The 118,931-nt window shown below is 39.7% G+C and overlaps 1 protein-coding gene and 2 pseudogenes across 2 annotated transcripts; 2 read left to right on the top strand and 1 right to left on the bottom strand.

The window, feature by feature from the left end:
- Positions 1-11,198: 11,198 nt before the first annotated feature.
- Positions 11,199-62,976, top strand: LOC100351945 (cytochrome P450 2C5-like). Its single transcript, XM_089313620.1, has 7 exons — positions 11,199-11,416; positions 14,034-14,196; positions 14,377-14,526; positions 15,758-15,918; positions 55,545-55,670; positions 61,222-61,371; positions 62,866-62,976. Exons 1-7 carry the CDS (start codon positions 11,249-11,251, stop codon positions 62,974-62,976), a joined length of 1,029 nt encoding a protein of 342 aa, XP_089169746.1. The 5' UTR covers positions 11,199-11,248.
- A 13,625-nt stretch (positions 62,977-76,601) lies between these two features.
- Positions 76,602-77,337, bottom strand: LOC100352194 (general transcription factor IIF subunit 2 pseudogene; annotated as a pseudogene).
- A 3,757-nt stretch (positions 77,338-81,094) lies between these two features.
- LOC100351092 (cytochrome P450 2C5-like) lies at positions 81,095-104,884 on the top strand (annotated as a pseudogene). The gene is made up of 9 exons (XR_016222088.1): positions 81,095-81,374; positions 83,598-83,760; positions 83,971-84,120; positions 85,198-85,358; positions 86,285-86,457; positions 94,421-94,553; positions 96,334-96,521; positions 99,943-100,084; positions 104,207-104,884. The product of XR_016222088.1 is annotated as a cytochrome P450 2C5-like (transcript).
- Positions 104,885-118,931: the final 14,047 nt, after the last annotated feature.

Here is a 118,931-nt window from a genome sequence, read left to right as displayed (position 1 = left end):
TCACAATTTTTTTTTGACAGGCAGAGTGGACAGTGAGAGAGAGAGACAGAGAGAAAGGTCTTCCTTTGCTGTTGGTTCACCCTCCAATGGCTGCCGTGGCTGGCGCACTGCGGCCGGCACACCGCGCTGATCCAATGGCAGGAGCAAGGTACTTATCCTGGTCTCCCATGGGGTGCAGGGCCCAAGTATTTGGCCCATCCTCCACTGCACTCCCTAGCCATAGCAGAGAGCTGGCCTGGAAGAGGGGCAACCGGGACAGAATCTGGCGCCCCGACCGGGACTAGAACCTGGTGTGCCAGTGCTGCAAGGTGGAGGATTAGCCTAGTGAGCCGTGGCACCAGCATAAATCACAATTATTTAATATTGCGTTCTACCTTGGTTTTCAGTGTCCTCTTTTCTATAACCATCCCATTTTTTTTTCACTTGCAGAAAATCTTTTTTTAATTCATGAGCTATGTCTCTTGGACACATTTTTGGTTAAGCATAAACCCCTATCAGCATGTCTGGAGAGTTTTCACCAACTTTTCCCCCAATCATATTTTCCCATATTACTATCATGGAATGATTGAATTCATTTGGTGTGGTTAATTCATCTACACATTCACTTTCCTTCTGACACAATCTCTGCCAATCAGCAATCTCTTTACTTACTCCATAAACCTTTCCCCAAGTTTCATAGCACTGACATTTTTAAGTATGTAGATTTGAAGTCTGACTTCTTTTTCTTAGAAAGATGCATGTAATGTATGTTTATGTCTTTTCATGGTGTGAATGTCCTGATATCCTTAGGAGTAATGCCTTCCATTGCTCCTTTCATAAGAAATTGTGTGTCAATTTCCCATAAATAAAAGGGTGTGAATTTCCCCAACACGAGACAACTGGTGTTAATGGAAACAAAGCAAATTTCTGTAGCACTCTGCTAGGGTTACAGCAAAGGCTTGTGTGCATTCTCCACCCCTTGATGTCTCCAGCAGCTTTGCAGATATTTCATTTCCACCTGGCCCTTCTGGATGCAGAGGGTGGTAAAGTAGAACATGACACTATGTCAGCAAAGCCCTTTCTGGAATGTGTTTGCTAGGTCCTGTGGATACTGGTCAGGCCAATTTCAGGCCCTGGGTATACTCAAGGTCTGTTGCACAGCATGGCTTCTCACTGAGCTAAAAAACAGGAATTACTCAATGATCAAGGTGGACTGTCAGAAGGACATAGAATCCATTCATTAGGAGATAACTGATGCATCAAAATTAGTAATTCTTATCAATTTAAAACTATTGAATGTGTTTGAACATTCTGTTTTAGGTTTATTTTTTCATTTGAAAGTCAGAGTTAGAGAGAGAGAGAGAGAGAGAGAGAGAGAGAGACTTCCATCCACTGGTTCTCTCTCCAGATGACCACAACAGCAGAGTAGAAACTAATGACCACCCCACACCTATTTCAAGGAACACAATGCTCGGAGATGCCAATAAACTCATATTATCTAAAGGATCTGTATTGCAACTGGCAGTACAATTTCACAATTCATGCATTCTGGGCCATTAAGATACCCACAGACATGGGTGCTGACACTGTGGATCAAGAGGTTATATATATATGTGACGCAAACAAACATTCAAAATGATTGTCATTCAAGCCTTGGCGGCACTTCTCCTGATCCAGTTCCCTGCTAATGCATCTGGGAAAGCAACAGACGATGGCCCAAGTGCTTGGGCCCCTGACACCCACATGGGAGACCTGGATGAAGTTCCTGGATGCTAGCTTTGGCCCAGCCCAGTCCTGGCCATTGTGACCATTGAGAAGTGAAACATTGGATGGAGGATCTCTCTCTTTCTCTCTCTCTCTCTCTAAGTGTGCCTCCAAATACATAAAAATATCTTTTTAGAAACCAAAACCCTCAGTTATTGCCCATAATGATTATAACTAGTACAGGCGTTGGGGCACGGCATGTCAAACAGCCTCTTGAAGCACAGACATCCCACATTGAAGTGCCAGTTCAGGTCTTAGATGCAATACTTCTGATCCAATATTTGGTTGATGCACCTAGGAAGCTAGCAAAAGATGGCCGAATTACTTGCATCATTAGTACCCATGTGGGAGACCCAGATGGAGTTCTGGGTTCTTGGATTCCTTCTCACCTTTCACTGTTTGAAGGATCTGTGCAGATCACAGTATTGAAATCAAGAAAAACTACACAATCCTGCTTGCAAGGACTCAATTTGAGATAGGCAATGTGGAGCTAGAGGGCAAGTGGGATCCCTTAATTTAATTTCAAGGATGCAGTGAGGAAACTAATCCTTCTGCTCATGGTGGGGTGACTGCATTAGTCTCACTAAAGAGTGCAGTGAGATGCTACCTGAACACAAGTTTTCTCGTGAAATCTCTAATCCTAGGAATGTATTCCTGGGACACTGTGCCTTCCAGAGATTGATTCTAAGAAGGATAGGGAGCAAGATTCAAGTTTTTGGGAAATAAGGACCCTCTTTTTTTTAATTAAGACTAGCCCCTATGGACCTTGGGTGCACATAGATTTGGAAATGATTTTGGAGAACACCATGGAAGACACTGTTAAATTCTGAAATGAGGAGTGAGGTGCCCTCCAACCTCAGGAGAAGCAGCATACTGTGCCCAGAGAGTAGGTAACAAATGCTCCCTAATACATGTTCCATTGGAAGAAACTGTGTGAGCATTCATATCTGGAAACTGGAATTAAATCACAGTTGTGCAATTCTTGGATTCATATCTGCACCTCCTCTCTGTAGATGATGAGGTTTCATTTTGCCTCCTAATCCCACATCCATTGTTCCTGAGCTTTCTAGATACATGGCCAGAATCAATGCTGAGAAGAAAAGGCTCTTTCCCATGTTGGTTCTATATCTAAGATTCATTTTCTTACAGCTCACAATTCATGTACTTGAAATTGTTCCTGGCATGCTATACTGGTTCAACATTAGAAAATAAACTGGGAGAGACTCCAATAGGGTGGAATAGCAACAGCGTTATCTGTTCTAGGCTAGGCCAAAACAGTAAAAAAAAAAAAAGTACAGAAAGTGCATTCTCAGGGGAACGTTAGAGGGAAAGCTGCAGTGGAGATTCTGAGGAAGCAGGAGGGATGCCGAGAATAAGTATGGAAGGTGTTACATGCAGAAAGCTTGAATACAACAAATGAGCCCAGCACCCTGAGCTGGTGAAAGTGCCGACTTTGAAAAGCAAGGTGAGATCAGACTGCAGTTTTAATTACTGTAGTTTTCTTTTTTTTAACTTTTATTTAGTAATATAATTTTCGAAAGTACAATTGATGGATTACAATGGCTTTTCCCCCCCATAACCTCCCTCTCACCCGCACCCCTCGCATCTCCCACTCCCTCTCCCATTCCATTCACATCAAGATTCATTTTCAATTCTCTTTATATACAGAAGATAGATTTAGCATATATTAAGTAAAGATTTCATCAGTTTGCACCCACACAGAACATAAAGTGTAAAATGCTGTTTGAGTACTAGTTATAGCATTAATTCACCTTGGACAACACATTAAGGACAGATTCCACATGAGAACTAAGTGCACAGTGACTCCTCTTGTTGACTTAACAAATTGACACTCTTGTTTTTGGCATCAGTAATCACCCTAGGCTCTTGTCATGAATTTCCAAGGCTATGGAAGACTTTTGAGTTCGCCAATTCTGGTCTTATTTAGACAAGGTCATAGTCAAAGTGGAAGTTCTTGCCTCCCCTTCAGAGAAAGGTACCTCCTTCTTTGATGGCCCATTCTTTCCACTGGGATCTCACTTGCAGAGATCTTTTCGTTAGGGTTTTTTTTGTTTTGTTTTGTTTGCCACAGTGTCTTGACTTTCCATGCCTAAAATACTCTCATGGGCAATTCAGCAAGATCTGAATGCCTTAAGGGCTGATTCTGAGGCCAGAGTGCTGTTTAGGACATCTGCCATTCTATGAGTCTGCTGTGTATCCTGCTTCCCATGTTTGATCATTCTCCCTTTTTAATTATATCAGTTAGTATTAGCAGACACTAGTCTTGTTTATGTGATCCCTTTGACTCTTAGACCTATCATTATGATCAGTTTTGAACTGAAATTGATTACTTGGACTAGTGATGGTATTGATATATGCCACCTTGATGGGATTGAATTGGAATTCCCAGGCACATTTCTAACTCTACCATTTGGGGAAAGTCAGCTTGAGCTTGTCCTAAATTGTCCATCTTCTCCTTCTCTTATTCCCACTCTTATATTTAACAGAGATCACTATTCAGTTAAATTTAAACATGTAAGAATAATTGTGTGTTAATTATAGAGTTCAACCAATAGTATTAAGTAGTACAAAAAATACTAAAAGGGATAAAGTATTAAGTTGTACATCAACAGTCAGGACAAGGGCTGATTAAAAACAGACATGGTGAGGAAGATAAGAATATATGAGCTAGAAGACAAACCTATGAAATTTTTCAGTCAGACCCCAAAATGAAGAAGAAATTAGAAAAGTTAAGAACAGTGTTGGAGATTTATGGGATATTATCAAATGAGCCAAAATGTGGGTCTTAGGAGTTCCTGAAGGCATGGATAGAAAAAATGGATTAGAAGGCCTATTCAGTGAAATAATTATACAAAAATCCCCCCAACTTGGAAAGGGAGGTTAAGTATAGAAAGCACATAGAACTTCCAATAGACAAGACCAGAAAATGTCTTCACCATGACAAATTGTAGTCAAACTTTCAACAGTAAAACATGAAGAAAAGAATCTAAAATGTGCAAGAGATAAATGCTAGGTTAATTTTAGAGGATCTACAATTAGACTCACAGAAACTCTACAGGTTAGGAGAGAATGGAGAGACATAGTCCAAGTCATAAGAAAAAGAAACTGTAAACCAAGAACATTGTACCCTGTCAAGTTTTCACTTATTGGTGAAGGTGAAATAAAGACCTTCCATAGCAAAAAGAAATTGAAAGAATCTGTCACCCCTCATCCAGGCTCACAAAAGATGCTTAAGAATATGCTACACACAGAAACACAACAAAATAGTCATATTTATAAAGGAAGGTAAAGGCAGAAAATGTCCCAGTAAAAGTACAAAAGAAATACAAAGTAAAAAATAGGAATATTAACAGAAAAATGGCAAGGCCAAGTCATTACTTATCAGTAGTAATCTTAAATGTAAATAGCCTCAACACTCCAGTTAAAAGATACAGACTGGCTGAATGGATTAAAAAACAAGACTCATCTATTTGCTGCCTACAAGAAACACACCTCAACAACAAAGACACATGAGAATCTAAGTGAAAGGATGGACAAAGATATACTAACAGAAACCAAAAAAAGAGTTGTTGTAGCCATCTTAATAACAGAAAAACAGACTTTAACACAATAACTGTTAAAAGAGAGAATGAAAGGCACTATTTAATTATTAAAGGAACAATTGAAAAGGAAGATGTGTCTATAATAAATGTATATGCACCCAATCACAGAGCACCTGGCTATTTAAAAGAAATGTTAACAGATCTAAAGGGAGACATAGACTTTCATACAATATTAATGAGGGACTTTAATACCACCCTTTCATCAATGGACAGAGCAATCAGACAGAAAATCAATAAACAACAGATAATAAACACATGGAACAGAAGAACCTCATTGATGTTTACAAAACTCTTCATCCCACAGTTGCAGAAAACACCTTCTCATCAGTGCATGGAATGTTCTGTAGGATGGACTACATGCTAGGCCATAAAACAACACTTAGCAAATTCAAAGTAATTGAAATCATGCCATGCATCATCACTGACTGACCAGAATGGAATGAAGCTGGGAATCAACAACTCAAGAATCTCTAGATCATTTACAGACACCTGGATACTGAACAACATACCCTGAAGGCACAGTGAGCACTAGAAGAAATCAAAAGAGAAATCAAAATATTTCTGGAAATGAATGAGTGAGACAATGAAACATCAAAAATTATGGGATATAGCAAAAGAACTGTTATAAGGGAAGTTTATAGCAATCTGGTGCTTACATCAAGAAATTGGGAAAATTCCAAATCACTGAGCTGTCAATGCATCTCAAACACCTAGAAAAACAACAAAACAAACTCAAAATTGGTAGGATGAATAAAATTTCAGAAAAATAAACAAAATTTAGACCAAAAACAATACAAAGATCAGTGAAAGGAAAAGATGTTTTTTGAAGAAATAAACAAAATTTACACAACATTAGCTCAACCTAAAAAATGAGATAGAATTCCCAAATCAAAAATCAGTGATAAAAAGGAAATGTAATAACAGATACCACAGAAATAAAAAGAATCATCAAGAATAACTACAAAGAGCTGTTTTCTAATGAATCAGGAACCTAGAAAAAAATGGATATATTCCTGGACACATGAAATTTGCCAAAATTAAGTCATGAAGATATAGAACAATTAAACAGACCAATAACACAGAAAAATCTTTCATGTTCATGGACTGGCAGAATCAGTATCATCATGTCCATACTACTGGAAGCAACTTACAAATTCAATGTGATTCCAACCAAAACACCAAGAACATTCTTGTCAGAATTAGAAAAAAATTTTTTGGGGGGTATACTGTGTTCATGTTGCGGATTCTACTACATTGTGACATTTTAAAGACTCATTGTGTTTCTTACTTAATATGACTGGTTTAATTCTGTAATTATCACACAGTTATTCTTAAGTGTTGAAACTTAACTGAAATGTGATCCCTGTTAAACATAAGAGTGGGAATAAGAGAGGGAAGAGATGTATAATTTGGGACCTGCTCAGGCTGACTTGCCCCAAATGGTAGAGTTAGAAACATACCAGGGGACTCCAATTCAATCCCATCAAGGTGGCATGTACCAATGCCATCTCACTATTCCAAGTGATCAATTTCAGTTCACAATTGATCATAATGAAAGGACTAAGAGTCAAAGGGAGCACATAAACAAGTCTAGTACCTGCTAACACTAACCGATAGAATAAGTAAAGGGGAGAGTGATCCAACATGGGAAGTGAGATACTCAGCAGACTCATAGAATGGCAGATGTCCTAAACAGCACTCTGGCCTCAGAATCAGCCCTAAAGGCATTCGGATCTGGCTGAAAAGCCCATGAGAGTATTTCAGGCATGGAAAGCCAAGACACTCTGGCAAAAGATCTCTGTGAGTGAGATCCCAGTGGAAAGAACAGGTCTTCAAAGAAGGAGGTACCTTTCTCTGAAGGGAGGAGAGAACCTCCACTTTGACTATGACCTTGTCTAAACAAGATAAGAATCGGAGAACTCAGAGGGCTTCTGTAGCCTTGGAAACTCATGACTGGAGCATAAGGAGATCACTGATGCCATAGACAGGAGTGTCAATTGGTAAAGTCAACAACAGGAGTCACTGTGCACTTACTCCTCATGTAGGATCTCTGTCCTTAATGTGCTGTGCATTGAGATTTAATGCTATAATGAGTACTCAAACAATATATTTCACTTTGTGTTTCTATGGGGGTGCAAACTGTTGAAATCTTTACTTAATGCATACTAAACTGATCCTCTGTAAAAAAAAAAAAAAATCAACTCCCAACTTGACTCTCACAGGGATTAAACATGACAATAGGTCTGATCTGATTTCATCATCATTTAAAAAAATCATCTATTATTTTTCACTTTATGTTTCTGTGTGGGAGCAAACTGTTGAAATCCTTACTTAATGTATACTAAGCTGATCTTCTGTATATTAAGATAATCAAAAATGAATCTTGATGTGAATGGAAGGGGAGAGGGAGTGGGAAAGGGGAGGGTTGTGGGTGGGAGGGACGGTATGTGGGGGAAGCCATTGTAATCCATAAATTGTACTTTGGAAATTTATATTCATTAAATAAAAGTTAAAAAAAAAGATTTAGAAAAATCTATTTTTTAACCATATGAAATCACAAGAGACCCTGAATATCTAAAGTAATCTGACATGAGGAATACAAAGCCAGAGGCATAACAATACCAGATCTCAAGACATAAAAAAACACCATGGAACAGAATAGTAACTCCAGAAATCATTCCACATTTCTACAGCTTACTTATCATTGACAAAGGAGCTAAAACCAATCCCTGGACAAGGACAGTCTCTTCAAAAATGGTGCTGGGATCTTCACATGCAGGAAGAATGAAACATGACCCCTACATTACATCTTGTACAAAAATCCACCCAAAAATGGGTCAAGAGCCTAAATCACAACCAATACCATCAAATTACCACAATTGTGCACATATCTCATTAAAATGGGTCAAATTGATAGAATGAACAATGCAAGAGTGAATGTTATATAAAATATGAACTCATGCTGATGTTCTTTCAATGCATGTAAGAAACCTTACAAATGCGAGTTATTAACTGTAGGAAAGTCTGAGTGTGAGTGTGGGAAGTGTATATGTGGTCACTGTCTATATTTTCTACTTAGTTTTACTGTGAAACTTACCCTGAGTTTTAGAAATAAATTCTAGCAATGAAATGCTTGTTCTACCCAACAGTTTTAGCAAAGCTGAATTTGAATTATTCTACTATTGTAGCATATTCTACTATTGTAGGTTTAACAGTATTAATCACTTGAATATTTGAATTGAGATCAGAAATCATTGTAACGGGATGTGACAAGTCACTGAACTAAAGGTTGGAAACTGCGATTCTAAGACAAGGTCTTTTACTGATGCATTGGTGACACTATCTTTCACTGAGGTATCAAATGCTCATTTCTAAACATACAAACACATTTGGGCTAGCTGATCTCAGAGATCACTTTTATCATTGGATTATATATGATCATGGGACTAGTGTTTGGTGTAGCACTTAATGTGCCATTTGGGACTCCTGCATTCCCTCGCAGGGCCTGAGTTTCGGTCTCAGTGCTGCTCTCCATTCCAACGTCCTGAGAATGCACACCCTGAGAGGCAGCAGGCTTGACTCACGTTCCTGGAGCCATGCTACCTACGTGGTTGACTTGCATTGAGTTTCCTGCTCTCAGTTTTAGTCTGGCCAAGCACCAGTCAGTGTGGGAATCAGAGGAGTGAACCAGCATATGGGAGGTCTCTCTGTCTCATCTTTCTTTCCCAGTCCATCTCTCTACTTTTCAAAAAAATTGCACTGGATATTTTTAAACACTATGTGTGTATAAAAGGTAAAGCCAGGACCTCAGTTCAAAGGAAAGGAGGAGAAGCACAGCAGGGCCACTAATCTTCAAGGAGTAATGTGATTGCTGTACATAGAGTGACAGAGCTCATTATACCTAAAACAAATTGATGTGGTTCTGTTAAGAGTTTAGAACTCTGCGAATTAAACAAAAAAATTTCTTCTCTTTGCCCTGGATGTAGAATTCACCTAGAAGTGGAATTGTCCATGTTCTAAGTTTTTTGGCCCTAATTTCAATCAATTGTTGTGGTAATCATTAAATAAATCATGTTTATTTTGCAAGATACTGATTAGAGTGAGTCACGCAATAGTCAATAAAAGCACACTCTGAAAATATTCCTGAAAACAAGTGAAAGTAAAATATTTCATTGAGGAAGAGAAAAGACACAAGAAAAATAGGTAGTTCAGAAGTGTAACATCAGCAGTTTGTGTGTCTTTGGCCTTGGGACTGAATCTCAAAGCCCAGTTTCTTCATCTCTCAAATGAAAATGATTTTACCTAAGGCAACAGTACCAGAATTCAATGAATTTTATGGGGGTGAAACTCTGTTAGTTTTCAGATCTCTATTCATGGCAAATAAAATATTCTCTAAGTTGTTCTCAACAAGACTTAATTTTACAAAAATGGCTTTGAACACTCTGGCCTCAGAATCAGCCCTTAAGGCATTCAGATCTGGCTGAAAAGCCCATGAGAGTATTTCAGGCATGGAAAGCCAAGACACTGTGGCAAAAAAAAAAAAATGACCTAAATGAAAGATCTCTGCGAGTGAGTTCCCAGTGGAAAGAACAGGTCATCAAAGAAGAAGGTACCTTTCTCTGAAGGGAGGAGAGAACTTCCACTTTGACTATGACCTTGTCTAAATATGATCAGAGTTGGTGAACTTAAAAGGCTTCCTTAGCCTTGGCGACTCATAACAAGAGCCTAGGGTGATTACTGATGCCATAAACAAAAGTGTCAATTTGTTAAGTCAACAAGAGGAGTCACTGTGCACTTACTCCTCATGTAGGATTTCTGTCATTGTGCTGTACATTGTGATTTAATGCTATAACTAGTACTCAAACAGTATTTTTCACTTTGTGTTTCTATGTGGGTGCAAACTGTTGAAATCTTTACTAAATATATGCTAAACTGATCTTCTTTATATAAAGAGAATTGAAAATGAATCTTGATGTGAATGGAATGGGAGGGAGAGGGAAAGAGGATGGTTTCGGGTGGGAGGGAAGTTATTGGGGGGGGAGCCATTGTAATCCATAAGCTGTACTTTGGAAATTTATATTCATTAAATAAAAGTTAAAAAAATTTATTTAAAAAACTCTCCAAAACCAAAATTTAACACAACACCCACATTCCTTTCTGTAACTTGTGAGCCCTGTAACCCTGGCCAAGTTTTCTGTTTCTAGGAATCGCTACTTATTTTTTTGAAAAGTAAGAATTAATATTCTCTGAATTCTAGTGGTTTTCTTTTAAAATTTAATGTTGAAAACCATGGCAATTTGTTCAGTTAGTGATTTGGTTATTTCTGGTCTTTCAATATTGATGGTTCAGGTTACTTCTAATGTGTAGTTATCTATAAAACTATTAGAGTATATTAAATATTTTAATAGCTGACATTTAAGTACATAGTATCTGAATTTTTAACATAGCTTCAAGACACAATGACATATATTTTATATGCATATACAAAACATGGATATACACGTCATAGCATATTGTGATTTCTTTCACTCATAACTTCAGAAGTGGTCATTTTTCCCAGAAAAGAATTTAGCATAATTTCTTTGTGTCATCATTAACTCTCTATCAGGGTTCCATATTGAAACAACCTGCTTTGCTTTTTTTTTTTCAACTACCAATAAATGAGCACAACCCAGTACAATGAAATTGCAATTTCCCAAGTGGGCACAGGAAAGAGTATGATGTGTCTAAAGAGTATCTTGTTTTCATCTATGTCATGGAGGCAAAGTCCACTCAGGAGAGAGGATAAAGTGCATCATTGCTTGACCCTTCAGAGAAGCATATTAGCAAGAGTGGTATAAAGCCTGTGCTTCCCAGCTCACAGGGATACCAGGAAGAAGAGAATGGATCCAGTTGTGGTCCTGGTGTTGGGGCTCTGCTGTTTACTTCTCCTTTCTCTCTGGAAGCAGAATTCTGGGAGAGGGAAGCTCCCTCCTGGCCCCACTCCTTTCCCCATCATTGGAAATATTCTCCAGATAGATGCTAAGGACATCAGCAAATCCCTAACTAAGGTAAGTATTCATTATGCTCCTCCTGTGGCATACAAAGGGAAAATAGATTGACTCTTTTTAAAATAAAATCTATTCCTGGATGCACACTCTTATAACAGATGATTATAAACCAAAATGCTCCCTATAAGCTTTGGTGCTGCTTCTACCAATTTCAGGAGTTGAGTAGAGATATATTTAGGTCCCTGTAGATAGAATAAAAATAACTAAGTGACCAAAATCAGGAGTACGGCTGACCTTTGTTTCTTTTAGCCATTTGCCTGAACATCAGTGATAAGTGAAGAGCTTCTGATAGAAATTTCATTCAAGAAATCATCTATTGTATTATACATGGGGTTTGTTTTTTCAGAATAGCCATGGAAATTGAACTTCTCTGCAGAATCAATAAAAACTGGCATCACTATCGGTTCTGGATTAGTCTAGGTGAATGAAAGAAAGAAGTAAACATTCAGTGGCCAACTGGTGGCATCAGAATTCTTTTAGATTCTGTGAAACCCTGCTGTGTGGCCCAGAATGCTACAGGATGGAAGAAGCTGCTCCTCCCTGGGATGCTGCTTGCAATGTCATGACCCTGCCTCTGGTGCTGCTGCTGCTTCTTATTCTTCCTCTTCTTCTACTCCTTCTCCTTCTCTTCCTTGTCCTCATCCTCCTCCTACTGCTCCTCCTCCGTCTCACCCCCTCTTCTCCCTTGTCCCTCTTCCCTCCTTACCCTCCTCCTTTTCTTTTTTATCCTTTTCTTCTCCTCCTCCTCCATCATCTTCTTCTTGTTCTTCTACTCCTCCTTCTTATTCTTCTTCAAGACTTATTTGATTTCATCAAAAGACAGAGTGACAGAAACATAGTACAGACAAAGCACGAGATCTCCTGGCCAGCACTGCAGCAAAGCAGCTTGAGCTTCTTTTTGTGATGCCGCCATCTCATACCGGAACCTGTTCAGGACCAGGCTGCTCTACATCTGATCCAGGTACCTGCTAATGCACTTGGGAAAGCATCAGAGCACTGTGAAATTTCTTGCACCCCTGCACCCACATGGGAGACTGGAAGAAGCTCCTGGCTTCTGGAATCAGCAATTTGGGTAGTGAAAGAAAAGTTTGAAGGTCTCTCTCTTTCTCTCTCTCTCTCTCTCTCTTTCTCTCTCCCCTCCACTTTCTGTATCACTGCCTTTTAGTTAAACAAACATAAAAAAGAGATCCCAGGCTGGGGCTGTGGCATAGCAGGTAAAGCCGTAGCCTCCAGTCCTCCAGTGCTGGCATCCCAAACGGACTTCAGTTCGAGTCTGGCTACTCCACTTCCGATTCAGCTATCTGCTATGGCTTATGAAAGCAGTAGAAGATGGCCAAAGTGCTGGGGTTCCTTCAATGGAGTAGGAGACCCAGAAGAAGCTCCTGGCTTCAGATTGGCCCAGATCCAGCCAATGTGGCCATTTGATAAGTGAATCATTAAATGGAAGACCTCTCTCACTCCCTCTCTCTCCTTCTGCTTCTTTAAATATTTCAAATAAATAAATAATCTTTAAGAGAGAGATCCCATCTGCTATTTGACTGCACAAAGTGCTGGAGTGATCAGGGCTGAGACAGGTCAGAGCCAGGAGCAAAGAACTCTTCCTGGTCTCCCACATGGGTGGCAGATTTTTTATAAGATTTATTTTAATTATTTGAAAGGTAAAGTGACAGAAAGATATACACAGAAGAAGATATCTTGTTTGTTCTCTTTCTGTCTAAATTTGCCAGTAGTCGGCCGGCGCCGCGGCTCACTAGGCTAATCCTCCGCCTAGCGGCGCCGGCACACCGGGTTCTAGTCCCGGTTGGGGAGCCGGATTCTGTCCCGGCTGCCCCTCTTCCAGGCCAGCTCTCTGCTGTGGCCAGGGAGTGCAGTGGAGGATGGCCCAGGTGCTTGGGCCCTGCACCCCATGGGAGACCAGGAAAAGCACCTGGCTCCTGGCTCCTGCCATTGGATCAGCGCGGTGCGCCGGCCGCAGCACGCCGGCCACGGTGGCCATTGGAGGGTGAACCAACGGCAAAGGAAGACCTTTCTCTCTGTCTCTCTCGCTATCCACTCTGCCTGTCAAAAAAAAAAAATTCTTAAAAAAAAAGTAAAAAAAATAAATTTGCCAGTAGATTTCAAATTTTGCTGGGCATTAGACTTACTTGGGGTGACGTTTAAGGACATACAACACTAATGACATTGGAACCCAACTGAGGCAGGATCCTCATGAGAAGGGCTTGCCATGTGATCCTGAAGTCATCTGGGTATTGATATCAAGTCACAGTGTTTGAAAAAGCAGCAAAAACCTCTGATTAATGGCTACAGGAAACTGGAGATTAATTTAGAATTCCAGTCCAGGTTTCTTTATTTATAAAATAGTACAATTAAATTGTTGAATGTATTAGTTGAGAATTAAATGTAAACTGCATACCAACTACCTATGCCATTGTATGGTGAATCATAGTTCATTTATGAGTGGCAGCCATAATAATCACTATCATATTTAGTTATAAATAAAACTATTTGAATCCACGTCAGAATAAAGAGATAACATAGACAATGCTAATTTCTGTCTGAATCAGACACACTATGTGGCTGACATGTGCTTTCTTGGTGATATTTGTTTATTTCCCAGTTCTCAGAACACTATGGCCCCGTGTTCACCGTGTTTCTGGGCATGAAGCCCACTGTGGTGCTGCATGGATACGAGGCAGTGAAGGAGGCCCTGGTTGATCTTGGAGAGGAGTTTGCTGGAAGAGGCAGCTTCCCTATGGCTGAAAAAGTTAGTAAGGGACTTGGTAAGTGTGTGTGTGTGTATGTGTGTGTTAAACAGTCGTAATAGGGTGGAAAGGATGGAAAACAGAGACTTGAAAAGCTCCTCAGACAGAACTTGGCCATTTGTGTGGCTGCCTCATGTCAGCTTCTTCCTACTTGCTGGGATCTCCCTCCCTCCTAGTTTCTGTTTCTCATTCTGGCAGGAATTGTTTTCAGCAATGCAAACACATGGAAGGAGATGCGCCGCTTCTCGCTCATGACCCTGCGGAATTTCGGGATGGGGAAGAGGAGCACTGAGGACCAAGTTCAAGAGGAGGCCCACTGCCTGGTGGAGGAGCTGAGAAAAACCAATGGTGGGTGACCCTTACCCCACATCGCTGACCTCACACTGCTCTCCTGAATATGCTGCCCTGGGAAACCTGGCAGGATGGGCGGAGCCTTCATTCTGAGGCCTGGCTGCCTCTCCCATGGTGGGAGGTTCGGTTTGGAGCAGAGAAGTGGGGAGTTTTTGCAGATCTGTGCTGTGTGTGCAGCATGGTTCTGCATCTGGTACGGGTGTGAATGTTCAGTTAGTACTCTCCTGTCCCAAATCAGTTTCCTTTATTTTCCAATCAGAAATCATGAAAGTAAGTTTTGAATGTAATTTCTGAAAGAATTGAAGAGCAATGTTTTCCCCATAGCCTGAATGCTGCTACTTATTGCAGAACATTTCAAGGTGGAAACTTGGCAAAGGCATATGGTGGCAATGACCCATCAGCCACTTAAGGGACAAGAACCAACTCCCGCGGGCATTCATATCTGCATGCTCAGCTTCACTGACATGTCTGAGGTTTCCCCAGGCCCGTGCCTAGTGCTGGACACCAGTGGTGCTATGTGCAGTTTAACTCCCTAGGCATATACTAACAAATTCCTGTCACTTACTATTCTCTATTATCAATATTTTTAAAAATCGCTGTACTTTTTGTATATACTCCCTTTATTAATTTATATTTTGAGTAAGTATATCCTGTAGCATAATACACAAATACTCTCCCATAAAATGATTTATTTAAAAAGATTTCCGGAGTTTATAACAGCTCTTAACTTCATTTTCAGAAGTAGAGAGTGTCTCTTTTCTACTTTGCTTTTCTCATTCTAGTCTTTGGAATCTGAGTCAGAAATTGTGATTATTATTTCTCCACATCCAAAAAGTCTACTACTCCGTGGTGCATTGTTCACAATGTTTCTGATTATCAGTCACATAAAAATTGCCTTGTCTAATAATGCTCTCCTCTAAGCAAAGAGAAATACTGAAAGTCAGGTATTTTGTAAATAATACATAGGTGCACACACAAATACCCAGGTCAAGGTTTTCCAGATTATCCTCTACCTCACTGGGGTAAAATGAAATTTCATCTAACAACTTAAATTTCTGTAATTGTTAAAAATATTTAAAATGTGTGACATAGAAACAACTAACTCAAGTCTCCTAATGTCCTGTACTGCATCATGTATTGCTTACAATTTCTAAATTACCATGGACAAAAGTAACAAGCTTCATATCTATATTTTAATGGTATTTTAAAATTGTTTTCAATTCTTCAGCCTCACCCTGTGATCCCACCTTTATCCTGGGCTGTGCTCCCTGCAATGTGATCTGCTCCATTATTTTCCATAATCGCTTTGATTATAAAGATGAGGAGTTTCTTAAACTGATGGAAATATTCAATGAAAATTTTAGGCTTCTGAGCTCTCCATGGTTGCAGGTGAGAGTAAGATCTTTTGCTCCTGAGAAACCATTTATGCTGCTTTATCTGATAGGCGCAAAGTTCTACATGACCAAGATGTGAAGAGAATGTTCAGACAGCACAGCCCCAGCAGAGTTTATGTCAATGAATATTGTAAAAGTGATGGAAACTTTTATTTACACACAGGAAAATGAGTGTCAGATACTGGACTAGTGCTTCTGTCCATTATCTTCTTGTCCTGTGATTTTTTAAAATTTATTGAACAGGTAAAGATTTAGACAGTGAGAGAGAGAGACAGAGAGAAAGGTTTTCCTTCCATTGGTTCACTCCCCAAATGGCTGCAACGGCCGGCGCGCTGCGCTGATCAGAAGCCAGGAGCCAGGTGCTTCTTCCTCGTCTCCCATGAGGGTGCAGGGCCCAAGCACTTGGGGCATCCTATACTGACTTCCTGGGCCACAGCAGAAAGCTGCACTGGAAGAGGAGCAACAGGCACTAGAACCCAGCACCCATATGGGATACCGGCAATGCAGGTGGAGGATTAGCTAATTGAGCCACAGCACTGGCCCCTTGTCCTATGATTTTTCCATTGAATTTCAAGTCTTGTTTTTACAAAGCCCACTTTGATGACTAGACAAAGAATGTCTTTGTCAATCAATGAATATCCATGTCCTTTTATTCTTAATATATTTATTTATTTGAAAGGCAGGATCAGAGAGAGAGAGAGAGAGAGAGATCGATCTTCCATCTGCTGGTTCATGTTCTGAATGCCCCAAAACCAGGGTTAGGCCAGGCAGCTGCGAGGAAGCAGGAACATACGTTCTTGAGCCATCACAGATTTCCTATTATATTTCAATTTTGTACCAAAGGATTTATGTAAAAATATGAGATTTTTCCCTTCCCTTTCTTATTGATTACAGTATTCAACCAAAAGTATTAAGTAGAACAAACAAAAAAAATACTAAAAGGGATAACATATTAAGTTGCTCATCAGCAGTCAGGGTGAGGGCTGATCAAGTCACCGTTTCTCATAGTGTTCATTTCATTTTAGCAGGTTTCTTTTTGGTGCTCAGTTAGTTGTCACCTATCAGGGAGAACAAGTGGTATTTGTCCCTTTGGGACTGGCTTATTTCACTCAGCATAATGTTTTCCAAATTCCTAACAGGGATCACTTTTCAGTTAAAATTTAAACACCTAAGAATAATTGTGTGTTAATTACAGAGTTCAACCAATGGTACTAGAACAAAAAAAAAATACTAAAATGGATAAAGTATTACATTGTACATCAATCGTCAGGACAAGAGCTAATCAAGTCACTGTTTCTCATAGTGTCCATTTCACTTCAACAAGTTTCCCCTTTGGTGCTCAGTTAGTTGTCGCCAATCAGGCAGAACATATATTTGTCCCTTTGGGACTGGCTTGATTCACTCAGCATGATGTTTTCCAAATTCCTCCATCTTGTTACAAATGACCGGGTTTCGTTGTTTTTGACTGCTGTAGAGTATTCGATAGAGTACACCACTGCTATCCAGTATAGTTCTGGAAGTTCTAGCCAGAGCTATTAGGCAAGAAAAAGAAATTAAAGGGATACAAATTGTGAAGGAAGAACTCAAACTATCCCTCTTTGCAGATGATATGATTCTTTATTTAGGGGGCCCAAAGAACTCTACTAACAGACTATTGGAACTCATAGAAGATTTTGGCAAAGTAGCAGGGTATAAAATCAACACACAAAAATCAACAGCCTTTGCCGTAGCTGAGAAAGAACTTCTAAGATCAATCCCATTCACAATAGCTACAAAAACAATCAAATACCTTGGAATAAATTGAACCAATGACATTAAGGATCTCTATGATGAAAATTACAAAACCTTAAAGAAAGAAATAAAAGAGGATATCAAGAAATGGAAAAATCTTCCATGCCCATGGATTGGAAGAATCATTATTATCAAAATGTCCATTCTCCCAAAAGCAATTTATACATTCAATGCAATACCAATCAAGATGCCGAAGACCTTCTTCTCAGATCTGGAAAAAATGATGCTAAAATTCATGTGGAGACAATGGAGACCTCGAATAGCTAAAGCAATCTTGTACAACAAAAACAGACCTGGAAGCATCACAATACCAGATTTCAGGACATACTACAGGGCAGTTGTAATCAAAACAGCATGGTACTGGTACAGAAACAGATGGATGGACCAATGGCACAGAATAGAAACACCAGAAATCAATCCAAACATCTACAGCCAACTCATATTTGATCAAGGATCCAAAACCAATCCTTGGAGTAAGGACAGTCGATTCATAAATGGTGCTGGGAAAATTGGATTTCCATGTGCAGAAGCATGAAGCAAGACCCCTACCTTACACCTTACACAAAAATGCACTCAACACGGATTAAAGACTTAAATCTATGGCCTGGCACCATCAAATTATTAGAGAGCATTTGAAAAACCCTGCAAGATATAGGTACCGGCAATGACTTCTTGGAAACACCCCAGAAGCACAGGCAGTCAAAGCCAAAATTAACATTTGGGATTGCATCAAATTGAGAAGTTTCTGTACTACAAAAGAAACAGTCAGGAAAGTGAAGAGGCAACCAACAGAATGGGAAAAAATATTTGCAAACTATGCAACTGATAAAGGGTTGATAACCAGAATCTACAAAGAAATCAAGAAACTCCACAACATCAAAACAAACAACCCACTTAAGAGATGGGCCAAGGACCTCAATAGACATCTTTCAAAAGAAGAAATCCAAATGGCCAACAGACACATGAAAAAATGTTCAAGATCACTAGCAATCAGGGAAATGCAAATCAAAACCACAATGAGGTTTCACCTCACCCCAGTTAGAATGGATCACATTCAGAAATCTACCAACAACAGATGCTGGAGAGGATGTGGGGAAAAAGGGACACTAACCCACTATTGGTGGGAATGCAAACTGGTCAAGCCACTATGGAAGTCAGTCTGGAGATTCCTCAGAAAGCTGAAGATAACCCTACCATTCAACCCAGCAATCCCACTCCTTGGAATTTACCCAAAGGAAATGAAATTGGCAAACAAACAGTCTGCACATTAATGTTTATTGCAGCTCAATTCACAATAGCTAAGACCTGGAACCAACCCAAATGCCCATCAACAGTAGACTGGATAAAGAAATTATGGGGCATGCACCTTCATTTTATTGAGAGATTTGCCGAGCACAGTACTCTGGACTGACAGTTTCTTTTCTCTTTGGACTTAAACTATGTCTCTCCATTCTCTCTTACCCTGTAGGGTTTCTGAAGAGACAGCAACTGGCAGTTTAATTGGAGATCCTCTCCTCTGAAGGAAATCTGGCATTTCCCTCATGGAGATTTTAGACATTTAACAATATTTCCTGTATTCATTACTTTTGAAAGCTTAAGCAAAATGTGTCATAGAGAAGATCTTTTCTTTTTCTCCAAATTAGTAAAGTTTTCTGCTATTATTTCACTGAATATGCTGTCTAATCCATTGTCTCTTTCCACACCTCTAGGAACTCCTAAGACACATGAGTTAGGTAATTTGAGAGTATCTCATAAATCTCAAACACTAATTTTAGTTTTTGTCATTGTTGTTTCTTTTTCTCCTCTTTCTTGTCCTCCACTTCCTCCTCTTTTTCTTTTTGGTCTGACTAGATATTTCCAAAAATTTGTCTTCTAGTCTCAGAAATTCTTCCTTCTACCTCACCAAATCTTTTTCTAAAGTTTTCCAGTGTGTTTTTTTATTTGACATGTTGAATTCCTGATTTCTGATGTTTCAGCTTGATTTTTCCTCAATCACTTTATTCCCAGGAAAATTTTTCATCCATGCCTTGTATGGATTTCTTTATCTCATGAATTTGCTTCTCATTGTTTTTGAGTAATCTTATGATCCATTCTGCTTTTGAATTTCTTTTCAGGAATTTAATCAATTTCTTAATCTTCACATTCGGATATTGAAGTGTTGTGTTTCTTTGGGGGAGTTATTTTTTCTTCCTTGTTCATGTTTCTCGTATTTCTGCATTTAATTGTAGGCAATTGTTGAAACACTTGTTGTTTTTGGTAGCATGAAAGAGACATAGAGATAGGTAGAGAGAAAGGTAGAGATTTCCCTTTAAGAGTTCCCCTCACCAATGGTCACAAAAGCCAGGAAAGCCTGGGTCAGGCAAAAACCATGGGACAGATACTGCATCTGAGGCTCCCGTGTGTGGCAGAAGACCAAACACTTGAATCATTTTGTGCTGCTTTTATAGGTATATTATTGGGAACTGGATTGGTTGTGGAGCAGCCAAGACTATACGAAATTTCATATGTGATGCGAGCATCTCAGGTGGTGGGTTAACATGCAGTGCCACAATGCCTTCCCCAAGAACTTGATAGCTATTTGGTATCAGCTGGAACTACATAGATCCTCCACCACTGTAAATTTTCTTTGTACAGTTAAAAATACTGTATTTGTTACATTCACAGTTACACACTGGAAGTGATTACCCTCTCTTTTTGTTATTTTCAGGAAAACGGATATGTGTGGGAGAGGGCCTGGCCCGCATGGAGCTGTTTTTGTTCCTGACCTCCATTTTGCAGAACTTTAAACTGCAATGTCTGGTTGAGCCAAAGGACCTGGACATCACTGCAGTTGTCAATGGATTTGTTTCTGTGCCACCTTCGTTCCAGCTCTGCTTCATTCCTGTTTGAAAAGGAGCAGACTGGCTTCTACTGTGCCATCATTTCAAAGGCATTGTCCATCACCTTACTGCATTTGAGACATCTTCTTTAACTTTTCTCACATCTTACTATTCCCTTAAGATCTAGTGAAAACCTAACTTCTGTGGGTGATCCCCTGAGACTGCCTGCCCTGACCATGCAGGAGGTAGAGAGGACATGGTCGTGCCATGCCTCCTGGGAGGGACCCCACAGCCTGGCTGCTGGCAGGTGGCGGGAGCCCCAAGCACATTTCCCTCCATTCCTGCCACTCAGGTAAACTGCTCCCAGCTGTGTCCCAAGCCCATCAAGAAAGCTACTGTAGCCTATGTGACTTTCAAGATGATTGGAGGAGCATATCGGTACCAATATTGCCTCTATCTTATAGAATTAGTGCTGCCCTGAATTGGTTACACCCCTTCTGCCTTCCCTTGAGAAAGTGTGCATGCTCATTAAGAAAGTAGATGCATTCACTGAAATTTGTCTCCAGTGCTGCTTGCCAAAGAGCGCCGTTGCCCTATCCATGCTGACAGTGTGCAGGCCTTGCAAGAGGAACCCTTAAATCTCCATTAAGGTAGTTTCATTGCTGTGCATTGAGATTTAATGCTATAACGAGTACTCAAATAATATATTGCACTTTGTGTTTCTATGGGGGTGCAAACTGTTGAAATCTTTACTTAATGCATACTAAACTGATCCTCTGTAAAAAAAAAAAAAAAAAAAAAAAAAAAAAAAAAAGAAACTATCAACTCCCAACTTGACTCTCACTGGGATTAAACATGACAATAGGTCTGATCTGATTTCATCATCATTAAAAAAAATCATCTATTATTTTTCACTTTATGTTTCTGTGTGGGAGCAAACTGTTGAAATCCTTACTTAATGTATACTAAGCTGATCTTCTGTATATTAAGATAATCGAAAATGAATCTTGATGTGAATGGAAGGGGAGTGGGAGTGGGAAAGGGGAGGGTTGTGGGTGGGAGGGACGGTATGGGGGGGAAGCCATAGTAATCCATTATTCGTACTTTGGAAACGTATATTCATTAAATAAAAGTTAAAAAAAAAATAAAAAAAATAAATAAAAAAATAAAAAAAAAAAGGTAGTTTCATAGGGTCATTTTGTAAGAATATCTGCTATCCCTATATTTTGCAACATTTAGACTGATTCCCACATGAACTAACAGTATCAATGGCAATTTACCATATGTTAATCTAAAACAGAAAACATAGTAAGAATAGAAGCATTCTTCCTGTGCAGGCCTGGCACACCAGTCAAACAGAACCTGAAGGAGGGAGTGGGAATGAAAAGAGGGACAAGGGCACAGAGAATAGAGCCAAGACAACAAGGCTGATCAAGACTTGTTTATTCCAGCATCTCCAAGATACTTATACATAACTAGGTGTAGCTCAAGGCAACTCAGAAGTTAACAACACATGCAGGCATCTTATCGGGCTTTCCACAACACTGACACAACATAGTAAATTTTAGCAGAGTGTTCTTGTTTGATTATTCTCCTTCAACATGGGAGTATGTGACTTTTTTCTTCCCAGGAATTCCACAAGCCAAGATTGACCTTGACTTGTCTATGACTTGTTCATGGGCTGCCTAATCTCTCCTTTTTTATTTAATTGACAATGGCCTCTGTCTTAGGTTGCCCTCAGTCATCTCTGTCCTTACCCATCATCGGTAACTCTAGCAGCTTGGCCTAGATCCCTGTCTTAGGTTGGTACAGGTTGCTGAGCGTCTTACCCATCATTGCATACCATTCCAGCTTGATATTAGGTGAAAGGTGAAATATACAGCCAAATATCAATTATTTTGATTAGAAAGGAGGCTTGGTACAAAGTTTTACATGATGAATCTCAGTCCAAATAGACTGTAGTGAAGTTAACACAAGTTGCAGAGCACACAGAAAACATCCCAGACAAAGTAGGAAAAGCAGTAGCAGTCCAGCCAACATTAATAACCAATGAATCCATTGGAACCCTCCAAATGATAGGGGGTTGTTAATGAACATGTGTTGCATTTCATTTTTAAGCTTATCAATAACAGACTCTATATACGGCACATTGTTAGTAATATTAAAACAACATCCCCCAGGTACAGATTCACAGCTTTTATGATCTTTTAACAGCAAGTAATCAATAGCTGCACAGTTTAAAAGTACTTCTGAGTGAACTTGATCCAATTCTTCAGCTATGTTGGATAGCGCAGAAGCAGTAAGATTAATTGTCATGGTCACCAAACATGCAAGCCTTCGTAGTCCATGATTATTTCCATATGCCAATCCAGGAACTCCTACTAGCGATATATCCATGGTAAAGGCAATGTCATCTCCAATTAAGATGACATTATCATAACAGTTCTCAGGTAATGAGCGTCACTGTCGTGTCTTTGGAAATACAGATGTCAGCATCGGGGCCACAGGGCCCAGCGAGCAGTTGCGGAAATCATCAGGGGCTAACGATGTAAAAGTATATTAGCTGCATAAAAAAAAACCATCCTTTAAGAGCCCACGTCCCATACCAGTACTGGATCAGGTCCTTTCCATTGATTGGTGACAGGATCCCCATTTCACCATTGCTCTTTTCCCAGGTGTTTGTGGATGCAAGTGTCAATCAGCTGCAGAACGACCATCTTTCCAATGTGAGAAAATTTTAAATGAATAAAGCATGTGAGAGCCATTTGTTAGGAGAATGGGCAGAAACCCCAAACTCCCCCTTTTTATTTTATTTAAATATTGCTTTAAAGTATTATGAAACAATGCCTTGACCCTGAGAATCATAGGGAATGCCAGTAACATGAAATATAAAAAAGGTTGCGCAAAAAGTTTTAAAAGAGGCAGACATACAAGCAGGTCCATTAACCATCTTAATCTGCTTTGGAGTTCCTAGGGAAGCAAAAGCTTGCAAGCAATGGGCAATAACATGTATTGTAGTTTCACCTGTATGTAAGGAAGCAAAATTAAATTTAGAACAGGTATCAATAGACAAATGTATATATTTTTGTTTACCTTTGTCATAGTTGATTGGGGACAATCTTCTGGATGTAAAGGTATTGTATAAATACAATCTTTTAAATCTATTATTACAATATAAGAGTCCTTTGGAATTGTAGTAGGCAACGGTAAACCTGGTTGCAAGGCCCCCATAATTTCCATAGTAACATTAACCACCCTAAGGTCCTGAAGCAACCGCCATCTCCCAGATTTCTTTTTGATAACAAAAATAGGACCATTCCAAGAATTAGAAGGAACTATATGTCCTGCTGTTAATTGTTCCTCCACCAATATCTGCAGCATTTGTCTTTTCCTGCAGTAAAGGCCATTGATCCACCCACATGGGATCATCTGATTTCCATTTTATTTTTTCCTCATGGGGCACAGGTTGATCAGTGGTCATCATGGGAATCCTAAAACATTTCAATCAGGATTAACAGTTAAAGTAACAGGAGATGTAATGCCTTGTTGTTGTCTACCTAAACACTTACCTGGCAAGTGACCCTGTTGAAGCATATTAGTGGTAACAACTTCATTTGGACTACACATTAAAGCCCCCATTTGTGTTAAAACATCTTGCCCCCAGAGATTCATGGGCAGTCCTTCTAAAATATATGGTTGGAATGTGCCTGTATTGCCTGCTTCATCTTCCTATTGCAACAATTTGGAACTTTGTTCTAATCTCTGACTCTGACTCTGACCAATACCTCATAACTGAGTCATAGTTAATTCTTTTTTCCATCCTTTAGGCCAATTTTTTGCAGAAATGACAGAAAAATCATCTCCCGTATGTAGTAACCCCACAAACAATTTTTCATTCAATTTTAATTGAAATTTTGGCTTGTCCTTTGTTATAGGATGGACCCAATAAGCATCTGAAGACCCAAAACCTCCTTCCCCACAGGAATACCCCAATGTGGCTCCAAATAAGGCAAGAGGAAGAAGGACCAGCTGAGCAATGTGCTGTCCAGGAGAAAGTGTGACAATAGTACCATTAGCTTGGGCCATCATTTTAATTTCTCCCATGAAATTTTCATCTATAACCCCAGGGAAAACTTGCAATCCAGTCATAGTAGTGCTACTTCTTTCTAACAAAAGCCAAAAAATCCCTTAGGTAGCAATCCACTGATCCCTGTAGGGAGGGCCTGAGGCTGGCCCCGCTGACAGTTTCCCAAACTCTGTTTTTAATGAATTATCTTCTTTATCAGTTTTGGAGTGGCATTCGTTGGCCCAATGCCTTCCCCTTTAGCACCAGGGGCAAATCCCAGGAGGAGCCTTCTTTTGATTTTTGTCTTTTGGACAATTTTTGTACATGCCCCTGCTGCCCACATTTAGAGCACCTTCATTTTGGGGGCATAACCCTCCTTGTTGATTTTTGTAATGACATACCATGTAGAGTGGCAGGTCCTGAATGTCCTGTTTTTAAGTGAATCCATTTTGTTAATCCTTCATCAAAGGGACTGTCATAGAACATGTCAGTCACAGAAGCCAATTGATCCATGCCTGCATTGTACTTATGTTTTGCAGAATTTACAGTACTGTGGGCATCACTAGGCAATCTTCACACAGCACTGGAAAAAGCTCCATACTGAGAATCAAACATTATTAGTAATCATCACGGGCATGTTTAATGTTCAGCTTGACTGAGTTCCCCAGGATGAAACAGCAGTAGCAGAGGGTTACTTCAGTTCCCTCTTAAAGGCCTCAAATACAAGGGTGGCTCATTGCCAAGATTTTAGGCAAGCACTGTGTCCCTGTCCCATCCCAGATCTTGGCCAGAGAGCAGAGACACGAAGAATGCTCACCTGTTTATAAGAAACATTCCTTTATCCCCGCCCCAGGAACTCGCCAGGCTCCCATGGAGCAGAAGGTCATCCAGCAGACAAGTTACTTGTTTATCAGAGCTGAACCTAGATACAAGCCTCTCCATCCCAAAAATCTGTCCTTACATTTGGCCCTATGGTTGCATTGAAGTGTAGGTGTAATTAACACACCATAAGAATACAATACAAATTTTTCATACAAGCATACATCCAGCAATCAAACACAATCATATTCAATGTGTTTTAAGGATAAATTGAAACATATCTGAGGGGGAATTAGCCTCTTATTACCTGTAATTGTTACATTTTTGCAGGTTTGTGGAATCTTAACTATTCGCGGCATATTTTGATTTACATTTTTTTGTAAAGCAAACCAAGCATAATCTGTCCAAGCATTCCTAGCAATAATAGAGGCAGAGTTAGTACATAATACAAAAACAGAATGGGTAATACTGAATTCAGTGATGGAAGAATTACATTGTTTTACTGCAGTTTGGACACTTTGTCACCACAGTTTCTCATTTCACATAGTAAGATTTACTTTACAGCAGATAACATTTCCTTCAAGTGAAATATTAAAATGCAGGGAGGGGGTATCCAGTGTACACTGATCTATATTTTTTAAGTCCCAGTGTTTCTTATCCGCAACACCCTCTTCAGCAAACCAAGGACTAATTTTCTCAACAGCACTGATAAATTGCTCTACAGTTTGTTTCTTTAACCCTATTCTCTACATCTGCAATAACGTTGTTACAGCCTTTACTGCTTGCTTACCTTGTTTTTATAGCCTTTATCACAGCTTGCTTTGTTTCTGTAAATGCACATTTAAATCTTTTCCAAGCAAATCCCAATGTTGCTCATCCATGACTCCTTCTTCTGCAAACCAAGGACTGACTATTCCTATAGCATCAGTGAACGGTTCTATGGCTTGCTTTTTTTAACCCTATTCCCTCTGTCTGTAATGGAGTCTGTATAGCCTTTCTCATGACCTGCTTAGCTTGTTCTTGTCCCACAATTGCCCCTTTCACACCTATCCACAGGCAAACCATCTTCCTCTCATTATTCTGTTGTCCCTGCAGCCTTTATGGCAGGGTTCCTCACTTCTGTCCCTCATATTCAGGTCCCTGTTTGGGCGCTACTTGTGCAGGCCTGGCACACCAGTCAAACAGAACCTGAAGGAGGGAGCGGGAATGGAAAGAGGGACAAGGGCACAGAGAATAGAGCCAAGACAACAAGGCTGATCAAGGCTTGTTTATTCCAGCATCTCCAAGACACTTATGCATAACTAGGTGTAGCTCATGGCAACTCAGAAGTTAACAACACATGCAAGCAACTTATCAGACTTTCTACCACACTGACACACATAGTTAATTTTAGCAGAGTGTTCTTGTTTGATCACTCTCCTTCAACATGGGAGTATGTGACTTTCTTCATCCCAGGAATTCCACAAGCCAAGACTGACCTTGATTTGTCTATGACTTGTTTATGGGATGCCAACATCTCCCCTCTGCATCTTCTAAATAAAAACATTACTACTTGCAGGGACATATTTCTGGGTTCTCTTCTTTTATTCAGGAAGGGAGAAAGAAATGAAAGATGATAGAATCCCAAGAGGCCACACAGCTCTTCATTACAAGTAGAGAGAGGGATGAAAGGGAAGAAAGCAGAAAGGTATCTTGTCTGGGTGTCACCTAGAGTTATTGGAGGCATTGCTTGAAAGAAAAACTATTCTAGGAATTGTTGAAACCTGTAGGGAAATACTGAAAGGATCAGCTAAAGTGAAGATGAACATTAAGTTTTACATCTTATGTTACTTTTTTCGTGTTAATATCCTCTTCCTATTGATAAAAAATCAAATAGAAAAAGCAAAAATAATTTTTTTCAACTAAAGTAAAATAAAATTTGGAGGGCCGGCACTGTGGTGTAGCAGGTAAAGCTGCCGCCTGCAGTGCTGGTATCCCATGTGGATGCTGGTTCAAGAACTTTCTGCTTTACTTATGATCTAGCTCTCTGCTACAGCCTGGGAAAGCAGTGGAAGATGGCCCAAGTCCTAGTTCCCCTGGATCTTTGTGGGAGACCCAGAAGAATCTCCTGGCTCCTGGCTTCAGATTGGCACAGCTGCAGCCATGGTGGCCAATTTGGGAGTGAACCCACCATGTTAAATATAAGAGTGGGAATAAGAGAGGGAAGAGATGTGCAATTTGGGACATGCTCAAGCTGACTTACCTCAAACAGTAGAGTTAGAAACATACCAGGGGATTCGAATTCAATCCCATCGAGGTGGCATGTACCAATGCCATCTCACTAGTCCCAGTGATCAATTTCTGTTCACAATTGATCATAATGTTAGGACTAAGAACCAAAGGGATCACATAAACAAGAATAGTGTCTGCAAATACTAGCTGATAGAATCAAAAAGGGAGAGAATGATCCAACATGGGAAGTGAGATACACAGCGGACCCATAGAATGGCAAATGTTCTAACAGCACTCTGGCCTCAGAATCAGCCCTTAAGGCGTGTGGTTCCAGCTGAAATGCCCATGAGAGTATTTCAGGCATGGAAAGCCAAGACACTCTGGGGGAAAAAAAAACCTAAATGAAAGATCTCCGCGAGTGAGATCCCAGTGGAAAGAATGGGTCATCAAAGAAGGAGGTACCTTTCTCTGAAGGGAGGAGAGAACTTCCACTTTGACCATGGACTTGTCTAAATATGATCAGAGTCAGTGAACTCAGGGGGCTTCCATAGCCTTGGCAACTTATGACAAGAGCCTAGGGTGATTACTGAGGCCATAAACAAGAGTGTCGATTTGTTAAGTCAACAACAGGAGTCACTGTGCACTTACTCCTCATGTAGGATCTTTGTCCTTAGTGTGCTGTACATTGAGATTTAATGCTATAACTAGTACTCAAACATTATTTTTCACTTTATGTTTCTGTGTGGGAGCAAACTGTTGAAATCTTTACTTAATGTATGCTAAACTGATCTTCTGTATATAAAGAGAATCGAAAATGAATCTTGATGTGAATGGAAGGGGAGAGGGAGTGGATAAGGTTAGGGTTGCGGGTTGGAGGGACATTATGGGGGGGAGCCATTGTAATCCATATTCTGTACTTTGGAAATTTATATTCATTAAATAAAAGTTAAAAAAAAAAGAAGGTCTCTCTCTCTCTCTCTCTCTCTATCTCTCTCTCTCTCCCTCTATGTGTGTATAACTCTTTCAAATAAATAAATAATGAATCTTTAAAAAATAAAATCACCTATGCATCTACAGAGTCGGGATCTAATGGACCATATTTCTTTAAAGTCTCTCTCAAACATTCTAAGAAGGCAGGGAAATTTTTCTGTGGCTTGTGATCTCTCAGGGAGAGTTTTGCACAAAGCAAGCTTGGGCGAAAAGACCTCAACTCACTTAAGCTAAATTTTTCCATTCTCTAGCTTGGTGGTGCACATTTTTTAAGTTCTGGGGATCAAAGGAATCTGAACGTTATAGGAGGCATAAAATGCCTACTGTAGATGGTTTGTTTCCCAGTTGAAATGAGAGGTTAAAGAAAGAAGTATCACTCCATCAAGAGGAAATATTGACAATTTGATGCAAGAGGATACAGATAGCCAATTCAATGGAATTAAGCATATAACATGTGGCATGATTGAGAAATTCAGCAAGGAGATATAGAATGTAAAATATTCAATTATTGGATTTGAATAATTCAATGAATGAAATAAAAATAGAGTTGAGGGCTTCAACAACTGACTATACAAAGCAAAATAAATATTTGTAAGCCTTAGGGTAGGTATTTGGAAATAGACTCACCAGAGATTCAGTGACCCAGAAACAGATTTAACACAAAGTTCTAGTTGGGTGATGTAAGAGTCAAAGTATGAAAAGTCAGAGAAAAGGTGAGAATTTTTAATACACCAGGAAAAAATTGTGAAGTCTCATATAAAGGAATCCACTTTAAACTAAGAGATTATCTAAAGAGGAATCTGGTGGAAATTGAGATTGTAGTTTAGTAAGATGCTCTGGAAACCACCTTACCACAGAGACATCAGTTTGAACAATTATTCACATACCAAATTACCAAAATGCCTCTTCTGGGTGTAATAAGAAAAGTATTGAAATGCAAGAAGGAAAGAGTTACTTGTCATCCCTCTTCTAGCTCCAAGGATCATGGCTTGGAGAGAGGCTTCTCTTGTTTGGGAAAAGAGCAAATTGAATACAAATTCCAGGCCCACTGTGAAAACAATGCAGCTGGACTGAGACTATGAGCCCTATGTAAGGCCCACACATCTGAGTATTTGGATCTTCTACAGTAAGAAGCCTTCTGCCTCTCCCCCCTGAACCACTGGGCCAAAAGTGAAACTGTAGCTGTATGGAGAACTCAGGAGAGGGAGGTTTGGATCAGGCCTTGTAACTCACAAGGTATGATCACTGGTATGCCTTCCTGAGATCCATCACCTGATAAAAACAAAGGCCTCTACCCATGGGCCAGTGCTCAGATTGAGACTACATGTGTTCAGCATTAGGCTGATACCTGCACTCTGGTATGTTCAACTCATTTTGGTGTGTGTGACTCCTGGTCTCAGTTGGGGATGGCAGACATCATCGGGTCTTAATGGGAACTGGTGACTAAGAGTGGAACTATTTGAGGCCAGTCTGAGTGGCCAAGGCCTGTTTCATGACTCTCCTTTAGCCTATAAAAAATAGCAAAAACCATAGATCATGGTCATGGGGCTCAGTGCTGGGATGTAAAAGCCCAAAGCTGGACAGATCTTAAGAATTTTGTTCCTAGTCGGTGCCGCAGCTCACTAGGCTAATCCTCCGCTTTGCGGCACCGTCACACCGTGTTCTAGTCCCAGTTGGGGCACCAGATTCTGTCCTGGTTGCCCCTCTTCCAGGCCAGCTCTCTGCTCTGGCCCGGGAGTGCAGTGGAGGATAGCCCAAGTACTTGGGCCCTGCACCCCATGGGAGACCAGGAGAAGCACCTGGCTGCTACCATCGGATCAGCGTGGTGCGCCACCCACAGCGCGCCGGCAGTAGCGGCCATTGGAGGGTGAACCAACGGCAAAAGGAAGACCTTTCTCTCTCTCTCTCTCTCTCTCTCTCACTGTCCACTCTGCCTGTCAATAAAAAAAAAAAAATTGTTCCTAGGCAAGTTCTTGTGGACAAAGTCTCCACTTGCTCTGGGATCAAATTGAAACTTGTAACCTGAAAAAAAAATCTCTTTGCTATGCAACATGACCAGCCTCTCAAGGCCCTGGTTTATATCCCCAAGATTGTACAAGACTTGCTTACTGTGGGGTTTAGCTATGACCCACCCAGTGTCTGCAGCTGTGTAGGCTGCCGCTATGACCTCTTCCAAAGCCTTTGGATTACAACAAGGAGCTACAGGAATCTCTGAGGTAATACCCAGGTTTGTAATACCCAACATTGAGCATACTTTAAAGGCCCCTGAAACCAGGAGAGGGCTGCAGACAGAGCCTCTGTATCTACATGTATCACAGAGTTATGTGGTCCTGGTTGGGTAGCTTTATACCTCAGTCAGTACCACAAGTGGCTGAAAGGTGTGGGTGGCATTGGGTAGTGACCCACATGGGCACCAGTTCATGTCTCAGGTGCTCCACTGTTGATCCAGCTTCCTGCTAATGGTCTGGGGAAAACAGCAGAAGATGATCCAAGAGCTGGGGCCCCTACTACCCATATGCGAGACCTGGAAGAAACTCCCTGCTCCTTGCTTCAACCTGGCTCAGCCCTGACATCTGTGGTTATCTAGGGCAGTGAACCAGCATGTGGAAGTTCTTTCTCTGTAACTCTGATTTTCAAATAAATAAATCTTAAAAAAATCATTTCTGGAGCCAGCGCTGTGGCCCAGTGGGTTAAAGCCTCAGCCTGTAAACATATCTCATATGGGTGCTGGTTTGAGTCTCAGCAGCTCCTCTTCTGATCCAGCTCTCTGCAAATGGCCTGGGAAAGCAGTGGAGGACTCCCAAGTCCTTGAGCCCCTGCACCCATGTGGGAGACCCAGAAGAAGCAGCTGGCTCCTGGCTTCAGATCGGCCCAGTGACAATCATTGCAGCCATTTGGAGAGTGAACCAGCAGATGGATCTATCTCTCTGCCTTTGCCTCTCTCTGAACCTTGGTCATTCAAATATATAAAATAAATCTTTAAAAAATCATTTCTTCAGAGTCAGCAATTGAACTTGTCTTGTCCAACATAAGCTTGTGCTATTCTTTCTTCATCTAGAGCTAGGTGATCAGGGGTCAAATTGTTCCTCTTTGTTTGAGAGAAAGAGTTTACCAAGATATGGGCTCATTAAAATTCCAAAGGTTACAGAATCAAACTTCTCTGACCCTCTGATGCTGTAATTATTAATTCAGTGTCCACTTTGAGAATGTTTGATGGGGTAAATATCAAAATACTGAATCACAGTACACATTCAGTAAATGTTGCTTCAAGGGAAGCAAATGTTTTCATTGGAAGGAAATGTGCCAGGGTCAGGAAGTTTGGGTTGCAGAATCAGTTCTGTGACCTTGCAATTTGTGTGTCTATACTTGGAGCAATTTTATCTTGGGAAAGGTAATTGAGAGAATTAAAAGATGTATGGAGGATGTGCTAAGATACTGTAAGATACTGTAAGTTATCAACCTCTCTGTAAATATGAGTGATAATCATTTTGTAACTGACATCTTGAAAACAATCCCCTTAATAAAATACATGAAATAGTTGGACTAATGTATTTGTAATAAATATGATGATATGTATACAGAAAATTCCTTTGTAGAGGCATTATCATGAGTCATATATTAATGTATGTAATTCCTGTCATCTTAGATCCTCATGATCACTAAGTCTTCTCTGGCATTGCAGATTTGTGTTCTGTGTTGTGGGTCACTTTGATTAAGTCCCTGCTTTGGGCTAGCACTGTGCCTTAGTAGCTTAGACTCTGCCTGTGGCACCAGCATTCCATTTGGGTGCCAGTTCAAGTCCCGGCTGCTCCTCTTCTGATACAGCTCTCTGATATGACCTAGGAAAGCAGTAGAAGATGGCCCAAGTGGTTGGGCCTCTGTACTCACATAGGAGACCTGGAGGAAGCTGTTGGCTCCTGGCTTCAGATCGACTCAGCTCCAGCCATTGTGACCATTTGGGGAGTGACTCAGCAGATAGAAGACCTTTCTCTCTGTCTGTAACTTTACCTCTCAAATAAATAAATACATAAAATCTTTTAAAAAATAAGTCCCTGCCTCCCATTCAGTACTGAAGCACACCCTTGTTATGTTTATAATCTCCTTTTCTTGCTAATCATTACTTAATTTCTTTATTTCTTATGATGGCCACAGAGACTGCCATGTCTTGCAGGCATGTGGGAGGTAGAAAAGCCATGGTTTCTCAAATGCTACCCAAGAATTCTCTGAGATTGGCTATTCCTTCAGTTATATTGAGCAAGTTTCATTCTGCACTGATGTCTCTTGAGGATCTATGGCCTTTTTGTCCTGGAGTGAAAAAGGGCTCCTTCTCAATGTGACACCTTGCTTTGCTTTGCTTTGCTTTTTGTAAAGAGGGTCAGTGGGGTACACATTCAGAGTAACTAATGTTTTGAGTGTTTTGTTTGTTTATGTGTTCTACTGAAGTTGTTCTTAGATAGCTGGGATTAGGTGATAATGCACCACAGAAAACATCAAAAGATACCAATTTGAATCTCATTTTTGGTACCTATGGTATTTATGACCCTGGAAAGTTGTATCCTGTCAGAGTCTACTTTTCTCCATGTTAAAAATAATAAATACAGTTATGATTTGCTATTTTAAATTAACTAAACTATTTAAATCCATAGCAAAATATAGAGATAACATAGACAATGCTAATTTTCATCTGAATCATACACATTATGTGGCTGACATGTGCTTTCTTTGGTGATATTTCTTTCTCTCCTCAGTTCTCAGAACACTATGGCCCCGTGTTCACTGTGTATCTGGGCATGAGGCCCACTGTGGTGCTGCATGGATATGAGGCAGTGAAGGAGGCCCTGGTTGAACATAGAGAAGAGTTTGCTGGAAGAGGCAGCTTCCCTATGGCTGAAAAAGTTAATAAGGGACTCGGTAAGTGTGTGTGTGTGTGTGTGAGTGTGTGTGTCTGTGTTAAACAGTGGTAATGAGATGGAGTAGTTAGAAAGCAGAGACTTGAAAAGCTCCCCAGACAGAACTTGGCCATTTGTGTGGCTGCCTCATGTCAGCTTCTTCCTACTTGCTGGAATCTCCCTCCTAGTTTCTGTTTCTCAGTCTGGCAGGAATCACTTTCAGCAATGCAAACACATGGAAGGAGATGGGACGCTTCTCTCTCATCACCCTGCATAATTTCGGGATGGGGAAGAGGAGCATTGAGGACCAATTTCAAGAGGAGGCCTGCTGCCTGGTGGAGGAGCTGAGAAAAACCAACGGTGGGTGACTCTTACCCCACATCGCTGACCTCACACTGCAGCCCTGGGAAACCTGGCAGGGTGGGTGGAGCCTTTATCCTGAGGCCTGGTTGCCGGCTCCCATGTGGGGAGGTTTGGAGCACAAAAGTGGGAGGTTGTGCAGATCTGTGCTCTGTGTACAGCATGGTTCTGCATCTAAAAATCACTGACTATCATGGTGTAATGTGAAGTGACATCATCACTGAACAAGTGTAAGGGAGAGGGCACATAGCTTAGCCTGGGAGGGATTTGCCCATATCCTGCACATTGAAGGAGGTCTTTAGAAATTTGCAGTGCAGGTCAAGAGAGAGATTTCAGATGGAGTAAGTGGTGTGAGTGGAGGTGTTCAGTGTGCAGTGGGAAAGAGTAGGTGGAAGGAAGACAAAGACTTAGCTCACTGTAACACAGTAAGTGGTACAGACGTGGAGAGAGAGGTTGTTGTCTAGGATGCAACCTGCAGGTGTGGATCATGTTGTCACTGCATTGTTTGTGTACAAGGCTATATGTTCCTTATTGCATTACCTTGGCACCCTGGCCAAAGGTCAGTTGAACCTAAATCTAAGTTTGTTTGTGGGCTAACAGTTCTACTACATTGACCTATGGTTCTGTCATTATGCCAGCAGTACTTGAAGTTTTAATTACTGTAGTTTTCTTTTTTTAACTTTTATTTAGTAATATAATTTTCGAAAGTACAATTTATGGATAACAATGGCTTTCCCCCCCCCATAACCTCCCTCTCACCCGCACCCCTCTCATCTCCCGCTCCCTCTCCCATTCCATTCACATCAAGATTCATTTTCAATTCTCTTTATATACAGAAGATCTATTTAGTATATATTAAGTAAAGATTTCATCAGTTTGAACCACACAGAATGTAAAGTGTAAAATACTGTTTGAGTACTAGTTATAGCATTAATTCACATTGGACAACACCTTAAGGACAGAGATCCCACATAAGGTGAAAGTACACAGTGACTCCTCTTGTTGACTTAACAGTTTGACACAGTTGGTTATGGGTCCAGAAATCTCCCTAGTCTCTAGTCATGAGTTTCCAAGGCTATGGAAGCCTCTTGAGTTCACCGACTTTTATCCTATTTAGACAAGGTCACAGCCAAAGTGGAAGTTCTCTCCTCCATTCAGAGAAAGTTACCTCCATCATGATGGCCCCTTCTTTCTATTGGGATCTCACTTACAGAGACCTTTCATTTAGGTGGGTTTTTTTTTTTTGTTCTTTTGTTTGTTTGTTTGTTTGTTTTTGTCAGAGTGTCTTGGCTTTCCATGCCTAAAATACTATCATGGGCTCTTCAGCCAGATCTAAATGCATTAAAGGCTGATTCTGAGGCCAGAGTGCTATCTAGGACATCTGCCATTCTATGAGTCTGCTGTGTATCCCCTTCCCATGTTGGATCGTTCTCTCCCTTTTTTGTTCTATCAGTTAGTATTCACTGACACTAGTCTTGTATGTGTGATCCCTTTGACTCTTAGACCTATCAGTGTGATCAATTGTGAATTGAAATTGATCACTTGGACTAGTGAGATGTCGTTGGTACATGCAATCTTGATGGGATTGTATTGGAATTTGCTGGCACATTTCTAACTCCACCACTTGGGGCAAGTCCGATTGAGCATGTCCCAAACTGTACATCTCCTCCCTCTCTTATTCCCATTCTCATATTTAACAGGTATCACTTTTCAGTTAAAATTTAAACACCTAAGAATAAATATGTGTTGATTACAGAGTTCAATCAATAGCATTAACTAGAACAAAAAAAATACTAAATTACATTGTACATCAACAGTCAGGACAAGGGCTGATCAAGTCACTGTTTCTTATAGTGTCCCTTTCACTTCAACAGGTTTCCTTTTTGGTGTTTGGTTAGTTGTCACCGATCAGGGAGAACATATGATATTTGTCCCTTTGGGACTGGCTTAATTCACTCAGCATCATGTTTTCCAGATTCCTCCATTTTGTTCCTCCAGGTTTTCCAGATTCCTCCATTTTGTTGCAAATGACCGGGTTTCATTGTTTTTGACTGCTGTATTGTATTCTATAGAGTACATGTCCCATAATTTAATTACTGTAGTTTTCAAGTAGAGGAGTGTGAGACCTTTAAAGTGGTTGTTCCTCAAAACCAATGTGGCTATCTTAATCCCTTGAATGCTGATATCAATTTTAGGATAAGCTTGTACATCTCCACAAAGATGCCAGTGAATATTTGGAGCAGTTGCATTAAATCCATAGTCTTTTTTGTTATTTCATATAAAAATTGAAGGGAAATTCATGTAACATAAAATGAGCCTTTTGCAAGTTTCCACTAGTGTTATTTAATGTATTCCCAATTCTGTGCAAACACCAGCTCTCTCTACTTTCACAACCTTTACATCACTCTACAGTAACCTATCCTACCCTTTAAATGATCACTCCCTATTCCATACCCTGTCAGGTAGTGAGCTGTAATCCTCCCTCTGTCTCTGTGGATTTGCATATTATGAGTCCTTAATGTAAAAAGGCTCAATGTATGTGCCCTTCTGTTTCTTGCCCCTTTAATTTTGCACATTGTTTAAATGCCCATCTAAGATGTGGTTTGTATCAGTGCTTCATTCTTTTTTTGTAGCTGAGTAATATTCCATTTTGTATGTTCACATACCACAGTTTGTTGATCATTCATCTATTGATGGATGTTTGTATTATTTTATCCTTTTGGTTATTAGAAATAATGCTGCTATGAACATTTACATTTAAGTTTCTTTATGGACACACTTTCACTTTTCTTGCATACTCCTCAATGTGGAATTTCTGGGTTATATGGTAATTTATTTTCTTTCTGATTACCATGGGAATACTGTTAACATCCAAAATCTACAATAGTCTACTTTGATTTGATATCAATAAACTTCAAATTGCTTTCATTAATTCTGCCCCTATCTACTCCATCATTCCTTTCTTTGTCATTTGGGAGTTTCATGAATAAAATATATGTGTGCATATATATGTATATATGTGTGTGTGTGTGTGTGTGTGTGTGTGATCTGCAACAGGAAATAATCTTACTTTTTTATTTGAAAGCATTTATTTCTCTTTCATGTCTAATATCTCTGGCTAGAACTTCCAGAGATATGTTGAATAGCAGTACTGAAAGTACATATTCTTTGTATTTATTTTTCCATTATTTCAGAGAATAAACTTTTTGGCTTTAAGAATTTAATAAAATTTAGCGTTCTAACATTTAATATAGGCCATATCAATATAAGGAAAGTTTTCTATTCTATTTGTGTTTTCTTTTTTTCAATTTTATTTGACAGATAGAGTTAGACAGTGAGAAAGAGAGACAGAGAGAAGGGTCTTCCTTCCATTGGTTTACCCCTCAAATGGCCACAGCCGGAGCCATGCCAATCCAAAGCTAGGAGCCATGTGCTTCTTCCTGGTCTCCCACTCTGGTGCAGGCACCCGAGCACTTGGGCAATCCTCTGCTGCCTTCATGGCCACAGCAGAGAGCTGGAGTGGAAGAGGAGCAACCAGGACTAGAACCCAGTGCCCATATGTGATGCTGGCATCACGGTGAGGATTAACCAAGTGAGCCACGGTACCGCCCACTTTATTTGTATTTTCTTAGTCATTTTTTATCATGAATAATATTGCATTTTTCAAAATTTTAAGGCATTTCATATATGCAAGAATACGAACCTAGTGATTTTTCCCAACCTACCCTGCCTTCCACTTGCACTCCCAACTTCTTTTTCTCCCACTAGTATTCCCATTCTTATTTTTTCAAACATCTATTTTCAGTTAATTTTATACTCATAAGATTAACCCTGCACTAAGTAGAGTTCACCAATAGTGTGAAGGAAAAAATGTTTCTCAACAATCAAGACAAGAACTGTTGAAAACCATTGCTTCTCAATGTGTCAATTTCACATGTATGATTATGTTTAGGCATGCTATTAGTTGCCACAGATCAGAGAGAACATTTACTATTTATCTTTTTAGGACTGGCTTATTTCACTGAGAATGGTTTCTAGCTGTATCCATTTTATTAAAAATACAGGAATTCTGTTTTTTTAACTGCTCTGTAATGTTCCATAGTGTATATATACCATAATTTCTTTATCCAGTCTTCAGTTGATGGACATCTGTGTTTATTCCATTTATTTCACTATTGTGAATTGTGTTACAATAAGCATGGGAGTACATATAACTCTTTCATATGCTAATTTCTTTTTCTTTGGTATATTACCAGGAGTGGAATGACTGGGTCTTATGGAAGGTAAGTATTCAAATTTCTGAGTTACCTCCATACTGTCTTCCAAAGTGGCTGTACCAGTTTGCATTCTCATCTACAGTGGATTAGGATGCCTTTTCCCCCACACCCTCATGAGTATTTATTGTTTGTTGATTTCTTTATGAGAGCCATTCTAACTGGGGTGAAATGAAAACTCACTGTGGTTTTGATTTGCATTTCCCTGATGGCTAGTGATCCTGAGCATTTGCTCAAGGGTCTGTTGGCCATACGAATTTCCTCTCTTGAAAAATGCCTGTTCAATTCCTTTGCCCATTTCTTAGCCAGGTTGTTTGTTTTGCTGTTGTGGAATTTGTTGAGCTCTTTATAGCTACTGGGATATCAAGCCTGTCAGTTAGGTAGCTTGTAAATATTTTCTCCCGTGCTGTCAGTTGCCTTTCCATTTTACTGAGTGTTTCCTTTGCAGTTCAGAAGCTTTTCAGCTTGATGTAATTCCATTTGTCTATTTTGGATTTGATTGCCTGTGCTTCTGGGGTGTTTTACAAAAAATCTTTGCTTATGCCATTGTCCTGTAGGGCTTCCCCAATGTTCTTTAGTACTTTGATGCTATGGGGTCATAAATTTCTGTCCATGATCATTTTGAGTGGAGTTTGGTATAAAGTATAAGGTAGGGATCTTGTTTCTTACTTTTGTATATGGAGATCCAGTTTTCTCAGCACCATCTGTTGAAGAGACTGTCCTTTCTCCAGGGATTGATTTTAGCTCCTGTTGTCATAGGTTTGCTAGTTGTAGAAGCATGGACTTCTTTCTGGAGTTTGTATTCAGTTCTGTTGGTCTGCAAGTCCAGTGCCAGGCTGTTTTGAATAAAATTGTTATGTAATATGACTTGAATCTGGTATTGTGATGCCTTCTTCTTTGTTTTTGTTGTATGAGGTTGCTTTAGCTACTAGGGGTCTCTTGTATTTCCATAGGAATTTTAAAATCATCTTTTCTACATCTGAGAAGAATGTCCTGGGTATTTTGCTTGGGATCACATTGAATCTATAAATTGTTTTTGGTAGTATGGACATTTTGATGATATTGGCTCTTCCAATCCATGAACATGGAAGATTTTTCCATTGCATCATGCCTTCTTCTGTTTCTCTTTAATGTTTTGTAATTTTCATTGTAGAGATCTTTGGTATCCTTGGTTACATTTAATCCAAGCTCTTAATTTTCTTAGAGTTATTGTGAATGGGATAGATTTTGGAAGTTCTTTCACAGCCATGGCATTGTTTCTGTATAAAAAGGATACTGATTTTTGTGTTAATTTGCTACCCTGTCACTTTATCAAAATTTTTTATGAATCCCAACAATATCTTAGTGAAATCTTTTTGATCCAGTATATATAGAATCATATAATCTTTTTTTAACTTTTATTTAATGAATATAAATTTCCAAAGTACAGTATATGGAGTACAATGGATTCCCCCCGATACCATTTATCCCACCCGCAACCCTCCACTTTCCCGCTCCCTCTCCCCTTCCATTCACATCAAGATTCATTTTCAATTCTCTTTATATACAGAAGATCAATTTAGCATACATTAAGTAAAGATTTCATCAGTTTGGACCCACACAGAACATAAAGTGTAAAATACTGTTTGACTACTAGTTATAGCATTAAATCACACTGTACAACACATTAATGACAGAGATCCTACATGAGGAGGAAGTGCACAGTGACTCCTGTTGTTGACTTAACAAAATGACACTCTTGTTAATGGCATCAGTAATCACCCTAGGCTCTTGCCATGAGTTGCCAAGGCTATGGAAGCCTTTTGAGTTCACCGACTCTGATCATATTTAAACAAGGTCGTAGTCAGAATGGAAGTTCTCTCCTCCCTTCAGAGAAAGGTACCTCCTTCTTTGATGACCTGTTCTTTCCACTGGGATCTCACATGTGTAGATCTTTCATTTAGGTCATTTTTTTTTTGCCAGTGTCTGAAGGGCTGATTCTGAGGCCAGAGTGCTGTTTAGGACATCTGCCATTCTATGAGTCTGCTGTGTATCTTGCTTCCCATGTTGGATCGTTCTCCCCCTTTTTAATTATATCAGTTAATATTTGCAGACACTAGTCTTGTTTATGTGATCCCTTTGGCTCTTAGTCCTATCATTATGATCAAATGTGAACAGAAATTGATCACTGGGACTAGTGAGATGGCATTGGTACATGCCACCTTGATGGGATTGAATTGGAATCCAGAGTATGTATCTAACTCTACCGTTTGGGGTAAGTCAGCTTGAGCATGTCCCAAATTGCACATCTCTTCCCTCTCTTATTCCCATTCTTATATTTAACAGCGATCACTTTTCAGTTAAGTTCAACACTTGAGAATAACTGTGTATTGATTACAGTATTCAACCAAAAGTATTAAGTAGAACAAACATAAAAAATACTAAAAGGGATAACATATTAAGTTGTTCATCAACAGTCAGGGCAATGGCTGATCAAGTCACCATTTCTGATAGTGTTCATTTCACTTTAAGAGGTTTCCTTTTTGGTGCTCGGTTAGTTGTCACTGATCAGGGAAAACGTATGATATTTGTCCCATTGGGACTGGCTTATTTCACTCAGCATAATGTTTTCCAAATTCCTAACAGGGATCATTTTCAGTTAAAATTTAAACACCTAAGAATAATTGTGTGTTAATTACAGAGTTCAACCAATAGTACTAGAACAAAAAAATACTAACATGGATAAAGTATTACATTGTACATCAACAATCAGGACTAGAGCTGATCAAGTCACTGTTTCTCATAGTGTCCATTTCACTTCAACAGGTTTCCCCTTTGGTGCTCAGTTAGTTGTCGCTGATCAGGGAGAACATATGATATTTGTCCCTTTGGGACTGGCTTAATTCACTCAGCATGATGTTTTCCAAATTCCTCCATCTTGTTGCAAATTACTGGGTTTCATTGTTTTTCATTGCTGTATAGTATTCTATAAAGTACATGTCCCATAATTTCTTTAACCAGTCTACTGTTGATGGGCATTTGGGTTGGTTCCAGGTCTTAGCTATTGTGAATTGAGCTGCAATAAACATTAATGTGCAGACTGCTTTTTTGTTTGCCAATTTCATTACCTTTGGGTAAATTCCAAGGAGTGAGATGGCTGGGTCGAACGGTAGGGTTATATTCAGCTCTCTGAGGAATCTCCAGACTGACTTCCATAGTGGCTTAACCAGTTTGCATTCCCACCAGTGGGTTAGTGTTCCTTTTTCCCCACATCCTCTCCAGCATCTATTGTTGGTAGATTTCTGAATGTGAGCCATTCTAACTGGGGTGAGGTGAAACCTCATTGTGGTTTTGATTTGCATTTCCCTGATTGCTAGTGATCTTGAACATTTTTTCATGTGTCTGTTGGCCATTTGGATTTCTTCTTTTGAAAGATGTCTATTGAGGTCCTTGGCCCATCTCTTAAGTGGGTTGTTTGTTTTGATGTTGTGGAGTTTCTTGATCTCATTGTAGATTCTGGTTATCAACCCTTTATCTGTTGCATAGTTTGCAAATATTTTTTTCCCATTCTGTTGGTTGCCTCTTCACTCTCCTGACTGTTTCTTTTGAAGTAGAGAAACTTCTCCATTTGATACAATCCCAAATGTTAATTTTGGCTTTGACTGCCTGTGCTTCTGGGGTATTTTCCAAGAAGTCTTTGCCAGTACCTATATCTTGCAGGGTTTCTCCAATGTTCTTTAATAATTTGATTATGTCGCATCATAGATTTAAGTACAAAAATCAACAGCCTTTGTATACACAGGCAATGCCGTAGCTGAGGAAGAACTTCTAAGATCAATCCCATTCACAATAGCTACAAAAACAATCAAATACCTTGGAATAAACTTAACCAAGGATGTTAAGGATCTCTACGATGAAAATTACAAAACCTTGAAGAAAGAAATAGAAGAGGATACCAAGAAATGGAAAAATCTTCCATGCTCATGGATTGGAAGAATCAATATCATCAAAATGTCCATTCTCCCAAAAGCAATTTATACATTCAATTCAATACCAATCAAGATACCGAAGACCTTCTTCTCAGATCTGGAAAAAATGATGCTGAAATTCATATGGAGACACAGGAGACCTCGAATAGTGAAAAAATCTTGTACAACAAAAACAAAGCTGGAGGCATCACAATACCAGATTTCCGGACATACTACAGGGCAGTTGTTATCAAAACAGCATGGTACTGGTACAGAAACAGATGGATAGACCAATGACACAGAATAGAAACACCAGAAATCAATCCAAACATCTACAGCCAACTCATATTTGATCAAGGATCCAAAACCAATCTCTGGAGTAAGGACAGTCGATTCAAGAAATGGTGCTGGGAAAATTGGATTTCCACGTGCAGAATCATGAAGCAAGACCCCTACCTTTCACCTTACACAAAAATTCACTCAACATGGATTAAAGAATCATATAATCTTCAATCAGGGATAGTTTGACTTCCTCATTTCCAACTTGTACCCCTTGATTTCTGTTTCATGCCTAATGGTTCAGGCTAATACTTCCAGGACTATACTGAATAGCAACGATGAGAGTGGGCATCCTTGTCTCATTTCAGATCTTAGTGGGGATGCTTCCATTTTTTTACCATTCAATAAGAATCTGACTGTGGATTTGTCATTTGTCATAAATTGCCTTGATTTTGTTGAAGAATATTTCTTCTACAACTAATTTGCTTAATGTTTTCATCACGACATGATGCCATATTTTATCAAATGCTTTGTCTACATCTATTGAAAAAATCATACTTTTTTTTACTTAGCTGTTAATATGAGGTATCACATTGATTGATTTGTGAATGTTGAACCATCTCTGCACACCAGGGATATGTCCCACTTGGTCCAGATGAATGATCTTTCTGATGTGTTGTTGGATTCAGTTAGCTAATATGTTGTTGTGGATTTTGCATCTATGTTCATCAGGGATATTGTCAATAATTCTCTTTCTGTATTGTTTCTTTTCCTGCTTTAAAAATTAGGCTGATGCTGGCTTCATACTAGGAGTTTGGAGGATTCCCTCCCTTTCAATTGTTTTCAATAGCTTGAGAAGAATTGGAATTAGTTTCTCTTTAAATGTCTGGTAGAATTTAGCAGTGTATCCATCCAGTCCTGGGCTTTTCTTTGTTGGGAGGGTCTTTATTACTAATTTAATCTCTGTCTTGGTCACTGCTCCATTTAGGTTTTTTATACCTTCATGACTCAATTTTGGTAGATTTTATGTCTCAATGAATTTATCCTTTTCTTCTAGGTTTCCTGATATGTTGCCATACAGCTCTTTGTAGTAATAATTGACAATTCTTTTTATTTCTTTTCTCATTTCTTATTTGTTTGAATTGAGTCTCCTCTCTCTTTCTCTCTCTCTCTCTCTCTCTCTCTCTCTCATTTCTCTCTCTCTCTCTCTCTCTCTCTCTCTCTCTTTCTCTGTTTTGGTTAGTTGGGCAGATTGCCTATTGATTGTGTTTATTTAAAAAAAACAGTTATTCAATTCTCTGATACTTTTCATTTCATTTTGTATTCAATTTATTTATTTCTTCTCTAATATTAATTTGTTCTTCCCTCTGACTAATTTGGGGTTTGCTTTATTGTTGTTTTTCTAGAGATGCATTGATAGTTCATGTATTCCATGCTTTTCCAATTTCTTGATGTAGGTACCAATTGCTATAAACTTCCCTAATAACACTAATTTACTGTATCACATAGGTTTTGATATTGTATTTTGTTCATTCAGTTCCATAAATTTTTGTTTTCTCTTGATTTCTTCTATGACTCACTGCCCATTAAGGAGCACATTGTTCAGTCTCCATGTGTTTGCATATGTTCTGGAGATTCTTGAGTTCTTGATTTCCAGCTTCATTTCATTGAGATCAGAGATGATGCATGGCAGGATTTCAATTTTTTTTTTTAATTTGCTGATACTTGCTTTATGCATACCATCTGGTCTATCCTAGAGAAAGTAGCTTGCACTGATGAGAAGAATGTGCATTCTGCAACTGTGGGATGAAAAGTTCAGTAGATATGCATAAGGTCCATTTGGTCCATAGTGTCAATAGCTCTGTTGTTTCTTTTTTGATTTTCTGTTGCATGATCTGTCCAATGATGAAAGGGAGTTGTTGAAGTCACCTATTACTATTGTATTTGAGTCTATGTCTCCCTTTAGAAAAATTAACATTCACTTTAAATAGCTAGGTGGCCTATAGCTGGGTGCATAAGCATTCATTATATTATCCTGTTGACTTGATCCCTTCATCATTATATGGTGCCCCTCTCTGTCTCTTTTAACAGGTTTTGTGTTAAAGCTTATTTTTCTGATATTAGTGTGTGTAAACCTGCCCCTTTTTGCTTTCCATTAACATGGTATATATTTTCCACCCTTTTGCTTTCAATCTGCATGTTTTGTTACTGAGATGTGTTTCTTGCAGGCAGCAGATAGATGGATCTTGTTTTTTAATCCATTCAGCAAGTCTATATTTTTCAATGGGAGAATATATGCTGTTTATATTCAAGGTTACTATTGATAAGTAACAACTTGGCCCTGCAATTTTTCCACTAATATTCCTAGTGTTTACTGGGATTTTATTTGTACATTGCTGAGACATTATCAGCTTTCACATTATTTCATGGCAATGGTTATTTTTTGTGTTTCTCTGTATAGCGATCCTTAACCGTCTTTTGTAAGGCTGGTGACTGTTGATGAATTCTTTCAATTTCTGTTAGTCAAGGTCTTTATTTAACCTTCATTCATAAATGAGAGCTTTGCCAGGTACAATATTCTGGGCTGATGGCTTTTTTCTCTTAGAGATGAACTATGTCTCTCTTTCTCTTGAGAGCCTGTTGAGAATTCATCTATGAGTCTAACTGGAGGTCTGCTGAAAGTAATCCGGCATTTCTCTCATGCAAATTTTAGGGTCTTTTCATTATGGTGTACTGTTGATAGTTTGACTACAACGGGTCATGGTAAAGATCTTTTCTGGTCCTGACTAAGTATTTCTGTGTGCTTCCTGTACTTGGATGTTTCTTTTCCAAATTGGGGATGTTTTCTGTAATTATTTCACTAAAGAGAACTTCTAATCCATTCCTTCTTCCCATACCTTTAGGAACTCCTATGACTTATATGTTGTGTCATTTGATGGTATCCCATGAATCTACAACACTGTTTTTAATTTTTTTAATTTCTTCTATATTTTGGGGGACTGAATGAAAAATTAGCTATTCTAGTTACCTATAACTGGAAACACACATTTCTCCTTCTGTGACTGGGTTTTCCTACTTGGCATAATGTTTTTGCTATTAGACCCTGTATCTTCTATTTTTACCTCCAGGAACACAGACTTATAATTCTGCTATAATAATTTTTTTTTAAAATAACAGAAACAAAACACTTAAATTAAAATTATAAAAATATTAATTTTAGCATTACCTGTAGAGTTATTCTTTTTAATTTATTTAATTAAAATATTTATTTATTTATTTGAAAGGCAGAGATACAGACAGAGAAAGGGAGAGACATAGGGAGAGATCTTCCATCCACTGGTTCACTCACCATATGGCTGCAATATCCAGATATTTGCACCAATCCAAAGCAGGGAGCCTGGAGCTTCTACCAGGTCTCCCACTAGAGGGCAGGAGCCCAAGCACTTGGGCCACCTTCCACTACTCTCCCAGGCACATTAGCAGGGAGCTGGGTTGGAAGTAGAGCAGCAGGGACTTGAACTGTTACCCATATGAGATGCAAGAACTGCAGGCGGCGGCTTTACCCATTACACCATAGCACCAGCACTATATAGTTACTCTAAACAGGAATATTTATCCTTCAATATGACTTTTATTTCTGAGATTCTTTGTTTTTTGTTCTGTATTTTCTTTCTCATTGGTATACTCTAGTTTTAACCACATATTTTTGTAATTGTATTTCATTCTTACATAATATCCTTCAGCTCTTTGAACATTTTAGAAATTTAACTTAAAGATTTTATCATATGTCTGTTTTGGCTTCCTCAGGAATGACTTCCTTTAAATCATTTTTAAAATTTTTAATGGACAATATTTAATGCTTCTTTGTATACCATGTAGATTTTTGTTGAGAACTGGACATTTAATATATCATAACGTAACAATTCTGGAAATGAGACTTTCTGCCTTGCACAAATTGCCATTTATCCTTGAGAAAGCCTGCAGCTATCTATTTATTTAGATATTTTTATAAATTGTGTTAGCAAGGTTATATTTCCTGTCATGTGATCACTTGATTCTTGTTATGTTTTCTCTGCTATCAGTCAGTGATGTGACACAGATTTTGCTAAAATCTTGGGTCCGGAGAGAATAGAAAAATGCTAGGTTTACCTGTGGGCTGTGTAGAGCAGCCTGGTTACACTGGATATTGGTAGAGACTCACAGCAGCCTATAGTAGAGGGAAATCAACCTGAAAAATCACCCAGATGGAATGCCAAAAAACAAAACCAAAAACCAAAAAAAATAGAAGATAATATAAATTTGCCAATGGAGCAGGCTAAACCAACCATAACAGAGGCAGAAGAAGAAGTTGAAAACATGCCAGAAAAAGAATTCAGAAAATTAATAATCAGAATACTTAGAAATAATGAGAAACAATGTCAAGAGCTGAATGAAAAACAAGCCCAAGGATTAGAGATCTTAAAGAGAAGCCAGAATGAGATACTAGAACTGAAAAACTCAATTGACCATATAAAAAACACTGTGGAATCCCTCGGAAATCGAACAGATGAAATAGAAGACCGAATATCAGAATTCGAAGACAAACTTCCAGAAATAATACAGTCAGTTCAATCGCAGGAAGAATAAATTAAAAAATTAAAAAACACGGTCGGAGACCTACAAGATTCAATCAAACGGTGTAATGTTCGGATAATAGGAGTCCCTGAGGGGGTGGAAAGAGAGAATGGATTAGACGGTGTCTTCAACGAAATAATATCAGAAAACTTTAAACAAAGGCAGCTGGATAACAACACACAAATACAACAGATAGCCAGGACTCCGAACAGAGTAGACCAGAAGAGAAATTCACCACGACACATTGTGGCAACACTCAGTTCAGTGACACACAAAGAACAAATCCTAAAATGTGCCAGAGAAAAGCGACAAATCACATTCAGGGGTAAGTCAATCAGACTCACCCCAGACTTCTCATCGCAAACACTACAGGCAAGGAGACAATGGCATGATACATTTCAAGTTTTAAAAGACAAACAATGCCAACCTAGAATACTATATCCTGCAAAGCTATCATTTATGAATGAAGGGGAAATAAAGATCTTCCACGACAAACAGAAACTGAAAGAATTTGTATCCATGCGTCCAACCCTACAACACTTGCTCAAAGACGTGCTGCACACAGAAATACAAAAACAAGAACTTCACTGCAAAAAAAAAGCGAATGTAGAATAACCCACAAACAAAGTTCAAAATACATAAACAGCTCGTTTCAGGAAACATGAAGGGAAAAAGACAGTACTTAACAGTAATCACATTGAATGTGAATGGTCTTAATTCCACGACAAAGAGGCACAGACTAGCGGATTGGATAAAACAAGAGGATCCAACTATATGCTGCCTTCAGGAGACACACCTCATCAGCAAAGATGCACGCAGACTGAAAATGAAAGGATGGAAAAAGATACTCCAAGCTAATGGAAATCAAAAAAGAGCTGGTGTGGCCATCCTAATATCAGACAAAATAGACTTTAACATAAAAACTATTAAAAGAGACAGAGAAGGGCACTATATAATGATTAAAGGATCTATCCAACAGGAAGACATTACTATTATAAATGTATACGCACCTAATTACAGGGCGCCTGGCTACCTGAAAGAATTACTAAAGGATTTAAAGGGAGATACAGACTCAAATACAATAGTAGCAGGGGACTTCAACACCCCACTCTCACCAATGGACAGATCAACCAGACAGAAATTCAACAAGGAAACAACTGAGCTAATTGATGCCATAGACCAAATAGACCTAATAGATATCTTCAGAACCCTCCACCCCACAGACACAGAGTTCACGTATTTCTCCCCAGTACATGGAACATTCTCTAGGATTGACCATATACTAGGCCATAAAGGGAGCTTCAACAAGTTCAAAAAAATTGAAACCATACCATGCAGCTTCTCAGACCATAGTGCAGTGAAACTTGAAATCAACAACCCAAGAATCTCTACACCATATGCAAATATATGGAGAATGGACAACATGATCCTAAATGAACAGTGGGTCATCGAAGAAATTAAAAGAGAAATCAAAAGATTTCTAGAAACAAATGAAAATGATAACACAACCTATCAAAACCTGTGGGACACAGCAAAAGCAGTGCTAAGAGGAAAGTTTATAGCAATTAGTGCCTACATCAAGAAGCTGGAAAGGAACCAAACAAATGAACTCTCCATGCACCTCAAGGAACTAGAAAAACAGCAGCAAATCAAGCCCAAATCCAAAAGGAGGAAAGAAATACTAAAGATCAGAGAAGAAATAAACAGAATTGAAACCAAAAAAACAACACAAAAGATCAACAAAACCAGGAGCTGGTTCTTTGAAAAAATAAACAAAATCGACACACCATTGGCCCAACTAACCAAAAAAAGGAGAGAGAAGACCCAAATCTGTAAAATCAAAGATAGTAATGGAAATGTAACAACTGACACAATAGAAATAAAAAGAATCATCAGAAACTACTACAAAGAGATGTATGCTAACAAATTGGGGAACCTGGAAGAAATGGATAGATTCCTGGACAAATGCAACCTTCCTAAACTGAGCCGTGAAGATATAGAAAATCTAAACAGACCCATAACCATGGAAGAAATTGAATCAGTAATAAACGCACTACCGAAAAAGAAGAGCCCAGGACCGGATGGCTTCACTGCCGAATTTTACCAGGCATTTAGAGAACAACTAACCCCAGTTCTTCTCAAATTATTTCAAACAATTGAAAGAGAGGGAATCCTCCCAAATTCCTTCTACGAAGCCAATATCACCTTAATTCCTAAGCTCGGAAAAGACACAGCAGAGAAAGAAAACTACAGACCTATCTCCCTGATGAACATAGATGCAAAAATACTCAATAAAATTCTGGCAAACCGAATCCAACTACACATCAGAAAGATCATTCACCCGGACCAAGTGGGATTTATCCCTGGTATGCAGGGATGGTTCAATATTCGAAAGTCAATCAACGTAATCCAGCACATTAACAAATTGAGAAACAAAAATCATATGGTTATCTCAATAGATGCAGAGAAAGCATTTGACAAAATACAACACCCCTCCATGATGAAAACCCTAAGCAAATTGGGGTTAGAAGGAACATTCCTCAACACAATTAAGGCAATCTATGATAAACCAAAGGCCAGCATCATATTGAATGGGGAAAAGTTGGAGGCATTTCCATTGAGAACTGGCACCAGACAGGGATGCCCACTCTCACCATTGCTATTCAATATAGTCCTGAAAGTCTTAGCCAGAGCCATCAGGCAAGAAAAAGAAATTAAAGGGATACAAATGGGAAAGGAGAAAGTCAAACTATCCCTGTTTGCAGATGACATGATACTATATATAGAGGACCCAATAAACTCCTATAAGAGGCTACTGAAACTCATAGAAGAGTTTGGTAAAGTAGCAGGATACAAAGTCAACGCTCAGAAATCAACAGCTTTTGTATACACAGACAATGCCAGGGCCGAGGAAGAACTACTAAGATCAATCCCATTCACAATAGCCACAAAAACAATAAAGTACCTTGGAATAAATTTAACCAAGGAGGTCAAAGACCTCTATGATGAAAATTACAAAACACTAAAGAAAGAAATAGAAGACGACACAAAAAAATGGAAAAACCTACCATGTTCATGGATTGGAAGAATCAATATCATCAAAATGTCCATTCTCCCAAAAGCAATTTACAAGTTCAATGCAATACCAATCAAAATACCGAAGTCATTCTTCAAAGACCTAGAAAAAACAATGCTGAAATTCATATGGAGACACAGGAGACCCAGAATAGCTAAAGCAATCCTTTACAATAAAAAGAAGGCCGGAGGCATCACAATTCCAGACTTCAAAGCATACTACAGGGCAGTTATAATCAAAACAGCCTGGTACTGGTACAAAAACAGATGGATAGACCAATGGAACAGAATAGAAACACCGGAGATCAATCCAAACATCTATAACCAACTCATATTTGACAAAGGACCTAAAACCAACCCCTGGAACAAGGACAGCCTCTTCAACAAATGGTGCTGGGAAAACTGGATGTCCACATGCCGCAGTATGAAGCAAGACCCCTACCTTACACCTTATACAAAAATCCAGTCAACATGGATCAAAGAACTAGAGTTGCGCCACAACACCATGAAACTAATTGAGAGCATAGGGGAAACCCTCCAAGATATCGGAATAGGCGAAGAATTCCTGGAGAAGACCCCACAGGCACGGGTAATCAAAAATAAAATAAACAAATGGGATTACCTAAAATTGAAGAGTTTCTTAACAGCAAAGGAAACAGTCAGGAAAGCGAAGAGGCAACCAACAGAATGGGAGACGTTATTCGCAAACTACACAACAGATAAAGGATTAACAACTAGAATCTACACAATGATCAAAAAACACCACAGAATCAAAACAAACAACCCAATAAAAAAATGGGCCAAGGACCTTAACAGGCATTTTTCAAAAGAGGAAATCCAAATGGCCAACAGGCACATGAAAAAATGCTCAGGATCCCTAGCCATCAGGGAAATGCAGATCAAAACCACAATGAGATACCACCTCACTCTGGTTAGATTGGCTTACATACAGAAATCAACCAACAACAGATGCTGGCGAGGATGTGGAGAAAAGGGGATACTAATCCACTGTTGGTGGGAATGCAAGCTGGTAAAGCCACTATGGAAGACAGTCTGGAGAGTCCTCAGAAACCTGAACATAGCACTACCACAGGACCCAGCCATCCCACTCCTTGGAATATACCCAAATGGAATTAAAGGGGTGAAAAAAGCCATTTGCACGTCAATATTTGTTGCAGCTCAATTCACAATAGCTAAGACATGGAATCAACCTAAATGTACATCAACGGATGACTGGATAAAGAAACTATGGGATATGTACTCTATGGAACACTATACAGCAGTAAAAAACAACGAAATCCGGGCATTCACAACAAAATGGAGGAAGCTGGAAAACATCATGCTGAGTGAAATAAGCCAGTCCAAAAGGGATAAATATTACATGTTCTCCCTGATCGATGGCAACTAAACGAGCACCTAAAATGATACCCATTGAAGTGAAATGGACACTATGAGAGACAATGACATGAGCAGCCCTTGTCTAGACTGTTGAGGAAAAACTTACTATTTTGTTCCTTTAATATTTTTGTTGTTGTTGCTCGGTTTGCTCTACACAAGACCACAGGTTGAACTCTGCAATCAATGCACAACCATTCTTAAGCGTTTAAAAATTAATAGGAAATTGATCTTTGTGGAACATGGGAGTGGGAATAAGAGAGGGAGGAGATATATAGGTCGGCACATACTCACTCAGACCTACCTCCAATGGTGGATCTGGAAATGTGCCAGGGGATTTCAACTCAATCTTACCAAGGAGGCAGGTACCAATGCCAGCACACTTGGTAAAGAGACAAATATAAATACACAACTGATCCAAAAGACAGGGTAAGTGTCGAAGAGATTACACAAATAAGACCAGTGTAAGCAAATAATGAAAGATAGAATCAAAAGGGTTGAGAATGATCCTGCGGGGGAAGCAGGTCACACAGCAGACTCATAGAATGGCAAATGCCCAAAACAGCACTCCTGCCTCAGAATCAAACCTTGGGACATTCGGATCTGACTAAAAGGTCCATGAGAGTCTCTCAGGCATGGAAAGCCATGACATGGTGGCAAAAAACAATCTAAATGAAGGATCCTGGTGAACAACACTCCAGCAGAAGGATCAGGCCATCAAGGAGAGAGGCGCCTTTCTCTGAAGGGAGGAAGGAACCTCCACTGTGATATGGCCTTGACTAAACAAATTCAGAGTTGGTGAACTCAAGGGGCTTCCATAGCCTAGACAGCTCATAGCAAGAGTCTCGGGTGATTGCTGACGTCATAAATAAGAGTGCCAATTGTTAAATCAACAACGGGAGTCACTGGGTTCATGCTCCCCTCGCAGGATCTCTGTCCTTAATATGTTTATCTATGAAACTCAAATACAACACTACTAGTCGAACAATACCCTATACCTGGTTCGGTTGTGTGAGTGCAACCTGTTGAAATCCCTGCTTAGTATATACTAAATTGATCTTCGGTATATGAAGGTAACCGAAAATGAAACGTGATGAAGGGTGGGGAGGGGAGAGGAAGTGGGTGAGGGGAGGGCCACGGGAGGGAGGGAGGTGGGGGGGGAAGCCACAACAATGCAAAAGATGCATTTTATATTCTACTTAAAACTATTGGTTGAGCTCTGTAATTAATACACAATTACTCTTAGGTGTTTAATTAATGCTATAACTAGTACTCAAATAGTATTTTACACTTTATGTTTCTGTGTGGGAGCAAAATGTGGTAATCTTTACTTAACATAGGCTAAATTGATCTTCTGTATATAAAGATAATTGAAAATTAATTCTGATGTGAAGGGGAAGGGGAGAAGGAGTGGGAGAGGGGAAAGAATAAAATACATAAAAAAAAGAAAGAAAAATGCTAAAGTCATTCTGCTTCTTTAAATTCCTCACTTAATGCCCTGGAGAAGTTGTTGGAGCACGTGGGATTGAAACAGTGCCAGCCCATCAGCAACCATAAGGCACAACTCCTTATTTTTTTTTTTTTAATTTTTTGACAGGCAGAGTGGACAGTGAGAGAGAGAGACAGAGAGAAAGGTCTTCCTTTGCCGTTGGTTCACCCTCCAATGGCTGCCACGGCCGGCGCGCTGCGCTGATCCAATGGCAGGAGCCAGGAGCCAGGTGCTTTTCCTGGACTCCCATGGGGTCCAGGGCCCAAGCACCTGGGCCATCCTCCACTGCACTCCCTGGCCACAGCAGAGAGCTGGCCTGGAAGAGGGGCAACTGGGACAGAATCCGACGCCCCGACCGGGACTAGAACCCGGTGTGCCAGCACCGCTAGGCAGAGGATTAGCCTAGTGAGCCGCCGCGCCGGCCTCAACTCCTTATTTTTAAAGGAAATATTACCCTTGCCCAGTCTGTGATCAGAAAGCCACACAGCAGCGAAGGACATTGGCTCCAAAATTGCCTGCCACAGAGCTGAGGTACAACGTATGTTGGCCTCTATTTGTATGAGAGACACCAAAGTTCCCTGAAATACAGCAGACAAGTTCTTCATCAAGCACTAGCCGGAAGCTGCAAGAGTCTGACAAGCATCCAGTCCTGAAATACTTTCTCCAGACAGATCCTTCAAGCTCAGTGATTTTCTTTTCCTGCAGGGACTGATTCCTGAACTTCCTGATCTAGCATGATTGTGACATTGCTCCAGAATGGCCATCATAGTAGTATCACTGCTCTATGATATGGAAAGTCTACCCCTTTGCTATTGTTTCTTAGAGTCTAGCTTAATTATGACAGGTTATGTGCTAGTACCCAGTGAATCTCAAATCCACTTCAAAAATGGAAATGTTAGTGTTGGTTTGTGAGGACACTGCTTGTCTTACTGATTCAAGAGAAAGTATAACTTGATGAATTTAGAAAACTCTCTGAAAACATGATTACCAAGCGATATGAGTGTCTTTTAGTGTCAAATGTATGTATTAAGAGGATTTAGTTAATTTTCTGTGTGATGATTATATAACACTGACATTACACAGGTCATTTTGATGTTATGAAAACATTTGATTTAAGGACTGGGATTTAGTGATAAAAATGCTTATTTAGGGACTGGTTAGAAAACTATAAATATAAATTATCTGTTGTCATCAATATTTAAAAATTTCCTCTTATTGTCAGTTCTCTGTCACATAATTTTTTCAGTCCTTACCAAACTCACTTGTCTTTTCCTTTTTCTTCTTTTTTTAGATTTATGTATTTTACTTACTTGAAAGGCAGGGTTACAGAGAGGCAGAGGAAGAGAGAGAGACATCTTCCATCTGCTGGCTCACTCCCCAAATGGCTACAATGGTTGGAGTTGAGCTGATCTGAAGCCAGAAAAGAGGAGATTCTTACAGCTTTTCCATGCGGATGAGGGGTCCAAAGTCTTGGGCCATCTTCTAGTGAATTCCCATAGCCACATCAGAGAGCTTGATCAAAAGTGGAGTAGCCAGGACTCAAGCCAGTGCTCATATGGGATGCCAGCATCGCAGGCAGACTCTTAGCCCACTATGCCACAGGGCCAGGCCCAACATAACCTTTTCAATGGCTTACTCTCTCCTAACTCACATTGCATAAGGACTCCAGGTAAGTAGTCCCTTATCTCTGCATCAGCACCACTCTTGTTCTCTCCTTTGTCTGTGGACACAGTGAAGGTCTCAGATCTATCTTTATGACAGCAGTTTCTCTTCATCTTGTACCTCCATATTCATTCCTGCCCATGTCCCCAGTCCATCTTGCCGGTTGCCTCCCTTCTGGACACAGTGGTGCTGACCTCATCTTTTCTTGAGGAACCCATTATCATTCTAGGTGTTGCTGCCATACCAGCTTTGTACAATTGTAGCTTCTTAAAGAATCTGCAGGTACAATTGATTCCATATCAAGTTTTGGCAGAAAACAAAATTGTGAACTCTTTATTGGGCATGTAATATATTTCATGGTATGCTTCTAACATATTAATAGATTTATGCTTTCATTTATATTAATGTCTTTTGTTTATACATAAGAAAATGTAGTTAATACTTGCTTAAGCAAATGGTTCATTTACATCGAATACAAAGTGACTCAAGTTCAGCCAGTCTGGCAATAATAGATCACTAAGCATCTGAGTTGGGTGACCTCCATTTTCCTTGCCATATTTAGGACATAAACCCTCATTTTCATAATTAAAACCTCCCCTTCCAAGTGATGCCATTTTGCAACAATGTTTCAAGTAAGAAGAAGGAAATAGAGGCTGTGGTATCACTAGGCTTCTGCTGATATTCTTCTGTGAAAGAAATATTCATGACCCCTCGCTCAAGAGACTCATAATGGAATGTTTAGGAAGATGAGATTAATGGTATAGTATGAAGTTTGGGGATATCTTATCAATAGTGTCCACACACTTCTAAAGAGTTTTTCCTAATATTGCACTTTCAGTTTTCCCTGTTAGCTATCTTTTAAAATAATTGTGTAATTTTGGATTTAGTGTAATAATATATGATGGCAAGTAATTTGTCAAATTGCATCAAATCACTCCTAGGAAAACCATTTGGAGTTCACTCTTGAAAGCTTGGTAACCACTGTGCTTGATTTGTTTGGAGCTGGGACTGAGACAACAAGCACAACGCTGAGATACTCCCTCCTGCTCCTGATGAAACATCCCAGGGTAAAATGCAGGAGGAGATCTGAGAAAAGTGGAGACAGCATGGCAGGAGGAAGAGCAGTGATGTTTGGGGGCTGTGCTGGATCTCATGGGAGTGATGTGTAGCAGGCACAGCATGGCATTTACTTTTCTAACAAAAAGACCCCATTGAGGAGTAGGTAGAGTCTTGAAGCTAACTTTCCTTATTCTGACAATTCAGTGCTCTATTGCAGGGAAAAGGACAAGGAAGCTTTTCTTATTGAAAATCAACTGAAATTCACTGAAACTTCTTTAGCTAATTCCAGTGTGGGATGTACCCAAAAAGCTTAGATGCATAAGTCAGGTGTTCCTTTCAGTCAGAAAATGCACGCAAAGTAGTGCTATTACAACAGAAATCTATTGCCCTAAAGCTGGCCTTGAATAAAACAACATTGAGAGAGGTGAAATAATTTTATATTTCTTAGACAAATTCATTTGGGAAATTATCTGGGAGAAGTTTACTTTTGTAGGAGGTATGATAACACACTTTTTCCCTTGAGCAAGCTCCCACTTAACAGACAACTGCACAATTACAAATGAGAAATAGTACTTTAAAAGTAGAAGTGAGTGAGTACAGGAACCAGCTCATAACTCTCTCGTAAATGCCTGAAACTCCCAGAGCAGTTGCAGAGATGATCATTAGCTTGCAGAGAGGGAGAAGTTGTAACCCAAACATAGCAGAGGAAGGGTCAACAAGGAAGAGGAGCTAGTCTGTGTCCCTACATCCCCAAGGGTCAGGATTTGGAAATCCCAAGAGTCAAAGAGGGTAGAACAAGAGGCTGAGACACGTGGTTATCCCTGTCCCAGTTCCCCCCACAATTCCTCTTCTAAGCTAAGTGAATTTCCCCTCAGGAAAAGGGAGTTCAATTTCTGGGGACACCAAGCCTCAGAAGCCCTGTATTCCGGGACAGAAGTTTGAGGTGAAAGGTGCAAAGGCATGTGTGGCTCTCCTGGTGTTCCAAGACCTTGGCTCTTCTCTCCATCTTGTCTCCTGAAATTCAGCTGCTGCATGAACCCTCCAGAGAGCAAATGGCTCTAATGGAGACCTCCATATTTTGCCTTCTTCATAGAATATTATTTCCTAGTATCCAACAAAGTAAATGAAATAAAAACATCTGCACAAGACACAAGGCCATGGAGTTTCAGAACAGAAGAATAAAAGAAAATTATGATCAATTTCAGAGAGATAAGAAAGATCATATTAAAAGATTAGGACCTAGAAAAGCATCAGAATTCTCAGGCCGGCGCCGCGGCTCATTAGGCTAATCCTCCGCCTTGTGGTGTCGGCACACCGGGTTCTAGTCCCGGTCGGGGCGCCGGATTCTGTCCCGGTTGCCCCTCTTCCAGGCCAGCTCTCTGCTGTGGCCAGGGAGTGCAGTGGAGGATGGCCCAGGTGCTTGGGCCCTGCACCCCATGGGAGACCAGGAAAAGCACCTGGCTCCTGGCTCCTGCCATCGGATCAGCGCGGTGCACCGGCCGCAGCGCACCGGCCGCGGCGGCCATTGGAGGGTGAACCAACAGCAAAGGAAGACCTTTCTCTCTGTCTCTCTCTCTCTCACTGTCCACTCTGTCTGTCAAAAATAAAAAAAAAATAAAAAAATAAAAAATAAAAAATAAAAAAAGAAAAGCATCAGAATTCTCAAGAATAACTATTATATCATTAATAACAAAAGGGTATCTTTAAACCTTCATGTTTGCAAAAAACTTACTTATCCCATTTTCTCAGAAAAAATACAGTATGTGGTTCTCCATCCAAATGTCAGAAACCAAGTGAGAAGTCGTGGGCTCTAGGAACTGAAAGCTCCCACAGGAGGATAAAGTGTTGGGGGTTTCTGGTACCAGGCACTGGACATATTCACTGCAGAGTAGACCAGATGGATAGGCAGACATGAGCAGAGACATGAAGAACAATAATGATGTGACTAATAACCTAAAGTTTCACAATAACCAGAGAATTATCACCAGGTGTTTGAAACATCTATGAAAGCATTGGGAAATATTTCATTCCAGGAGATAGAAAATTGTGAATGAAAAATGATGACAAAGTTAATAATGTTGAAGGAATTAATAAAAATTAAAGATGAAGAATTGTCTCACTAGGAAACTATATTTATGTGTTCAGAATGATGAAAAAGTGAATGCTAATATGATCAAAATATGTGATCTAAATATATTGTGCTAAATGGAGTGACTACTGTGCGCCTGTCATTGTGGGCGTGTATGTATATGGGATAGAGATAGAGATGAAAATTACCATCTGTCTTGCAAGAAAATAAATAAAGGTTAAAACCGGTAATAAAGAAATAGAGATTTTTAAGAAACGTGATTATAAATTGCAGGAATGCTCAAAAAGGCTACATCTGGGGGGGTAGGAAGATGATAAGAGCACCACTGCAAATGAACACATATCCTAAACCTGCAAATATACAGACTCACATGCTCATGGATTGGAAGAATCATTATTATCAAAATGTCCATTCTCCCAAAAGCAATTTATACATTCAATGCGATACCAATTAAAATACCAAAGATATTCTTCTCAGATCTAGAAAAAATGATGCTGAAATTCATATGGAGGCACAGGAGACCTCGAATAGCGAACAAATCTTGTACAACAAAAACAAAGCCGGAGGCATTACATACCAGATTTTAGGACATACTAAAGGGCAGTTGCAACCAAAACAGCATGGTACTGGTACAGAAACAGATGGATAGACCAATGGTACAGAATAGAAACACCATAAATCAATCCAAACATCTACAGCCAACTCATATTTGATCAAGGGTCCAAAACCAATCCCTGGAGTAAGGATACTCTATTCAATAAATGGTGCTGGGAAAATAGGATTTCCACATGCAGAATCATGAAGCAAGACCCCTACCTTTCACCTTACACAAAAATGCACTCAACGGGGATTAAAGACTTAAATCTACGACCTGACACCATCAAATTACTAGAGAACATTGGAGAAACCCTGCAAGATATAGGTACGGGCAAAGACTTCTTGGCAAACACCCCAGAAGCACAGTAAGCAAAGCCAAAATTAACATTTGGGATTGCATCAAATTGAGAAGTTTCTGTACTGCAAAAGAAACAGTCAGGAGAGTGAAGAGACAACCGACAGAATGGGAAAAAACATTTGCAAACTATGCAACTTATAATGGGTTGATAACCAGAATCTACAATGAGATCAAGAAACTCCAAAACAACAAAACAAACAACCCACTTAAGAGATGGGCCAAGGACCTCAATAGACATTTTTCAAAAGAGGAAATCCAAATGGCCAACAGACACATGAAAAAATGTTCAAGATCACTAGCAATCAGGGAAATGCAAATCAAAACCACAATGAGGTTTCACCTCACCCCAGTTAGAATGGCTCACATTCAGAAATCTACCAACAATAGATGCTGGAGAAGATGTGGGGAAAAAGGGACACTAACCCACTGTTGGTGGGAATGCAAACTGGTTAAGCCACTATGGAAGTCAGTCTGGAGATCCTCAGAAAGCTGAATATAACCCTACCATTCAACCCAGCCATACCACTCCTTGGAATTTATCCAAAGGAAATTAAACTGGCAAAGAAAAAAGCTGTCTGCACATTAATGTTTATTGCAGCTCAATTCACAATAGCTAAGACCTGGAACCAACCCAAATGCCCATCAACAGTAGACTGGTTAAAGAAATTATGGGACATGTACTCTATAGAATACTATACAGCAGTCAAAAACAATGAAATCTGGTCATTTCAACAAAATGGAGGAATCTGGAAAACATGATGCTGAGTGAATTAAGCCAGTCCCAAAGGGACAAATATCATATGTTCTCCCTGATCGGTGACAACTAACCAAACACCAAAAAGGAAACCTGTTGAAGTGAAAGGGACACTATAAGAAACAGTGACTTGATCAGCCCTTGTCCTGACTGTTGATGTACAATGTAATACTTTATCCCTTTTAGTATTTTTTTGTTCTAGTTAATACTATTGGTTGAACTCTGTAATCAACACACATTTATTATTAGGTGTTTAAATTTTAACTGAAAAGTGATACCTGTTAAATATGAGAATGGGAATAAGAGAGGGAGGAGATGTACAGTTTGGGACATGCTCAATCGGACTTGCCCCAAGTGGTGGAGTTAGAAATGTGCCAGCAAATTCCAATACAATCCCATCAAGATTGCATGTACCAACGACATCTCACTAGTCCAAGTGATCAATTTCAATTCACAATTGATCACACTGATAGGTCTAAGAGTCAAAGGGATCACACATACAAGACTAGTGTCAGTGAATACTAACTGATAGAACAAAAAAGGGAGAGAACGATCCAACATGGGAAGGGGATACACAGCAGACTCATAGAATGGCAGATGTCCTAGATAGCACTCTGGCCTCAGAATCTGCCTTTAATGCATTTAGATCTTGCTGAAGAGCCCATGATAGTATTTTAGGCATGGAAAGCCAAGATACTCTGGAAAAAAAAAAAAAAAAACACCTAAATGAAAGATCTCTGCTAGTGAGATACCAGTGGAAAGAACGGGACATCAAAGAAGGAGGTACCTTTCTCTGAAGGGAGAAGAGAACTTCCACTTTGACTATGACCTGGTCTAAATAAGATCGAAGTCAGCGAACTGAAAAGGCTTCCATGGCTTTGACATCTCATGACTAGAGCTTAGGGAGATTACTGATGCCATAAACAAGAGTGTCAAATTGTTAAGTGAACAAGAGGAGTCACTGTGTACTTACTCCTCATGTGGGATCTCTGTCCTTAATGTGTTGTCCAATGTGAATTCATGCTGTAACTAGTACTGAAACAGTATTTTACACTTTATGTTCTGTGTGGGTGCAAACTGATGAAATCTTTCCTTAATATATACCAAATTGATCTTATGTATATAAAGATAATTGGAAATGAATCTTGATGTGAATGGAATGGGAGAGGGAGTGGGAGATGGGTCGGTTGTGGGTGGGAGTGAAGTTATGGGGGAGGAGCCATTGTGATCCATAAACTTACTTTGGAAATTAAATTTACTAAATGAAAGTTAAAAAAATTCTCTAACATGTTTCTAACTTTAAAATTTAATTTTTAAAAATTTTAAGTTTTAATTTTAAAATTTTAATTTTAGTTATTAACAGAGTCAGTGTGTTTTCTAGTTGTAATTCTAAGAACATAATGATATGTTCTTCTTCCCTCTGTGCCTCCATTGCATCAGGTTGGGGACCTACTGGAGGGGATTGTTGTACTAGCTGTTTTATACCCATTACTCAGGCTCACCCTGTGCCAGATGTCTTTACAGAGTGTAGTGCTCCAAGGATATGAGCCACTCATTCCCTCTGCACAGGGCACTGTGGTGTAGAAATCTTCAACACTGCATGCTTGATGCAGTTGGTGGCTAGAGATGTTACTGTTCTTCCTGGGACCTGGGCTTCCTCTTCTATTGATTAAAATATTGTCCTAAGTGATTTCCACGGTTTTTTTACTCCAGCTCAGTGACTTCTTAATAACTTGACTTATTTGTGTCTGTTTTATCCAGGGTACGGACATCATAACATCACTGACATCCGTGATACATAATGCAAACGCATTTCCTAACCCAAAGGTATTTGACTCTGGACAATTTCTGGATGAGAGTGGCAACTTTAAGAAGAGTGACTACTTGACTACTTCATGCCTTTCTCAGCAGGTAATAAAATTCATTTCCATGGAACTTCAGAGGAAAAGATAGCTCTTTTAATTGAATTTTTTCTTCATATAGGGTGAACAAATTTCATGTATTCCATATGTACAGATTTATGAGCATAATGATACTACCCACCCTATACTCCATCCCTCCCACACTCCTGCAATTCCTCCTCTTTCCTTATTTTGTCTTTTAGTTTTTGCAATGATATACTTTCAGTCTGTTTTATGTTCATAAGTATAACCTTCAAATAAATAAAGAATTCAACCAGTAGAAAACCACTCTTCCTCAAGAATATTGATAAAGGCATTAACCATAATCAAATCTTATGTGAGTTTTGTTCATGTACATTAAATTTTTTTGTACTCTCTTAACACATATCAAGGAAAACATGATATTTGTCTCTTGGGGACTGGCTTAATCACTAAGCTTAAGGTATCTAGCTGCAAAAAACAAGATTTCAATGTTTTTTGAGTATTCCACACTGTATTCCACAGTGTGTTATAATCACAGTTTCTTTATACAGTCATTAGGTGATGGACTGCTGAGTTCGGTCTTTAATTTATCTACTATGAATTGAGGTAAAATAAACACAGGGCTTTCTTTTGCTTCCACATGAATTTTAGCATTGATTTCTTCTAAATCTAAAAAGAATGTCCTTGGTATTTTGCAAATTGTTTTGGGTGCTATGGACATCTATGATATTATGCCTTACAATAGAAGAAAATGAAAGATTTTTAGTTTTTTATGTCTTTTTCTATTTTTACTTAATTTTTTAAAATTTTCATTTAGAGATATTTCACATACTTGGTTACATTTACTCCAAGAAATTTAAATTTTGTAGCTATTGTTAATGAAGCTAATCTTACAATTTCTTTCTCAACCATGGCATTGTCTTTGTATCCAAATATTACTGATGTATTTATGTATTGATTTTATATCCTGCAGATTCTCTTATGAGTTGCAATAGTCCCTTGGTGGAGTCATTTGGTTCCCTTAAATAAAGGATCATGTCATCTGCAAACAGGGATACTTTGACTTCCTGCTTTCCCATTTGTATCTCTTTGATTTCTTTTCTTGCCCAGCAGCTCTGACAAAATTTCTGGAACTGTATTGAATAGTAATGGTGAAAGTGGACATGCTTGTATTTTTCCACATCTTAATGGAAATGCTTCCAATTTTTCCCCATTCAATATGATGCTGGCTGTAGGTTTGTGAAAAATGCGTATGGCTAGGGCTAAGAGGAGAGAGAAGTGTGCCAGACATTATACATTTGTGCATACAAACACCTTTCCAAATTTCCATCCATCCATCCATCCATCCATCAATTACTGTATATTTTCTTTGTACCAGTTACTAACACAGTGTTTGTTACATTCACAGTTACACACTGCAAGTGAATGCCCTCTCTGTTTGTTATTTTCAGGAAAATGGATGTGTGTGGGTGAGGGCCTGGCCCACATCAAGCTGTTTTTGTTCCTGACCTCCATTTTGCAGAACTTCAAACTGCAATCTCCGGTTGAGCCAAAGGACCTGGACATCACTGCAGTTGTCAATGGATTTGTTTCTGTGCCACATTCTTACGAGCTCTTCTTCTTTCCTGTATGAAAAGGGGCAGACTGGCTTCTACTGTACCGTCATCTGCAATCCCCCATCTTCACAGGCACTGTCTATCCCCTCCTCTGTCAGAGACACCCTCTCTGACCTCTCTCACATCTTACTATTCCCTCAGATCCAGTAAACACACAACCTCCATTTAGGGAATTTCATAACATCATTTCATGAGAACATCTGCTATTCCCTACATTCTGCAACACCTATACTGATTTCTGCATTTGCTAATTCATATCAATGTTGCTTTACCAAGTCTTATCACTATAAAACAGAAATAAATATTTGAATATGACAATTTAGACCCATACTTCAGTCTCCATGATCTAAATAAAAGGAAAATAATAATGCTAGTGTCAGTTCTCTGTATTCTCTTCATTTGTGCATCAAGCAGGTAAGAAATAAACAAATATAGAGTCCCAATAGGTCACACCAGCTTTCATAATGAGAAGCAGAGTGAGGGATGAAAGGGAAGATGGTAAAAAGTTGTTTTGTCTGAATGTCACCTAGAGTTATTGGAGTTGTGGTTTCAGAAGAGAGAAACAAATTTTTAAACATTTATTTATTTATTTGAAAGTCAGAGTTACAGACACAAGGGAGAAGGTGAACAGGGGGAGGAGGAGCAGGATGGAGAGAGAGAGAGAGAGAGAGAGAGAGAGAGAGATCGTTCTTCCACTAACTGGTTATTTTACAAAAAGCTGCAATGGCTAGGGCTTAGCCAGATAAGTCAGGAGCATCATCCAGGTCTCATATGGGTGTCAGGAACCCAAGCAATGGGGCCATCTTCTACTGCTTTTCTTGGCTTTGTCTGCTACACAAAATGCTAGGCCCTAAAAATAACTATGCTAGGAACAGTTCTAACCTGTAGGGAAAGTTGAGAGGATCAGCTTAAAGAAAGACAATCATTGGGTTTTACAATTCATGTTCCTTCTTGGGGCTCTTGTGAACATAGAATAAAAATTTGGAATATTATTTTACACCCTATTTTCAATTTAGAGGCAGGTATATATGTGCATTGTTTTATTTCTAATCTTATGTTCTCAGTGCTTTTTTCCAGAACATGATCAAAATCCATAGAAAGCCTATGTTATCATTTTTCTACATTCCATCATGCTGTTTCACACTTAACATAATTTTGAAGGCAATTTTGGGCTATTTATTTGAATTAATCAGCCTCATTTCCACTCTAAACCAAAGGTACCTGAAAATCAAATACTCCTTGTATTTTAACCATGTTTTTCCCTCCTTCTCCTTCTGTATCTGAAATTAAAAGTGATATCACTCATTCCCCTTTCTGAGCTCATCTCCCAGACGAAGACACATTGTCATGCATCTTTAAGTTAGTAGATAAAGATTTATTTATTTATTTTAAATGTAGAATATCATAGAGAGATGGAGAGACAAAAATCTTCCATTCTCTGCTTCCCTCCACAAATGGCTGTCACAGCTAGTTCTGGGACAGGCTAAATCCAGGCGTCCTGAACTATATCCTGGTACCCATGTGGATTGCAGGGACCCATGTACCTGGTCCATTTTCTCCTGCCTTCCTGGTTGCATTAACAGGGAGATGGATGGAAGAGGAGCAGTCAGTACTTGAACTGCCATTTCAATATGGCATGTTGGTGTTGAAAGCAGGGGCTGAACCTGCTTAAGCCCAGTTAATAAACTACTATAAAGATTTACATGTTTCTGTACATATATGAATGTGTAGTCATATATTATCAGAGAATATCAGTGCATATAAACACATACATATAGCATTAAATGTTTTGTAACATTGAACTCTTACTACATGTACATTCTAAAGCTTCTTTTTTTCATTTAACAATATTCCATGAAACCCCCAACAATATTAGAAATATGGGAAATGGTTATTAAGGACATAAAAGAAGAAATGTATATTGTTACTTACCATGAAAATTTATTTAAAATAAATATTGCAAATTAAAACTATTAAGCACCTTTTAAATCTTCTTGACAGGAAAATGAAAATGTGGTAATTCATGTATTGGCATAGGTGTAGCAAGAAGGCAATCTTGTATACTGAAAAAATCAACTTCTCATTGAGGCCAAACATGAATGTTTCATTAAGTCTTGAACTGAAGACATTCAATGCAGATTCACTGGTGATAAGGGAGCATTTCTCACTGCTTACACCATGTCCATGGTTGAAGTGGAGGGTGCTGTCATGATTCAAGTATTCACCTCTCTCTGCATTAAGACAGCATTTTTAGAGTGATCATCACAGCAAGACAAAAACCTGGCATTAGCATACCAACATTAGCTGCAACATAATTGAAACCCACAATCAGTTTTGCTCAAGTTTACAAGAAAATGAGTATTCAGAAGTGTCTCCTTACATGGACAGGGCAACACCCCTGATACATTTTCTTATATGCAACGCAGCAAAAAATCCTGGGAAAATTCTCATTATTCATAAAACAACATTTTGTTTAAAATACGAAACCACTTCCAGCAAAACTCAGAAGTCAAAAGACAATAGAAACTACTAAGGGCAACTGATGAAAAACTTAGGATTTCCACAGTGAGCTGTGGGACCTGAGTGCAGAGTCAGGCCACTTCTCTACAGGACAGTGGCTCAAATTCAAAGACCTAGAAGCTCCCCTGGGTAAAGAGAATGCAGGAAACGTGGTAGAAGCAAGAGATGTAGAGGTAGGCAGCAAGATGGCGGAATAGGAAGGGAGCACACTGATAGTCCGGGGAGAGACAGTTTAATAAAAGTGGAGATACTGCAGGTTCAAGGAAGAGTAGGGGAGGAAACAGCAGAAGAAACTCTTCCGGAATGCGTGATTCACAGTGGACCTGCGTGGAGAGCGTGGGAGCCCACAGTTCGGGACACCAGCGGCAGACTCAACACACCAGCGCTGGAACACGAGGTGAGCCAAACCTCAATAGCCCGAGACACCGGCAGGCAAGCGGAGAGAGGAAACTAGAAGGAATGACCCCCAGGGGGGAAAAGTTCACCAGGCTAAATGGAAGAGAGAGAGAAAAAAAAAAGGTGACTGGTACGGACACGGGTTTCTCACTCTCCGCTCACCTTTCAAGGGCGAGCAAGACAAAGAGCAGGTGCCATCTTGGACATACGTCATAAGTAGAGCGACCTCAGGTGTGCACCGGCCCTGAGCCTAGCAGAAAAACCTGACTATGGGCGGGGTGAATTAACAGGAGATTAGGACCTAGTAAATTTGTGGTGCTACTGAACTGAGACTGTGAAAAAAGAGACGGTGGGGGAGAGAACTCATGGAATTCACGTGAGTACTCTCCAGAGACGCTACAATTCCGTAACTTTGGCAACCCAGTGGGAGACTGAAGGAGAATATGAGCCCACCCTGAGGGCAGAACAGATTCCCTGTGTGGTCCTTGGGAAAGACCTTCCGATCTCTGGCTCCTGTGGGTATATCATTTGCCTGCTAACTACCTCCAACTTCATTCAGCTGTTTGAATCAAAAAAAGAAAGAAAGAGAGAGAGAGAGATCTACCACGCCTAACCTGGGAGTGTCACCTTTGGCACACCAAACAGAGCTCCCAGGCCACACCCATCTCAAGCCTCTAAGACTCCATCAAAAACAGACAGTCCACTTAATCTAAAGTCATAGTATAACAAGAAAAAGCACCACAGTGAAGAAACCAAATAGCTCCAATATGCCAAATACCAAACGCAAAAACCGAGGCAATAAAAACAAGGAAGTCACCATGACGCCCCCAAACAAAAAAGACACCCCAATTCAAGATTATGAAGATGATGAGTTAGAAGAAATGCAAGAAGCAGATCTCAAAAAATTGATAAGCACATTAAGAAGTTCTCAAAAACAAATTCTTGAACTACAGAAATCCTTAATGGACAAGATAGAAAATCTCTCTCGTGAAAATGAAATATTAAGGAGGAATCAAAATGAAACGAAACAACTAGTACAACAGGAAACTGTGATAGTGACGAGAAATCATAATGAAATGAAGAATTCAATAGATCAAATGAAAAACACAATAGAGAGCCTTACAAACAGAATGGGTGAAGCAGAAGAGAGAATATCAGACTTACAAGACAGAGAACAGGAAAGGATACAGTCAGACCAAAAAAAGAAGAGGAAATTAGAAATCTAAAACATATTGTCAGGAATTTGCAGGATACTACTAAAAAAACCAACATTCGGGTTCTAGGAGTTCCTGAAGGCATGGAGAGGGAGAAAGGATTAGAAGGCCTTTTTAGTGAGATATTAGCAGAAAATTTCCCAGGTTTGGAGAAGGACAGAGAAATCCTAGTACAGGAAGCTCACAGAACCCCTAATAAACATGACCAAAAGAGATCCTCACCACGACACATTGTAATTAAACTCTCCACAGTGAAAAATAAAGAATAGATCCTAAAATGTGCAAGAGAGAAACGTCAGATTACTCTCAGAGGATCTCCAATCAGACTCACAGCTGGCTTCTCATCAGAAACCCTACAAGCTAGGAGGGAATGGCGAGATATAGACCAGGTACTAAGAGAGAAAACTGCCAGCCCAGAATATTATATCCTGCAAAGCTATCATTTGTGAATGAAGGTGAAATAAAGACTTTTCATAGCAAACTGAAATTGAAAGACTTTGTGTCCACTCGTCCAGCCCTGCAAAAGATGCTTAAAGATGTGTTACACACAGAAACACAGAAACACGGCCATCAATATGAAAGAAGGTAAAGGAAGGAAACCTCACAGCAAAAGATCACAGGGAATTCAAAGCATATATTAGAACTTATCTTTGGCAAATGGCAGGGCAAAGTTACCAGTTATCATTAGTCACATTGAACGTTAATGGCCTGAACTGTCCAGTTAAAAGACACGGATTGGCTGATTGGATTAAGGAACAAAACCCTTCTATTTGCTGCTTACAAGAAACACATCTTTCCAACATAGATCCATACAGACTGAAAGTGAAAGGCTGGAAAAAGATATACCATGCCAACAGAAATGAAAAAAGAGCAGGCGTAGCCATCTTAACATCGGACAACATAAACTTTACCACAAAAACTGTTAAGAGAGAAAAAGAGGGACACTATATAATGATTAAGGGATCAATACAACAAGAAGATATAACAATTATCAATGTATATGCACCTAACTACAGGGCACCGGTTTATCTAAAAGATTTGTTAACAGACTTAAAGGGAGACTTAGACCCCAATACAATAGTACTGGGGGACTTCAATACTCCACTCTCAGAAATAGACAGATCATCCGGACAGAAGGTCAACAAGGATACAGTAGATTTAAATGACACTATAACCCAAAAGGATCTAACAGATATATACAGAACTTTCAATCCTACAGCTAAAGATTTTACATTCTTCTCAGCAGTACATGGAACCTTCTCTAGGATTGACCACATACTAGGCCATAAAGCAAGTCTCAGCAAATTCAAAAGAATTAGAATCATACCATGCAGCTTCTCAGACCATAAAGGAATGAAGTTGGAAATTAGCAACTCAGGAATCCCTAGAGCATATGCAAACACATGGAGATTGAACAACATGCTCCTGAATTAACAATGGGTCATAGAAGAAATTAAACGAGAAATCAAGAATTTTCTGGAAGTAAATGAGGATAACAGCACAACATACCAAAACTTATGGGATACAGCAAAAGCAGTGTTAAGAGGAAAGTTTATATCAATAGGTGCCTACATCAAGAAATTGGAAAGGCACCAAATAGATGAGCTTTCAATTCACCTCAAGGATCTAGAAAAACTGCAGCAAACCAGACCCAAATCTAGTAGGAGAAGAGAAATAATTAAAATCAGAGAAGAAATCAACAGGATTGAATCCAAAACAACATTACAAAAAATCAGCCAAACGAGGAGCTGGTTTTTTGAAAAAATAAACAAAATTGACACCCCATTGGCCCAACTAACTAAAAAAAGAAGAGAAAAGACCCAAATCAATAAAATCAGAGATGAAAAAGGAAACGCAACAACAGACACCACAGAAATAAAAAGAATCATCAGAAATTACTACAAGGACCTGTATGCCAGCAAACAGGGAAACCTATCAGAAATGGATAGATTCCTGGACACATGCAACCTACCTACATTGAACCAGGAAGACATCGAAAACCTAAATAGACCCATAACTCAGACAGAAATTGAAACAGTAATAAAGGCCCTCCCAACAAAGAAAAGCCCAGGACCAGAAGGATTCACTGCTGAATTCTACAAGACATTTAAAGAAGAACTAACTCCAATTCTTCTCAAACTATTCAGAACAATAGAAGAAGAGGGAATCCTCCCAAATTCTTACTATGAAGCCAGCATCACCTTAATTCCTAAGCCGGAAAAAGATGCAGCACTGAAAGAGCATTACAGACCAATATCCCTGATGAACATAGATGCAAAAATCCTCAATAAAATTCTGGCCAAGAGAATGCAACAACACATCAGAAAGATCATCCACCCAGACCAAGTGGGATTTATCCCTGGTATGCAGGGATGGTTTATTGTGCGCAAGACAATCAATGCGATACACCACATTAACAGACTGCAGAAGAAAAAACATATGATTATCTCAATAGACGCCGAGAAAGCATTTGATAAAATACAACACCCTTTCATGATGAAAACTCTAAGCAAACTGGGTTTGGAAAGAACATTCCTCAATACAATCAAAGCAATCTATGAAAAACCCACAGCCAACATCCTATTGAATGGGGAAAAGTTGGAAGCATTTCCACTGAGATCTGGTACCAGACAGGGATGCCCACTCTCACCACTGCTATTTAATATAGTTCTGGAGGTTCTAGCCAGAGCTATTAGGCAAGAAAAAGAAATTAAAGGGATACAAATTGGGAAGGAAGAACTCAAATTATCCCTCTTTGTAGATGACATGATTCTTTATTTAGGGGACCCAAAGAACTCTACTAAGAGACTATTGGGACTCATAGAAGATTTTGGCAAAGTAGCAGGGTATAAAATCAATGCACAAAAATTAACAGACTTTGTATACACAGACAATGCCATGGCTGAGGAAGAACTTCTAAGATCAATCCCATTCACAATAGCTACAAAAACAATCAAATACCTTGGAATAAACTTAACCAAGGACGTTAAAGATCTCTATGATAAAAATTGCATAACCTTAAAGAAAGAAATAGAAGAGGATACCAAGAAATGGAAAAATCTTCCATGCTCATGGATTGGAAGAATCAATATCATCAAAATGTCCATTCTCCCTAAAGCAAATTATACATTCAATTCAATACCAATCAAGATACCGAAGACCTTCTTATCAGATCTAGAAAAAATGATGCTGAAATTCATATGGAGGAACAGGAGACCTCAAATAGCTAAAGCAATCTTGTACAACAAAAACGAAGCTGGAGGCATCACAATACCAGATTTCAGGACATACTACAGGGCAGCTGTAATCAAAACAGCATGGCACTGGTACAGAAACAGATGGATAGACCAATGGAACAGAATTGAAACACCAGAAATCAATCCAAACATCTACAGCCAACTCATATTTGATCAAGGGTCCAAAAACAATCCTTGGAGTAAGGATACTCTATTCAATAAATTGTGCTGGGAAAATTGGATTTCCACGTGCAAAATCATGAAGCAAGACCACTACCTTTCACCTTACACAAAAATGCATTCAACGTGGATTAAAGACTTAAATCTACGACATGACACCATCAAATTACTAGAGAACATTGGAGATATAGGTATGGGCAAAGACTTCTTGGAAAACACCCCAGAAGCACAGTAAGCAAAGCCAAAATTAACATTTGGGATTGCATCAAATTGAGAAGTTTCTGTACTGCAAAAGAAACGGTCAGGAGAGTGAAGAGACAACCGACAGAATGGGAAAAAATATTTGCAAACTATGCAACTGATAAAGGGTTGATAACCAGAATCTACAAAGAGATCAAGAAACTCCACAAGATCAAAACAAACAACCCACTTAAGAGATGGGCCAAGGACCTCAATAGACATTTTTCAAAAGAGGAAATCCAAATGGCCAACAGACACATGAAAAAATGTTCAAGATCACTAGCAATCAGGGAAATGCAAATCAAAACCACAATGAGGTTTCACCTCACCCCAGTTAGAATGGCTCACATTCAGAAATCTTCCAACAATAGATGCTGGAGAGGATGTGGGGAAAAAGGGACACTAACCCACTGTTGGTGGGAATGCAAACTGGTTAAGCCACTATGGAAGTCAGTCTGGAGATTCCTCAGAAACCTGAATATAACCCTACCATTCGACCCAGCCATCCCACTCCTTGGAATTTACACAAAGGAAATTAAATTGGCAAACAAAAAAGCAGTCTGCACATTAATGTTTATTGCAGCTCAATTCACAATAGCTAAGACCTGGAACAACGCAAATGCCCATCAACAGTAGACTGGATAAAGAAATTATGGGACATGTACTCTATAGAATACTATACAGCAGTCAAAAACAACGAAACCCGGTCATTTGTAACAAGATGGAGGAATTTGGAAAACATCATGCTGAGTGAATTAAGCCAGTCCCAAAGGGACAAATATCATATGTTCTCCCTGATCAGCGACAACTAACTGAGCACCAAAGGGGAAACCTGTTGAAGTGAAATGGACACTATGAGAAACAGTGACTTGATCAGCTCTTGTCCTGATTGTTGATGTACAATGTAATACTTTATCCATTTTAGTATTTTTTTTTTGTTCTAGTACCATTTGTTGAACTCTGTAATTAACACACAATTATTCTTAGGTGTTTAAATTTTAACTGAAAAGTGATCCCTGTTAGGAATTTGGAAAACATTATGTTGAGTGAAATAAGCCAATCCCAAAGGGACAAATTCCACTTGTTCTCCTTGATAGGTGACAACTAACTGAGCACCAAAAAGGAAACCTGTTAAAGTGAAATGAACACTATGAGAAACGGTGACTTGATCAGCCCTCACCCTGACTGTTGATGAGCAGCTTAATATGTTATCCCTCTTTTATTTTTTTCTGTTTGTTCTACTTAATACTTTTGGTTGAATATTGTAATCAATACACAATTCTTCTTAACTGCTGAAACTTAACTGAAAAGTGATTGCTGTTAAATATAAGAGTAGGAATAAGAGAGGGAAGAGATGTGCAATTCGGGACATGCTCAAGCTGACTTACCTCAAACAGTAGAGTTAGAAACATACCAGGGGATTCCAATTCAATCCCATCGAGGTGGCATGTACCAATGCCATCTCACTAGTCCCAGTGATCAATTTCTGTTCACAATTGATCGTAATGATAGGACTAAGAACCAAAGGGATCACATAAACAAGAATAGTGTCTGCAAATACTAGCTGATAGAATCAAAAAGAGAGAGAATGATCCAACATGGGAAGTGAGATACACAGCAGACCCATAGAATGGCAAATGTTCTAACAGCACTCTGGCTCAGAATCAGCCCTTAAGGCATGCGGATCTGGCTGAAATGCCCATGAGAGTATTTCAGGCATGGAAAGGCAAGATACTCCGGGGGAAAAAAAAACCTAAATGAAGATCTCTACTAGTGATATCCCAGTGGAAAGAATGGGTCATCAAAGAAGGAGGTACCTTTCTCTGAAGGGAGGAGAGAACTTTGACCATGGCCTTGTTTAAATATGATCATAGTCAGTGAACTCAGGGGGCTTCCATAGCCTTGGAAACTCATGACAAGAGCCTAGGGTGATTACTGATGCCATAAACAAGAGTGTCAATTTGTTAAATCAACAACAGGAGTCACTGTGCACTTACTCCTCATGTAGGATCTTTGTCCTTAGTGTGCTGTATATTGAGATCTAATGCTATAACTAGTACTCAAACAGTATTTTTCACTTTATGTTTCTGTGTGGGAGCAAACTGTTGAAATCTTTACTTAATGTATGCTAAACTGATCTTCTGTATATAAAGAGAATCGAAAATGAATCTTGATATGAATGGAAGGGGAGAAGGAGTGTATAAGGTTAGGGTTGCAGGTTGGAGGGACGTTATGGGGGGGAAGCCATTGTAATCAATATTCTGTACTTTGGAAATTTATATGCATTAAATAAAAGTTAAAAAAAAAGAAGAAGCAAGAGATGTAGAGAATGTGACCACCCAGGGAAGAGGACAGAGTCGAGTGCGCAGTTAGACATTCCAAAGTGCAAGAATAACACATCTCACACTGACATGGACTGAAGAACAGGAGAAAATAGCACCTTAGAGGTCATCATAAAGATGTCCAGTTGGAGGAAGCATCCATCAAGAGAGCAGAGTGACAACTTGCAGAGAAAAGAAATGAAAAGACTGTCTCATCAAAGCAAAAGAGGAATATTGTAGTTCCTGTCTGACAAGGCAGATCCCCACGAGCAGCCAGAGACAGGGCAATCTGAAACCAGAGATTTCAAAGCAGTGAGTTTGAAGAGCTAGAATACAGTCCCACAAGAAATCAACTCAAAATCTAGAGGAACAACTGGAAAGAACCCTTCTTAGTATTCTCGGACACTGACTTTGCTGCTTACTCAGAATTCTCATTGTCCTAACCTAGTAATCCTAGTACGAACTGATTGTGTCCCCATGACCTGAGACCATGGACAGGTGATACACAGCTTGCATTCCTGTTTCCACTAAAATTCTCTTATCTCTGACTTGTGTGCATTGACCATAAGCCTTTCTCCCATTTGTTCCATTGCCTTCCTTTGGAATCTATCCAGTGTTTTTTTTTTTTTAAACAGTTAAGAACTGTTTCTTAGTTTGAAAGGCATAGTTGCAGAGAGGCAGAGAGAGAGAGAGAGACAGAGAGAGACAGAGAGAGACACATACACAAAGAGAGAGAGAGAGAGACATCTTCCATCTCCTGGTTCACTTCCCAGATGACCATAATGGCCAGGGCTATGTCAATCCAAAGCAATGAGGCAGGAGTTTCTTCTGGGACTCCCAAGTAGGTGCAGGTGCCCAAGGGCTTGCCTCATCTTCTATTGCTTTCCCAGGCCATAGCAGAGAGCTGGATCAAAGTGGAGCTGCCGGAACTTGAACCAGAACCCATATGGGATGCAGGCACTACAGGAGGAAAGTTAACGTGCTATGCCACACTGCTGGCCATGCTATCCGTTTTTTTATTTTATTTTATTTTTATTTATTTTTTTGACAGGCAGAGTGGACAGTGAGAGAGAGAGAGAGAGAAAGGTCTTCCTTTTGCCATTGGTTCACCCTCCAATGGCCGCCGCAGCCAGTGTACTGTGGCCAGCTCACCGCGCTGATCCGATGGTAGGAGCCAGGTGCTTCTCCTGGTCTCCCATGGGGTGCAGGGTCCAAGTACTTGGGCCATCCTCCAATGCACTCCCTGGCCACAGCAGAGAGCTGGCCTGGAAGAGGGGCAACCGGGACAGAATCCGGCGCCCCGACGGGACTAGAACCCGGTGTGCTGGCGCCACAAGGCAGAGGATTAGCCTAGTGAGCCGCGGAGCTGGACTGTTTTTATGTCTCATCTTTGCTTTTTCCCTCCTTCACTCACCCACCATTTTTCCTTTCTATTCACAAATGTTCAGTAAAAAATTGTTAAGTGGGTGCACACAGGGGCTTGTTGTGAGCAGATTCAAATCGTATTATTAGAATTAGGAAATACCGCATAAGCTGGAGGTTACCAAACCCCTCTTATGTCAGTTCCAGCTTCCCTATGGTGAGGCATCACACAGCCTTGCTCAGGTCAGATGGAGGCAAACCCCACAGGAAGACTCACATTCTTGGCACTCATGACCATCACATCCAGAAGGTGGCCCTTCCTCAGATACAGTCAGCAACTTCTCATACCCACCATCAGACCCAGTATTCCAGGGCTGGCAGAGTGGAAGAGCTCTTTATTATGAATGTGTCTTGTCTCCACCTATCTTCTTCCCAGAGCTGTCCTCTCTTTAGGGTTTCCACAGTCTTGAGGCTCTCCATTCCTGGTTCAAAGAGCTGTGCAGAGGCCACAGCGCTCCCTGGGAGGGTTCAGCTTCTGGAGTTCAACTGTCCTGATATCTGTATCCCTGCTGAGCCTCCAGGTCCCTGGCACTTCCCCTGATTCTTGAAGGTGTTCAGGGGAGGAGGAAGGCAGAGGAATAGTACTACAGGCTTAGGGTTTTGGAATTATGGGTAGGAGGTCGCAGAGAGAAGTCTGTGATTCCTGATCTTATGCAGACAAAGCAGATGAATATGAATATGGATAATATGAGCAGTAGACATCATCTTTAACTTGACTTTTAGTTAATTTTATTTATCAGATCAGCCTACTTATCTTCCCACTACCCATATAGATTGTCTATCAATCAGTAAATTTGAATTTAGATGGAATCCTTTATAAATGATAGACCATTTTTCAGCATGAGAATTTCTTTAAGTACACTCATGTGGAATTTAATCTCAGTCTGTTCAGACTGATGTAAACAATGTCATAGAATTGGTGGCTTATACAGAACAGAAATTTAGTTCTCACACTTCTGGAAGCTGGGATGTCTAAGATTAAGGCTCCAGCACATTTGTTATCTGGTGTGGATCTTCCTGGTGTGCAGATGGCATCTTCTGGCTGTGTCTTCATGTGTCAGAAGGGATGAAGGGGTTCTCTGGGGTCTTTTATAGAAGGCAGAAATTTCAAATATGTGGGCACCAAGCTCATGATCTAAAATCTATCATAATCCATCTTCTAATACCATCTCCTTGGAGGTTATGATTTTGTTTCTTTTTAAATATTTATTTATTTAAAAGTCAGAGTTACAGAGAAGGAGAGATCGATCTTCCCATCAGCTGGTTCACTCCCTAGTTGGCTGGTTGGTCAGCCCTGGGCTAGGCAGAAGCCAGGAGCTAGGAGCTTCTTCTAGGGCTCCTATGAGAGTAGCATAGGCCCAGCACTTGGACCACTTTGGATGCTTTCCTCAGGCCATTAGCAAGCAGCTCGACTGGAAGTAGAGCAGCCAGGCCTTGAACAGGTTCCCATATGGGAATTCTGCATTGCAGGTGGCAGCTTTACCTTCTATGCCACAAGGCTGGCTCCAAGAAGTCCTAACTGAGCAGGTATTTGTTCATTTCTCACATCAATATCAGCAGAGTACAATGAGCTGAGGATGAAAACTGACATTTCACTACAAACTTATGATTCCCTTTATTAATGCATCTGAACGTGAAACACAGGCACCTTCTCCCCCCTTCTCATTTAAAAAAAATGGTTTTCCAGCAATTTCGGAGTATGGAACTTTGGCTTTTCATTCTTAACAGTTTCTGTAGCTGACTTTCCCCTCTTGGAATCCACATTACCTCTGCTCCTCAAGAGACAGAGCAAGACAAAGTCTTAATCTTGAAAAGAATGTCCTCGCTTTACATTTAGAAGGTAATCCTTTAAAAAGAAAAACCCTTTTAATTCCCCAACCCTTTCCTATTCATGGATAATCTGGTTGGATACAAATCTGTTACTCAATTTCTTTCTTCTCAAAGAAAAATTATAAAACTTTGTAAGGATTACAGGTTTAAAAAACTGACCATCAGAAACAACAGTACCAGCCATGTTACTGCTACAGACCCAGGCACTCAAGTGTTCAGAATCAAGGCTGAGGCTCAGTGTCACCCTGCAGGGGTTCCACCAGCCAGCTCCCCAGGTACTGGCTTAATCTTTCTTTTCTTTTCCCCTCTAGTGTCTGTATTCTGGCCTGAGCCCCCACATATGTTTGTGGATCTCTTTTACATTCTGAATACCAACTTCTCTCAAGGTTTCCTTCAGGTAGCCCACAGGCTGTTTTGTGATGTCCACCAGGTCCCTAAGGTTGGACTACCAGTGCTTCTCAAAGGCTGTAAACAGCCTGGCTAAAACTTGCTCTTCATCAGCTCAGGCTCGTTTTCCATCTTGTTTCTCCTTTCATAGTCAATGTTGTATTGATGATTAGCAACAGGTTTGTAGTTGGTTGTTACAACTATACCCAGTTGTTGGGATGGTCTTACTGCTTTGGGGGAGTCCTCTGTTTACCATCTCTTCAATCTCATGTAATTCTCACTGGCCACATGTTGGCATTCAGCTCTTTATTCCAGCTCCTTCCAGAGACAGCCTCTCCAAGGAGCTCTCAGTAAATACCGTTTACCATCCAGCAGTTTTCCAGACACAGGGATGATCTTGAGGATCACTGACTATAGCTGGTTTCGCATCAGAATCATGAATATTTGAAATATCTTCATCCAAAGTAAAGGACACCACAGTCCTTCCTTGATTCTTAACAATCCGCAGTTTCTCAACTTCACCTCTTCCAGGAGTTTAGCCCATTGCTGTGGCAAATATTTAGAAACATTGACCAGACACACTCCAGTGTACTGTTTGCGCCAGTCACATCGAGTTCCCCGTACTTGGCCATGAGTTTGTTGGGGGTGGAAGTGAGTGAACTGGAGCAGCGGCCTCAGGACCTTGGGTGCTGTGGAGCAATTATCCTGAGCAGAAGGCTAGCGTGGTGGAAGGTGGACTGCAGGAGACAGTGCTGATTACCTTCCAAGATTATAGAAAACCTGGAACTGAGGAACACTGGAGGTTTCCATATTAAAATATGAATTGTTGGGAGAAAGAAGGTAGTGTGGTGGAATCACCAGTTCCTAAATTTGTATGTATGAAATGCACGAAGTCTGTGTTCCTTATATTAAAAAAAAAGTGCCAGAGAAGCAATGACTTTGAACAGCCTTTGTCTTTAAGGTTGAGGAACAGTTTTTTTTTTTTTTCCTTCATACTATTTTGAACTCTTTGCTCAACATAGAAATAATCATATGTGCATAAAGTTAATTGAAAATAGATTTTAGTAAAAATAAGAGTGGGAATAAGAGAGGGAAGAAAACGAAGAGTTAGAGGATCAGCATGGTGGGAAGTACTCACTGTTGTAACTGTGAAATGTATGAAATTTATAAATGTAAATCTGTTACTTCGTCATACATTTGTAAAAACTTACTTCTAAGGGTACAGTTTAAAAACTTGCCATGGGTTTCCAAATACCTTAAAGCACAGTGGTAAAAATAGCATTTTAAGAGATAAAGTGAGCATTTGGATAGGATTAAGCATTAAAGTGATCATACAGATTGAATTAAGTGTTTCACGATAAAAGTGGATAGAATTAAAAAGGAGTGAATGCTCCAACATAGGAAGCAGTCCATATGGCAAACTCACAGAATGAAGCAGCTGGGACTTGAACCAAAGCCAATATGAATGCCCTAGCGGGGGTGGTGGCTTTACCCTCTATGACATGGTACCGGGCCTGGAAAACTGGGATTCTAAGAATATCTCACTTACTGAAGTATTTGTGACACTATATATCACTGAGGTATGAATTGCTCATCCCTAAACATCAAAATAAATTTGGACTAGTTGATCTCAGAGATCACTTTTATTTGGATTATATATGATCGTGGGACTAGTGTTTTATGTAGCCATTTGGGATTCCTGCATTCCCTGGAAGGGCCTGAGTTTCAGTCTCAGTGCTGCTCTCCATTCCAACGTCCTGATAATGCAAACTCTGGGAGGAAGCAGGCAATAACTCACATTCTTGGCCCATGCTACCTATGTGGTTGACTTGCATTGAGTTCTCAGCTCTCAATTTTAGTATGACAAAGCACCAGGCACTGTGGTCATTAGAGTAGGGAAACAGCAGATAGGAGGTCTCTCTGTCTCTTCTTTGTTTCCCAGTCCATCTCTACTTTTCAAAAAAAATTATCCATGATTTTTATAAACACTATGTGTATATAAACAGTCCAGGCATGATGTCAACTCATGGGAAAGGAGGAGAAGCAGAGCAGGGTCACTTATCTTCAAGGAGTAATGTGTTTGCTGTACAGAGAGCGACAATTGTACTCAAAACAAATTGCTGTGGATCTGTTAAGGGTTTAGAACTATGTGAATTAGGCAGAACATTTCTTCTCTTTCTCCTGAAGATTGCATGAATCAAGAAGTGGAACTGTTCAAGTTCTAAACTGTATTGAACCTGATTTTGATCAATTATTTTGGTAATTATTCACCAAATTCATATTGACTTTGAAAGCCACAGGTTAGAGTGAATCACACAATAGTGAATCAAAGCATACTCTAAAAATGTTGGTGAATCCAGGTAAACTGAAGGCCTTGTTTCGAGGAAGACAGCAAGACATGGGACACAAGATGTCAGTTCAGAAGTCTAACATCAGCAGTTTGTGTGCCTTCAGATATGGAACAGAATCTCCAGGACAAGTTTCCTCATCCCTCAAATTGAATGATTTTACCTTAGGAAAAGGTAACAGAATCTGAAGAATGTGTAAGTTGTGAAACTCTTTTTGAATTGTCAGAATCTCTCTATACATGGCCACTAAAACATTCTCTAAGTTGTTCTCGACAAGACTTAATTTTTACAAATACAGTTCAGAAATAATAGCACTAGCCAATTTACAGAAACATCTGATGATACTGTAAAAATATGCCTTTGTATAGCATAGTCATTGGTGATGTAGTAACGTTTATCTTTCATTGAGGTTTACCTTCTTGTGAACACAGTGTCTCCTCCTGTTCAGGTCAACAAGTTGTGGTTCTTTGAGCTGTGGGTCCATTGAATGACTTCCCTTCCTCTCCTCCTCTGTTTCATCTGCAAGTGCATTCTTTCTATTATTTCCCTGAATTGCTGCATTATTTCACTTTTAATTTCAGACCACGACAGGCCCAAACCAACAGAAACAGCCTCGGCTGGAGTTGAACATGAGGTGAGGATAATTTCACTTTCCCAAGAGTTTCCCTCAAATTCTCTGGGATTGTCTCTTTCTTTAGTTACACTGACTAAATTTTACCTCTACAGTGAATCAATGGGAAGAACCCTGTCTTTTTCTGTTCGTGGGAGCACATGTAGTTTTTTATCCTTGAAGTCAATTAAAGGAGTTCCTATTGGGTGTTACGTCTGTTTCATTATGAACATAGTCTGTTGTTTATTGAGAGTCACTAATATTTTAGGTTTCCTTTGTTTGTTGAAGTTGCTCTGGAGGTTGCCTGTGTTTAGGACACAGTACACAAGATGGGCATCAGAAGATCTCAAAGAAATCCCCCAAAATAGACACTGTGACATAGAACTTCAGCTGCTGCTTTTGACACAGGCATTCCATGTCAGAAGATTGAGTTTGATTCCTTGTTTCACTGTTTGAACTGGGTTATGTTAATGCTATACGGGGGGAGTTGGGGGCACTAGAAGATTTCTCAGCTCTTGGGCCCCTTTCACCCATGTGGTAACTTGGATTGACTTCTGGGTTTCTGATTTGACCTGTCTCAGTCTTTTGCTGTCAGTGGAATTTGGGGGAGGGAAGCAAGATACAGGAAATGGTTCTCTAACCCTGTATATTCTAATATCTCCTCTCTCTCTCTCTCTCTCTCTCTCTCTCACTCTCTTGCTCTCCCACTCTCTGCCTTCCAATAAAGACAAATAAAGTTTTTAAAGCTAAATTAAATTTTATTTAAAACAACTCTCCAAACCAAATTGAACATAAAAACACAAATTCCCTTCTGTGACTTGTGAGCCTGTGACCCTGGCCAGGTCCTCTATTTCCTATGAATCTCTATTCATTTGAAAATTAAAATTAATATTCTCTGCTTTCTCGACTTTTCCTTTTAAAATTTAATGGCAAAAATCATGCCAATTGATTTAGCTAGTGACTTGGTCATTTCTGGTCAATCAATATTTATGGTTTATGGTTACTTTCTAATGTTTAGTTATTTATAATATTAGTAGAGTACACTAAATGTTTGAATAGCTGGCATCATTGAGTACAAAGTGTCTCAGTTTTTGATGTAGCTTCAAGACACACTCACATATATATTGTATATGCATGTATAATATACAATAAATTATAAAAGTCATACCATACTGTCATTTCTTCTAGTCATAAATTCTCAAGTGGTCATAATAACACAGAAATAGAATTTGGCATAATTTTCTTGTATCATAATTAAATCTCTATCATACTGCACATTGACACCAACTGTTTGTTTTGTTTTGTTTTCAGTTACAAATACATGGGCCCAACCCAGTACAATGAAATTACCATTTCCCAAATGAACACAGGAAAGAATGCAATGTGACTAAATAATATGTTGTTTTCATCTCTGTCGTAGAGGCAAAGTCCACTCAGAAGAGAGGATAAAGTGCACCATTGCTTGACCTGTCAGAGAAGCATATTAGCAAGAGTGGTATAAAGCCTGTGCTTCCCAGCTCACAGGGATCCCAGGAAGAAGAGAATGGATCCAGTTGTGGTCCTGGTGTTGGGGCTCTGCTGTTTACTTCTCCTTTCTCTCTGGAAGCAGAATTCTGGGAGGCGGAAGCTCCCTCCTGGCCCCACTCCTTTCCCCATCATTGGAAATATTCTCCAGATAGATGCTAAGGACATCAGCAAATCCCTAACTAAGGTAAGTATTCATTATGCTCCTCCTGTGGCATGCTAAGGGTAAACAGATTGACTTTTTTTTAAATAAAATCTATTCCTGGATGCACACTCTTATAACAGATGATTATAAATCAAAATGCTCCCTATAAGCTTTGATGCTTCTTCTACCAATTTCAGGATTTGAGTAAAGAAATATTTAGGTCCTGCAGATAGAATCAAAATAACTAAGTGACAAAAATCAGGAGTACTGCTGACCTTTGTTTCTTTTAGCCATTTGTCTGAACATGAGTGATAAGTGAAGAGCTTCTGATAGAAATTTCATTCAAGAAATCATCTATTGTATTATACATGTGGTTTCTTTTCTCAGAATATCCATGGAAATTGAACTTCTTTGCAGAATCAATAAAAACTGGTATCACTATGGGTTCTGGATTAGTCTAGGTGAATGAAAGAAAGAAGTAAACATTCAGTGGCCACCTGGTGGCATCAGAATTCTTTTAGATTCTGTGAAACCCTGCTGTGTGGCCCAGAATGCTACAGGATGGAAGAAACTGCTCCTCCCTGAGACACTGCTTGCAATGTCCTGGCCCTGCCTCTGGTGCTGTTGCTGTTTCTTCTTCTTCCTCTTCTTCTTCTACTCCTTCTCCTCTCTTCCTTCTCTTCCTCCTCCTACTCCTCCTCCTCCTTCTCATGCCCTCTTCTCCCTTGTACCCCCTCCTCCTCCTCCTTTTCTTCTTTTCCTCTTCTTCCCTCCTCCTCCATCATCATCTTCTTCTCCTCCTCCTCCTCCTTCTTATTCTTCTTCAAGATATATTTCATTTAATCAAAAGACAGAGTGACAGAAACTAAGGACAGACAAAGCAAGAGATCTCCTGCCCAGTATTGCAGCAAAGCAGCTTGAGCCTCCTCTTTTGATGCTGGTATCTGATACGGGCACCTTTTCAAGACCAGGCTGCTCCACATCTGATCCAGGTACCTGCCAATGCACTTGGGAAAGCATCAGAGCACTGTGAAATTTCTTGGGCCCCTGCACCCATGTGGGAAACTGGATGTAGCTCCTGGCTTCTGGAATCAGCATGGCCCACCCCTAGCATTGTGGCCATTTGGGTAGTGAAACAGCAGATTGAAAATCTCTCTCTTTCTGTTTCTGACCTCCATTTTCTGTAACTCTGTTTTTTAATTAAAGAAACATAAAAAAGAGATCCCAGGCTGGGGCTGTGGCATAGCAGGTAAAGCTGCAGCCTCCAGTGCTGGCATCCCAGATGGTTCCAGTTCGAGTCCCAGTTACTCCACTTCTGACCCAGCTCTCTACTATGGCCTGGGAAAGCAGAAGATGGCCCAAGTGCTTGGGTCCTTTCACCAGCGAGGATGACCCAGAAGAATCTCCTGGCTTCAGATTGGCCCTGATCCAGCCATTGCAGCCACTTGATAAGTGAATCAGTGAATGAAAGACCTCTCTCACTATCTCTGTCTCACTGTGCCTCTATAACTCTGTCTTTCAAATAAATAAACCTTTAAGAAGAGAGATATCTCATCTGCTGTTTGACTACACAAGTGCTGCAATGATCAGGGCTGAGCCATGTCGAAGCCAGGAGCCAGGAACTCTTTCTGGGTCTCCCACGTGGGTGGCAGATTATTTTTACAAGATTTATTTTATTTATTTGAAAGGTAAAGTGACAGAAAGAGACACACAGAAAAAGACCTCTTGTTGTTCTCTTTGTGTCTTTTTAATGCCAGTAGATTTCAAACTCAGCTGGGCCTTAGACTTACTTGGGGTGTCTTTTAAGAACATACATCACTAGTGTCATCACAGGTCTACTGAGTCAGGATCCTCATAAGAAGGGCTTGCCATGTGATCCTGAAGTCAGCTGGGTATTAATTTCAAGCCATAGAGTTTGAAAAAGCAGCAAATAGCCTCTGATTACTGGCTATAGGAAACTGAGATTAATTTAAAATTCCAGTCTTAGTTTCTTTATTTATAAAATAGTGCAAATAAATTTGATGAGTGTATTATTTCAGAATTAAATGCAAACTGCATACCAACTACCTGGGACATTGTATGGCTCATCATAGGTCATTCATGAGTGGCAGCCATAATAATCACTATCATATTTAGTTATAAATAAAACTATTTGAATCCATGGCAGAATAAAGAGATAACATAGACAATGCTAATTTCCATCTGAATCAGACACACTATGTGACCTTCATATACTTTCTTTGGTGATATTTGTTTATTTCCCAGTTCTCAGAATGCTATGGCCCCGTGTGCACCGTGTTTCTGGGCATGAAGCCCACTGTGGTGCTGCATGGATATGAGGCAGTGAAGGAGGCCCTGGTTGATCTTGGAGAGGATTTTGCTGGAAGAGGCAGCTTCCCTATGGCTGAAAAAGTTAATAAGGGACTCGGTAAGTGTACGTGTTTATGTGTGTGTGTGTGTGTGTGTGTGTGTGTCTGTGTCTATGTTAAACAGTGGTAATGAGATCGAGTGGTTAGAAAACAGAGACTTGAAAAGCTCCTGAGACAGAACTTGGCCATCTGTGTGGCTGCCTCATGTCAGTTTCTTCCTACTTGCTGGGATCTCCCTCCCTCCTAGTTTCTGTTTCTCATTCTGGCAGGAATCACTTTCAGCAATGCAAACACATGGAAGGAGATGCGACGCTTCTCGCTCATGACCCTGCGGAATTTCGGGATGGGGAAGAGGAGCATTGAGAACCGAGTTCAAGAGGAGGCCCGCTGCCTGGTGGAGGAGCTGAGAGAAACCAATGGTGGGTTACCCTTACCCCACATCGCTGACCTTAACACTGCACCCTGAATATGCTGCCCTGGGAAACCTGGTAGGGTGGGCGGAGCCTTCATCTTGAGGCCTGGTTGCCTCTTCCATGGTGGGAGGTTCGGTTTGGAGCAGAGAAGCCGGGAGTTTGTGCAGATCTGTGCTGTGTGTATAGCCTGGTTCTGCGTCTGGTGCGGGTGTGAAAGTTCACTTAATACTCTTCTGTTCCAAGTCGATTTCTATAATTTCCAATCAGAAATCATGAATATGAGCTTTGAGTGTAATTTCTGAAAGGACTGAAGAGCAATATGTTCCCCGTAGCCTGAATGCCGCTACCTATCTCCCTCTTGAGTAGCGTGAACTCAGCTACTTGAACCATCACCTGATCCCTCCAAGAGTCTGAATTGTCAGGAAGTAGAGTTAGGAGTGGGGCCTAATGTGGAACCCAGCACTCTATCTGGAATGCATGACGTCTTCAATGGTAAAAGCACTAGGGAAATAGCTTGCTTGTACTGTTCATTTTTTTAGTTTTTTTTCTCATATTATATGCATGCTTTGACATTTTTTCTTTAAAATACATGAATTTACCCACAAGCTCTCTCTTCAGTTCTTCTCTACTTGTTCAACACAACACATCGTTTTTCATTGCTTGTGACTATTCATTATTTTATCTATAAGAAGTTTCCTGGCCCACATTATTTTCTGCTCACCATTTCCGTGCTTTATTGTCTATAGACATTGCACAGGTAACTGATTCTAGTTTGAAAACTTGAATTATTAAGGTTAAAATGGTTTTCATTTTCCTTCTCAAATAGCAGATAAAATGTGAACATAAAAAGATTAAATGTGAATTGAGTATTAAAGAAATCTCATTATTTAGTCAGCTAGATTGTAATGGTCAACTCAGGCTTACAGTAAAGTGATGTATTGATTTCATATGTGCCATTTTTTTTACTGACATAGGAATTTGTAGGCAAGACATTTCTTACTATTTCTAAATTACCATGAACAAAAATAACGTGCTTTATTTGTATATTTTAATGGTGTTTTAAAATCATTTTCAATTCTTCAGCCTCACCCTGTGATCCCACCTTTATCCTGGGCTGTGCTCCCTGCAATGTGATCTGCTCCATAATTTTCCATAATCGCTTTGATTATAAAGATGAGGAGTTTCTTAAACTGATGGAAAAATTAAATGAAAATGTTAGGATTCTGAGCTCTCCATGGTTGCAGGTGAGAGTGAGATCTTTTGTTCCTGAGGAACCATTTATGTTCCTTTATCTGACAGGTGGAAAGATCTACATGGACCAAGATGTGAAGAGAATGTTCAGACAGCACAGTGTCAGCAGAGTTGATGTCGATGAACACTGTGAGAGATGATGGAAACTTTTATTTACACACAGCAAAACGAGTGTCCAAATACTGGGCTAGTGTTTGTGTTCATTATCTCCTTGTCCTGTGATTTTTATACTAAGCTCGAAGACCTATTTCTATAAAGCTGTTTTGATGACTGGACTAAGAATGTCATTGTCAATCAAAGAATATCCATGTCCTTTTATTCGTAAAATATTTATTTATTTGAAAGACAAGATCACAGAGAGGGAGAGAAAGAGAGAGAGAGAGAGAGAGAGATATTCCATCTGCTGGTTCACGTTCTAAATTCCTCAAAAACAAGGGTTAGGCCAGGCAGCTGCGAGGAAGCAGGAACATAAGTACTTGAGCCATCACAGATTGCCTCTCAGGCCCAGTGGCAGGAGGTGGAACAGCTGGGACTCAATGGAGCACACAATGTAGGACGCTGGCTTTCACTGCAGTGGCTTTACCTGCTGGACCACAACGCTCGGATTTCCTATTATATTTCAATTTTGCAGCAAAGAATTTATGTAAAAAAGTAAGATTCATATAAAGAGGATTGTACACTATGAAAATTATTATGAATTTGGGAAATGACTTTCATCTTTGATTTTCTTGTGAGACTTCTCTCACTCAATATGTCTATAAGCATATAGAACTACCACAGATTTACAATAGAAGTTTGCCCCTGAAAATGGACACCTTATTTTGTTCATATTTATATCTATAACTCCTAAATAGGGTATATATACATATACAAATATATATATATATAAAATTTAACAAATTATTATTTTCTGTTTTAGGTCAGCAATAATTTCCCTGCTCTTATGGATTATTTCCCAGGAATTCATAAGACCATTCTAAAGAATATTATATGAAAAATTTTATATTTGAAAAAGTGAAGGAACACCAAAAATCTCTGGAAGTTAATGATCCTCGGGATTTTATTGATTGTTTCTTGATCAAAATGGAGAAGGTAAATCGTTCACAACAGTTCCTTAATTGATTTCTTTTACATTTTGAGGTTATTGAATAACTCTGAATCCACAAGGGATGTTAAAATGGTCAGGCTAGTTTGACAAGCACTTTACATATCGTAAGAATGAACTCCAACTATCATGAAAAATACTAGTGTACTTCATATAAAGTTTGTGGAAATAAAGAATTAAAAGATAAGTTTATATTGGTGTAAAAATGGAATATTGTGATTTTTTAAATAATGTACATTTCCATAAATGTTTTAAAGACACATAATGTAAAATTAAACTGTTAAATGTTTAGAATACTTGGGACTTGGCTGGCGCCGCGTCTCACTAGGCTAATCCTCTGCCTGCGGCGCCGGCACCGTGGGTTCTAGTCCTGGTCAGGGCACCAGTTCTGTCCTGGTTGCTCCTCTTCCAGTGCAGCTCTCTGCTGTGGCCCAGGAAGGCAGTGGAGGATGGCCCAAGTGCTTGGGCCCTGCACCCGCATAGGAGACAAGGAGGAAGTGCCTGGCTCCTTGCTTCAGCTCGGTGCAGCACGCCAGCCATAGCGGCCATTTGGGGGGTTAACCAATCGATAGAAGACCTTTCTCTCTGTCGCTCTCTCTCACTAACTCTGCCTGTCAAAAAAAAAAAAAAGAATAAATAAAGAATACCTGTGATTAATTCTTTATATGAAAAGAATCTACCCAAGGATGAACATAGTGCACGTCTCAGGTGAATTGGAAACAATTACAACAAATAAAAATCACCGACTATCATGCTGTAGTGTGAAGATGACATCATCGCTAAGGAAGTGTAAGGGAGAGGGGCACATAACTTACCCTGGGAGGGATTTGTGCATATGCTGCACATTGAAGGAGGTCTTTAGAAATTTGCAGTGCAGGACAGGAGAGGGAATTTCAGGTGGAGTGAGTGGTGTCTGTGGAGGTGTTCAGTGTGCAGTGGGAAAGAGTAGGTGGAAGGAAGACAAAGACTTAGCTCACTGTAACACAGTAAGTTGTGCAGAGGTGGAGAGAGAGGTTGGTGTCTAGGAGGCAACCTGCAGGTGTGGGTCATGTTGTCACTGAGCTGTTTGTGTACAAGACTATTTGTTCCCTATTGCATTACCTTGGCACCCTGGCCAAAGGTCAGTTGAACCTGTCGCTCCCCCTCTTCATGGAGGAACGACACTAAGCCCTGCCTAGGCTTCATATCCGAGTCACGGCACCATTATGTCGCTCCCTGTCTTCGTGGAGGAACGACACAGGACCCTGCGCTGTTCTTTTGTCTGCTCGGCCCTCCCCGGGTTTGCTGCTGGTTCTTCCCGGGTTGGCTACTGTCCCTTCCACCTCTGTGGAAGGGCGGTTCCCCCTGCCACATTCCCCACTTCCGCGGGGGAGCGGCACACCGCCGGTCGGCTCTCTCGGGGGCTGCACAGGTGTTCCCCTTAGATGTTCCCCTTAGATGTTCCTGGTGCATGCCGTCTCTCTCCTCCTTTATAGTCCTCCTCTGCCAATCCCAACTCGGCTACCCACACGCCGAGTTCGCTGCTCTCCTCCAATCAGGAGCAAGTCCTACAGTTTATTGGCTGAACTGGAGGCAGCTGTGTAGAAGCTGTTTTCTTCTCTCCCAGCGCCATATTGTGGGAGAGCAGATGCATAGAATAAGTCTTAATTCCAGTAACAGTCTAGTCCGGGTTGCTCCCCACAGAACCTAAATCTAAGTTTGTTTGTGGGCTATCAGTTCCACTACATTGACCTATTTAATTGATGAACATAGATGCAAAAATCCTCAATAAAATTCTAGCCAATAGAATCCAGCAATACACCAGAAAGATCATCTACCCAGACCAAGTAGGATTTATCCCTGGTATGCAGGAATGGTTCAACATTCGCAAAGCAGTCAAGGTGATACACCACATTAACAAATTGCAGAAGAAAAACCATATGGTTATCTCAATAGATGCAGAGAAGGTATTTGATAAAATATAATACCTTTTCATGATGGATCTTTTTCACAATAGGAATTAAGATGATACTGGCTTCGTAGAATGAATTTGGGAGGATTCCCTCTCTTTCAATTGTTTTCAATATCTTGAAAAGAATTGGAGTTAGTTTTTTTTCTTTATTTATTTTTATTAAGAATAGGAAGATATGAGAATCACCTTAAGAGGATCTGGGACATTTACTTGAAGGAAACTTCCCTTTTTTTTTTTTTTTGGACAGCTATAGTTAGTGAGAGAGAGAGAGACAGAGAGAAAGGTCTTCCTTTCATTGGTTCACTCCCCAAATGGCCGCCACTCCTGGAGCTGTGCTGATCTGAAGCCAGAAGCCAGGTGCTTCCTCCTGGTCTCCCATGCAGGTGCAGGGGCCCAAGAACATGGGCCATCCTCCACTGCCCTCCTGGGCCACAGCAGAGAGCTGGACTGGAAGAGGAGCAACCAGGACTAGAACCTGGCACCCATATGGGATGCCAGCACCGCAGGAGGAGGATTAACAAAGTGAGCCATGGTGCCGGCCCCCTAGTTCTTCTTTAAATGTCTGGTAGAATTTGGCAGTGAATCCATCCGGTCCTGGGCTTTTCTTTGTTGGGAGGGCCTTTATTACTGATTCAATTTCTGACTGGTTATGGGTCTCTTTGCGTATTCTGTGTCTTCATGGTTCAATTTAGGTAGGTTGTCTGTGTCCACAAATCTATCCATTTCTGATAGATTTCCCTGTTTGCTGGCATACAACTCTTTGCAGTAATTTCTGTGACTCTTTTTATTTCTGCAGTGTCTGTGGTTACATTCACTTTTTCATCTCTAATTTTATTGATTTGGGTTTTCTCTCTCCTTTTTTTTGCTTAGTTGGGCCAATGGTGTGGCAATTTTGTTTATTTTTTCAAAAAACAGGCTCTTGGTCTTGCTGAACTTTTATAATTTTTTATTCAATTTTGTTGATTTCTTCTCTAATTTTAATTATTTCTCTTCTCCTACTAGTTTTGGGTTTGGTTTGTTGTAGTTTTTATAGATCCTTGAGGTGCATTGATAGCTTATTTATTTGGTGTCTTTCCAATTTCTTGATGTAGGCACCTATTGCTATAAACTTTCCCCTTAACACTGCTTTTGCTTTATCTGTATGTTGTGTTGTTATCTTCATTTGCTTCCAGAAAACTTTGGATTTCTCTTTTGATATCTTCTATGACTCCTGTTCATTCAGGAGCATGTTGTTCAGTCTCCATGTGTTTGCATATTCTCTAGAGATTTCTGAGTTGCTGATTTCCAGCTTCATTCCATTGTGGTCCAAGAAGATGCATGGCATGATTTCGATTATTTTGAATTTGCTGAGACTTCCTTTATGGCCTAGTATGTGGTCAATCCTAGAGAAAGTGCCATGCACTGCTGAGAAGAATGTATATTCTGCAACTGTAGGATGAAAAGGTCTGTACATATCTGTTAGACCCATTTGTTCTATAGTGTCAACTAAATCTGCTGTTTCCTTGTTGATTTTCTGTCTGGTTCATCTGTCTATTGCTGAAAGTGTAGTATTAAAGTCCCTTAATACTATTGTATTGGAGTCTAAATTTCCCTTTAAATCCCTTAACTTATCTTTTATATAGCCTGGTGTCCTGTAATTAAGTGCATATACATATATAATAGTTACATTTTCCTATTGAATTGATCCTTTAATCATTATATAGTGCCCCTCTTTGTTTCTCTTAAGAGTATTTTTGTTAAAATCTATTTTGTCTGATATTAAGATGGCTATGCCCGTTCTTTTTAGTTTCTGTTGGCATGGAAGATCTTTTTCCAACCTTTCACTTTCAGTCTGCATGCATCTTTGTTGGAAAGATGTGTTTCTTGTAATAGCAAATAGATGGGTTTTGTTTTTGAATCCATTCAGCCAGTCTGTGTCTTTTAACTGTAGAGTTGAGGCCATTTATATTTAATGTGACTATTGATAAGTAGTGACTTTGCCTTGCCATTTTCCCAAAGATATTTCTAATTTATACTTTGAACTTCCTGTGATCTTTTTTTAAGATTTTATTTGTTTCTAATTGAGAGGTATATTTACAGACAGTGAGAGGGAGAGACAGAGAGAAAGGTCTTCCCTCCATTGGTTCACTCACCAAATGGCCACAATGGCCAGAGCTATGCCGATCCAAAGCCAGGAGCCAGGAGCCAGGCACCTCCTCCCGATCTCCCATGTGGTTGTGGGGGCCTAAGGACCTGGGCCATCTTCTACTGCTTCCCCAGGCCATAGAAGAGAGCTAGATGGGAAGAGGAGCAGCCAGGACTAGAACCAGCGCCCATATGGGATGACGCTGCAGGTGGAGGATTAACCTACTGCACCACAATCTGGTCCCACTTCCTATGATCTTTTACTGAGAGATTTTCTTCCTTTACCTTCTTTTGTATTGTATTGATGACGGTGTTTCTGTGTTTCTGTGTGTAACACATCTTTAAGCATCTTTTGAAAGGCTGGACAAGTGGTGTCAAATTCTTGCAATTTCTATTTGTTATGAAAAGTCTTTATTTCACCTTCATTCACAAATGAAAGCATTTCAGGGTATAATATTCTGGAATGACAGTTTTTTTTTTTTTTTCTGTTAGGACTTAGGCTATATCTTGCCATTCTCTCCTAACCTGCAGGGTATCTGAAGAGAAATCTCCTGTGAGTTGTTTTTTTGTTTGTTTGTTTTTGTGTTTTTTTTTTTTTTTTGTACAGGTAGATTAGACAGTGAGAGAAATAGAGACACAGAGAGAAAGGTCTCCCTTTTTTCCGTTGGTTCACCCCTCAAATGGCCACTACGGCCAGTGCGCTGTGGCCTGTGAGCGCCTCCTATCTGAAGCCAGGAGTCAGGTGCCTCCTCATGGTCTCCCATGCGGGTGCAGGGCCCAAGGAACTGGGCCATCCTCCACTGCACTCCCAGGCCACAGCATAGAGCTAGACTGGAAGAGGAGCAACCAGGACAGAATCCAGCACCCCAATTGGGACTAGATCCCGGAGTGCTGGTGCCACAGGCGAAGGATTAATAAAGTGAGCCGTGGCGCCGGCGGTCCTGGAGATCTTCTGAAAGTAATCTGGCATTTCTCTCTTGCACATTTTAGAATCTTCTCTTTATATTTCACCGTGGTGAGTTTGATTACAATGTGTCCTGGTGAGGATATTTTCTCGTCATGTCTATTGGGAGTTCTGTGTGCTTCCTGTGCTTGGACCTCTCTTTGTTTCTCCAAACCCAGGAAGTCTTCTGCTAGTATCTCACTAAAAAGGCCTTCTAATACTTTCTCTTTCTCCATGCCTTCAGGAACTCCTAGAACCCAAATGTTGGGTTTTATTGTAGTATCCTGCAGATTCGCAACAATTTTATTTTTTAGATTTCTAATTTCCTCTTCGTGTCTTTGGTTTGACTGTATACTTTCTTCTGCTCTGTCACCTTCAATTTTGCTTCCTTTTTATTTTATTGCATTTTTTGTATGTAATTTTTCTGTCTAAACCTCCTAAAGCTATGTTTAAAGACAGTAGTAAAAGTACACTTCCTTGGTGGATTTTTTCCTCCATTATTTCATTGAGCAAGCTTTTAAGCTTTAACAAATTATTAAGATTCAGTTTTGTAATTTTTAATATGTCATATCAATATAAGGAAGCTTCCTTCTATTTATAATTTTCTGAGTTTTTTAAATCAAGAACAGCATTGAATTTTCCATGTACTTTTTTTTAAAAGATTTATTTATTTATTTATTTGAAAGAGTTACACAGAGAGAGAGGAGGAGAGGCAAAAAGGGAGAGAGAGAAGTCTTCCATCCACTGGTTCAATCCCCAATTGGCTGCAGTGGCCAGAGCTGTTCTAATCTGGAGCCAGACGCCAGGAAACGTCCTCAGAATCTACAACGTGGGTGCAGGTGCCCAAGGATTTGGGCCATATTCTACTGCTTTATTTTTGCTGGATTGGAAATGCAGCCTCCAGAGCTAGAATTGTGCCCATATGAGATGCTGGCAGTGCAGTCCGGGGCTTTAACCTACTGTGCCACAGAGACGACCCCGCAATTACTTTTTTAAAAAAAGCTGTTGAGATAATTTTTCCCATTCTAAAAATATTGCTTTTATAATGATTTTTTTAACCACCCACACATTTCTTGAATAATTTCCACTTGATCAGGATGTGTAATCCATAAAGAGACTCAAAGTGCAGCAAAATATGCATAACAGAAAAGTTGTATTAATTATTTTAAATGTAAAGTCAACTGGCATTAAGCACGTTCATTTTGTTTTGTAACTGTCAGCACCATTCATGCCAGAATTATTTTATGCTGCAAAGCAGAACTTCATATCCATTACATAGTAATTACTTACACCCCAGTCTTTGCCAACCACCATTCTACCTTCTGATTCCTGGAATTTGGCTATTTTAGTGACTGGCTTTTCCTATTTAGCATAATGTTGTTATTATACACTGTATCTTTTAATATTATCTCCAGTAACACAGATTTGTGATTCTGCTATAATAATTTTTATTTAAAAATCACATAGAAACAAAGCACTTATATTCAAAATCCAACAATATTAAATTTACCATTTCCTGTATAGTTATTCTTAACAGGAATATTTATCTCTCAATAAGACTTTTACTTGTTGTCCTGTGCCCATTTCTTTCAATGTGAAAGTTGAATCCCCTTAATATTTCTTGCATGAAAAATCTGTGAAGAGATCCCTTTAACATTGTTTTAATCTGCAATGTCTTAATTTCCGCTTTGTATGGAAGGTTATCCGCCCCCCGAACACACACCAGTACAGACTTCATCCTTGACAGTATTTTCGTGTCAGAACTTTAAATAGATCATTTCACCAATTTCTTTTTCTTAAAAAAGATTTATTTATTGATTTGAAAGACAGAGGTACAGGGAAGAAGAGGAAGAAGCAAAGAGAGAGAAATCCTTCTTCTGTAGGTTCACTCCTAACATGGTGTCATGGCCCGAGCTGAGCCAGGCAGAAGCCAGGAGACAAGAGTTTCATCTAGGTCTCCCATGTGGGTGCAGGGGCCCAACCACTCATGCCATTTTCCACTGCTAACCTGGGCACATTAGCAGTGGAGCACTCAGTATGTGAGAACTCCATGTAATTAGACATTTAGCTCTGGCATCAGCACTACTCCTGTTCTCTCCTTCATCTGTGGGCACAGTGAATGTCTCAATCTGTCTTCATGACCACAGTGTCTCTTCAGCTCGTGCCTCCTGATTCATTCCTGAACGTGTCCCCAGTCCATCTTGCCGGTTGCCTCCCTTCTGGACACAGTGGTGCTGACCTCATCTTTTCTTGAGGAACCCATTATCATTCTAGGTTTTGCTGCCATATCTGCTTTGCACGATTTTGATTTGTTAATGCATCTTCCAGTAACATTTATTCCATATCAGTTTTTGACAGGAGAAGAGAATCACAAACTCTTATTTGGGCTTATACTACATTTCATGATGCTCCTAACATACTAATAGATTTATTCATTAAGACTGTGCTTGTGTACAAATAAGAGATAATTTCTTAATAATGGTTTAAACCACAGATTGAGTCCTTTTACCTCAAATGCAAATTGTCTCAAGATGAGTGGGCCTGGCAATAATAGAATATTTTGTAAATAGACTTTCATTCATTAATTAAATCTTCCTCTCCCAAGATGATGTCTGTTTTGTTCAAAAGTGTTTTGATCACAAAGGAGAAAACAGGCTTCTGTTTGCCTCCTTTTGTGAATTATTCATGACATACCTCACTGAAGAGTCTCATAATGGGATTATTACGCATGAAGTAAGTAAGTGGGTAGTCAATGAGTTTGATGTCACCTTATCTGTAGTCTACCATATCCAACAGCATGTCGTCTTAATATGGCACTTTCAGTTTTCCCTGTTGTCTTTCTTCTTTTTTAAAAAATAATGTATTATTCTGGATTTAGTGTAATAATATATACTGGCAAGTAATTTGTCAAATTGCATCAAATCACTCCTAGGAAAACAATTTGGAGTTCACTCTTGAGGGCTTGGTAATCACTGTGCTTGATTTGTTTGGAGCTGGGACTGAGACAACGAGCACAACGCTGAGATACTCCCTCCTGCTCCTGATGAAGCACCCCGAAGTCGCAGGTACGACTCAGGGAGGAGCAAAGTGCATTCAGGAGAAAAGCTTGGGAGCCATGGCTACTGTCCTCCCCTGGTTTGTGCTAGAGGAGTCTCACTGCTTAAAAACTCTGTGCCAACAACTGTACTCTGTCCAGAACAGTGATCGGAATAAAACAGGCCAATGTTGCACAGTGCAGGAGGAGAGCAGTGGAGACAGCATGGGGAGGAAGAGCAGTGATGTTCGGGGGCTGTGCTGGCTCTCCTGGGAGTGATGCGCGGCAGGCACAGCATTGCATTTTCTCTTCATAACAAAAAGACCCCATTGAGTAGTAGGTATAGTCTAGCAGCTACCTTTCCTCATTCTGACAATTCAGTGCTCTGATGCACATAAAGTACAAGGAAACTTTTCTTACTAAAGTCCTACTTGAAATTCAGTGAGGCTTTCTTAAGTAACGCTAGTCTGAGTAGCTTTTTAAAAGTTTAGATGCATAAGACAGATGTTTCTTTTCAACTAGACGATGCACCCAAAGTAATTGGAATAGAAGAGATCATTGATTTGAAGCATCTATCTGAGCATGTGAAATAATTCTAACCATGATATAGAAAGTTGTGAATTAAAAAATAGTGGTAATTTGAATCCAGAAAGTAATAAAATCCAAACAAAAAGAATTTTCTCACCAGGAAATTATATTTATGTGCTCAGTATGATGATAAAAATGAATGTTGATATAACAAAAATCTGTGGTCTGCATATATCCTGCTAAGTGGAGTGACTGCTGTGGGTTCCTTTCATGATGGGCATGTGCGTATATGGGAGAGAGATGGAGGTGAAAATTCCCATCTGTCTTACAAGGAAATAGTTAACTATATGTTAAAATCAGTAATAAAAAGATAGATATTTTGGCTGGCGCCGCGGCTCACTAGGCTAATCCTCCGCCTGTGGCGCCGGCACCCTGGGTTCTCGTCCCGGTTGGGGCGCCAGTTCTGTCCCGGTTGCTCCTCTTCCAGTCGAGCCCTCTGCTGAGGCCCGGGAAGGCAGTGGAGGATGGCCCAAGTGCTTGGGCCCTGCACCCGCATGGGAGACCAGGAGGAAGCCCCTGGCTCCCGACTTCGGATCTGCTCAGCGCACTGGCCGTGGTGGCCATTTGTGGGGTGAAGCAGCAGAGGGAGGACCTTTCTCTCTGTCTCTCTCACTAACTCTGCCTGTCAAAAAAAAAAAAAAAAAGAAATAGACATTTTTAAGATACATGATTATAAATTGCAGGAATTCTCAAAATGGCTACATTGGGGACGTAGGAGTATTATAAGAGTACTGTTGCAAATTAACACACATTCCAAAACATGCAAATACATATACACAGTCCAAAAAATAAAAATAACCCATTTTACACACACACACACAGACACACACACAGTGACACACCTAATGTAATTCAATTTAATCCCCATTCATTCACAAATTTATATTTAATTTCTGTTTTGATTTTTGCAAAGGCAGTGTTTTCTTGATTTAATTATATTCTGAAATATTTGGGGGGAGCACTTAATTACTTCTATTTATGTCAGTTTCATGTGTGCCATTTATATGGCCCTCTATGTATCAATATGTCATAATAGTACTTTTTAAGAGAGTGCACTGTATATTTTAATATAGTAACTCATATTTCCATGTGTATTTATTTCTGGGCTTGTAGCTTATAATTCTGTTCACATACCTTCATTAAGGTTCATGAAACCCTAAATTGCTATGTCAACTTGCCAATTTTCTAATTTTCCCCGTTATTTCTTACTTGTGTCTTATCAGCTAAAGTGCAGGAGGAGATTGAGCGTGTGATTGGCAGGCACCGGAGCCCCTGCATGCAGGACAGGAGCCGCATGCCCTACACAGACGCTGTGATACATGAGATCCAGAGATTCATCAACCTCCTTCCCACTAACCTGCCCCATGCAGTGACCCGAGACATTAAATTCAGAAACTACTTTATCCCCAAGGTAATCTTGTTTCTTTTACATTGAACCTCAGTGCTCTTAAACTTCTCCCCCGCAGTGTGGTTCCAGTCCCCTGCCAACATCATGTGATTTTCTTATTCTGATGATCTTATACCCAGCACTATTCATTGTTAGCAATTTATCTGTATATTATCCTGCTATCTGGGTTAATGGCTTTTATGTGTTATTTTCCAATTCTTGTGTCTTTAACTTTTCTTTAAAAAAATTATTTGTTTGAAATCAGAGTGACAGAGAATGAGGGGTGACAGAGATTTTTCCATCCATTGAAAAAATTATACTCATGCTCAATTGGGTACAGCAGCTATCTGTGGTACCAGGAACTCCACCCTGGTCTCCCATGTGGTTGGCAAGTGTCCAAGTACTTAGGCCACCTTTTGCTATCTTTTCAGGTGCATTAGCAGGAAGCTGGATTTGGAAGCTTGGAACAGCCAGGACAGGTGGTGGCTTAAACTGCTGAGCCGCTGTCAGTTGTCTTAGTTTCTCATCGTATTATGCACCATCTAGGATTCCAAGATAGCATTTATCAGAATTGTTGATAGCAGAAAATCTTGATTCATCCCTGATTTTTAGGAAAGGGTAGAGATTTAAGTCCTTAGTATTGAGAATGATGTTTTAATTAGATGTTGGTAGATTGTATTTATAAGATTGGGAAAGCTTGTCTTTTTCTTATATTTATATAAATGTTACCAAATTGAAAATGTATAATTGGCTTCATTTTCCTCACCAAATATCTTTAATACAAGTAAATACACATAATTGTATTTGAATACTATACATTGTTTTGGACTTCAGTATTTATATTCATAAGAGACTTTGTTCTGTATTTTCCTCCTTTAGAATTTTCAGATTTTTTTATAACAATGTAATGGTAGTCTTATAAAATTATGTGAGAAATATTCTCTAACATGGTTCTTTTTTAAAATTTTTTAAATTTTAATTAGTTTTTAACAGATTCAACGTGATTTGTAGATACAATTCTAAGAACATAATGATACCCCTTCCTTCCTCTATCCTTCCTTCATAGCTCTCCCTCTCCCTCTCTCCTTCCTTTTCCCTTCCTTCCTTCCTTCCTTCCTTCCTTCCTCCCTTTTTTAGTTTTTCAGATAACACATTTTAAATTTACATTACAATGAAAGGCTTAATACTTTAGCAAATAAGTTTAGCTAGTGAAAAGACCCTAATTTAGTGGAAAAGACAATGGCTATAAACAAAAATTGAATGGGGACATGACCGTTTCACCCATATAGTGTATATTTTAGAGTCATCACAGATCATAAAACTACTGTAGTATAATATTATTGCCGCACATACCTTCCCCCGCCCCCACCCCAGCCTGCTCCAATCTTGTTGTTTTGGACACTTAATTGTACCTTTGTAATAACGAAGTTCTGGTGGAATAGCAGATATTTATATAGGAACAAGTGCAGAATATCAGATAATGTTTACCTTTATCCAGAAAGAAATCTTCTCTCTCCTACTAGGTAGTATGAATGATGTAACTAACACTTCTGGCCCTGATTCATAGGCCCTAAGGAGATATGAACACAGTTGCAAATTAATGGTAGGTGTTAGCTGATCTTTCTATGGTTCACATATTTCTGGAATCGTGAGAGTGATTTTCACCTTAACATCCTTACAATGCCTTCTGACACCTGCTTTTTTTGGGGGGGGGGTATATTTTTGTGCTTTCTAGCTACTATGTTACAAGCTACTCTATTGAATTCAGGATATATAGTTTTTAAAATAAAAACCATGTAACTGAAGTTATTGTACTGGCTGGCTGATACCCATTCCTCATATTTACTATGTGCCTGATGTCTTTAGAGGACTTAGTGCTCCAAGGGTGCTCCAAGCCACTTATTCCCTCTGCACAGGGCAGTGTGGTGTAGAAATTTGCAACATTGCGAGGATGAGTCTATTCTCTGACAAATCAGTGGAGTGATTTCTTCCACCATGGGCTAGGGCCACTGATCTCAGTGGAGGTAGTGATCTAGGAGAGGAGTTAGCAAACCTCTTTTTGTAATTGGCCAGATAGCAAACATGCTCCACTTTCCAGGCCGTGGGGGTTCTGTGACTGCCTTTATAGAAAGGAAGCAGTCTAAGACTATGTGTAAATGAATGAGGATGTTTTTCAATTTTTATAGAAAGTGAAATTTATGTTTAATGTAGTTTTCTTGCATCAAAAGTATTATTTTGCCTCTTTTCCATTTAAACGGTCTTAGCTATAAGACCATAAAAAAAACAGGTGAGAGACTGGACTCGTGAATGTTATTGTTCATGATATTACTGTCCAGTAAAACTATCTGCAATAATGTGTGGTCTATTTGGGGATTTGCATCCTAGCTGAAGAAAGTTTGTCTGTACAAGGTGTCAAAGATTTACCCTTACCTTTCTGTAGAACTTTTATTGCTATAGCTCTTATGTTTAGAAGTAAATTGATTCATATTTATGGTATAATGATTATGCTTCATTTTTACTTTATAAATGTCCAATTGAGTAATATTTGTTAAAAATATTTTTATACCTTCACTTTTTATTTTATAAACTGTAATATATACATATATGTATGTATGTGTGTGTATATATATATATATATATACTTCAAAAACTTTGTGGAAAAAGAAAGCAAAAGATAATGTACATTTTCCATGAACTTTTTGAAGACACTTGTACCTTCATCTATGACATGTTAACTTAGGACTGGTTATGAAAATGCAATTTCCTAAATGTCTCCCTCAACAATGTTAGCTAGTATTGATAATCCTTTTTGAAATGATAATCCTGCACTGAATTGCTCCAAAATTTTGATGTTTCTAATTTCATCATCCTGAGTTAGGATTAAACTATAGTAAAGATCTCCTTCATTCTTAAATGAAGACAAACAAACTGCTCTACAATGATAAATAGTCATGAGTTTCTACTTGCTACTGAGCTTGTTTTTAGTTTAGAAGAGATGATTTTTAAGCAGGTCAGATGTTTATTTCCGTACATCCTGTGAACAGGTTTCTGGGCCTTTCACAAACCAACCAACTTCTGTCTGAAACCACACATGTGAGATGTGTGAAAACTGAGCTGAAGGACAGCAGCATGTGGCAGTAGGAACCAGAGTCCAAGCTTGATGAGGAGCACAGTCACAGGTTTTGGCACCCACCCACTCACAGGCTCACATCTTCAAATGCTGTCACAGGGCATTTTAGCAAAATCAATGCTACTGCCACAAACTCATCTCTGCTCTTTACTTGGTCTCTGTGGCTGGAGATGTCACTGCCCTTCCTGGCACTTGAGCTTCCTCTTCTATTCATAAAAAAGATTATCGTAAGTGATTTCACCTGTTTTTTTTTTTTTTTTTCACCCAGCTCAGTGACTTCTTTATACTTGGATTATCTGTGTCTGTTTTATCCAGGGTACGGACATCATAACATCACTGACATCCGTGCTACATGATGAAAAAGCATTTCCTAACCCAAAGGTATTTGACCCTGGACACTTTCTGGATGAGAGTGGCAACTTCAAGAAGAGTGACTACTTCATGCCTTTCTCAGCAGGTAATAAAATTCATTTCCACGCAACTTCAGAGGAGAAGATAACTTTTTAATTAAAAATTTTTGCTCATGTAAGTTGAACAAATTTCATGTATTCCATATGTACAGTTTTAACAGCAGAATGATACTACTCACCCTACATTCTGTCCCTCCCATACTCCCACCCTCCCTACTCCTTCCTTGACTCTTCTTTTAATTTTTATAATGACATACTTTCAGTTTATTTTATGTTCACAAGATTAACCCTCAACTGAACAAAGAATTTAACCAGTAGTAAATAGAAAAACCATAGAAGAAAAACCAAATAGAAAATCTCATAATGTGATTTTTGTTCAAATACATTACATTTTTTTTTGGTACTCTGTTAACACAAATCAGGGAAAACATACATTTGTCTCTCTAGGACTGGCTTATTTCACTAAACACAATGGTTTCCAGTTGTATGTATTTTCTTGCAAGTGACAGGATTTCAAGCTTTGTTATTACAGCTTGAGTAGTATTCCACAGTGTACATATATATCGTTTCCTTTATCCGGTTATTAATTGATGGGCATCTGAGTTCTTGTAGATTTTCCCCTATGCTCTCTAGTAATTTTATGGTATCAGGTCATAGATTTATATTCTTGACACATTTTGAGTGGATTTTTGTGTAAGGTATAAGATAGGGATCTTGTTTCATGCTACTGCATGTGGAGATCCAGTGTTCTCAGGACCACTTGTTGGAGAGACTGTCTGCTCCAGGGATTGATTTTAGCTCCTTTGTCAAAGATAATTTGGTTGTAGATTCATAGACTGATTTTTGTAGTTTCTATTTTTGTTCCATTGGTCTACATGTCTGTTTTTGTTTTTTCTTTGTTTGTTTTTGTTTTGCATTGAGAAGGGTGTTTTTTATTATAACTGCCCTGTAATATTCTAATATTCTTTGAAATCTGGTATTGTGATGCCTCAACTTTGTTTTTTTGTTGTTGTTGTTTGTTTGTTTTTTGTATAACATTGCTTTAGCTATTCAGGGTCTTTTCTGTTTCCATATGAATCTCAGGATCATTTTTTTCTAGATCTGGAAAGAATGCCTTTTGTATTTTGATTGGGATTGCCTTAAATCTGAAAATTACTTTGGGTAGCATGGACATCTTGTTGATATTACTTCTTATGATAAATGAACATGGGAAGGTTTCCATGTTTTTGTGGTTTGTTTTTCTTTTTGTTTTGCAATTTTCATTGTAGAAATATTTCACATCCTTGGTTAAATGTATCCCGAGATATGTAGATTTTTTGTAGCTATTGTGAATAGGACTGATATTATAAGTTCTTTCTCAACTATGGCCTCGTATGTGTCACAATATTACAGATTTACATATGTTGATTTTATACCATGTAACTTTACCAAACTCTTTTATGAGTTCTAATAGTCTCCTAGTGGAGTCTCTTGGTTTCCCTATATATAGAATCATGACATCTGCAAACAGGGATAATATGAGTTCCTGCTTTCAAATTTGAATCTGTTTGATTTCTTTTTCTTGCCTAATAGCTCTAAAATTTCCAAAACTATATTGAATAGAAATGGTCAAATTGCCCCTCCTTGTCTGGTTCCATATCTTAATCAAAATACATCCAACTTTTCCCCATTCATATGGTTCTGACTGTGGGTTTGTCATTTATTTCCGTATTGTTTTACAGAATGTTCCTTCTATACCCAATTTGCTTAGGGTTTTTATCATGAATGGTGTTTTATTTTACCTAATGTTTTCTCTACATCTATTTTAGCCAAGACTAAACCAACTTACATATGTGATGCCAGCTTCTTAGGTGGTGGGTTAACATGCAGTGCCACAATGCCTTCCCCAAGAACTCGATAGCTATTTGGTATCAGCTGGAACTACATAGTTCATCCACTGGAGCTGGTATATTTCCTCTTTGTATGTGATCAGGAACACCACTCCCAATGTCCATGAACTTTCCCTGCTCACAATACATCCTCACTATTGACAAGGTTACTGGGGCTCTGGGTTGTTAACACATTTCTTCCACACTGAGAAATCTAAGTTATAGGTTGACTGATTTCTTCCTCTAGATGCATACTGGTGGTACCTAAGAGTTCTTCCTAGAAGCTAAAACTGATTTAGAATTTCCTCACACACCATGATAGATATTTAACTCCACAACTTTATTGAAATTCTTCTATGTGGTGTCCTTCACTGTGCAGTGTCATGCATGGAGATAATAGTATAAGCAAGCACAGAACATACTCAGAGACCTCACAGCAAGCTGCAACAAGCTGAGTAAAAATAAATGGAATGCATTATTTTTAGTGCTGTGAGAAAATGATGCATAGTCTGCAGGGGTTAGAGAGGAAGCATGTGGAGAGAAGATGTCTGGTTCTTGCTCTCTCAGACTGAACTGTGAGGCATGGAATGGAGTACCCAACAAACTAATAGTAAAGGTGAAATGTCGTCTGCCCCAAAAGAAACAGACATAATGGACAGAAGAGAATGGTAGCACAGTATTAAGGAGAATGAATGAAAGAATCAGAATTGTCACTCTAGTTGAAGGGTGTTAGAAGATCAGCCAAATAACCATTGATTTGTGGAACCAGTGGAAATTTGTCAAGATACTGTGCAAGACTCCAGAGCACCCTTCTAGTTTTCCAGTAATTGTTGCATGTCTTGGAAGTTGGATGTGTTTCCTTGGCCAAGGACTCTCTTTCCTTTATTTATTGACCTTTGAGGTCTACTTTATATATGACACACTGTAGATACCATATTGGCAGGATACACATTTTCAAGACTCACTTGTCAGGCCAATATAAAAATGTAGCAAATTATGATTTCTGGTGATTCATACTTTAATGAAATTAAGAATATGATGCTATGAGTCCACATAGAGGGCATAAATTTTTATCTTTAGTCATTTAAAGTGTATAAAGTACAAAGGGAACTTGACTTTGATTCTGAATTTAATATAAGTAGATTGGGGTTTTTTTTATTTGAAAGAGCAGTATGATGCAAAACTTGAAACTTGATTGTGCTTTGGAGATTGTTGAAGAATGTACATAGCTAGAACTAAGAAGAGACAGTGGGAAGGCAAGGTAACGGGACATCAGATCGAGAATAGGAAAGCAAAAGATGTACTTATCTCTAAAGAAAAATACATGGCGTTGGGGAGGGGCCATTGCTATGGTGCAGTGTGTTAACGCCCTGGTCTGAGATGCCGGCATCCCATATGGACGTTGGTTTGGGATCTGGCTGCCCCACATTTGATCCATCTCTCTGCTATGGCCTGGGAAAGCAGTAGAAGATGGCTTAAGTGCTTGGCCCCTGCATCCATGTGGGAGACCCAGAAGAAGCTCCTGGCTCCTGGTTTCAGATCAGCACAGCTCCAGCCGTTGTGGCCAATTGGGGAGTGAACTATCAGTTGGGGGACCTCTCTCTCTCTCTATCTGCCTCTCTTCTCTCTCTCTCTCTCTCTCTCTCTCTCTCTCTCTCTCTTTTTGACAGGCAGAGTGGACAGTGAGAGAGAGAGACAGAGAGAAAGGTCTTCCTTTGCCATTGGTTCACCCTCCAATGGCTGCTGCGGCCTGCGCATCACGCTGATCCAATGGCAGGAGCCAGGTGCTTCTCCTGGTCTCCCATGGAGTGCAGGGTCCAAGTACTTGGGCCATCCTCCACTGCACTCCCTGGCCACAGCAGAGAGCTGGGCTGGAAGAGGGGCAACTGGGACAGAATCCGGCGCCCCGACCGGGACTAGAACCCAGTGTGCCGGCACCGCAAGGTGGAGGATTAGCCTAGTGAGCCGCGGCGCCGGCCCTCTCCTCTCTCTATGTAACTCTGACTTTCAAATAAATATATAAATCTTTAAAAAAAAAAAACTACAATGAACAGTTATAATGTGGTACTAATCAATGAAGTTGTTCTCATGGAGATGCTGCTTAATAAATATTTGTTAATGGAAATAGTTGTTAAGATCAGATGCCAGTTGTGTGTCCAACTTTTGTTCATTTTTCTGGACATTTTCATTCATCTATCCACCCATCCATTACTATACATTCTCTTTCTACAGTTAAAAATACTGTATTTGTTACATTCACAGTTACACACTGGAAGTGAATGCCCTCTCTGTTATTTTCAGGAAAACGGATATGTGTGGGAGAGGCCCTGGCTCGCATGGAGCTGTTTTTGTTCCTGACCTCCATTTTGCAGAACTTTAAACTGCAATCTCTGGTTGAGCCAAAGGACCTGGACATCACTGCTGTTGTCAATGGAATTGTTTCTGTGCCACCTTCGTTCCAGCTCTGCTTCATTCCTGTTTGAAAAGGGGCAGGCTGGCTTCAGCTGTGCCGTCATCTGCAATCCCCCATCTTCAGAGGCATCGCCCATCACCTAACCCCTTCCAAGATGTCCTCTCTAACTTTTCTCACATCTTATTTTCCCTTAAGATATAGTGAAAACCTAACTTCTGTGGGTGATCCCCGAGACTGCCTGCCCTGACCATGCAGGAGGTAGAGAGGACATGGTCGTGCCATGCCTCCTGGGAGGGACCCCACAGCCTGGCTGCTGGCATGTGCTGGAAGTTCCCAGGCACATTATCCTCCACTCCTGCCAGTCAGGTAAACTGCTCCCAGGTGTGGCCCAGGCCCATCAGGAAAGCTACCGTAGCCTATGTGACCTTCAAGATGACTGGAGAAGCACAACGGTGCCAATATCGCCTCTATCCTAAAGAATTAGTGCTGCCCTGAATCGGTTACACCCCTTCTGCCTGCCCTTTAGAAAGTGTGCATGTTCATTAATAAAGTGGATGTCTTCACCGAAATTTGTCTCAAGTGGTTTTTGACACAGAGCGCCATCTCCCCATCCATGCCAACAGCATGCAGGCCTTGTGAGATGAACCCTTAAACCTCCATTAAAGTAGTTTCATAGGGTCATTTTGTAAGAATATCTACTGTTCCTATATTTGCAACATTTAGAGTGATTCCGACATGACCCTACTGTATCACTGCCAATTTACCATATGTTAATCAATCTAAAACAGAAAAAAATGGTAAGAACAGACCCATTTTCCCCTCTGCATCTTCTAAATAAAAACATTAGTACTTGCAGGGTCAGTTCTCTGGATTCTCTTCTTTTATTCAGGAAGTGAGTAAGAAATGAAAGAAGATAGAATCCCAAGAGGCCACACACCTCTTCATAATGACAAGCAGAGAGAGGGATGAAAGGGAAGAAAGCAGAAAGGAGTCTTATCTGGGTGTCACCTAGAGTTATTGGAGGCATTGCTTTTGAAAGACAAACTATTCTAGGAATTGTTCAAACCTGTAGTGAAATATTGAGACGATCAGCTAAAATGAAGATGAACATTAAGTTTTGCAATTTATGTTACTTTTTAGATGTTAATATCCTCTTCCTATTGATAAAAAATCAAATAGAAAAAGCAAAAATAATTTTTTTCAACTAAAGTAAAATGTGGAGGGCCGGTACTGTGGTATAGCAGGTAAAGCTACTGCTTGCAGTTCCAGCATCCCATAAGGGCACTGGCTCAAGACCTGTCTGCTTTACTTATATTCCAGCTCTCTGCTATGGCCTGGGAAAGCAGAAGAAGATGGCCCAAGTCCTTGTACCCCTGCATCTGTGTGGGAGAACCAGAAGAGTCTCCTGGCTCCTGGCTTCAGATTGGGGCAGCTGCAGCCATTGTGGCAGCAGGGGAGTGAACCAGCAGATGGAAGACCTCTCTCTCTGCCTTTCCTTCTCTGCGTAAATCTGACTTTCAAAAAATTAAATAAATCTTAAAAAAAAAAAAAAACAACTTGGAACCTGTTATATCTTAATGTTAGCCATCGCAAAGCACACCGGACACCGGAGTAAGGGAAAGCATTTATTGGGGAACACCCTACAGACCAGAGTGAAGGGACGGCAAAGGAAAAAGAGAGAAGGAGACTGTGAGAGAGAGCCAGAGGAGGGAGAAGAGAGAGGAGAGAAGCCAAGAGAGGCCAAGAGGGCACAGGAGAGAGATGGACTGAGAGAGAGCAGGAGAGAAGGGCCAAGAGCCAAGAGCCCAGAGGAGGAGGCTAGAGAGAGGAACTGAAAGAGAGCAGGAGAGAAGGGCCAAGAGAACACATGTGCAGGAACAGGCCCTTTTAAAACTTTGCCTGAGGGTGGGCAGGGAAGCAGGAGCAGTGAATCCCATTAGGATGGGGGTGGAGCCTGGCTCAGGTAGCTGGGCCATGCAGCCACCTGGCTACAACTGTGCCAGTTTCCTAACATTCCCCCCTTTTGTTTTTTATAAAGCAAGGTTTCTATAGGATTACATTAATCCCAAAAGTCCAAGAGGGGTAGAGGGATGATGATCTGTCTTTAGAGCTACTTCCTGCTGACATGGGGCTATGATGTACTCTTTGCTGGTATGGGGCGATGTCTCAAGTTGTTGTCTCCTGGGTGGGGAGCTGAGTAAATCTTTGTAGCAGCATTTGGTTGACTGCCTGGTTGTTGAAGGCCTTTGTTTGTTCCATTATAGCCTGCTGTAAACACTTAGACACTGCAGTATAGAAGACAGGGTGAGAATAGTAACCAATGATCCTAAGAGTAGCATTAACCAGGTAATAAGAGGATTTTATAGAGAGGAAATGGAGGGGGTCTCTGGACCCTTGTGGGGACAGTTTGATGGATGTAGCTTAAAGCTGATTCTAGCCAAGACTGGGAGAAAGGCCACTAACTTTTGCAGGTAGTGGGGTTGGTCTGTAGACAAATTCTGAACAATCACACAACATTAAGTGGGGAAGAGGACCATCAGTACACACAGGTTGGAGTAGAGCCATTGGTGGTAGAGTAGAGGCTATGGTTACAAAGGAATGAGGCTCAAGTGGGCTAGATACAGAGGACGGAGTTGTTATTAGAGGATCTAAGAAAGGTGCTGTCTAAGCTACAAATAAGTTTTCTGATTGAGAGGCAAATAGAACCTGACAGAAGGGGCTTGGTAATAATCTGGTGGGCTTTAGGCCCAGACCTATATCTCTTCACATAGGGTACATCCTAAGGGAGGTGTGAACCTCCTTGGGGAAGGCACCCTGTTGACTTCCATTACCTAGCTGGCCTGGGAGGAGAGCTGGCCAGGTAAAGGCAGGTGGCATCTCTAACAGGAAATTTACAGCTCTGCCTGCAGTGTTGCTGACCCTACTTGGCCATCCCCTCAGCTGCAGTGGTCACTTTGGAAGCTGGGCTGAGTGAAGGGCTTTTCAGCTTAGAGCCAATAAGATCTGTGTCTCTGACCTGGGCGTCCTTCAACTCCAGGGCAGGTCCATTTCCAGTGATCCAACTCTTGGCAGAGCTGCCAGGGCTCTTCACAAGCTGACTTCTGCTGAAGCCCAGACTTACCACATTGAAACCGCTGCAGTGGACTGGCCTATTGGGTTTCCTTGAGGGCAGATCACTGTACAGAGCAGCCATTAACAGGCCTGCCACCCATTGCTTCTGATGCTTAGCTTTTTTTTCCTCCTGGTTTTTGTTAAAACAGACCAGAGGATGCAAGTCAAGGGGGTGCTCAAGTCCCATCTCTAATCTTCAGTAGCCTAAACTAGAAGTCTGTAGTCACAGGCATGTTCCATAGTAGTTTATGTTGAGGCAGACAATGCCCATGAGGAAAACTATATTCTCACTTTAAAACTTTCTTTCCCTTTGTTCTGAAAGGGAGGTCTTTCCTGTTTACTGTTCACCTCGCTGATGGTGAAGTAAATCTAACTAAGAAATTATAATTTAAGCTCTTATTTTGGCTAAGCTATTACAGAAATGTGTTAGCCATCTCTTTTATAAGATCTAAAATCAAATTTTGCATCTTGGAGATTCCTTCATAATAGAATTAGTTTCCTACCTTGAAGAGAATAGAGAAATGAGAGAACAAGTTGGGCTTAGAATAGAGAAATGGGGGAGCCAGGCCCAGATCACTTACTGACAATAGCAATATCACATGAAAACTTAGCAGTTTTAACCATTAGAAAACAACTTAAGAAAACATTTACCAGAAGGCCCAATGCCTTCCATAAATATTAATACATATATCTTGAAACATCTCTTAAATATCTAACATGATGTTGCTTGTTTAACCAGCAAATTTCAGCACAAGCATATAAAATGTTTTTAGTTTCTTTCTATCAACAAGTTTAAAACATATGATACAGAGATTCAGGTCACACAAATTAAAATATATCTTAGAATTATTTTAGCTGTTTAAATTTATGGACAATCTTATCTATAAGCCAATTAAAATAAAATTCTTAGTAAATTTTCCCATGTGGACATACAATATGTATACACATACAACATAACAGATAGAACAATAAAGCAATTTTTTTTAACTTTTATTTAATGAATATAAGTTTCCAAAGTACGAATAATGGATTACTATGGCTTCCCCCCCATACCGTCCCTCCCACCCACAACCCTCCCCTTTCCCACTCCCTCTCCCCTTCCATTCACATCAAGATTCATTTTCGATTATCTTAATATACAGAAGATCAGCTTAGTATACATTAAGTAAGGATTTCAACAGTTTGCTCCCACACAGAAACATAAAGTGAAAAATAATGGATGATTTTTTTTTAATGATGATGAAATCAGATCAGACCTATTGTCATGTTTAATCCCAGTGAGAGTCAAGTTGGGAGTTGATAGTTTCTTTTCTTTTTTTTTTCCAGAGGATCAGTTTAGTATGCATTAAGTAAAGATTTCAACAGTTTGCACACCCATAGAAACACAAAGTGAAATATATTGTTTGAGTACTCGGCTTCCATAGCCTTGGAAACTCATGACTGGAGCATAGGGGGATTGCTGATGCCATAGACAGGAGTGTCAGTTGGTAAAGTCAACAACAGGAGTCACTGTGCACTTACTCCTCATGTAGGATCTCTGTCCTTAATGTGCTGTACATTGAGATTTAATGCTATAACGAGTACTCAAATAAAGCAATTTTAATAGCTTTTTTAAAAACCTAACTCCTGTTTGTAAATTACCAATTGATTCGAATTACTTTTTGTTTTAGTAACCTCAGCTAACCATAATTTCTCACAGTTGGTACCTTTAATATATTATTGGCCTCATCTGTTTACAGAGTCATCCCAAAGTACTGAATACAATACATGTGCCTGGAAAAAGTTCGTCAGAACCTACAGGAAGACAGCTACCCACAGAACCAACAATGCTTTAGTTTTATGAGCAACAAATCTGATATACCAAACTGTACATGACAAAAGACTTTAAGTTGCCACATTTAAAATTATAAACTCATTAACCAACAAGAGGCATTTGCTTACTGCACACAGTATTTCTGAAAGCACCTGAAGGATTTTACAAAGCACGTAACACTTTTAGGCCTCTGGGGCTTTCTCATTAAGATAACCATTATGTCTAGTAACACAAGATTATTAGACTTTTTAATTCTCAGACGTTTGTATTAGTGCAATTTTATATAATAGCACCACTTCACATCTTGACAGTACTTACAATATAATCCAAATAGCCTGATTAGTTGGTGTCTCTATAAGATGAGAGACATAGGTCCTTCAATTTTTTCAGTTGGGCCCGAACTGGAAAAACCGAAGTCCAAAATGTACTGGAAATTTCAGAGTCCAAATTCTTTGAAACTTTGATTTTTGATTTTTTACGTATTATCTTTCTTTTTTTTTTAACTTTTAATTAAAGAATATAAATTTCCAAAGTACAGCTTATGGATTACAATGGCTTCCCACCCCCCAATACTTCCCTCCCACCTGCAACCCTCCCCTTTCCCTCTCCCTCCCCCATTCCATTCACATCAAGATTCATTTTCAATTCTCTTTATATACAGAAGATCAGTTTAGCATATATTAAGTAAAGATTTCAACAGTTTGCACCCACATAGAAACACAAGTGAAAAATACTGTTTGAGTACTAGTTATAGCTTTAAATCACAATGTACAGCACATTAAGAACAGAGATCTTACATGAGGAGTAAGTGCACAGTGACTCCTGTTGTTGACTTAACAAATTGACACTCTTGTTTATGGCATCAGTAATCACCCTAGGCTCTTGTCATGAGTCGCCAAGGCTATGGAAGCCTTTTGAGTTCGCCAACTCTGATCATATTTAGACAAGGTCGTAGTCAAAGAGGAAGTTCTCTCCTCCCTTCAGAGAAAGGTACCTCCTTCTACCTCCTTCTTTGATGACCTATTCTTTTCACTGGGATCTCACTCACTTCCCATATTGAATCGTTCTCTCCCTTTTTGATTCTATCAGCTAGTATTTGCAGACACTAGTCTTGTTTATGTGATCCCTTTGGCTCTTAGTCCTATCATGATGATCAATTGTGAACAGAAATTGATCACCGGTACTAGTGAGATGGAATTGGTACATGCCACCTCGATGGGATGGAATTCGAATCCCCTGGTATGTTTCTAACTTTACCGTTTGAGGTAAGTCAGCTTGAGCATGTCCCGAATTGCACATCTCTTCCCTCTCTTATTCCCACTCTTATATTTAACAGCAATCACTTTTCAGTTAAGTTTCAACACTTGAGAATAACTGTGTATTGATTATAGTATTCAACCAAAAGTATTAAGTAGAACAAACGAAAAATACTAAGAGGGATAACATATTACGTTGTTCATCAACAGCCAGGGCAAGGGCTGAACAAGTCACCATTTCTCATAGTGTTCCTTTCACTTTAACAGTTTTCCTTTTTGGTGCTCAGTTAGTTGTCACCGATCAGGGAAAACATATGGTATTTGTCCCTTTGGCACTGGCTTATTTCACTCAGCATAATGCTTTCCAGGTTCCTAACAGGGATCACTTTTCAGTTAAAATTTAAACACCTAAGAGTAATTGTGTGTTAATTACAGAGTTCAACCAATAGTACTAGAACAAAAAAAAAAATACTAAAATGGATAATGTATTACATTGTACAACAACCGTCAGGACAGAAGCTGATCAAGTCACTGTTTCTCATAGTGTCCATTTCATTTCAACAAGTTTTCCCTTGGTGCTCAGTTAGTTGTCGCCAATCAGGGAGACCATATGATATTTGTCCCTTTGGGACTGGCTTAATTCGCTCAGCATGATGTTTTCCAAATTCCACCACCTGGTTGCAAATGACAGGGTTTCATTGTTTTTGACTGCTGTATAGTATTCTATAGAGTACATGTCCCATAATTTCTTTATCCAGTCTACTGTTGATGGGCATATGGTTTGGTTCCAGGCCTTAGCTATTGTGAATTGAGCTGCAATAAACATTATGGTGCAGACAGCATTTTTGTTTGCAATTTAATTTCCTTTGGGTAAATTCCAAGGAGTGGGATGGCTGGGTTGAATGGTAGGGTTATATTCAGCTTTCTGAGGAAATCCAGACTGACTTCCATAGTGGCTTTACCAGTTTGCATTCCCACCAACAGTGGGTTAGTGTCCCTTTTTCCCCACATCCTCTCCAGCATCTATTGTTGGTAGATTTCTGAATGTGAGCCATTCTAACCGGGGTGAGGTGAAACCTCATTGTGGTTTTGATTTGCATTTCCCTGATTGCAAGTGATCTTGAAAATTTTTTTCATGTGTCTGTTGGCCATTTTGATTTCCTCTTTTGAAAAATGTCTATTGAGGTCCTTGGCCCACCTCTTAAGTGGGTTGTTTGTTTTGATCTTGTGGAGTTTCTTGATTTCTTTGTAGATTCTGATTATCAACCCTTTATCTGTTGCATAGTTTGCAAATATTTTTTCCCATTCTGTCGGTAGCCTCTTCACTTTCCTGACTGTTTCTTTTGCAGTACAGAAACTTCTCAATTTGATGCAATCCCAATTGATAATTTTGGTTTTGACTGCCTGTGCTTCTGGGATATTTTCCAAGAAGTCTTTGCCCATACCTATATCTTGCAGAGTTTTTCCAATGCTCTCTAGTAATTTGATGGTGTCGGGTTGTAGATTTAATTCTTTAATCCATGTTGAGTGAATTTTTGTGTACGTTGAAAGGTAGGGGTCTAGCTTCACGATTCTGCATGTGGAAATCCAGTTTTCCCAGCACCATTTATTGAATCAACTGTCCTTACTCCAGGGATTGGTTTTGTACACTTCAAAAAATAGGAGTTGGCTGTAGATGCTTGGATTGATTTCTGGTGTTTCTATTCTGTTCCATTGGTCTATCCATCTGTTTCTGTACCTGTACCATGCTGTTTTGATTATAACTGCCCTGTAGTATGTCCTGAAATCTGGTATTGTGATGCCTCCGGCTTTGTTTTTGTTGTACAAGATTGCTTTAGCTATTCGAGGTCTCCTGTGTTGCCATATGAATTTCAGCATCATTTTTTCTATATCTTAGAAGAATATCTTTGGTATTTTGATTGGTATTGCATTGAATGTATAAATTGCTTTTGGGAGAATGGACATTTTGATGATGTTGATTCTTCCAATCCATGAGCATGGAAGATTTTTCCATTTTTTGGTATCCTCTTTCATTTCTTTCTTTAAGATTTTGTAATTCTCATCGTAGAGATCTTTATCGTCCTTGCTTAAGTTTATTCCAAGGTGTCTGATTGTTTTTGTAGCTACTGTGAATGGGATTGATCTTAGAAGTTCTTCCTCAGCCATGGCATTGTCTGTGTATACAAAGGCTGTTGATTTTTGTGCATTGATTTTATACCCTGCTACTTTGCCAAACTCTTCTATGAGTCCCAATAGTCTCTTATTAGTGTTCTTTGGGTCCACTAAGTAAAGAATCATATCATCTGCAAAGAAGGATAGTTTGAGTTCTTCCTTCCCAATTTGTATCCCTTTAATTTCTTTTTCTTGCCTAATAGCTCTGGTTAAAACTTCCAGAACTATATTGAATAGCAGTGGTGAGAGTGGGCATCCCTGTCTGGTACCAGATCTCAGTGGAAATGCTTCCAACTTTGCCCCCTTCAATATGATGTTGGCCATGGGTTTTTCATAAATTGCTTTGATTGTATTGAGGAATGTTCCTTCCATACCCAGTTGGCTTAGAGTTTTCATAATGAAAGGGTGTTGTATTTTATCAAATGCCTTCTAGGCGTTTATTGAGATAATCATATGGCTTTTCTTCTGCAGTCTGTTAATGTGGTGTATCACGCTGATTGATTTGCGAATGTTGAACTATCCCTGCATACCAGGGATAAATCCCACTTGGTCTGGGTGGATTATCTTTCTGATGTGTTGTTGCATTCCATTGGCCAGAATTTTATTGAGGATTTTTGCGTCTATGTTCATCAGGGATATTGGTCGGTAATTCTCTTTCAATGCTGAATCTTTTTCAGGCTTAGGAAATAAGGTGATGCTGGCTTCATAGAAAGAATTTGAGAGGATTCCTTCTTTTTCAATTGTTCTGAATAGTTTGAGAAGAATTGGAGTTAGTTCCTCTTTAAATGTCTGGTATAATTCAGCAGTGAATCCATCTGGTACTGGGCTTTTCTTTGTTGGGAGGGCCTTTATTACTTTTCCAATTTCTGTTTCAGTTATGGGTCTCTTTAGGTTTTCTATGTCTTCCTGTTTCAATGTAGGTAGGTTGCATGTGTCCAGGAATCTATCCATTTCTTATAGGTTTCCCTGCTTGCTGGCATACAGGTCCTTGTAGTAATTTCTGATGATTATTTTATTTCTGTGGTGTCTGTTGTTACATTTCCTTTTTCATCTCTGATTTTATTGATTTGGATCATTTCTCTTCTTTTTTTAGTTAGTTGGACCAATGGGGTGTCAATTTTGTTTATTTTTTCAAAAAACCTAGTTCCTCATTTGGCTGATTTTTTGTAATGTTGTTTTGGATTCAATCCTGTTGATTTCTTCTCTGATTTTAATTATTTCTCTTCTCCTACTAGATTTGGGTCTTTTTTTGCTGTAGATTTTCTAGATCCTTGAGATGCAGTGAAAGCTCATCTATTTGGTGCCTTTCCAATTTCTTGATGTAGGCACCTATTGATATAAACTTTCCTCTTTACACTGCTTTTGCTGTATCCCATACTTTTGGTATGTTGTGCTGTTATCCTCATTTACTTCCAGAAAATTTTTGATTTCTTGTTTAATTTCTTCTATGACCCATTGTTCATTCAGGAGCATGTGGTTCAATCTCCACGTGTTTGCATATGCTCTTGGGATTCCTGAGTTGCTAATTTCCAACTTCATTCCTTTATGGTCTGAGAAGCTGCATGGTATGATTCTAATTCTTTTGAATTTGCTGAGACTTGCTCTATGGCCTAGTATGTGGTCAATCCTAGAGAAGGTTCCATGTACTGCTGAGAAGAATGTAAATGCTTTCTGTGTAGGATGAAAAGTTCTGTAGATATCTGTTAGATCCATTTGGGCTATAGTGTCGTTTAAATCTACTGTATCCTTGTTGATCTTCTGTCCTGTTGATCTGTCTATTTCTGAGAGTGGAGTATTGAAGTCCCCCAGTACTATTTTATTGGGGTCTAAGTCTCCCTTAAGTCCCTTAACAAATCTTTTAAATAAACCGGTGCCCTGTAATTAGGTGCATATACATTGATAATTGTTATATCTTCCTGTTGAACTGATACCTTAATCATTATTTAGTGCCCCTCTTTGTCTCTCTTAACAGTTTTTGTATTAAAGTTTATGTTGTCCAATATTAAGATGGCTACAACCACTCTTTTTTCATTTCTGTTGGCATGGTATATCTTTTCCCAGCCTTTCACTTTCAGTCTGTATGCATCTTTGTTGGACAGATGTGTTTCTTGTTAGCAGCAAATAGATGGGTTTTGTTCCTTAATCCCATCAGCCAACCGGTGTCTTTTAACTGGACAGTTCAGGCCATTAACGTTCAATGTGACTAATGATAAGTGGCAACTAACTTTGCCCTGCCATTTGCCAAAGATAAGTTCTAATATATGCTTTGAATTCCCTGTGATCTTTTGCTGTGAGGTTTTCTTCCTTTACCTTCTTTCATATTGATGGCCGTGTTTCTGTGTTTCTGTGTGTAACACATCTTTAAGCATCTTTTGCAGGGCTGGATGAGTGGCGACAAATTCTTTCAAATTCAGTTTGCTATGAAAAGTCTTTATTTCACCTTCATTCACAAATGAGAGCTTTGCAGGATATAATATTCTGGGCTGGCAGTTTTTCTCTCTTAGTACCTTGGCTATATCTCGCCATTCCCTCCTAGCTTTTAGGATTTCTGATGAGAAGTCAGCTGTGAGTCTGATTGGAGATCCTCCGAGAGTAATCTGACGTTTCTCTCTTGCATATTTTAAGATCTTTTCTTTATGTTTCACTGTGGAAAGTTTAATTACCACGTGTTGTGGTGAGGATCTCTTTTGGTCATGTTTATTAGGGGTTCTATGAGCTTCCTGTACTAGGATGTCTCTGTCCTTCTCCAAACCTGAGAAATTTTCTGCTAATATCTCACTAAAAAGGCCTTCTAAGCCTTTCTCCCTCTCCATGCCTTCAGGAACTCCTAGAACCTGAATGTTGGGTTTTTTAATAGTATCCTGAAGATTCCTGACAATATGTTTTAGATTTCTAATTTCCTCTTCTTTTCTTTGGTTTGATTGTATATTTTCCTGTGCTATGTCTTCTAAGTCTGATATTCTCTCTTCTGCTTCACCTATTCTGTTTTTAAGGCTCTCCAATGTGTTTGTCATTTGATCTATTGAATTCTTCATTTCATTATGATTTCTCATCACTATCACAGTTTCATTTTCTACTAGTTGTTTCATTTCATTTTGATTCCTCCATAATATTTCATTTTCATGAGAGAAATTTTCTATCCTGTCCATTAAGGATTTCTGTAGTTCAAGAATTTGTTTTTGAGAATTTCTTAATGTTCTTATGAATTTTTTGAGATCCGCTTCTTGCATTTCTTCTATCTCATCATCTTCATAATCTTGAATTGGGGTGTCTATTTCATTTGGGGCATCATAGTGTCTTCCTTGTTCTTGTTACCTTGGCTTTTGCATTTGTTTGGCATATTGGAGATATTCTTTGGTTTTTTCTCATTATACTGTGACTCTAGATTAAGAGGACTGTCTGCTTTTGATGGATCCTTAGAGGCTGTGATGGGTGTGGCCAGAGAGCTCTGGTTCTTCAGGGTTAAGGGTGTGCCAAATTTGATTCACCCTGATTGTTCTCTTGCTCTCTCTCTCTCTCTTTCCCTCTCTCTCTTTTTTTTTTTTTTTTTTTGACTCAGTTGGGAACTAATTCCACACAGCTGAGTGGAATTGAGAATAGTTGACGTATGAAATCTGGCCCCTGTTTGTATTCGTTTGCTTACCAGAGTCAGGTTTTTCTGCTTGGCTAATGAGGGGCACCCACTTTACATATGCAAAATGTCGCACACCACTTTACTTACGTAAAATGGCGCCTGCCCTTTGTCTTGCTTGCTTTGTATGGTGAGTGGAGAGAGAGGCTAAATGTCCGTGCCGGTTCCCCTTATTTATTCAATTTTTTCTCTCCTCCAGCCAGCCTGGTGAGCTTTCCCCAGTGGGGTTTCAGGGCTCGTTCTCTGCAGGCTTTTTCTGCCTTTCCCCGCAAATGTCTCAGGTTACTGAGAGGTTTTAGCTCACTTCCCCTTCCAGCGCTGGCGCACAGACTCTGGGGCTCCAGAGGGTCCAGCGGGTCCGGTGGGTCCAGCTGCTCCGGCGGGTCCGGCAGGTCTGGCGGGTCTGGTGGCTCCGGCGGCTCCCACGGCTCGGTTTCCACGTGGTGGGTGACCTTGCTCTCCCTGTAGGTCCTCTGAGTCACAGCCACTAGATCCGGAAGAGTTTCCTCTGCAATTTTTCCCTGATCCTTTTCCGAAGGCTACCATAACTCCACTTTTAAACTATCTTTTCCCGGACTGTCGGTGCGTGCCCTCACTATTCCGCCATCTTGGCTCCCAATATCTATTTTTGATTTTTCGAATGCTTGTCAAGAATGTCAAGAAGGCTCAAAATCCAAAATATCTGGTTGGAATAAGATTTAACATTATAGACCAAATTTGATCACTGTTACAAGGTAATTATTTAAATTTTTGAAAATAAGCACATATTTAAATAACCCACAGCTCTTAATAAAAATTCAGCTGTTTTTAAACAATTATAATTTAACAGACATCAAGAGAACATAACAGATTAACTTATTGCTTTAACAGAGGATTAGATTCTAATTTTATGTCAAAGAGGAATAGATTAGTATACTTGTGATGTTTTCCATCTGCAAATGTCCTTGATTTAATTTTGAAATAACCCATTAAAAATTTTCAGAGTAAGATTAAGGTAACACATCAAATTTCAGCCTGAGTTACTTTAAACAGTGTTGAACTATTTTCACAGACAGTTTATAAACTCACTCAAGTAGTTTTTTATAGAATATAACATGTTGAGTATACAAAAGTTTTACGCAATTTGAATTAGCAGTTACACCTAAATGACTTAGGATGCTGATATATTTTTATCTGAATTTAATTGAAATTGCATTCATCTAAAACAAGTACTAATTAACCATTGCTGTTTCATTGAGTACTGATTACCCAGAAACCTGTTAAAATAAATTGCAAAATAAGTTCAGCATTTTACAAAGCAATAGTTTCAAATGTAGTGGTATTCCTAAAGAAAAATTACAGTGAGCCAAGTCCACACAGGAAATCTGATTTTCCTGTCTGGCTTGTTCATGATAAAAAAAAAAAAAGAGCCCTCAGAAGGTTGGGATACCTAATTTGTTTCTCAATAAGCAGGGAGCCCAAAAGGATGGGACTACCATTCCCTTGCTATTCTTATGCTAAGACTGGGACAAGAGAGGGACAAAAGACCAGTTGGAGACCACGGAGACCGGCATTCCCAAACCAAAAAGACAGAGATAGTAGACTTTGGGCTCTGAGATAAAGAATTCCTAGGTGGGAGGAGGAGATACAGTGAGTGGGGTTAGGAGCTAGGGAGGAAGTACACATGGGCAGAGAATGGCTTTGAGGAATAGATAAGCAAGGGGCTTGAGAGAAGATGGAAGAGATTGCAGTGGAGGTGGGAGCAGAGGTTGACCCCGCCCCCTGGAATTCGATGGGAGGGGGAGGTGAGGACGCAGCCAGGGCTGGAGCCAATGGTGGACTCTGCATCTGCTGTGTGGGAGATAATGGCACTGGAACTTCAGCTGCTGAGGCCTCAGGAGGCAGCTGAGCCGGTGCCTGTAGATTGGAGCAATAAGGAGGTTCGTCTGCAGGATCAAAGGAGGTTGTGGTAGTGGTGGGAACAGGATCGGGGCAGAAGAAAGGATTTTTTGCTCAGGCTTCTGCCCCCTAGTGTGAATCTTGGAGACCAGAAGTACACAGGGAAGGTTTACTTCGGAGATAGGAAAAGGATTGAAAGTATGGAATCCCCTTCCATTTTCCCGAACGCTCATGGAAGTGATAAAGATGTTTTCAGGGTCAAACTACTCTGACTTCTGACCCCTCAGGGCCAAATGCAACACCACAGAGGGGCCAATTTTGAGGGCTGGGGCCAATTTGAGAGGGACCATATTACTTAAAAGGAAACCAAGAGGAGAATCAGATGGAACACAGGAGGAGAAATTTCCCATAGCAACTCAGTAGGTCAGATCGGTGGGTAGCAAGCATCCTTGAAGTCCTGGCCATCTGACTAATAGAGGAATGGCAGCAGAAGGCGGGGTTGTCACCCAAGCACCCACTGGAGCCCAGGGCCTAGCCTGTAAAGAGGCGGACAGAGATGGAGTCATCACTCACACCCACTGCCTGGACACAGTGTCCCTAGAGGTTAAAGGCCTTAAGTAGAAGTAGAAGTGGTGGCTAGGGTTCAGTGCTATGAACTTTACGAGAGTAGTCAGGTGAATATCCGACAGTAGGCCACCACTCAAATAGAAGTTGCCGTGAGGGCTTCCCGTTCCACGTCTTACCTCAAAATT

This window comes from Oryctolagus cuniculus, chromosome 15, assembly GCF_051225735.1.
Source record: "Oryctolagus cuniculus isolate XC-2025 breed Fujian yellow rabbit chromosome 15, ASM5122573v1, whole genome shotgun sequence".
Taxonomy (NCBI): domain Eukaryota; kingdom Metazoa; phylum Chordata; class Mammalia; order Lagomorpha; family Leporidae; genus Oryctolagus; species Oryctolagus cuniculus.
This window is presented reverse-complemented; position numbering and strand designations above follow the sequence as displayed.

Coding starts and splice junctions, on each gene's coding strand:
- LOC100351945 (XM_089313620.1), top strand. CDS start 11,249: ATGGATCCAGTTGTGGTCCTGGTGTTGGGGCTCTGCTGTTTACTTCTC. Junction 15,919..55,544: donor TGAGCTCTCCATGGTTGCAG/GTGAGAGTAAGA, acceptor AATCACTCCTAG/GAAAACCATTTGGAGTTCAC. Junction 55,671..61,221: donor TCCTGATGAAACATCCCAGG/GTAAAATGCAGG, acceptor TGTTTTATCCAG/GGTACGGACATCATAACATC.